Here is a 144,179-nt window from a genome sequence, read left to right as displayed (position 1 = left end):
CATAACGGTGGCTATTACTGCCTAGCTAGCATACGTTCCACGCGACATGCAGCTTGCTTACCATTGTTCACGTTTATTACAGAACGAGATAATTTGTTATTATAAATAACACACACGCACATTGTATAGCTCTTACATATTCTTAACCATAGAATGACTAATAGGTCAATTTGCTATGAGAATCTGTCCAGTGTACGTAGCTCTTTTTCTCTTTCATTTTTATAACTCAGTGGGTTTTCACGCCATGATGATTTATCCGGTCGTATGGCCCGTGGATAAAACAATTTTACTGGCAAATTACAACATATTAAAGCGAAATTGGTTGCTTAAGCTCGCAACAGCGACGATGTCGTAGCAGAGGTAATTTCACTAAATCAAGCGTTCTATGACACACAAACATGGATGAAGCACAATTGTGTCACACCGCGAATTATATATAAAAAAAAAAAAAAAAAAAAAAAGAAATATATATATAAGAAATGATATGTAAAAAACACTCTTCACTCAGTAAGAACCACCAGCAACAAGTCACACGCATCTGCTGCTTTTCTGCCTGAACTGCCACCAGTCTATGGCGTCTTTAACTATGACAATGCTGGTACGGCTGTGGTGCCGAAGTTCCGACTAAATGTCGCTCATTTATCAAGGAGTAATAAAACTGGCATTGGCGTGCAGCTGAACTTATTTCGCCTTCATTTATGTTACCTAGTTGCTGCTACAGGCACAAGGTAAAATCCAGGAACAGACGAAGCCCAGCCGCGGTGAGTACCGCAATGCGCTTGAGTAAGCTGAGTGCTGTAACTGGCTCCCGGCAGACGGCCCGTACTGTTGCACAATATCCATCCAGCAGAATGCTCGCGCTATTCCTCGTACCTGCTTATCCTCAAAATGCAATACTCACTCACATGAGACAGATGACGGCGGAAAAGAAAATGGCCAACGAGAAAAAGCCTGGTCCTAATTAGTCTGCTTGGCCATGACAGGCTGTCCCAAGACAAAATTCAATCAGCGTAACGACGATAGCGGCAGCAGTAGAAACAAGATCGGCTTAACATTACGATTGCACCATTAATGTATATTGTGCATAGTGGTAAGGGACAGTTGTGGGGGGGGGGGTGTCGGAGAACAGATCGGAAAGCATTAGAGCAATAAAACGTTGCATTCGAGCGAAGTCTCTGCTAGACATAGCTGCCTTATTCAACGCACTCTTGTTTGTCTTGCCACGTCCTCCTGCTCAATGCTTCATGCCTTTATAAAGCTACACTGCGGAGTTACAGTTCAGTGGGGCTAATACTTATGTAAATGTAGTAATACGTGAATATATACGTCTACATCTATTTTTGGTGCCATATTAAAGCAAAATAATTTAATTCTGCGTATAGGTATATAATTTGGTAGCGCGCCGTTTTCGAATTTTTTATCTTCAGTAGATAGCCTGAAAAACGCAAAAAACAAAGCTGAGAGCTCTGACCTACAACCGTATGTATATAAACAGCATAGAAACGCGCGGTCAGTTAACTATTTATTCATCCACGGATCATCCGCGGTCGCGGTCGAGGTGGCTTGTCGAATCGGCCCGCAGATCAGTCAGTGGCCAGTGATCGGGAGAACCGTTTAGCGTGGCGCTATTCTCGGCCAAGGCCGCTTCGATTACGTTGACTGAACACTTGCACCGGCACTTAGCCACCAGCTATGGTCGCCCTATGTAGCTGTGTTCTATGATTTTTTAGACCTACCGGGGCAGCCAATATTCGGGAGACAGTAGTAAACAGCCCCCAGGCTCCAGGCAGTATCCAAGCCAAAGCTCTCCCTTTCGAATAGGAAGTTTTTAGCGTCAGCTGCTGACAAAAAGGAACAGAAGAATTTTCTATGTGGCGATGGTCGTGACCCAATTTAGAAAGGGAAATGGAGCTTTTGAAGGCGGACGCGAAGTCAAGAACACCAGTCACTAATAGCTACAGACAGAAATGTCGCCTACTTGCTCTCCTCGTTGGTAGATTATCGTCGTCCACAGTGAAGAGTTTTCAGTGTCAGCGTTTTGCGACACGGCCGACGCTCTACGAGAGCGATAGTGCTTGACCAACAGTAACCGATCCCCCAACAAACACTTTTAGTAGTCGTGACGATCATACTAATGAAAATCCAAAAGCCGTCCGGTAACAATCTAATCGAGCGTGGAGCAGCTTAGGATCTTCCATTTTTAGTTCATTCTAATGTTATTTATTAGAGCTCTAGATATCTATGCCTACAACCATCGTATATTTGTACTGCCTTTAAAATACCGCTTCGTATTTTTTGCGCCTTTGCTTCGTTGGCAGTGTCTGGCTTCGTAAGTAGACAAATTGAGGTCAAAATGACACTTGAAAATTCTCGTAATTCTGATTTCACGGCAAATGTTCAACTATTTCAGCTTAAAGTTGCATAACGATGACGATAAGCGCGACTCCGGTGCCTCTCCATTGCAACCTTGTTTCAACGGCCGCCGCTTGCAGTTTTTGCGAACAAATCGTTACCATCATTCGATGGTGGAAGCATTTGTCTGGACCAATACATAGTTGTCCCTTGTGCGGTTGCTATGGAAAAGGAGTTGGAGCAGCTACTCTCGCTGTACGAATGGGCCTTTGCAGCCATATGGAGACAAGACCACTGTGGCAGGCGAAAGCCTACAATAGCAGAAAGACCTCTGTTTATGTGCAATATGTCTGCACAAAGAGAACAGTATCCAACACGCGGTAAGTCGGTCGTTCTCGAGTTAACTGTCATGGATTGTAGGCATACTGAAGAGCCGCACTGTGCAGCTTTTTATGCACTGGCTTCATACAATTCGCGGCGCAGGAGGGTGTAGATTGCTCTATCAAACCGCAGTCGAGATTTCGCTGTCGCGTCCATCAGCTTCACTTTTGCTGCGAGGTATGTCTGACTACCGTCAGTATGGCCCATTGTCGTGCTCGCTGGTGGCGGAAAAAGGCTCGAGTGGCTCTTCCGGGTCAGCTTCCGTTCTGCTTGGTATGGTTCCATTGCTCGCCTGCTTGACTACTGCTACGCCATTGCCCACAAGCATTGGCCAGCAAGGTCGATAACGGTCAAAGCAGAAACGACGAAGGCGATGGAAATAGGCACCACGAGAACGAGCCTGCGTGGCTGCCTGGCAGAGGTTCTGCTCCTCTTTAAGAGTGGTCCCCATTTCGAAGAACTTTGTCGTCCTTTTCTTGTCACCGCTGCCGTCATCTTCGCTTCGTCAGCCTTGCTTGTCTGTGCAGCCGCTGGTAACCCGTCGCATGCTGTACCATGTTCTACGTCTTGTCCCTCCATTTTTTGGTGCTGTTGCTACTATTAGCCTGACATCTCTTGTCATTCCGGTACACGCAGACCAACACGTCACCCTCGCTGACATCCTGCCGACTGCAACTATTACTGCTGCTGGTGTTGTTGCTGGAAACTCGATGTGAAATATATCTGTGCTACCGCGCCAATCCGTACGAGGATAAGAATGGGCAAACAATGGTACGAACAGAAACATTAAAAAAAGACAAACGGGGCAAAAACTAACCGATGTAAAATACGCTACGCACCCTTCATGACACGTGCTTCTATAGCACCACTTTTCACAGAAGCTAATTGCGCTTCACGCCTACGGTCGGGCGGTCAAGAACACATCAGCTCTTGGCTGCAGCCCGCGGTTGCACATTCGTTTCTGCAAGCTATCCGTAAGCAAATACTGTTGCTATTTCCCTATATGTTAACCCCAAGACTGATTGTCAGTATCATCACCAGACGCATTATGTGAAGGCCAGTCGAGCCAACTGGCACCACCCAGGGACCGTTTCTCGTTCATTACAACCCCCCGGGTGCTGATTAGCAGCGGACGATGGTACAACAATAAACAAAGTTAAAGAAAAGCAAACCCAATTGTGAATGGTATATAGAAGAAGGGGAGGTGGTAGCGAAAACGGCGACAGTTACGATGATTATGATCATGATAAATGCAGAACCATTCTTCTTATAACGGCGGCGTTGGCCAACAACAGCGACTATTATTGCGTTTCCGGGGATGTTGTGTCCTTGCTTTCCATCTTCCTATACATCTTTTCGAATGCATCTCTGTTTACAGCTCCCATCGTGGTTAACAAAGTCAGCAGCCAGAGGAACGAACACCTAACGTAAGGAAGCGGCTGAGACAACAAAAACTCTGGCCAGTAAAGCTGGCTTGCGGAGCTTCAACAGCAGCGACACTCCGTAGTAAGCGCGACTATTGAATAACCAAGTGCTTGAAGGACGCTTATTCTGTATGTATCTATGAGTGCGTTCAAGTATGGAGGCAGTAGCGCCACTGGCGTTGGAACGATACGCAGTAGTATATCAAAACGAAAAAAAGATGAAAGCTAACTGCCAAAGCATACAGCTTACTACGCTAAATTCTAATCCCATAGAAGTCATCTGTTTGATCATTTTAAGGCAGTCGCTACCGCACCGGTAGCAATAGCAACTGTCTTAGTCCTTCTTGTCTTGTCTATATCCAGCTCGCTTCCGTCCCATCGTCAACTTGGCTATCCCTCGTTCCTTGTCCCTCTTTCTATCGCCTTATCTCCCTCTAGACGGCATCCAGCTCCCATCATTCCCCGTCGCCGCTCCGCCAGCTGGGAACCGGTCCATGCCCATGCAGCTCTACTTCTTTGTCGAAGTGCTAACTGGCTAGCGGTTCAGACATAAAACAGTTGAGGCCGAACATAGCAGAGGAGCCCGACCGAACCCCTTATAAGCAATGGGCTTCACTTTACCGCGGAAGGCGCTAACTGCTTCTAGTATGGATGTAGCTACGGTTTCGGTTATCGTTTCGTTCAGCGGCACTCCTCACAAACGTTCAGTTCTTCTAGGTGAGTCGATGTACTGGTCATATTTCTTTTCGAAAAAAATCAGTTCGGAAAAGATGGCGCTGACGGCGGCATTGTATAATGAATACAATGACGGAGCCTACCATGCAGGCATGTATATGTGCAGACCGAAGCTTTAGCAGACGACGTAGTTGTAGCGAATATCAAGATGTGAGTATAAGATTGGAGAGAAATTATCCAAATAGTTCGCATCTAAATCAAACGCTAAGTAGCCTTACGGAAGCGTACTTTCAAGGGCTGTTTTAGAGTTTGAGACGCAAGCCCACTCTGACAAGTGCTTGTGAGTTAGTCCTCTGCCAGACCCTGCACCAGACAAAAAAACGAATCGTTCTAAACAGAACGGATCGAGCTCCAACAACGAAATCAATATTGATATTAGCGGCGAGTAAACCTAAATTCTACAGAGCTAAATAAATTATAATGATTTGTTGTCGAACTATACACATTGAGAGGTTACATCGATCTATAAACTATTAATATTTTTTCTCAGTTACCTCGTATATAATTCTACTTTCAACAACATCGCACGGCTCCGATTGCTCTTGCTTTGCTGAGCCTTAGATAATCTAATTCCTCCGCACCGCGTATTTATCGATAGGTTCGGCACTCTTCCACCGAGATAGAGCTATCTATCTATCCGTGAGCTCCTCCGTATCATCTTCTACCTGACCTCAAGAGCCGCCTGCTTTTGTCATCTATAACATACCGTTTGTACAAAATTGACAATTCCAGACGTGATGCGCCAGTCTGTTTCCTTTAATGTCGTCCGGCCACAACATCGGCCGACAATACAAATATCTGTGTATGCTTATTTCTATATTCTTGACCTATAGATAACGGCTATGAAACATCCCTCTGGTTAAAAAAAATGCATTCCTGCACATTCCAAACAACCTGTATAAACAAAGGAAGAGCTCTATACAACATTCAAATATCTAGTATTGTTAATAATACAACTGCTATCGAAAGCGGGATTTCACTTGGACTTTAGTAACGTTCGACTTTTTTAGGTATGTATAAAGAGCAGTTGATGTGGGCTGTCGAGCTCGTCCATATCAAAGTATCTCAGGTGTGAGTCGTGAATGCTGCCAGTCTCCTATGCCCAATGAATGAAACTTTTTATGTGACGCTTACTTGTACTACACTGGATACCTATAGTCTTTCCATTTCAACCCTGTCGGCATATATCTGCAGACGAATGCATGAAACAGCAGAAATACGTTTCTGCAGTGATCTTCTGGCAGGCTACTGAGGTATATTTATGCGTATATGATAGCGGTTTCCGTTGCACTGAAGAAAATCTTCTGGAAAACACAATTAATCACAAAGGGAAATCAGCCAGCCAATACGCGCCGCCATGTGTAATATCTGCGTATACAATATTCGTCCTTAAAATTATAAATAGGCTCAAAAACGTCCGCGATCAGGAACGTTTGTCCGGAATCAAAGTCTGTGTATCAGTTAGTGTGCTTACATTCCGCAGAAAGTAGTTCGGCTAACGGGAAATAAAACCGTTTCGTTGCTTAGTAACATGTATCTCCGGGTCGTTGCCCATACGCTTCAGCTAACCTACGCAGTATGTCATCATATCCGCATCAAATCGGATAGTACGCAAGGGATTCACTCAGACACGTATCGATCGCAAATCGATGCCCACTCTATGAGTAGGATAATCACCCCTCTTTGTCCCGACGCCCTTCTCCAAAAAACAGAGTAATCTAGAACCTGCGGTTAGGGGGTTCCGTGCTGCCTACAGCCACTATTGTGGCAGCCACCGCTGCTGCTCCTATTTAATGTGCAACGTCCAGTACCTGGCTGACTCTTGAGGGTTGCGAGAGTGATTCAGTGGAACCGCCTGCCTAAGACTAGCTGACTCGGCTGGGGTTTCTCCAGGACTATTTGTTCAGGCCAAAGGGACAAAAGTCTGTAGCAACTGATCATTATTCGCATAAGTGTGGTTATAGGTTAGCTTATCATTCCGTGGCCCAAACCTTTGATTAGCACAGATACAAACAGATCAAATATTCACACTGAACCTCGCCGTAGATTAGAGCAGGCTTTTGAAGGGAAAAAATATATTTTAGGCTCTCCCATAAATCTCCTTATAAGTGTTCTATTTATTTTGTCCGTTAAACAAAAGCATCTGACTATATAGAGCATATATAGAACATAGTTTCAAATCTCAATTCATCATTGTCGTCTTTGTCATCCTAATCAGAGGTCATTTTAGGTCCACAATGCATTATGAACCTCGACAGCACAAATATAATAGATCTCACCTCATATGGAGTAAAGGATGGTTTTGTCTAATATTGATAATCTATTGTACTCCATTTTGTGCGTTGTTATCCTAGAGGTTTTTGCAACTCCCAAAGGCGCACTTCGTTTGCAAAAGCTAAACAACAACTCTACACGGTTCCCCGGGAAGATAGAAAGGCCTAGAAAGAAAAATCTATTATTTACGCTACCCCAATTATTTAATATGTACATATAGCACGTTGGAGGACATGAATGATTTTAGAGACTTTCTTCATTCAATAGGGATAGATGCGAAAGAAGATCTCTTTTTTGCCGCTCGGTTTTATGACCTATCCATAGTTAGGGTGAACAGAGGCGTTCATTTGCCAACATAAAAGTAACTTAGAACGTTTCGTGAGAAATTGAAGGTGCATTAAAAGGAACGGTTGTTAGCAGGTTGAGCATAGATGTCTAGGCGGCGATCAGACACCAGCCTAATCGCTAAGCGACAAAATCGAACGTAGTTATTCTGCAGAGCTTCGCTCTTCACTACCTGCGCTTTCCTCAGCAAGACAAGCTCATCGAAAGCGCACTGTGTGATAGTGTAGGTTACATCCATCTGCACAGTAAAGCTTACGTATTTTCTCTAGTAATCCGATTGCTAGTTGGAGTCAACATCGCATATTATGTACCATCGCTCATCTATGAGGACGTTTCGGATATGTAGTCGTTGCTTGCCTTGCGTTCACCGTCCCGACCACAGTGCTCAGGATCCCAGAGACAGCTCTGACGCTAACGCTGATCTCGTCGCCATCCATAAGTTTATCTCTTTCTTTTGCTGGCCCTGTCGAACAACATAGATAAGTAGGTTTGCTAATACCAACTTAATTCCGGTCAGGCGCACAAGCTCGTTTTCCGCCCTAGCAATTCAGCACTACTAATCTAAGCTAGTACACGCGTTCATTCATCGGATGCGAGGTAGAGACCGGCGACATGTTCCTAACAGATAATTCCCGTCTCCGCAACTAGTTGCATAAGCGGCCCTCACAAACTGCAAGCGACCGAACCTGAGCGACCATACTGTACGTATACATACGCTTCAACGTACGGCCATATTTCTGGCGATGCTGCCAATTTTTCTGGGGCGCAAACACGTAGACACCCCGTTTCTGACTTCTTTTCCAGCACTGCATCCGCAAGCTTAAAAGTACAGACAACTTTTTCTACGTCTCCTCTTCATACAGACATGTGTACATATATATAATTACCATCACTGTTGGCATGACCCAGCCCAGTCAGTGGCAGCAGCCGCCGTCGCCGCCGCCGCAATAACGGCGCACAAAATGGGGTCGTATCGATTCGTAGTCATCTCTATTCGCTAACTTGTATAGTGCGCGCTTCTTGCCATATCGCGTCATCGTCTCTACAAAAAGTGCGAAAGGCCTGGCACATCTAACAGGAGCATAAGAAATCTTGCGGGGGGTAATCATTCGGTTTGCAAAGGAAAATGGAAGGCTGATGTTTCACCCACGCCCACCCACACATACATACTTCTCAAGTATGTGATACACGTATAAGTACATCTTGGTGCATACAGGCTCACCGTTCTTATCACTCCTGACGTCTGGTCTCGTTCCGGCTATTCAATGGCAGATGAAACATCTGCTCACAGTTCATTCACGGCAATGAGGAATTGCCGAAAGCAGCTATCGGTAAAGCGTATGAAGTAAACAAGTATTTTACCATTCTACCATTTTTTATCATTGTAGTTTGAGAAGTTGACCAACAATCAGGCTGGTGATGGACAAATCGATGAAGCCGATAGATATGCATTACATATTTTAAAGGGTCAGTGCGATGTGTTTGCACTCAATGGATATTTCGATGCACGATAGAGTTTTGAGTGACTGCCCGAGAAACTCCATATATCGATTAAACATCTTGCTCCGAGGTTTATTACGACACCTTTGAATGCAATATCACCGTCGATTATAGTAGCTTCATTAATAAACCTATGTGCATTGACGGGACGGGGAGCTAATACAGTTCCGGTCATATAATAAATAAGATAATTACATAGCTGTTCACAGATAATGAACTTCTCATATTCCTGTATGTACACCATATTGATATTTAATGATAACAGTGTATCGAAAAGTACATTGATAACGTATCCTGTACCTGCTTTGTCTGCCTACATTTATTTGTATACATATGTACAAAAGGTAGAAGAAAACATATAACGCTCCCATTACTTCTGTATGCTCACGTCTAACTATCTCGAATCGGCTGGACATTGCTAAAAGATCTAATTAAAACTTTTGCTATACCCATTTTGCACATATGGGTTCGTCTACTTCCAGGATAAGCACAGATCAAGTCGATAGTGGATAGAAGTTGGTCAATTCTCCAGCCAAAAATTTGGGAGTGACCACCAGTCAAAACATATATAAATTAGATACACAGGTACTGCCCAAGGCGTCCACGTGCGTTGCTGGTGCGCAGAGCGAACGTCCTCCATCGAGCCATGGTGCGTAATAGCTAGAGGATTGAACTAATAGTCCGACGTCGCGTTCCTTAATTTCGGTCGATTCCCTACGGAGCGGGCCGTCGGCTGGACGCGTGCCCGGTGGTATCCCCCTGACTGAGTGGAACCTTGCCGCGGGCGAGCGTTGACATATTCACACAACGGATACGACCCTCGCAGCGGGGCCCACGAGAGAGACAGTGGGCGCATAGATATGCATCTATGTATATAGCTTCCGCCGCATTTACTGATACACATTGAACGACCGAGAACGGATAAATCTGTACTTCACTCTGCAGACGAATCGGCAGGCGACGCAGTGCGGACGTATAACGGCCGTAGTGCTAGTTGGCATCGAAATTCGCGGATCTAAGAGTACGTTAAACGCTCACGTTTTTTGTCCACATGTTCTAAGACGCTCTAATATGTGTGTCGGTGACGTAAGCCGTATAGAGTAATAAGGCTGTACGTAGCAAGGTTTACTTGGTTAGTTCATTCTGTTATTGATGACCTGTTATTGAATGCGACCCAGCCATAGGTGTTTCCTTGATTTTTATGGCTTTGCACCTGAACACGAGGTATTATTAATATCGATTTATTTTCCGAAGGGTCCTGGTAAGGACGGTGGCTGATCGGTTAAAGCCCGCTTTAGCCAATTGATCGCTTCTATGTATCACCAGCAGGGCTCACACAGGAGCGCAAATGTAGGACGGCCTCATATCAATGTAACAACTGCGGGGGAAAAACAGCTGCGGTAATATAAAGCCAGGTGAATTATCGAAGCACGAGGTGAAAGAACTCGTAGAAGCTGATTTTAAATAATGAAAGCCAAGCAGTTAGCAATAGCTGTGGATGGGCAGTTCCTTGCTTCCAAAGCAGTCTTCGTGTTATTTCATTGTCTATATGTTTTTTTTTTTTTTTCGGTAAATGCCCCTACGTCTTTGTATTTGCAGCATATAACTGATTATTTATGGAAAATGCGTATCCACTAGTTGCGACATGTTGTAACGAGAAAATAGACGAAAAGCATACAAAATTAATGAGTTTGCCTTAGGTTGTGAAAGCATGTCTTCGATTCTCGAGTCTGCTACGGGTTTATGCTTACACATATATATATTAATCAGGGATAAGTAATTTAATAAACACTTGTAGAATCTGATCGAAATCGGCCACCTCAAAACAGATGGATAACTTCATTGACGTTTTCTTTCGGGAAAACGAGGCCGGGTCGAACAGTTCTGTGAAAATTTCGAACGCTTAATAATGAATCAGCGCCAAATTTAAAAATATATAAAATGAATACTACCATTCGCCTTGTGTGATAGAAACGAACGGTGAACGTACGTTGCCGTTTGAATTCGATCAAACTTTGTTTTTTTATTAACATTGTTGGGTCTCATCGAATTCTATTAACGCTAAAAGCACATCGAATAAAGAAGTGTTTCGGAAAGTATATCAATTCTGCAGCACGAAACTTTCCACTATGTTCACACGTTTTATTCGAAGAGACTCTTTTTTTTTTTCGGTATTCTGCCACCGTATTCTATCTAGCAGCAACGGAAGCAGAGGACACGGATATTGTTCAAAAAAGGCAGTCTGGGGTTTTTATTAAGCATACATCGCTTCTATTTTAATGCAGATAATGGCGAAGTTGCACCGAGCTGTACGACCAGATCGTACAGCTCTTTGTTCGGAACTTGGCACCATCATTAAATTGGCAATCTGGTGCACTTTTTCCTCTCGAATAAAAGTGCAGTAACAAAAGGAGGGCAATTTGGTACTTGCACTATAGTCGCTACCACCGACACGCGGGTGGGCCATCCTCTCAGCCTTTCCATTGTTGTGCTAACTTGCAATTGAAATGAACCTACTGCTGCATTAAGGCTAGATGTCATCACGTATCTGTATGGTATGTAAGTGCGCGACATTCCCTTAATTGGCCCTTTGTTAGCCTGTTTCGATGCACGACGTTGTGCACGTCTAACAAAGACCACGCTTAAAAGCTGATCTCTTGATCCAAACAAGTGACTAAGGTCAAAAGAAGGTCACTGCGGAAACGTCTATGCATGGATGACACAGCGTCATAAATCCTCGTGAACACCACGGGGCAATGTCGAAATGTAGGAGTCTTGAAAACTGTTCTCTCCAGTAAGACGATAATCATGAACAGTCCGCGATCCCTGGAAGTGCCCGACACCGTGTGAGCGTTTATGGCTTTGCGGAGGCCGACGGTGTTTATACCCTCGCGGAGGCCAAAAAAGGTGGCGTGGCCGCGCAAGTGAGTCAGCCAACAAGTCTTGCAGTTGTTGTGTCTAGCGACAGCGAGGGTGAAGTCTTTTGAAGCCGGTGATGCGTCGGTGAAATGAGGACCATTTATGAAATGGGATGCACAATGGAACAAACGTATCACTATTAGAGGCAAATAGCGGGCTGCTTAGCGATAGCTAGTGCACTGGGTGTCAGAACTCCGTCATGTGCTGCGTTCGTAAATGATGTTGTGAACTGCTTTTAAATTGCTCGAGTTAAGAAGATCACAGTTGTCCCATGTTAAGGGGGTCCTTCGGCATTTGTTTCAATGAGAAGTATGTTCTCAAAAAACAGTGCTTCTAGATCTATGTTTTTCAAGCTAATAATACGCCCACATATGCTACTTATTTTTATTTCTCGTCTAGTGGTGATTTCGACCAGTTTTTAATTGGTGAGAGCTGTACGAGAATTTATATTTAGCTTCAGCCTGTGAGCACCAGCCTGTTCCTAAGTCTCATTTCGTCTGGCTGAAGGGGTAGTGATATATGTAGATATTATACAGAGCGCGCGCTTTATTGCCAGAAGTTCTTTTGTCCCTTGGATTCCTACGATTTTTCCTATTAGTACTATCGACTCCGATTCCATCGCGGATGTCATTGAGAGAACGCTATTACGGCTGCCGATGGTAATCATGCTAGCGCCACAGTCAATGGTCCCAACTCTCAGCCTTACGTTCTCGGGTTTTTGTTCTCTACTCTTACTAATTATGACCGCGAATTAAGAAGACTGGGTCAGAAATGGGATAAGCTTAAGAGACGGACTTGAAAGTTAGTTGATCTTTGTGTCCCGGTGCTGCTGATGATGATGTTGTTGAGGCATTGTTTTTATTTATAAGCTTCTTGTGTCTAGCCTCGGTCGCGCTAACCCAAGCTTTTGATTTGTTTGATGCTTTTGCTAGCTAAATAAGCTACTGTTATGGTTGTGCTTGCTTGCCGTTTTCTTGGGTGCCGTGCGCATCAATGACATTGCACTCGCAATCTTCAGACGGCTGGTATTCTTGTCTATATTGCTTTTTTAAACGCTACTGCTAGTACTGCTATTCATATATTAGCTCCATCCTTTGTTATACCGATGCAGGTCGGCCCTAGCCCTCTTTGCATTCTCTTAAACGCGACCAAAGCGGTATTTGCTAATTATTTCGACATCGTCGGCCTCCTGTAGTAGGCAAATGGGCCAGGTTTACTAGAACAACGTCCGTGTTGCTGCACCTGAACCGGATTTCGGCCTTATTGTTGCTTTGACTAGCTGTTTCCTTGTCTTCACCTACGTGATAGATTTCCCTTGTTTTTATGAAGGAAAATGTTCATTCTTTCTTTACGTAGCCTCCCTTCTGCCTGAGTAACCTAACAGACACTAATGCCTTCGACGAAGACTACAACCAGCTCGTTGGCTTTCTCTCTTCGTCTAGCTTTACTGTCCGTCCCGGTGAGAACAACGAAATATTGCAACTAAAATTACATTCCTCCACGCTCATCTGCTAAACTATCCCCAACTAGCATCAAATAAGAACAATTATATTATATGTCGCATGATGCTCTATAATGACCCTTTCATGGTTAAAATAGCCTTTTAAGAAAATAATCCTCTCCATGGTTACTTACATTTGGAGCATGTGAAATTTCTATGAGTTGCATAGGGCACTGCCATGTCTAACAGTCTTTTATATCGGACGTTAGTTTAATTTTACTTTAGGAGATTAGGTAAGAGAAACTGTTTTAGCTTGTCATTGCTGCGACGTACGAGCTCCTACTTCCATAGCCCATCTGCCTTTTCTTCTAAATCTGGCGTAGAGAGTTAATTCACGGTTAATTTTTCTACAGTTAACTGAAATGTGTGAGACCCAGTCGGGCTGATTAGTTATTCATATCTGTGTGACTCAGCAAAAAAAATTGAGGAAAAAAATCAGTATTAAAATTTTCCCTACATTAAACGTTTTCAAAGGACTGTACAGTAGTATACGCGCCCGGATAGCTGTCAGCAGAAAAAAGCCCAGACGTGGTCCACGCTTGGTCCAAGCTTTTATGGCTATTTCTTGTGAGGGCTTTGATATTTTCATTTGCAGATGTCTGCTGTCTCACCGGTATCCCCGGTGACGAATCTGCTTCGTTTTTCCATTCAGCAGACGCTTTCTAGGGCTTGTTTGTCGGTCCGGCCAACATCGACCAGGCAATGCATCCGAATAGGACTATAACCGCTAATGACGCCAATATATCTGTGTGCAAGGGCACGTACGTATGTCTGATAAAGGCTGGTTATCGGTGTGTATGCGTGTCTATATGTGCTCCTCTGAGTGCTTGGCTATGTATCAGAGTCTGGCTGTTTTGTTACAGAATGAAAAGGGAACAATTGATTAAAGGGCTAGCACAGCTGCCGAATTATTGGAATAGAAACGATAAAAAGTAGCGGCTGGCCCTCGTAACGGCAGGGCTGTAATTGCTCGGAGCTGAGACGAAAAACATAATGAGAGATCGTCATAGTGGATTAGGCTTGTTAAATGTCGTTGGGACTGGTTGGACGAAAATCATTGAATCTGTTGAGGCTTTAAACCAGCGGCGTCAGCTGGCAGTCGGCTGCTTTTTTTCAGATTTGTGCTTTGATTGTTGGCATTTTCACGCCTGTGCCTCTATAAATCTCTTAATTAGCATTTGCCACCGCCGGCCTTCGTTGGAAGGTCTATTTTCGTGCTGTACACTGTAGAAATGCTCCTATTGTGGCTGAAGCTCATCCACACAGCCTATAATATTCTCTCGTAACTTTTTTGAACCTTACCGTCCGTTGTTTCCCCATAGAGTACCATTTGCGTAAGGCTATGCCAAAATGCAGTGGATGGATGAACAAGCCAGCAGCTATAGAAATATATTTCCGCTTCTAATTAGCCAGCAACAGTATCGACCCCTCGTTAGAGTCGCGGCACCTCGTGCTAAATAATCGTGATGACGCCAAACGGTAATCGCACTGTTGAAGTGTAATTTCCTGCGTATGACCATGAAACGGTGCCAGTAAAGTTCATCCGAAAATCATTACAGTGCACGATCAGACAGAACAAAGAGGCCCTGTAATCGGAAGCAGATATAGCAAATCAGGTGAAGCACCAGTAGGTGCGTGAACGTGTAAAACTTTTTTGGATGTCTGCTTGACATTTGGCATGGTTATTTTTCTAGTCTTCGAACTTGATTAATTGATGGAGTAAGAAATTAGACCCTCTTCAATAAGTAGTTGATCAGATTTGAGCGTACGCTGTACATTGCCCACCCACATGAAGACCTTTTTAGCACTGTGATATTCTTCACAAGGAAATACTACACCCGTACAATGTCTAATACCACTAATTCCGTAACATGATCGGAGAAGAACCTAGGTTGGATTTAGGTGAACCGCTTTCACAATTTAGTGAAAAGCTGCTGCATTTTTCAAATAACAAAGTTAAATGTGACGATTTCGATAAACAAGGACTTCTAATAGCAAGCCAATGAGGACCAACTGCTTCGACTTGGATCGCTCTTCCTTTAAATTTCATATTTTCGCTTGTTCGACCCAAATCACAAAGCTCAGCCACAGCCTGCAAAGTGGTGTCCGTCAGATGCAAACGCAAAACTGCTCACCAGATCGTCAAGCGGAAATTTCTCTCTCGTGGGAAGACTCGATTATTTCAGGAGTCAAAACGGCGACTTTGGTCCCTACCCCTTCTTATTATTTCACTCTGCGGCGCATTAGTCAATTTCCCTAGGTGGCTTTCCTATATATTTCCCAAAACCTTAACCATTTTCGTTTTTCCTTCGCTTTCGTATGCTCGATTCTTCTGCTTGTTCTGTAGCCGCTTTGGTCAATCTGAAGGGCTGGCGTTCGAAAGGAGGTCGCCAAAGAAGAAGTCCCAAACAGCCAACAAGCAACTTGAAAAAAGCTGCTCGATCACTCAACCGCTAAGCGGAGACTAGGTCCTGGATTAGACTTATGATCTAAAGGGAACGCGTTCCTCACGCGCGAACGGAGAATAACAAATGGCCGAACAGTGGAACCGGACAAAAGAGGAAAAGTAGGACAACGAAAAAAATTCTGAAGAAGGCCGAAGCCTTCCGAAGATCAAGTAGCAGGGACGTAGCTTTGAAGGCGATGTCGACGATGAGTAAACCAGCAACAAAGAACGAGAGAGGCCTTTTTGAGTAGTCCATGCCACTATCTGTCGTTTCCAGTTGACTTACTTTCTTACCTAGTGTCCAGCTTGGCCAACAATACTGGTATTCTTAAAACAATAGGGAGCCATTAATTTATCGTCAACAACGAGGTCGTATCGGTCTAGCCAATAATCGCCCTTCTATCACTTGCTTACTAACTGGGCCTACTCATCATAACGATCTACGCAAAAAGCTGACAAGTTGAGCTGAACTGCATGATGGATAGTGTAAATGAAATGTAAGGGGTAACTCTGTCTGAACATACTATTCGAAACTACGTATGGTATTAGACGTTCAGCTAAGGTAGTCATGCTGCTTGCATTACGTTAGCAAAAGCGACGCTATACAGCCAGCCAATCAGAAACTATGCAATATTCACAGCACTTTGCAACCACAGACGTATGACTCCCACGCTGTCATGCTCTTGGTCGGTATTTTTCTGTCCCAGTAATGGGTTTCTGTCCCAACTCTTACTATTATCACAGTAAGAAATTATATACTTGCTTTGATATTAGGAACACACTCACACATTGACCCGCTACTGGCTTGCGAAGTTCTCGTAATAGTTAATTGAATTAACTCGAGAAATCAATTGACAGGACGGGCAGAAATGATCAAATGGGTACCTTTGGCTTGTAGCGGCAATCGTTTCGCCGATCGGCCATTGCTATTTTTTTGGATATTCCATCCAATGCATCAATGAATAGGCAGCGTATTGGCGCAGTAGTAAATGCAGTCCGAACCTTTCGCATCTATTCTGCATGCTTGGAACGTGGTTATTGCAAATTAATATAGATGTCGGGGCTCACATGAGCTATGAGGTACTTGGGTCGATTTTGTTACCTGCCATATACTGGGCCTCATAACCTTGCCACTTTCTGAGATGCTATGCAGATCTATAGAAGACGAGCGTTTCCACGTGAATGTCTTCTTTGCGATACTAGGTCTTGTGTTCTTCCCGCTTATGAAATTGCAGCAGAGACACAGAGTCTTTACCAACAGTACCATCCAGTAGCTGGGTTTGTATAAAATATTTCCCTGTATTGTCTGTGCCTAACTGTAAGCAAGCAGGAAGGGCGGTAAATGTTATTCAAATTTCGCATATGTTTAAGTTCCATAAAACGTGCACATATCTGTGATACGAATGAAGTACATAGTATCAAACCTTAGTCCTTTCGTATCCTATTCCACCGAAGAAAATCGGAGTATCAAGCTTATATGTATCTCTATATATATATCTACTAGCGTATTTCAACTGTCAATCGAAGCTTGCTATAACTAGCGAATACTAGAATTCAGGCGAAAGAAATGAAAATACGTCGATAAATAGCAACAGTGGAGGTAATTCGCAGCGCTGGTGTGCGTCTGCTACCCTTTCGAGTCGTACGCCAGCGGCAGGCAGCATCAACTGCCGCCGCTGGTGGGACCTTGGGGTGAAAGAGGCCATGGGATAGCGATAATAACGTCACCTCGACCGACCATCGAGTAATTATCCTCAGGTGGAGCATTATTCGAAGCAAGGCCGATGTCGGCGACACGACCACTAGCAAACACTGGTAAGTATCGGAGTACCCGAAAAGAAGATTGATTAGATCATACCGAGTTGCTTGCGGTACGGAAACGCCAATGATTTTGTTGACATGTCAAGCAAAAAAGGTATGATTTTCATCGAAAAGTTAGAGACAGTCCATCGCCACCAAAACAGTGAAGGACATAGCAGGAACAGACATTTCAACGAAGCATCATTATATCTATAGCTCTATGGTTGCCCTTCTTGTAGTATGTTTCTGTATACGTATATCTGTCTGTATAAATCACAAATGTACAGTACGTTTCCAGCTGCAGTGTGTGTGCGGCGTCAGATGCTAACTGCACTTCTTTTCACTCTTTTCAAAGATTACGACGCAGAAATTCGAAAGATGGGATACGAATGAGCAGACTGACTTTTCCAAAATCAAACCTAGCCGAAGCTGAAATCCGTCGATCAAAAATTGACTATTAGCAGCAAGGACAATTTCATCTGGGATACACTATTGTAATTTGGCTTGTGGAATCGTACACGCTTCCGGAACGGCTTCCCAGCTCGACAATGGCTGGCCTAGCAATTGGCGCGTTCTCTCACCGCCATCGCACAGCGGCATTGGTGCCAGTTGATGTCAGAGTCCAGATGACTCCACTGCCTTTCTGGCCATGTGGAGCCGCGTGCGACTATCGTGTCCCCGCCAACTCCGTCGACTTTCTGAAAATATTTCCCCTCACAACGTGTTAGTTTTATCGTTGTGATACCGCGTTGTGATACCGGGCTCGGCGCAATAAAAACTTGTTTCCGAAGTTTAAGAAGTGAGGACGTGTTTCACCTGCCGGAATGAGCAGATCGATTGATTAATGCTGCCAGTTGAAAAGTACCGTTAACGTTCACATCAACCGACTTGCCGTATCGCCCTTTCTTTCCTAGCGATCAATACAAGCCACGGGTAGGAGAACGAACAACGTTATCGTCTAAAGAAAATGCGGGGCCGCACCCGCTCAGTTGGCTGATCCGATAGATACCAGCATCTGACAGATTCCTATTGTAACAGTTTGCTCAGTACATATTCGTGATAGCCTTGTTGTCGTTGCCCATAGGAGCTGATCAGTTAATCAGGCTACAACAGCGAGTAGCCGGTCCGTATATTATATGTAGCTATCGTGAACAGCATTTCCTTGGAGCTGCTGTCCGACCGATTCCAGCGAAACAAAAACAGTAGGAAATAATCACTCTGGTTATTGCTGGCCACGAGCGTCGACTGTAAAAACGCACTCGGTCTCGTGCTAATACAATTTTTCTCCCAGTAAATAGTGAGTAACTGCTTTGTGCTTAAATGCAGATCACGGGTCAACTAATATCATAAATTCTTCACAAAATTAGCATTAGTATTTCAAGTAGAAACGGTGAGTTTTAGCAATCTGTTACTGATACACGTAACCTCTTTGGCTTACTCCTAACCATTTGGCTCTATGTGTCTAAGTTCAGCTGAGCAAGTTATTATTATGCATTGTATACGTCTAAGCATTACTATGACATAATCATTTGGAGAAAATGGGCTTCCCATGAAGTGCATACCATTGACTCAACTTCACGTTCGCGAGAAATTCTGAATGATGCAATGTACTATATATTCGATTGAAAACAAAGCTAAAAGATTACCAATAAACAAGAAGTTATTTTCTAAGCTGCGTATTCAACTAGTTGCTTTCCATCGGAATGGTTACCCCTTGTTTATAGGGGTACGTGCTGTAATTGCGTAGGGGTAGTACAAATACTAGTCTGGATGAAGACGCTAAGCTGGAGGTCCCCCTTCAGCCACTCAAGCCCCGCGTGGGCAAGCATGAATGAAATAGCTTTCCTGTTTTCTCAGCTCCTGTGGTACGAGCGTAGGTTGGTCATTATTTATTATTATAATTATCATGACGCACTGCGTTCATTATTTACAAATACAAGCTTAAACAGACCTTGTCGTAGCTTTTTTATAAGCCGGTCGAAACGATTATGGTTTCATTTGAGCTCAAAATAAAGGACTCCGTCTTTCGCTTGCTTTAGACCAACTGATTTTCTTGCTTAATTAAATAAATATTGCAGAACAAACTGAAAAAGCTCATAGTCATAGTTAACAATGCCGATATGCTAAAAAGGCATTGTCAACTTCTATTTACAGCAGAGCTTAATTACATGTAGGTTTCTAGTTGAAAAAAATAAGCTTACAATTGGGATAAAAATCAATCCGCGAAACAAGCATCTCCGCAAAAAACTCGTCCTAATTTTTTCCTAGGCCTAGGTCTGATTTCACCTTAGCACCGTATTACAATTTTTACTAGAATCAATCCTTACTTCTTCTGTAAAGTGCTTTTTCCTCCCAGTTTAATGGCTGCTTCTAGGAAAGATGATTACCAAAATGCTGGCATATGCATACAAGTAATATTCAGTCCCATAGCTGATGAAGACCTTTAGCGGTGTTCCAACTCGTAGCTTTTCGGATAGCGGATCCCTACGTTACCATTTCTTACAATTGAACTGAAATTATTATTACTACGATTTTGTCCATGGAGTACCATCAGTTGACTGATGTGCAGGCGTTCTGCTGAAGGCGCACAAGAAAGAAAAGGAAAGTGAAGGAGTTCGCTACGCATGATGAGCAGCTGCCGTTGCTGTTAAAATGAGTGAAAAAAGACCAGCAGGCCTCAAAACGAGGAGCGACGAGGACAGGGCACGACATGCGGAAGCTACTATGGCATAGGGTTCCATGCCATCTGAAAAGCGGCCGATGATGCTACCGAGAAAAAGCCTTCGGTAGAACGAGCAGCGTTAGCAATAGTAAAATTGCGTGGCACAGTGCATGCGATCTTTGAAGATTCATTCTGTTCCTCGCGTGTCCTTTGCGGCTTGCGGCTTTGACTGCTTTTAACCGTCTTTGGTCTATGTCGGTAAATGCGTTCTTTTCTTCCTTCTTTCGCTATTCTTCGTTATGCTGCGTTTTGACCATAATTGACCTGCATGTGTGCAGTGTCCTTCCACCCATACCTACTATCTAGCTACGTAGCGTCGATTCGACGATACGTTTGAGGTCCCACGCGACGAACCCATATCTAATATCTGCTACTGTAGTTCTTGCAGTAAGGTCTTTGCTCAAATAGCCACTCCTAACCCACTTCGTTGTGTCCCTTTTCATCTTACCATTACAATGCTTCCGGTAGCTTAGTAGATATTCTAGGAGGGACGGCTTTATCGAAACGGACGTGTCTCAAACCCTCACTCATTCAACTGAGTGCCTATTCGCTTCCACTCAACGAATTTACACATTCAAGCTATAACGCTTGAGTACTCACCTAAAAATCAACAAAAAGAACAGGTTAATTTGTCTCGTTGGTTTGGTTCGTCAAGCTTTTCCCTTCCACAAGTGAATCCCCCGTCCATCAAAAGCAGCTGCAGCAGCTGGGACAATGAGGGCGGTAGAAAAAGAGTACAAACTAACTAGTGAAACAGAGAAAGCAGCTAGTGCAATAGGCGAAATAACAGATCACAATGAGAAAATAAGAAAAAAGCAGAGAATGACGGGTTATTGGCAGACAAAGCTGACCCGTGTAACGAAAACAAAAAATTCGGGGGTTACTGCCTCCACGGAAATCAGATGTGGCTCTAACAGGTAACTGGAGCGCAGTAATGGCTATGCTGTTTCTGCCACAGCAACCCATGTTTTCGCCGACTCTTTTGAGCTTCGGCACGCCCGTTTACCGAATACTGAACTGACACATTCCGCCAGCTGCAAATCGTCTTCTTCCGACAGGCTTACTGTGCCGTATCAGCCGATTGGCGCTTGCAATTTTGTATCGATTGCCGTCATTTAAGTAGCATTTAAGAATACGCAATGGTAGAAACAACCAAGTGTGTACGAAGGGTCACAGGACATAATGAAAGCCTATGTAGCACTTTCGCGTCCGGTTTGCTAAGCTGAGAAACAAATCCGGCTTTTAGATAGACAGACGCACGCAGCACAGCCTAAAAAAAAAACCTCCGATTATAAAAAGCAATGACGATGGTCATGTAGGAGAAATCGAGAAAAGTGGAGCCAAGAGGCTAAAAGTAAGCGATGGCCGACTATTGGCCTGACTTGTGCTAATGCCAGCTTGCGCAGGATGAAGTCCAGTAGCTTCGGAATTCGGTGGCATTTTAACAGTTGGGTAGGTAGTAGTATATTATATATGGCAGCAGCGGCTATAAGTTGGTCTCTGCAGTGCTGCGCTTTGCTACCATCGGGCTCCACTTTGAACATAACAGCTATAGCGGGTTCTTTCGAAGATAACACGAACACCAAAGAAAAAAATGTAGGGTGCTGCTGTGCCTGGTCAGATGACACTTTTTCTACTTACGCCATCGGCCGGCATGTAAAGCCCACCGTTATTAGAACTAGTGCTGCCAGCTTTGTGCCACTTCTGATCGTAACGACAGGCAAGGCCAAAGGTAATAATCCTAGCATGCCTTTCCTAAGCTAGAGCTATACGAGCTAATACGTAAACGCGTGCAAAAGCTAAACTCAACGAATAAAACTCCATCATTTGCTTCTGGTACCCTATAAAAGCTACCAGTGTTACAACCGTTACTACGATTATACTATTAAGTTTCTTTCTTTTTGCTACTCATTATTCCTTTGTTCAGATATCTCCTTTTCTACTTATTTGATCTAACGGACGTGTCGCATACGTCCGCAACTGTGAGACCGAGAGACAGAGAGCTCAAGGGAAGATTAAAACTAGCCTCGTTCACTGACAACTCGTTTATAACTAGTGATATCTTTTACTGTCAGTATTACTTTACTTATCTCTGATATTTGCTAGAGCCTTTGTTCATGACCTTATATAACAGGGGCTCTGGATACGTGCTATCCAACAGCTGACTCCACAATGTTTTTCGATTATACTATTCAGTAGTAGGCATTTTTTTTTTCATACATATTCCAAATGTTATATTACGCAATTTAAAAACGCGATGTCTAAAGGGACGCCAATAACTACTTGATGTTCTTTGTCCAACATGCGTACACTTCCGAATGGTATTCTCAACTAACACTGTAATTCATTCAACTGCTTTTTTAATTTGTCCTGCAATCTCCTGTCGCTACTATTTAACTCTGCTATCGTTCGATCAGAATCGTATAACCAGTTGCTGTTGGCCCTCTATGTTAATCGACTGAATAATGCCCTCCCGACACCTACTGATGCAAAACTCGGTTAGTATTCAACCTCCGGCATTGGTGGATGTTCTCAAGGGTTTCCTCAACGGCGACGACCTAGGATAAGCTCCGAAATCAAGTCTCTCAGCCTTAAAGCATCTGCCTCTTTCAATCACTTACCATCCCCAAATGTAGCCGACACACCTAAACTTAAGGATGCTCATGTTTGACCACTTAACGATCATCCAATCCCAACTTTCCGGCCTCTTGATCTTCCGCAGAAAGGTTCGCTCTGCTTTCTAATGTTTTTTGATATGCTTGCTTGAGGGCCAGCAAAATTCCCGTCCTTTCAGCGGCAAGCAGTTAGTTGGCTTTATGGTAGCCAGCATATCAGCACCAGCAGTCGTTGCGGGTGTTGACGCGCAAAACGGATGCTTTACAATAAACAATACCCTCCACCCCATCTATTATTGTACGCTCTTTTGAGAAGAAAAGTGCGTTGTTTTTCGTTGAAGCTTTCAAGGTCAAGCTCTGGGCCGGTCTACCGACTGACGCTGCAGACCGTTTTTGTGTCAAACAATAGCGAGATCCTGCAGCGACCTCCAACGATGCCTACATACGTAAACTGCAAGCGCGTCTCGCACTTCGGGTATGTTTGCTGGGGGTTCAGTAAGCCCCTGTTGCAGCAGGACAATAAGTGGTTATCTTGGCAAGCAGCACGCTACTGCTATATTGGCTATAGTTGGACCCTACCATCAGTGTATGACTACCACTTCCGTTTTGTGGAAATGGGAAACGTAAGAAGCCGAAAGTGGCCGGAGGTTTCGGCATTTGTTGGACAGTTTTGCGCACGGACATTGAACTGTGTACCGTAGGAGTCCCTTTAGTCACAGTCAAGCACATATATAAGCGCGCATAGGTTCCCCGAGTCGTCCGATGAAATATCTACCGGCGATACCGGACGCAAAGCTCGAAACATAGAGGTTCACAAAGCTACAGGCGCCACTCAGTCAACAGAAAAACAAAAAAGTAAACGGGCAGCCGGAGTCGTGTTAGACATCAGCATGAGCCCAATCTTTTTATGAATTGCCGGTGGGGCTTCGCACAATGCTTTAAAAAATATAGGCTGAGAGATGGAGGACCATCGCACCACGTTAGATATACGAAAGGCCTCGTAGATGCGAAGCCGGCTTAAAGTCATTGTTTGCCTGATACCTGTGCACAACCATACAACGACTCACAACGTAGCCAGCGTCGCATATCAGTAGAGCCGATAAAGTCGGCCTTAGCAGCGTTCCGCCAAAAGATTTAAAAAAAAAAATCGATTCTACTAATCCGGATTCTCGGAATAAACGTCAATAAGGACAAGTGCTCGCTTGGCTCGCGCTTAACGATTCTTGAAGATGGATTCATGTTGGCCTAGTAAGTAGGTAAGTAAGCAAAGAGATAGCTCCCCTATGCAAAGAAAATTTGATTTGTCGCTTGTTCTGAATTTAAGATATGGCCGGTTTTACGAGATTCGTAAAGTTTGCGCCTCGCGTTTATGCACACTGAATCTATTTACAGCTGGTGCTGAGAGAATTCTGGGCAGATTGTTATGCTGAAAATTTGGTACATTTTTCCTTACTACGAAAAAATAGAAGCGAACCGTATGCCGGAATATGGAATAAAGACATAGAAAACTGCGCATAGCTGGCCAGGAACAACCCGATTTTCTTAATTGCAAAAAATATTGCATTATTGTTTCTTTCAAGGTAAGTAATATCTCTCTTACATTTTCGATAAAGATTATGGATGTCAACTAATAATGAATTGTATTTTACTAAAAATCGATGCCAATTTTGAGCTTCAATTTATAATTACCGCCATAAGTATCACCGTAAGGGAAAAAACTAGCCCAACTATGTTGATGAGCCACGCTGGGCACTACGCAATATTGCAAACAACCTAGGTGGGCTAAATCCGCCTGTTATTTACGTTTGCCGCGAAATACATCATATTTGAGCTGGCTTGTATGTGTAAGACGCAATAGGATGTATATAATAAGTAGTTATCATAATAAAACGAATATTCATGACGCGCAGAGCTAGTCTATGTTCTATTTTCAGTTTCAAATTATCAAGTTATGCCAGCCACCTTCTCTTTCCTTCTTTTTAAGGAAAAGCCTGCGAAGCGCGAAGGAGCAACAGCTGGTCTACGGTAGAGGACTAGTGAAATATTACGTGCGTACACAAGCTATAACCTGTTTATCTTCAGAGAGCATTTCGAAGCATGGTATAATTATAAAGCGAGCACGAATACCAGTTAAAGTTATTTGCCAATCGAAATTATCACCATTGTGTATATATGTAACATTCTGGCTCCTATAAAAATATACGTTATCTAAAACTCCACCCTAATCTTACACCCCAATGGCCCAAGGGACTATGTTATCGCGAGCGGCTTTTCAGTGCCTATTATCCGTCTCGTAAACTATGTCTATTTCTGTACTGAGCTGAAAAGAAAAACGAACGCGTGAGATTTCGTTCTGTTCGTTTCCTCAATCACTCTGGTTGCTCTCTTATTTTTCATCCGGATATCTACTTGAATGTGGTTTAATTCTTAGAGAACTCACAGTAAATGTTATATGTCATATATGTGCAGGTAGTTTAAAGTTTTGTTAGAAGGTAAGTCATGGAAATCATCGTGTACTGAGATTAACTAACGTTTATGGTAACTTAACTTCAATCGGAATCTGTGAGTTTCTTTCCAAAAAATCACAGGTTATTATTTTTGATGTCTTTTCAGTTCCAGTCTCTTTGTGTCAGGATGACTTTTTGTAGCTGAGTTTTACAGCGTCAGTTTTTCTTTCACGCAGATTAGTCTAACGAATGTCCATGCAACAAACACGAATCTGTTTATTGTATTCAAGCTTCGGTAGGCACTATTTATGTCCTGCTCACGCCTCTTCGTCAACCATCTTCGATCGTTCTTCATTGCTTGGCTGCTATTCAGCTGAACGTAAATCGTCTCTTGGAACTGCTTTATTTCGGTCTGCCCCAGCTGTTACAACATCGTAGTTTTTTTCCCTAACTAATTTTTCTCAAACAGTATCGTAACGGCCGTTTGCTGATTGAGCGTTAATGTAAACAGGCACTGGCACATTTTCTTCCCACAGCTATTCTATCTGGATCCATTAATGTTTCTACCTACAATCGTAAAAGCCTTCGACATCTGAGAGCAGGCCGCTGGCAGGATGCGGTAGACTGAAAAGCCAGCTTCGTTCTGCCGGTATCTTTTCTAATAGTTTCGGGTCCCTCTCAAGAAATGCGTCGTGTCGGCACATACAAACGCACCCGTTTACATCATTTAAGGGCGCGACACGCCGTTCGCGTCAACACTGCGGCCGTCATCCGTTCGTCGCGCACTTTTCTCTCCGTCGCTGCCTGCGCTGCCAGCACAGAAACGTCTTAGAGCCTCAGATCGTTCAACAAACAATGCATTGGCCCTGAGTAGTGTTGTCGACCCCAAAGACTGAACTCCCGTTCAAGCCAGCTCTTTTGGCGCGACTCTAAAAACGCAGTCGAGCTATTCCGTTAGCTTAAGTAACGCTATCCCACCAATAGCGGCGTAATAACTGTGTATGTTTTGTTTTTTTGGTTGACTCGGGCTACAGAGATCGTGGTCTCACACGTAGAATTAAGCCATTATTTAACCCCTTTGTACGTTCACCCGATACATCTATGGCCCGTCAATATCAATTGTCAGCGAACGGCTGTTAAGTTCAATCGATCATAATAACGGTGATGATGCTGGCATAGAGTTGATGACGACTATGGCGTTATACTTTAGGGATTGACGATATCCGAGAAAGCAGTGGTCCGCGTACACTGGGCTAACAACAAAAGATAACTCGCTGTACTCTCATGCACCTTATTCCGTGGAAACATGTATGCCCTACTCGTGCACGTCTCCGTACAGCATATGTGCATTTTTCGCCTCCACAATAGCCAGCTTTCCTGTAAAACATCAGGTAGCAGAAATTAACGAATACAGTACAACAGGACATCATACGACGGGCTGTTTCTTCAAGTCTGATTCATCCATACACATTTTGCATAGATGCTATTTACCTCCGTATAAGTTTACTACAGCAAATCTCCATCCAGTCACGGCCATGGTGGCATTTTGTGCCTGGCCAGACGATTGGCCCCTACTGATTTTTTCGCAGTGCGCGTTTCGATGTCGGCTCACAAAAGCAATCGACAAACACATCGAGGCGTATATTTCAATAAGCAGCGCTATGCGCGTTACTCTGTACGATATCCGAGATATTTTGGGGCTTTGCCAGCCATCCAAACGTTAAGCATCTAAGGGTTAGGCCGACCCGCTTGCCGCTCGTTGCAGTTAGCGGCTAGCGGGCTCTATCCCAACCATTACAACTGCGGGCGCCTTCACGACGACCACAAGCTATTTTCAACAAGAGAAACAGACGGGTAGCTTCCCCCACGGAACAAGCTCGTTGGAGAAAGCGAGAGAGAGAGCGAGAGCGAAACTATCACAAATTTCAACTATATCACTAGATGGCGACTGCAGTCGCTGATTGCGCGGTGCTACTCGTTCTGAACTACGACGGTAAACTATAGGGGTTATGACATAGAGCACATGGCCTGCCACGCACATGCGTTAAACAATACGCTCATCTCTTACGTCCGCGGTTCCCTCACGTATTGAGAGCCAGCCTGGCTGTTCGTCCTAGTTACGACACGCAGATATATGCGTCTGTGTGTTCGGCAGTAGAACTCGACAAAACCCGGTTGTAGATGCTAGTACCCCTAAAAACGACTGAGATGATATATTGCAGAGACATATTCATGAGTGTTGTATTTGATACTTAGCAATAACGCTTGCATATAGAGTAGGCTCTACCACGGTTAATTAGTTGATTGTTTGCCAAATAGTCCTGCAATTATCATGAGCTATGAGAAGCATTTATGCAACAAGGCACGCAGGTACCGTGTGTCTTTCAGCATTTGTGATAAAAACATCTTGGTAAGATCTTCGCTATCGAATTATGGTGTTTTATCGGCCATTGTGAGCTGATCTCGCCTGTCTGCTATAATGCTGGTATTTAATTCACTTGGCGAGCTGCGTCGATATTATTTTATGTAGGCTGAAATAGGCCTGTGCGAAACATGCGGTACTTGTTTTTGTCACATTTAAGTCAATGCGCGTCGTGGCCTTTGTCCTGGAGGAAGGTAAGCGGACTCAATAATGACAGCCTTGAGAATTCGTGCACCTCTGAACATGTTCAGATTACAGAGTTTGAAGTTTCAGGTCTGCCTTGAATAAAAAACTATGTCAAATAGATCTGTCTCTTCTCCAAAAAGTCATTAAGCTGTTATATAATATATTGTGCGCTTCTGTGTTATAGATTCACCGTTATAATTTAGTGCAGCCGCCTCTGGTGCTCCCGCCGCTGCTACCTCACTCTCCTTGAAACCGTCTTCTTTGGTGAAATGACTAGTCGTGATGATTTTGTGGTACCACTTATCTGTGCGTTGGTTTAATCTTGGCTTCTACCAGCGCTCTACTGCAATATAAAAGGACCTGTGAATTTGTTTATTGGTAACATCCACTAGCTTTGTGGCATTAATACTTCATTCTACCTAAGGAACCTGTGCATGTTTTATTTAGGCTCACGGCACGTTTTAAGGTACTTGAAGCAAGCGGCGGTTCCTGATGCATTCATTCTTTGTATTGTAACACAGAAACACGAATCTATATGATTTATAATGCAATAGTATGGTGCAGCGCGTCGTCTTCTTACCGAACAGCCGTTACATGTACATGTTTTGTGACCTACACAGTCAATACATTCATAGATACATTTCATAATAGGCAAGACGTTTTACCTTATCTACGTCTATACGCATGCTTTGGTCCACAGAAAGTCGAATCAGCTACAAAGTACTCTAGATATAGGATGTAGGTTCTATAGTCATTAATATCGTTTATAAAGGTCGTTGTTCCGGCGAGCAAATCGTATTCTAATTAAAGCGTCGGCGTGTTAGATCGCCAATAGCAACAAACACCAGTTCTAACGCTCTTAACTGATTGACACCCGGATACTGGTCGGATATGGTTGGAAAGCGTAATTAGGTACAAAGAAATATCAACGTTTATTGCTAAGGGAAAGTTCCTGCACATGTGACCATAAATAGTACTCGCGCGATGCTGCTAGTACCGAAAGTGGGCTTGCGCGCCCACTAGGATAACAGGAAATCCCCTAACATGTTGTAAAATAAAATGGCCCCTCTGAACGGCAAGATGTTCTTTTCAATGATAAAATAAGATACGGGCAGAAAGATACTTTATTTCAGTCTGAGCGTCACAATAGTGAAATGATTTCCCGATTTAGAATTTTACTTGTCAAAGTTAACTCGTTGACCGTGGCTTCGCTTGAGCTTCTGACCTATGCAATGTTACATAACAATCGTACATGCTTATACGTACGAGGCTTCGTACGTGCGACGCATGAGCCCATTTGTCCTAATAAAATGTCAGATACATAAAAGATCGTGTTCTCAGAAGCACGAAATAAGCCATCGTATGAACCTGCAGTGTCTTCAATTACATCGCCTACAGCAGTTTTATGATGTACATTCAGATACATTGACGTGTATTATTTTTCTATATCAGACGCATATAAATACGTCTAGAGCTTATGAGAGGACAGTTAGAAATATTTCACCAATGGACATTCATGAACGTACGTAGCCAACCAATTCAGAAGTTCCCATGCAAAGTTTTTCAGCAAAGGTAAAATTTAAGCCAAGGCACTTTTTCCTTGGTTCATTTGTGTGAAAAGTCATAATTTCTTGGAAATTATATTCGAACGACAGTTCGGTGCACCTATATGTCTACACGTACCAATTCAACATAAAACATTAGCCAGGCAAGGTGAAGCACCTCCTCGTCCCAAAATCCATTAGGTGCAAGGCAGAGTGAATACATCTATCGCACCTAGTTGGAAGTCTGTCGCGTACTGCTAGACTGGTACCATGGCGTAACGTCACAGCAAACAGGGCCACTACAACGGCAGACCAATCAACTTCGCTTTTCGACTCATGATAATATCAACAAATAACTTCATGACAAAGCAAGTCATCGAACAGCCAGATAGCAGCGGGGGTCTCAGCTCCAGGAACCTCCTGTCACCTATACCATATCGTGACTTATGCGTCCCGAATGGGTAAACATTTAATACCAAAATAACTACAATATCAACTTGGTTGGATTGGCAGTTGAATACAATCTTACAGATAAATATTTGCATTGTGTCACAATTTATGTAAATCATCTAGTTTCAGCGCAAAGCATGGCTAGAGTAACCAGAGGACTGTCGCTAATCTTAATGTTGTTCTCGTTTTCCACGGCTGCTGTACGCTAACGGCTCAGACCGAAGTTACGTAGCAGTGTATGGCCAATCGGTACATAATTTTCCATCGACTGCCCCACACACAGAATACGTGCTGTCTTGGTATGAAAGGTTCCATTGGCGACACCATGAATATAAAGGGTACTATACCTTTGAGCAAGGTCGCCGCTTGACTTGTCGCCGTATACAATCCCAATCGTAGTAATTACGATAATAATGGTACATATGTAAATGGCATGATACGCGAGCGCCGTTGTTCGTTCACTGTCGCCAAGTGTTGTTGATTGCTCTATTTAGACGTGAGCTCACATTTCCCAGTACTACATATCATGCAGGAGACGGGCAGTAACGGTACAGACGATTCAGAGGCAGGCCTAAACAGGCCAAACTAAGCTTGATACAGTGCTAAATCTCACGGGCGATACATACAAGTCTATATGAGGATATTTCGTGCAGTTACCGCACGAATTCGCTCGAAGTCGTGACAAACACAGTAACCACGTAAAACCTAAGGTACCTCAGCCTGTCCATCCGACTCTGCGTCAATCATCTCGTCAGCGTAAGCAGAATCGCTCCCTCGGCTCGTCTCTTACATGCCGTAACCGGCAGCTATCGCTCTTGCCGGACCATTGGGCCTAAGTTTATATCCAGTCTGTTCTTGCTTACTACAAGCGCTGATAATACTGTCGGCGTCGTCTACCTCTCCCGTCCGTGTATCTGTCTCTCTGTCTTTTTTTCGTCCTGAAACTTGAAAATAGTTGAGTTGTTGGCATTTTTGTCGCCATCTTCCTTTTTTCTTTTCGTCTTCAATTATTACTTTCAAGACCTCGGCTCTTGTCCTAAATGCACCTACCTGGGCGAACCCTGCCCGCAATAGATGAAGCAACCATCGTGCCGACACCAGCCATTGCTGTTAGCGATGACGATAATCGTCGCCTACGAGGCCTAGTGCTGGCGTCGTTTTCGCTGTCATAGTTTCACGTGGCGACCCATAGAGATGTGGCAAAGAACGGGGAAAGAAAAACGGTTTGGTTGTGGCCGTATTGGTTGTTACATCGAGACGCACTCAACGCAGCGTAACGGCAGAGTACGGTCAGCAGTGGCTTTGTGACCGCAGCTACGGCAGCTGGTGCTGTCTGACCACGGTTCATGATAGCTAGCGGTGGCTATGTTTGCTAGGTAGAGCTAAGATGGTGTCTCACACTGTTGCTAAACATCGATCGCGATGTGGTGTACATTATTATACGCCGTCCCCTTTTTCTACATCATCGTCATCACTGTTTCTACTCTCTGTAGATCATTTGTTGTCCAGCTATCGTCGTTCTATAGTAGGTAGGCAAGACCATGCGCCTTGGTAGTGCCAAGGCTCACTCTGACGTAAGCCGGGAACAGACTTAGACAGGGCGACGATACCCGCTAATGCCAGTGAAGTAGCTTCGTCAAGAGCCAACGCGTCCACCAAGACGGGATTTAGCGACCAGTCGACTGAGATGCAAGCCACATCATTACTAGCATATGCTGCTGACAATGTAGCGTGGCAGGCGAGCGTCGTCTTTCCGGACACTTCTTCGAAATCCCACGGTCAGTAGTATGACCACTACAGCGACAACCGTCATGGACATTACAGGTATGTATGTACGATGAAGTGGTGAAAAAAAAAAACAGACGGATGAGAAAAGGCACTGCCGTACTGCCACTGCGGTCGCTTTCGCTATCTCTGACTACCTAGCAAACCAACCGGCTAATTATGCACAAAGATGAGTCTCTATGTACAACACGTCATGGTCGAATGCTAAAAACACAACCGGCACGCTCACGACGGACAGCGGATGAAAAATAATCGTAGTAATAAAATGGTGATTCTAATTTGTAATTGTCGTGATCGCGGCCGGGCCCTGGAACTAGACTGATGGAACAGATTGCTTAGGGTTGTATTTGTTTTGTTAGCAGACGAAAACGTAGGTGTCGAGTATATCTTGAGGGTACTTAGCACGATCTTTTAGACGATGACATGAATAACATCTAGGATAGCTACGCCAGGTGTAATCGTCTCCTTGTTTCGTGTAGAAAAAAACTAACGTAAAGCAAGACACTGAGCAAACAACTGAAAAGAAGCGCCAGGAACGCAGCCGCCCCATATATAAATACCATACCAATAAGTAATTAGCACTCTGGGCGTAACTATCAGCGTTTTTGAACCTTGGATGCGCTATGTAGACAAGCGTATTCACTGTACTACTGCCTTGCATCATGTAGATATATTAAAAAAAAAAATGATAGATTGAAAAATACATTTTTCATTTTCGGTTATCTAGTCATTCGCCGTCGCCCTGCATTTCATTACCAAGATCGAAACAAAGTTGAAATAACAGGGCCCCGAATTTCACAACCTACGGCGGCCTCGAGTGAACGTGTATGATGTACGAATCCTATACGGAAGTCGACGATGGCGCAAGTAAAAATAGCCTTTAGTTTAAGATGGCTTACAGTGCGAACATTGCGATTATTACATGTAACATCTGATAGGCACGCTGCTTTACTATTACCTCATTTTTTGATGCGGTTCATTATCGGGTGATGCACACGAAGTCACATTTCCCTAAGGCACCTAGTTCGCAAGGACCTAATTCAAAAGTAGTGTGAACCTTTATCGAAGTATTCCAAAACCATTCATTCCTGTTATGTCAGCGGTTAGTCCTTTGCAAAAATGCTTCTAGTTTATGCTCTTATTATTACGTTTTTCTCCCCAACCGATTCTTTCGTTTGTTTTTTTAGTTTATTACGAGCGCAAGTCGTATGTCTAAAACGTGCCAATTAAACGCTAAAAATGTAATATTACTGCATTATACAGTTGGCCTGGTGAACGCTTAATTATTCTAGACCGTTCGTTAAAGTGTGAAGCTTATTGGCAGGTAGTGACTACATAATAATTAGTCCATAGCCAGCAGTAGTCACCGTTTAACCTGTCACGGCAAAAAACCTAGCTCCGTTATCAGATCGTCGACATTCCTGCTGGCTCCAACCGGAGCTTGATCTGTTTCTGTAGCTGTGCTGCATGCTCATTAATCAGAGCTAATACTACTTTAGAAAAATTAGCGGATCACGGCTAGTGGGGTAAACTAATATTTCCCTTTGACCAAAACTTTACTCACCGTAAAGAAACCAAAATTTGATCATCACATTACGTGTTCTAGCTCGTGCAACCTAGACAGCCAGCCAAAATGAAGGTACCGTTCATCTGACTTCCGTTTGGTTGGCGTGGTCATAATAGTGGAGTCGTTCTTATCAAAAGGAATAGTCGTACGTTCGGCATTCATCAAAGCTGTGAGGTCCTGATCGATATTAGCTAGTTGACAGACTGCTTGCAGCTGTTTTTTGCTCAACCAGTCGCAATCGATCATTTTGAAACAATCTGGTAAAAGCGTCTTAGGCAAGATAAAGCGAGACAGAACTACGGTTAATAAAACGCCATCATCGCTTGAGGGTCATGAGCAATTGACCATATGCCCGAGGAGCGAACGAGCGAAAAAAACCCTACGGGGGCCAAGTACTTTTCAGGTCTAGCAGGTCCTATACAAAGCACCGTTAAAGGTTGACATTGTTTAGCAAGTACATATATTTTCCTGAGAGCGAAATAAAAAAACGCAATTTCCCTCTGATTGGTTTCTTGCTGTAAGAAGCAGACTTCTATCGATTCTTCTTCGGCGATGGTTTCACTTGCGGGATGGCTCCGTGAGTAATCTTATTTGCCTTTATCATGTCTTTGGATCACCTCATATTTACAGCCAAATGTTATACTTTTTAATTAAACTCATATTCTAATAGCTGTATCATAGAAGGCTGTAATCGCAATATATTTTGTGCTTCGTTTATATGCGGAGAGTATGTAAATAACCGAAATGCTCTGCGTGTGTCGTTCTCGAGCCTTTCGTGACAATCAATAGTGGTCACCATTATCTATTACCCCTCAAAGTAATTATCAGGTGGCAAAGAAAACTTAACTTACGTCCGTTCTTCGCTATCGATACAAAACTGTTTAACGAGAACTTGACATACCTGGCCAGCGTTATTAGGCGAAAGCACGCTGCCTACTTACATACAGGCTCGGTAGCTGCAGGACAGGGGAAAAAGTAACATGTTCCTCTGTCCAGGTTAACCCATTCAATAACGCGTGACAATACATTACAAAAGATAGCGTTAGAGAGAACTGCCAACAATAAAAGAGCTTTGCCAAAAAAAAGTTCTCTCGTCCACACGAATGGAAGTAGATTGAATGATACGTATGCGTAAAATTGAAGAGATAAGTTAATGTCAGTTCTGATTTAGCTAAACCTAAGCGTTTGATATCGTTACAGCATAGAGGACGTCTTTGAAAATATATAATATAGTTTTTACTAACTAAAGCATGCTTACGAATAGCGAAAAACCGTCTATGGTTTACCGTAGCTAATTCGTTGGCGAGATCCCACGTCTTCTTTTTGTGAGCACAGGATCGCTAATGAATTGCCGTATGTCCGTTGAGTGCGGAACTTTAGCTTTACAAACACCGATTTACGTAAGTTATGCTAGAGCCATTATAATAGCAACTATATAACTAACAGAACGTTTATCTATTTGTTAGACTTTTACAATACATTTATCTTGCCTTATACGGTAAATTCGGCTTGGGTGAGCAAATCTCCATTCTTATTATACTGCCATTAGCTCATAAAGGTATCATATACCAACAGTGCAACGTTGCTCTATATCAGATAGAACGTTTGACATGAATTACACATTGGACGTTGTCTACGACACTGAATCGTCTACTGTTACGTGCTAAACAGGACAACGGCACGTGGCAAAACGCGACTCTGATAAATTTTTACGCAAGATTTCTGATAATTCCGCAGTTTGTGAGTTTCTCTTTCATAACGTGCATTACTTTGTGTGAAAATTGTCGAGTCTCGCGTCCTGTTTAATTATTTAGTTTCTTTGCACATTGATTTGTTACCCAGGGCGCATGCTGCCGTTCAGCTTTACACAACGGGACTCAGGGGTAGCGAAACATGTAACGACTTCCCTCAATTAATTCATGTCTAAAATAGAACTACATACACACCGTCGCATAGAAAGCTGTACAACATCATTCGTATTATATTGACGTGGGAAATGTTTTAACACACGTAACAACTTAACTGATTTGAAATTTAACTTGGCGTCATTTTAAAGGAGTATTCAAAAAGAGTAACGTGACCAAGCTTGCAGGAGATCGTCCTACACGTTTCCGGCATATACTGTTGTAGTTTTGGTCTCTCTAGCGTCCTTCAGGGATTATTCAAACAAAAGGATAGGCTCCAACAAATGAATAAAACGGATCATGTTGAAATTGTCGGGATGGACCGAACTAACTGCGTGAAAACAGCAACCAACGATCCTGATTACGGGACGCTCTTCTGGGGTGTTGCTATGACCTAACAGGCCAAACTACTCTTCACGCCAACTGGTGTTTTTGAATTGCGTATCAAAAACTTACCTAAACGTATACATAAAGTTACAATTGTAGCAATAGCGGACCATTCATTGACGGGGCCCCTTAGCAGTCACATCTAGCTTTCATCTTTTTCCTGGATAAAAGTTATTTCTTTGTGCTTCGACATTACATGGCGATGCTCGTCTCGTTTACAATCAAATCAATTGCAAAAGGATCGGTTCACTTCTACTTGTTCCACCCCGGGCTGAACTAATTTCAGCCTCAGTGAACATATCCGTTGACTATGCTCGCATCTCGATAATCGCTGACGTCTGTTGAAGTCGCTGTTTTTACGTCATATGGCGTAAAGGTAGTGTCTTGACGTCGTGTCACTTCTGTCGCTGATGCTTTCTTCCATCAGCATTGCAGTCGCTATTTGTAGCTGAACTAAAGAAAATACGTGAGAGTTTCGAAACTTATCACGGCTCATGGAAAAAAAACGAACGCATAGAGAAGTCTCAACTCCTTCCTGTCTGTTTAGCAATAGACAAAGCGTCGCTGACAATAGAACCACGTTCGTTTCTTTATTTTAATACTGCCATTGCGACGTCACATACATCACCGTCCTCGGCATATTAATAGGTATCGGTGTCTGGACCTGCCACGCTGTCTTGGAGAGTGGTGGTACCATCGCCAATGGCAACAGCAACATTTGTTAATACAGGTGGACGAAACCATATCGTAAACCAAATAGCTAAATAATGGCTAAATTTGCATATGGCGACCGAAACTGAAAGAAAGCCGACTAGAGCTTCGGCAGCGACCTGCCTACCCTACTAGTTAACTCTCTTATGATGTGGCGCCAACAGCAGGTGTCGCCGCTGCTATCTCTGCTGGTCTAGCAAAAACCATATGACAAACCTAAGTTCCCAGTACACTGCAATAGGTGCGTTACAATTTCCTTTTACAGGAAGGCTTCAAGCGACGCAACCGGCGAAAAGACCCAAACGTCGTATGCGACGCGATGGGGTATCATCATTCGTGTCGCTCGAGGGCTAGTGGCCCTGTTTGTTTGACAGTATTCGCTAAGCGCGCATAATCGTCATGAGCTCCGCCTGTGTTAGGGCCAATAGAGTCCGATCGACCCTTGCGCCGTCATCGCCATTCCTATTATAGCTATTGGCTCAGCCGTCGTTCTTCGTATTTGCCGCTTAGCTAGCAGATCGTATACACACGCACACAGCAGTATACTATAATAGCAATATTAGTAGTTTAACGCAGGAGGATAGTCTATATTTGCTGCTTCTGCCAATTGAAACCGGTCACATAAAGAGATTTTAAGTGGACCTGGCAGTCACTGCCACAGCCGCTCAGGGACTGACGACAGCTTTGTATTGTGCCCGTGCTCTGCGCTACATATCTATTCCAGACTGCTGCTGATGTTGCCAGGCCAAGTAGGCTAAAAGTAACGGTCAGCGAACAGCCAGGCAAGTCTGATCAATGGTCGCAAGTAGTGCGTACTGGTCTTCGCCCCTACTAGCCGGCCGATCTTACACACACGCACACAGAAAGTGACAAGCAGTATACAATAATAGCTCGCCTACATTCATGTACCCAGGTTTGCTTGCCGCTTTAATGATTTTTTTTTATCTTGGCGCTTGTCCAGCAACATGGTCTTATTTGGTCGCATGGTCCACCCGGTCTATCTTCAAATCTTCACAGGACAAAAATTCGTTGGCAAACATAGACAGGTGGACAGAAGTTGCAATAACTTCCACAGCAACGCGAAATATAAACACTGTAAGAAGCCGTAATGATGCGATAGGAAAACCAAATGCTCCCACATCATCATGTAAAAGCTTAGATATAGCTATCTCTCGATTCCTCTATATTAACTGTTTTTGTTCACAAGCCGTTCCGTATTTTGGCGGATCTACTGAATCCACCGCTAGCATACAGCTATCCCAGTGGAAAACACCCCTGAGTACTTAGGCTTATGTTGCAATAGCAGAAACGATTAAGAAATTGCTCAAGTTTTTTTAGGGAAATGACCCACCAGACCAAAGAATACGCTAAGTTTTTCATGAATTACCAACCATCTTTGACACAAAAAATACTAAAGAACTATATCTTAATTAAACTAGGGATATCGTCTATGTATTGCAATGAAGCGTTTTTCTTCTAGCGTCTTCCTCGTGTACCCAGCCAATTACCGACTGATCTCATGCTTCATCATGTTATTAAATAGGCCGACATCAAGTTCAGCTTTTAGGCATCAAATCGCTTTCGGACCGTCATTTCATATGGCTGCCTTGTCCTCTAGCAGTAAAGTCGCCATCTGTGACCTAATCTGGGAAAAAGAATGTACGTCACCCTTTCAATGATTAAGTTTTGTGATCCCTAGCATAAATCATCTGGTCTTTTTTTAACTCCTCCAAGTACTTCTTGTCCTCTATTCGCAAAGAGTTGTAAGCTACATCCTATACCTGGGCTCTTCAGAAGCAACATGCGTACCTACCGTCCCTAAGTTGGGCCACTTATTAGTGGAACTTGTTAATTATTTCATCATAACAATTATTCTTCGTGCCGCGTGAACCGAAAAGCATGTGGACAACCTTAACACTTCCTGTCAGCGACAGAATTTAATAGGGACGCTAACTTTAAACGGCTTAAGTTCTGAACTACGTCCCACGTCCTAACAACGAAGCACTTATAGTATTTTCAAGGTAGCATTTCCAGATTACAATACCACGTACTTCGCTAGGAGGATTGCACGAATAAACTTAAGATTAAGATGAAACTAAAACTATTTATTTCTTACTAAGCCGGACAAGTAATTCTGTCGGTACGATCCAACTCTTCTCCTCAAACTTACTTTTGCTGTTATCTCTGCTTTGACGTCGCTTGTCAAATTCTACACTGAACGAAAAACGAACGTGTATATGTGTCCGTCGCTATTATAAGGGCCGGTTCCAAACATATGTTTTTCCCAATTATGTTCGAGATTTGTTTTGCACATTTAGAGACTCATTGTGTCGTTATATCGTCATTCCTAAGCGACGGCTAGTTTGCAACATCGCCAATCGTTTTAATAAACTGTACCAATAGCAGATACAATTAAATATCATCAGAGTTCTGGCGCCGTCCGCTCCTCTGCGACTAACCCACTGTCCTGGCGGCATATGTTTATAATTTTCTGATGATCTATAATAGGAAGTTGTTAATTGCAATGTCTGTAGGTACAAAATCAATAACTACCAATGACACGCTAGAAGTTTACGAAAAGTAGCCACACGTCGTCGTCATCGGCACATCGTACATGAAACAAATATAATGCTGTTAGGTATTATATCACGCTGAGCATCAATGGCGTATACTCATGAAAAAAAAAACACTACGGTTTTCAGCCACGTGACTGTTGGTACACAAAGTATGGATGAAAATGCGGGCCTATCTAGTCCGAGGAGAGTTCATCATGATTAGCTCCTGCCAGAGTGGGCATCTTTGAGCATAGCTATACATAAACGTTGTGCAACTATACCACAGCGCGCAGCAGACACAACAAGACCGATAGAAAACAAATGTTGGTAACCAAAAAAAAGAACAAAACGTCAATTAGCTGCAGCATAAAAGGTGCTAGGGGCCAACGGCCTGAGTTAACTAACGCCTCAGGTCCTTGCGAGAATTTTGTTCGAACGGCTAGAACGAGCCTGTCTCGATAACAGTGCTTGAATCTGATGGTAAGGCACCGTGATGACATTGATGTTTGCGCTGATATACGTCTGTAGAGACACATCGCGGTAGCAGCCATTACCCCACATTATACTGATATCATACAAATCAGACCGACGCACGAATTGTCTCTTTCATTTTAGAACACTGAGCGAGAAGAAGATGTGTCGATGACGCTGGGAAGACCAGCGTCATAAAGCAGTATGACAATGGCGAAGCAACGAAAAACTCGTAGACGAAACCAGTTATGGTGATTTGCTCGAGGCAGAAATACATCTGTGCCCTCGATTTCTATTAACGACTCCTGTCGCAACACTGTTATCTACGATACAACGAAGAGAAGTACGCTGCCCAATGCAAATAACAGTATCACCACTGACCACGTCCGTACGTAGCTATCGTTTCTTAAATATAGAAATAGAAAATAAAAATGGTCGTATTTAACGTAGTAGGATCACCAGTCTGAGTAGCGTTCAAACACATACACGGTGTTTCATTTTTAGCGGTAATTAACGATTAAGCCCTTGTAAATAGACGCAGTGTATTTTTTTCGCAAAAAATATTTTTCTTTCATATACCTATACAAGGTGCCGCAAGACTTGTACTACGAGCATCTGCCTAAGCCGTTAGCAACCGATTTAGAAGGTCAAAAATTCTATTTGAACTTAATCTCAAGTTAGCAAATTACCAAATAGTGCCTTATGCTGCATACGGAGTAGCATATTGTTGACAAAACAGTCTCGTGTATTTCAGAGTCAAGTATGTCGATGAACTGAGAACGAGGTTTAGGGAAAAACTTTCTCGGCACAACGCACGCGTTAGAAATTACTGACTAAATCGAAGCGATGCAAAAGCTAGCCTACATCGATTGGGTCTAAAATCTCTTGGTTTTACAAAACGCCACCATTAATTCCTATTGAGCGATCGAGACTTTATCGATACCGTAAGCTTGTTGTTAAAAATAGTGGTTGCTAGGAGCAGCGCCCACGAACGTGTACCATGTTCTTGCTGTTCCGTAAAGCAAAAACAGAAACGAATCTTTCTAATGTCATCACGAAATGCAGACCAAACATACATATATGGACCACACCTTTGATACGTATGTAAGATATCATTCTTTGAGGCAAACGTGTCGCTTTGTGCGTACGTATATTATAGTTATACAGTTGCATTTAGACATTATCAATGATTGTCAGATCTCCAACATAGACATTGGTAGAACTGCCGATGACTCCTTTCAACCCTTTTTGTCTGTATAAGATCCTTCTTCTACCCAGCAACAATTTTCGTTATTAGGTTAACCTAGGTTATACGACATAGCCGAAAGTTCCGGGAGTGAGTTCGAATTTTCGATGTTCATCCCTAAACCAGCCGTCAGGTGGTGTGTAACTAACATTTGGTGCACACGTCTGAGGTAACCCGAGGCGCAGCTGTTATACCGTGAGTTCATGGCACAATTTATAGAAAGCAAAGTCATTTGTAAAAATTCGTTCATTCCACCACATCTATATATTTTATAGCACTTGTTTTACTCTTTCTAAAATGTGTCGCCTTATGCTCATAATAGAGTTACTGAGAGTGTACTTTTAATGATAAAGATGGACCTAAATTCAGTTTTCCAGGTCCTCACCTAAAAGAAACGTCGGTCGCGTCATCGCTTTTCATCACACTAAAACCGATATTCGAAACGTATTTACTCTCATTCTGCTACTAGTCTGGAAAAACAAAGCCAACATCCCTACTTTTGTGCCCTGGCCGCTTTCGCAGCCAACGGCGTCCGTGTCCCCATCCTTGCGCGAAAGATCAGGTTTGACTAATAATTATGTCGTACCACCGGGCAATCTTCCTTTACAAAAACTGCGAAAACATGTAAATATATCGGGTAACGCCACCTCGGGGCAACAAAAAAGCTTTCAGCGTAACTAAAGGCGAAATCAACTCTTTTAGCTTATTTCTCGGCTGGTAAGTTACGACGAATTGTAACAATCATTATATGATGCCGGATAGTCTGTCGCTTTTATACGACAATGATATAACAACTATGGTTCAGTTAGAATAGCTGGTGTTTCTGCCACTTATTTCTCCCGCCGATGGCCAGCTGAAATTATTACTAATGGCGCAGCGTCATTAGGGATGCGGATCGTCTTTAAACGCTCCTAACGCTCGTGCTAGGCCGCAGCTGTCTATATCTTTCCGTCTGCATATCTATTTGTCCGTTTTATGGCAGTTGGAGGGCGTCGTAGTGTAGAGCAGTGGCACCTGTAGTCGTGACGGTTACGTGGTTAGTGGAAATGGAGACTGAGGCTGCATCGGCTGTTTGACCCAGACTATGCAGCCAGCTGCAATAGCAGCAGCAGCAGCAGTAGCCGACGGCTCCTTTTAGAGGGTTTTCAATGTCGAAACAGGCAATAGCCAAGTTAGGACAGAAAACCGAAAGATCGAAGGATCAATAGCGACAGATTCCTGCTATTTCTCAGGCTTCGGGCATGCTCCTTTTTTCGACTGAGTTTCCCATCAGCACCAGCACTGCAGCCTGTTCTTTGCTTGCTTTGCTTTCGATCACCCCCCTCCGTTGCGCATAGCCAACAAAGTAAGGGACGAAGGAACGAAGCGTCCCAACGTTGAAGGCACTGGATGAACGTCGGATGAGGTGAGGAGATTTGATCGAAGCTGAAGGAGTACCGACGACCGAACAAGGTTGAGTCGGCCGCTACCACATCCGCAACCGCTCGATGAAAGACGTGGCCTCGCTTGTATTGGATGTGCAACCGAAAGCGAGGAGTGAAGGCAGAAGCAGAGACGGCGGTAGCTGTGCTGATGGTAGTAGTCATGGCAGCGGTGGCACACCTCAACGACAACCTCGGTTGCTCTTTAGGACGAGAAAAGAGAGGCTCTTAGTTGTTGCCAATGGGGCTTTTCCAATCACCAGACTTTCTTCTTCTCGTGCTAGCTAGGCATACCGTCGCCTGGAGAGGAAATGGCTTGAGACTAGACGGCGCGCCACTGCACTGGCGGGGTGGGCGACCCCATAAATCTTACCAAAGAATCCTTCTACATGGGAGTCACTGCAGATGTCTGCTCATCACGCAAGCAAGGAACTGGCCCGACTAAGTAGCTTTCCAACAGTCGCACCAGCAATAGGAGCTAAGCTGCGGCATAGAGGAAAAAGTAAAGGAAAAGCTGGAAAAGTTCTGCCTTGATCGACTGCGGTAGAATCTGACCCGCTCCTGTTACAGGCTTCCGCGGAAAGGCGTAAAATAAAGAACTGCGTGTGTTATTCTTAGGGCATGTTCATACTTGTAGAGGCCTATGTGTCAAAGAAAAACGAAGGAAGGAGTGATACATTAAGATTAAAAGACATATAGGAGGACGCGAGGAGGGTAGATGGGGAGGAGCGTTGCTTGCGAGCTGCAAAGCATAGAAGCAGACCTAGTTATTTTGCCACCTAAGTGACTAAACAGCAAAGGAGCCACCCAGATAAGCTACAGCTGCAAGAGGTATGCCAGGTAGGTATGCATAGTCAGACAGGTGGGGCAAACCAAGTTTTGCTTGCACACTTTATCCAGTGGCGTTCAGTAGCAACGGCTGGGTTGCTAGCCGACCTGTCGTCTCACTTGCTCGGTTTTGATAATGAAGGCTTTCCACCGGAAAACTCATAACAGTTGTTTCTGCTTTTGTGGCTTGCTGTAGCTAGGCTGGGTCTGCACTCGGACTCGAACACTTTAGCTACGCTATCCGCTATAATGCCAAACGTATGCAAGTCGGCTACGTCGGAAGGAAAGAAGAGTAGTCACGTACACAAATACATCGCATTGACATCCTTAGACAGACAGTTACGGAGGAAACTGTTCGTACGTGTATCGATATGGCCGTAACGCATCCAGTAGCTGGCTAAGTAGCGAGCAGGTTAAGTGGCAGCCTTGAAGGTTGTGCTCCGAAGTTTAGAAGAAAATGGCAAAGATGAACTGGGCTGGCCCTGTCGTCGACCCTTCGGCCTCTCTCGCCAATGATTATCACATTTCTTGTTGTTGGGGTATAATTAGCAGGCAATAGCTCGCAGTGAGATTCGTATGAGTCGATTAAATGACGCAAATCTAGTGAATTTACTATAAGAAACGGATAATCCATTAAATTTTATTTATTTACCTTTTCTGGTAGTGGTCAAACGTATATTCAGATCATCAGCACAATATTCCAGTATGCAAGAAAATGTATGGAACCATTTGAAATGCTTTGCGTCATACAAATTAAGTGAGTTTCGTTGAAATCAGAAAATTAATTTAAAAGATTTACTAGATGTCAAAGTATCAGCCGGCATGACACTTGTTACAATTTGTCCCGTGTATGGAGCGGGAGCGTCGAGTTCGCGAGGAAACACGCGAAACGGTTTCAGGTTTGCTAGTCCCATATAGTCGATAGTCCCAATGCTCTTTTAAGGACGGAAGCTTTGACGCGATTTAATTGCTCGAGGTCATCCAATGTAAGATTCTCCCAAATGACGCGCATCCCATGTACTGCGATAGAAGCGGACGAATAAGCTAAGAGCGGTTACGAGAAAATAACCGCGAATTAATGGTTCACGCAGCAAACACTGCTGTTTTGCATCTTTCGGTTATGTGCAGTGAAGTTTTTGCCGCTCGCAGAGAAGAGTTACCCTAAATACGGAAACCGCTTTATATAGGCAAGAGGCAATCTAGCAAGTCACAAAATGCCAGCGGCCGTCTCCCTTTACAAGACCTCCATCTTGCTCAGGTTTGTGGTCAATGTTAAATCTGTGACTGCCGCATAGGCTAAGCTAGAGCCTGCTACATTTGGACCCTATTCGACCCGTAGATCACTAAGTCGTCTGTATGCAAGATGACTATTTTCGACTAATTTCCTCAGCCGTCTTATGTCAACAGGAAGGCGCCTGAACAAGATGGAAAATGGGGTGGGTTTAGGTTGTCTTGTTAAGTCAGGTCAATTGTCTATGTGACGGACGGGAGTTCGGTTAGTTCATCTTCGGAGGTTATTCTGTTCATCTTTAGAGGCGCAGCATAAAGATTAGGCACGTTCATGGGAAGTAACCATTTTAGCTGGCGTGAGCCTTGTTCCTAGGGGCCAATTCGACGACTACTTTGAAGTTGATGAACACCGCGTATAGTGAATTCCGCGGCATGACCGAAACCCTTTGGCGTCTTCCAACAGGATTTTGAACACCGTTTCTCTAGGACGTACTCTCCGGAAATCATGTCGCTTCGTTAATGTTGCGTATACCGTTTTAAGTAGTTGTTCGGTTAAGCTCAAAAGCAACTGGAAACAAGCGCTTTTCTTCGCTATTTCCCGGCAACATGATGACAAAGAGCATATACTTCATATCTTTAAACAAATAAAAACAATCAACCGGACAGTGGCACCTGAAAATCTCAGCGTGGACTCATGCCTATAGCATATGGGGTGTTTATTTTACGTACACGTTTATTGTCTCACGTAAAATATAAGCTTTTCGTTGCGTTTCTTTAATCATTTGACCTTAGATAATCCTGAACAACACATGTAAATTGTAAAATGCCGCATACCGTCTCATGATGGCATGTTTTAGCCGCACTATGCCATATACATTTAGCAAGTTGACCAAACAATCGACCTATTGTGCCTATGGCATCTAGACCACTACAGGTTAGGATGGTCTATAGCAAAGTTTCACATTTTCTCAACTTAAGCGAAAGACCCAAGATGTTTACCACATTACACGTTGGCCCTGAAGGGTTGTCTAGCATACGAACGTCATACCACTTTACTCTGTGTTACTAGAGAGGCTCGAGTTTACGTAACGGGGGCGGCGGCGGCGGCTAGGAATTGGCGGGGGGTAGCTCTTGGCCATTTATAAATACAACTCATTATTTTACTAGTGAAGGCTAATGCGGGAATACGCAAGGCATGTTTTGGTAAGGCAGTTATTCCTTACCTTTAGACACTGAATCTGAGTCTTTTATGCAATCACCGCAGACACTAGTCACACCGTCAGCAGTAACCGGACTAGTATGCAGAATGTTAGGGCCGGGGTCACTCCACTTAGAACTAATGTATCTGCCAAGCGCGGCATGTTCGCCCGTGCCATCATCAGCCTGTTACTCCACACTGGGACCATTATCACGGCAATTGGGCCAAAATATTTACAGGGGCCTGCGACAGCTGGATCTACATCTATAAAGTAACGTAGAACGAGTGTTTAGTAACAGCATAAAGCCACTCACAGCTACGCTCCGCTTTTTTTCCGTCGCTGTCGTACTTCTCGTTTTGTTCTGACCAGATCTGGCTGGCCTCTTTCAGTGAGTCTCTTCATTTCGCACTCGGTTCCATTGTTACTTCTATTCTCCTTTTGCGAGTAGAAGTTGGAGAAGAAGCACTGGCATCCCGTTTTGGGCGTGACAGCCCCTTGTACCAACACTTCCTGTAAGCGGTTACGTTAGGTATAGCCCAATTTCAGTCCAATCTACATTAACCTAGTGCATCAAGAAAGTTAGGTAAGGCTACCGACAAGTATAGAAAGCACTTCCTTCCTACGAACCCATCCTTCTGCTGCTACTAAAGCTGTCTACATAGTCGTCGCAAAGGTGCGGAACTATATGCCACGTTTGCAGCGCAACAGGAATATGAACGACGACATTCATTGGACATTGATTTGCCTAATAGCCTACGGGTACCTTATGGTAAAAGGCCCCGGGACACAGAGACGGTGTCATGGACTAAATAAAGTTAGAACAGGTTCCGACGGAAAGAAGAGGAGGTGATTCTAAGCCTTCAAAAGAAGAATTCTAGTGGTCATGTCGACGAAAAACGCACAGAGGACGAGAAAGAGAAAGTGCGAAAATGTAAAGATGAATACTTGTTCGATTTTTGTCGTTTGCAAATCTCTGAGATTACGACGTACGGGACAGTAGCTGAACGACAGAGCGAAACAAAGTTGTAAAGGTTTTTCGAATCGTTCCCATCCATATAAGTTTGACGCTTGAATAGAGGCGGGTCAGCTTTTGTATTAATTCCTAATTTAAGCTCCTGAACCTCAGAATATATCAACTCACGGTCAATAGTCTTGCTGAGTCAATATACAATTTAGACCCCACGTAGGTGTATATAAATCAGTCATAGCCTTTGTTATAGTATAGTCTTTGTTGTAGTTGCATGACTACCGGGAATAAAGAAACGCTAGCGACGTTCTCAACACGAACGCATTCAATATTCCATTAGACATTTGCGTTGGCGGCGGAGAACTTACACTCAACTCTATCTAGCCAATGGGGTTATCCATATAAACTAGATAGAATGGGTAGGGTAGTGGGTGGCCCTACCAGGTTGCTTACCCACGCCTATGTAGAAGGCACGCGGATGGCCATAATAGCAATGCACAAATAAATTGTCTTTAGCTAATTCTACAGCATACTTCTACTCCGTCAAAGTTTTGAGGAAAGCCGATTCTGTAGGCGCCAGCTATACCGGAAACGTGTTTTTACAAAGATGTCTGCTTCCTGCAGGGGCATACGATGTGCACAACGAGAAGAGTATGCCTAATGCACTTACTGACGCAGGGGTTCATTCCAAGGATCCAACGACAATTCTTTGATAAGTTAACGTCCAGTCTTCGGCTATATCAGGCACTTTTCGTTAGAACACAAGAAAACTCTATTTGTGCTATGCCGGAAACGTATGACCTGAAAACCTAACAAGTCGTAGATACATTGCGAAAACAAAACTGTTTGTTTTAGAGGGATTACTTAATCAATATACAGCTGATATATTTAAGCAGTTTAGACAAGGAGAGAAACAGACAAGGTTAACGGTTAAGACAGTTAAAAGCTCTATCTTTGACGTTTACTATTGCATCAAGTCAAATAACTATGAACGACTGGCCTAAAAGTTAATTACCTCGTTCAAGTTAGGGTTCTGACCAGTTCATTACAAATGCATTTGTAGAAAAGTCTGTTGTTTCGGTACATAGCAGCTGACACCGGCAGCTATGTTGTTCTGTTTCTCCATATATTTTGTTAATGTGGATGCTACAGTTGTTGATGTTGCTGGGAGACAACAAGCAGCTTTACCGACCTAGAAAACACGTCGCTGAGGCCATCGGAAGGGTACGCATGTATAGCACAGTCGTATGCTTGCAACATCAACGAAGCCGTCATCCTTTTCGTGGTTGCCATCATATGCATGCATGTATATATTTGGCAATTCAATGAATGATTTCAGTGCACGCGCACTGCAGCGCCGGATAACCCGCCCGCTTATACGACGATCATCGCCATAGCCATCCGCCATAACAAACACCACACCACCACTACGATAAACGATGTGTCGTGCCGTAATTCTACTGCAACATGCTTACAGCCGAATACCCGTCTCATGTAGGCCAAGTCCCCTCCGGCGCCATCAGTGCAGCTACCACGTCAACGATTTGATGCAAACGCACTTCAACAGCAATGGCAGCAGCAAAACATTAACTTCGCGAGTTACACAGACCCTCAAGAGCAGGTTTCTAGCGCCTGTTCACTGCGAGAACAGACCGTGAGCAAGCAAGCCTGCTAACTGATAGACGGACGAGCTAGTAGACAGCCAGACGCATACAGACTCACGACCCGAGGCGTTGAGCGAGAGGAGGCAAGTGTCAGGGCAGAGGTAGAGTTCATGGAAGCTCACGCTAAACTTAGCCTCCGTTGCCGCTTATGATTGAACGAACGTATGATGTGCGTTGCAGGTAGTCAGCTGGCTGCTTCTGCCTCAACTTCTACTTTGGTCCTAACTGTGGTTGTGTGAAGACTGGAAGTAAATGCAGACGCAGTATGCATGCCACCCTTCATGGCACAATTAGTATGCGATACCACAAGTGCGGCAGATCGATCTTACTGCTGCTATTGCTCACTGCACCTATCGCCGAAACGGGCCCAGCAACTACACATCAGATCCCATCCTATCTTGCCCTGCCTTACTCTAACCTAGCTTCCGTTTGTGGAAACCATATGTTAGAATTTCAGAGGCGAGTGGTCCACCGCAAACGACGGCGGAGTGCTATCAACGGCAACTGCTTTACGCGACGGTCTACATAGTGATCCCCAGCGTGCAAACGTGGCATCTCCGACAACATAAAATTGGTAACGCATAAAAGAAGCGGCAGTGGCGTCGGCATTTCCTGGCTCGAGACATGCTAGCATTCATTGCCGCGGAGGCCCTTCCTATCAAGCAATCTAAGCAAGTATAAACAATAAGGCGACAATGTTATTCCGGCCGATGCCAGCCACTATATGCTGTCACCGATCCGGGGGCCGTTGTATTCACACTTCATGAAGCCATACGGCCAACTGCGCGCATAGAACAACCTGCTGTTTGCAGACGCGCCTTAATACGGCAAGGAAATAAAGGCTGTTGAAATCAGAATCGTCACTGCAGCAGCCGACCGCAAAAAGTCGAGAGGGAGCGTCCATCAACTCGACAACTGGGGCTAAAAATTACAGCGATGGGCAATTTCGTCATCGTGCTGCCAAGGCCAGCCGGAAACTATACACATAGCCGTAACCGACCTGAAGATCGTTCACGTGTTTCTAATAGAATAGCCATTATACTGCGCGCTCCCGTTAGCATTCGGGACATAGCAAAGAAACAAAGTAACCAGGCTTCTATACTTATTCGGACGTCAACCCTCTGGAACTTCACACTTTTTTGCTAGTGGTAGCTTGTTGTGGGTAAATAATGATAAGACAAATTCGCTTTGTGCGATTTGTCTGAAACATCGGTTTAACTCCGGTGTTGAATGGACGCTACTGAGATTGACATATGTATTATCTATAATAAACAGCGTTTTATTAGTATCAACAACCGACAGAGTTCTCGATGGCATCGACGGAACGATATTAGTGAAGGTAGTCTCTTATCGTCTCATGGCATATCGTAATTGCTGAAAAAACATGACTCATACTTATTTTCACATCGACGATTTGCGCGAATTTGATACTATTATGTAATTATCAAAATAGCATAATGTTTGATAATGTAGCTATTTTATTCAGTCTGATAATACGGGATCTTTTTCGTTGGCAAGATTCATGTTTGAGCTAGGCTACGTGTTCCTTACTGTCCTTTTTGCAGACCGCCTCTCAAACGTATGAAGTAACGGGATTAACTGATAAGTTGTTAAACCAATACGTCTGTACCCTTTTAAGCTGTAGTCCTATACTGCGTTACTTTCAAATTTAGGGCAGATATACGGCACTTAGGATCTATTAGGATAGAGTACTGCCTACTATAGACGCGACAGACGATCACTGCCCATTTGTTTCTTTTAACGGATTGACTATTCCCTCGGAACGTGCATTTAACATATGATTAGTGCATGCTTTCATTAGCACGCAACGGCTTCGTGAACGCTTTGCAACGAAATACAGGGCAGAACGACAAGTATACCGCATCCGGCCATTACGTATGTACGGACACGGCTGCCAGCTAAAGGCATATTTCACAATACACCATAAAAAAGAACTTGATGCATCAGGTATTCCCACACGACTTAAGCGACAAGAAAGCAATCTCTAATACTTCAATTAGTTATATTCGACATTCTCGTGGGTTTATACTGTGCATGTTATTCCACTACCTATACGAGAGCGTAGTTTACTTCGTCTTGTCTGAGGTGTTTTGTCGCTCCTGCTCGCCAATATGAGCCGAGTTTTGCGCCATATATACAGCTTCAGCAAGGACGTGATGGGTCCGACATCTCCTACTAGTACAATGGAACGGAGTAGCATTGTCAATTGTAGAACACAGATGTTTTTTAGTCTGTGTTTAAATGTATGTCTGTGTGTTCCTGAAAGGGTGTATCTTCGAGAATATACGTGCATACGTCTGTGACGACGTGCTTGATTCAAATTGAATTATTAAACGATGCATCAGTTTGCGTATCTGTCGCTACCAGCAGCGTTCCAGCGTTTGTACCACCCACTTAGCCCTCGCTATTAATAGTCCCTATACACAAATACAACGTCTTGATCTTATACAAAATATGTTTGCGTTAGTAACACTTCCTGTATGTTTCAATGGTCCATACCTTCGAAGCATTGACGAAATATGACATCGAGGGTACAAGTTTCGCAGCTAAAGTTAGAGGCTAACCTACAGTTAACATAGAATACCATATGGAACCAAACTTACCGCCTTTTTAGTGTTGTCAGCTTAATATAACTAGGCTGTATCCGATCAGGACGTTTTGTCGGGTGCGGTACTGTGAAGAGGTTGTATCGAAAACTAAGCAGCGGTCAATAGAAAAAAAAGCCCAAAACGACAGACAAGCGGCGTTTTTTTTGGTCTGCGGCCCCAAATTCGACTTACAGTCTTGCTGGCTAGAGAAGGCGTTAGGGTTATTGATGGACGCCGCTGCGTGCTAGCAACACGTCACCAACATGTTGAATCTAAACACCGACACAACTAAGACTTCCGCGCAGACGGCAAACAAGCTATAGCGGCAGCCTTGCTTCAACTTTATTATGACTTCCTTCTTTTTTTTTTTTTTCGATTTTCTAGTAATAGAACAAACTGCCAGTAGCTATTGCAAACATACATTGCACCCATAAACACATATACCACGCTATGCATAAATGAAGACACACATGCACAAACGACTCGGTCAGTCAGGCTGCTTTGTGCAAGGCCACAGACAAGCTATGCCTAGGTGCAATTCCAGCTTTTCATCGTTCACTGTTAGCCAGCTGGGAAAAGCGGCTGGAGGCCCAGATAGGGAGGGGTATGGACACATCACGAGCGGAAAAAGTCTCGCGAGGTCGAGCAAAAGCCTCATAAGAGAAGCGGAAATTGCTTACGTTTCAGTTGCAGGAGACGGCGGGGCGACGAGCCGCACAGGGGTTAACACGATTAGAGTGGTATCCCGCACAGCCGACAAGGGCTCTCAAAACAGGTGCTCAGCAATGAGTTTAGGTTCTTCTTATCGTTCGCATTTTTCTCTCTTTTTCTCCCCTGCAGTTTGTTTCGATCGGCCTCCTTGGCTTAGAATGCCCCTGATACGGGCTCTTTCCCGTTGTCGATTAGATCATAGTCAGTTCCGTTTTTGTTGGGCGGCTCCGTTCTCAGTGAATGGCCAATCTTTGTTTGGTATTACCTGCTTGCCGATATTCTATGCGTTCAGTGGCATTTAGAGTGGACGCATAGGTACCTACGCTATAGACTTCGGGGCGGGGACATGTGTAGCCGACATGGGGTGTACAATAGATGTAACCGGATGAATGTCTGCGTTTTCTGAACAGACTGGATGCTGTCAGTGCTGCTTAGAAACGGAAAGATTAGAATAGGCTTGGCCTTGACCTGGGCGTTATCAACACGAGCTACAAGGTCCCAACGCATAAACTTATTTCACCTAGATATAAATTCATTCAAGGACTGCGACGTATATTTTGTGCTTCTGTGTTGATGCACTAGCGAATTAAACTTTTTTTTGCTCCGATACTTAGCTCACTTTATTATCCGCAGTCATTATTAACATTGACTAGAGCCGTACTATGTTAGAATTTTTTACAGAACATGAAATTTCTTCATTCCTTAATTCCCTGTCGTGTAATCATTTTGATACTCTCGTGAAGTCCGCGATTACTTACCTGGAAATATCGAAATGGATAATCGATTAGTAACATTATTATACCCCACACCTTTATATATTTATTTATCAATAAGCTCCACTGACTACTAAACCGCCATCGTTATTAGCTCTGATCACGCACATTAGAGTTCAGAAAACGAAAACCCCATAATATTCTGCTTGACCTCAGCGCAGACGAAACACGCATGATACTAACAACTGACTAATATTCAATAGAAATTAATACAAGTTACTTTCTGCAGTTCCAGAATGTTATCTTTGTCATGACTGACACTTTCGTTCAGGATGGTAGAACTGACAGGAGCTAATGCATTTTACGAAACTCTCCTATCAACAGTAATTCCTCGAAATTTTTTGGGCAGTTGCGAGTCCAATTTCTCGCATTTCCTCACTGATAGTTCGATGAGGTCTACGGCGATGTACAATAACGACAAATAAGATGAGCGGCACGACTCAAGCGACTCGTAGGTTTCTGTTCGTTCGTTCCGACGATAGCGAGGATCCGGATGCAGGGACAAATGTCGCTGTCGTCTTGACGACTGCGGTTCGTGTAGCCTACGGGCGTGCGGTCAGCCAAAACGAAGTCAGACAAGACGGAGAAAAACATGGAGAACACCACCACGGAAAACATTTCAAGAAAACCCTTGTATCCAGACAAGAAGCAGCGGCCGGTCCAAAGCATCTAAATTCCAAGAAAACCAGTATTGGGCTGAGACACAGCGTCGAGATGGTGTTGGCAGTTGTAATGTAGGTGGCGAAAGGCCTTGAGAAGAGTAGATACGCCTCCTCTTCCATCTGGTCCATTTTATCTCCTTGCCTCTCCCTCCCTTCCTGTTTCCTGATGTTGTATGTGGTCGCCCGCTGCATGGAAGAAGCATATGGTTTGTAGGTGGTAGCGAGATAAGTTCTGAACGACGAGACCAAGGCAGAAAACGACTATAAGAAAACGACACTAAAGAAGAGCCCCTGGCATTCCTGAAGACTAAGGGGAATAGAGGATCAACGAAGAGGCTATGGCGAGGCTGGGAAGAAGGACATGCCGCTGTAGAACATTCGAAATTACAATGAATTATATCCAGAGGCAAAGCAGTCCGATCGACTCACCCACCCACCATTGACCGTCGCCCAACAAAAGAAATCACCAACAACGAACGAGGGTTGTACAACAGCAATCGTCCATTGCTTCTCCTTTCTATTCCCCACCGTTTCTCATTCTAGATCAGTTACGTATATAGCTGTGTCCCACGAGTTATGCGGGTCTGATGGTTGTGTTGACAGCCTGATAGTGTCTGTACGTACTGTCTATCTAAATCGTCTCTACGAACTCGAAGGTGTAGCTTGCATTTCGTCGAGGAAATCTGCTCTATTTTGTACATTGTAATAGCATTTGGCAGCTGTTTCGACATCTTCCTGCTTTCGGTGCGTCGTACCCTCTACCTTTTCGCCACAACGTTGCCTGCTCGTTTCAATGTAACGTGAACAAACGAGTTAATCGATTTCCAACGTCTCCTAACGGACCAAACCACCCGTACGGCTCAGCATTTGACGCTGACATGATGCAGTCAGGCCTGTGATCAATCAGGCCGACATAAAAGTCGTTACAATTAACGTGCCTGTAGGTATTTGGTGGATAAAGTGCAAGTGTAAACATAAACAGCTGTGCCAAAGCACTACAGAATAAATTTGACGAAAACTTAACAATATTTTCTGTGTGATACAGTTTTTTGTTATTGGCACTCGCCGTTAATTGTTGTTTCATTTCATCAAATCAATACACAAACTGTAGTCAAATGTAGTGCTTAGTATGGCCAAGGTTTAGATACGCCCAAATCATTTTTTTTTTCTGTGTATCTGTGTATATATTAATACACAATTTGTAGATTAGCGTTTCTCTAATATATTAAATTATTACTCAATTATTTGAATCGTTCTTATATATTTATTTGTCTATAATATGCATCCATACAGTAAAGCTGATAGTATTGGCCAGTTTACTAAGGCTAAGGAGACAAATATAATCCATATATCTTCTGGACGCTCGAAGACTCTATATATATATTGTTATTATTTTTATATGAGACACACGAAAAGTACCGATAGTGACAACATGCGATCAGATAATAGCTAATGCCAACTTAACGGCACTCATCCAGGTCGATAGGCATTTATTTGAGACGAGCCAGATTACAGGGTACTTTGCGTATTGCAATGCCGGTCGTCCACGCTATCTCGTTACTCGACGGCGTTTGCCGGTTTGCTTATTATGCTTGTAACAATTTTTTGGCAATGATCGCCACCAAAAACATCTCCACAATATTACAGCACGCCATGGGGTCGTGCGAAGCTAAGCTATAATATTGTAATGTCCGTTGTGCGTGAAAACTATGGCGTCCTCACGGACGTCTACATATCGATGGATCAAAGTTTTAATTGCATTTTTTATGGTGACTGGCACAGGCAGAGCGTCTCTCTACTTGATGGTACTATTCTAGCATTGAGACCAGTTGAGTGACTACGCATCGCTTTGTTAACCACGATTCGTGCTAAAATATAATTCAACTGGATGGTACGGCTAACACCGTAGATTGCTCGTCTATTGCCGAATTAGATTAGGGTACGGTAGGGTAGAAAAGCTTTAAACCTTTTCTATCGGAAAAAAATATCGCCTATCTTATTTAGATGTGTAGTAGTATACACGCTGACATGTTAGGACGCCCCGCGCTCACGAAGGAATAGAACTGCCGGACGGAAATCGATGATGGTACTTAAATTACAGTGAATAAGCTCAAGCAGGCTAAGTACCGCTTCTGCTCCCATCGACACCCACTTATATCTGCGGCTAAACAGATTAGGACAACGCTTTCCAGCTGATACGTTATAACAATTGCGTCATGCCACAAACATATAGATGTTTATCAAATTTATCGAGACTGTCTCGCAATAAAGGACGCTGGCTGACCGGATGCGTTGTTCAGATTGAGCTCCCTTATATACGCGTAACCTGTAGTTGCTGGTCTGCCTTAAAGTCTGGAATGACGGCATTAACGCGATCGCACACTAAAGCGCTACTTTAAGGTAGACATTGGCTTTTTCGTGCCTTCACCTTACCTTTGCTGTATCTCTATATATATGTGTTGCCCTGAGATATAGATAAATGTACAGATAGACAGACCAATATGCAGACACGCTGGTCCCCGCTTGAATCAAAAGACGATATCCCGCAAATCTGTCTAGCATTCTGTGTGCGCCTCGTACTATAGTACGATCAGAGATGTGGAAGGAACGAATCTGCCATAGCCGCGTCTGTCGACGGCAGTGCCCAAGAACGGCATGAACACTCAGCCACGAACACAGGTGCTTAAATAAAGTATCAAACGCTACCAATAACGTAACGAACACGCTCCTGGTAGGCCAGCTTCGCCCACCCGCCACCTTAAGCTCTTAGCCTTCACCGGATGGTTCGACACTGCGCCGGAACAACACTAATGAAATAACCAGTACATTGGCAAGTATTGCAAGCTGTTTCAAATGCGGCATCTTAACGGATACAAATCGTGCGCTCGGGTCGAGGCAGCAGCAGCTATCGCATCGATCAACCCGCAGTTACGTGTGCGTTGGCTCTTATACAGACGCGTCTGCAACTGGCTACTGTAAACGCAACTGAGAAGATTTGCAGCAAGCGAGAGCTTTTAGTCGATGGCATAATAGAGGCGTAGGAGGTAAATGCTACGCGGGTTTAATGAGATGAAGATCGAAGACCAACCTAATAGCCAAGGAAGTTGAGGGAATGAGGGAGGGCGCAAACAAATGACAGAGAAGAATAAATACTGAGAAATGATAACCTGACTTATTTACCAAGCGGGTAAAGCTAAAGTCAATTTCGTGAACGCTGGGATTAGATCTTAGGATTAGAGCATCTATCGTTTGTGGAGCCTGAGAGGATGACACGCCTGCTGTATCATCGACGCTCTATAAACGTCTACAGACGATTACTGCGCCGATGGAAAGCGTCAACCACGAGTATACGCTATATGTATAAATTCGTAAGTGAACTTTTAGATGATTATTGTATAAAAATGACGAATATCTATTTCTTTCGGACTAGCCAGTGTATAGCTGTTACTCTATTTACGGGCTTTTCCCTGTTCGTATTACGGAAGTTACGGGAGTCCTGAGCTTAAGCTTGCTTAGTATAGGCCAAACAATTGCGTTCGTCATTTAATTAAAAAAAAAAAAAAAGTTAACGTTTTTATTTAAACATATAAGACACATATGCTGAATTGCAGGTCAAATACTTCCCGGGTCGGCTTATTGTTTTAGTTTTAAATCGTCTCGTACATCATCGTGCAGTTTATTTTGTCAGGTTGCTATGAACGTACATTTAATATAAAAATACATCAAAATTGTATGCAAAAGATTTTTAAATGAGACCTTTAAATGCACAAAATAAATAATTTTTATTGCACATACATATTAGCTAACTTGGAAACAATTATCGGCACGTATATAGTTTTGTGCAATTCCTTTACCAGATAGTATTGCATCCTTATTTGTTTCGACATTTGTGCCTTACGTCTTTGGCAAGCCAGTGAAGATACATTCAGCTGAATGTCAGCAGGTGCTGAAAAGGTTATGGCTTGTTCCCGCCATGCCATCCTTCCCTTTGGTCCTGCCTAGTTTTCACTGACAAGGCCATCTGGTCCATTCGTATGACAATGTGATATGTGAGATACGCTAAGAGAGCTAAGCGGAGTGCGAAACTCGAAATTTATGCCGTCATTGGCCGCAGCATACGCCGAGTAATTGGCACCGAAAACAGAACACGTCACCACAGCCAAAATGAGAGCTAACGGACGAGGTTATAATCTTGTGAATGTTAAAGCTAAAGGAATAAGGCTGAAACCGTTATTCCCTGCAGACTTCTGGCCCTTACCGCATTCCCTGCTATAGGCAGAATTCCGTGAGACTTTTCACTTTTAGGTGCTGTCTGACCTTACTCGCTTTGACCTTGCCTCTTTTGAAACTTTTGACATCTTCCTAGGCTGACTTTTCAAGCTGGCAAGATCGGCACTGCGTAAGTGTGATTGGTAGTAGAGCTGAGCTTACGGACTTTGAATTTTAATTTCCCTTTTCCAATGCTTACATTTACACATGAACGCATAGGAGTAAAGGCAGATGCAAGACCGACACATTGGATAGTTATCTTCCGTTTGTGGGATCCAGATACGTCTCTTTAGCATAAATTCATGAGCACTTCTGTTTGGGTGTTTTCACAACAAGAATGAAATATACACACGCACTGCGTTTATGCAGCCGGCACATCATGATATGTAATGTAAATTGTTGTATACTATGCTGTGTAAACGTGTGAAATAAATAACTTCCTTTATTCAAGCAGGTTGTGCAGCATATGTCGTTGGTGGACCTTGAAGCAATGACTCCAGATTTCTTTCAATCACAAGATGGCCATTCCATCCACGGCGTCGGCCATGTATGCACACGTATTGGATAGACGAAGAGAAGGAGGCGGAGGAAGAGGGGGAAGAAGGCGAACTGGATTGCTCTTAAGATGAGTGCTATCTTCACGATCTAAGATCGAAAACTCTCGAATACTTAATATTATGAAGTGACCTCCTTTTTCAATGAACGAAGTTCCATACGTACGAAAAACGTACGGAACGTGCACAAGTAGGTCACATTTATCGTTTTACCTTTCTTGGTCTCGAGCCACCAGCTGTTTGGAGATCCCATTTATTAGAATGTTTCTTTATATTATAGTTGGTGAGTTTAGAAATAGCAGAACCTTAGCATATCATCGCTAGATTTCTCATGTCGACATGATACGTGAAAAAGCTAGTTTATTGCTATAATTATTCAGAAGCCGGGTCTTCTATTACTAAGCTCCCGTCCTCTTGCGCCGATACTTTGCACTAGCTAGATAAACAAACATTTGAAATATTTCAAAATATCTAGTTACTTCCTTGATCAGCTTAATATATTAATTGCTTGGCTTCAAACTAATTCATTATTGCTTACTCGAGAAGCTGTGGCTTCTACAGTTCGACAGATGTGTATATGGAAACATGCCGGCTATGCCAGGGAGTGTATCTGAACAATGTACACTGCAACACACGAGACTGACAATACGACAAGCTGCAGATAAGCTCCATAATATTATATCGTATTGTTTGAAGGAGAATAGCACAGTGTACATATACCTCGCTAGTATGTGTCAATAGCGTTTCAGGTTTCCCATACGAATTTAGCTTAAACTGTGTGCGTAAGCAATGTACTCCAGAGGGTGCATTGTTGGCCTTGAAAGATCACTGAGACGGCTCTCGGGATAGGGTATGTGCTCGAACCCATTAACACTTCTTGGGTCTCCATTCACCTCAGGTGCCCCTCTCCGATGGCTTCATTATGACGTTGCACGTTGGTAGTAGACGCACAACGTTGTGCAAGCTTTATTCGTTGTTTCATAACAAAGTTAAAGAAAAGGTAGACAAACCTTTCCCGAATGTCGACAACGAAGAAACATTTTATAAAAACGGCATATTTTGGTATATACAACCCCATTCAAGTAGAAGACAGACCAAGCAATCTGTTCAAGTATGCCACGATCCTAGTTTGCCCCGATGAGCGTGGAACGACTAGATTCACGTGAGTACCGGTTCGCTTATCGACTTTGCTGTGTCGTTCCAAACCATTAAAAAGACAAGCACAAAGATATCTAAATGGTTTGCCGTTTGAGTTGACATGGGTACCAACGTACGGAATGGCTAAAGCTGGGTCCACCTAGACGCTTCAAACTTTTTCTTAGAGTAATGGACCACTACCGACTAAGCGCCGTTGAACATCAGCCGCTGTCTAGTCGCAGTGTAGTTTTCAAAATTGTGTAACTTCTCTGTTTTCGCCCTTAGTTTCTTTTACTTACCTTTTTTAGAATTAATCAGGCAAGAAAAGCAAGGGTTTGTGATCACTAAAAGAAAAACACCATAAACCCAGAGAATAGTTAACGGATCGTTCGTTTGAACATGGCTATAACTAACTAGAGCAATTGTTAGTACGACGGGCTTAACGTTCATAGCAATTGCCGAAACAACAATGAGTCATAATCAGCCTGAACAACCCAACATGAGGTGTTTTTTTTTTTATTTATTATTTAATTTCAGAGGCGGCATCAACAATAGCAACTCTTGAAAACATGGGCGTCATGACAAAGATGAGAGCTTTAATTACGAACGTGAATAGTTTGCCTTTACAGAACTTCTGTGCTTTTAGACGTTTAGCGGATATTCAGAAAGTACTTAGCAGTAATAACTAATAGCTGCGGTAGCTCTCTATGTAAGTGATAGGGACAACGTTAGCTGCTGTTACGTTTAGGGAAACGGCAGTTAACTTTGCTCAAATTGCCGTGAGATGGGCGGAACAGAGCGGTCTAAGAGTGGCATGACTAGATAATCTAAGCCTACGCTATGACCTATCAGTATACTGGAGCACGATTAGAGTGGCACAGCCAACATGGCAGCCTGTAGCACAAGCTGTAGCTATCGCCGACGCTGCTACTGCTACCGCCAAACCATTTCGGTTCTTCACTGGGGTATAGGTTCAGTGAAATATTTGCAGTGCGGCCACCGGTCGAGCAGCCTGCCCGTGTGGCACCCGATATCTAACGACATAAATATGATACGTTGACAAAAGCATACACACACAGACGTGACGCCTCTAGTGGCAAGTAAAGGACAAGTCTTGCCGGTACGACATATCACGTACAAGCACGCTTATCGATGCATTAAGGCCGTACGATTAAGCATGTCTGACAAATGCCTTTGGAGCCGCGGGATTATGAAATGTAAAATAATTAAGATTGTTCTTGCAGTTATTGTTGTTGTCTGAATAGACGTTGCGTCTCCAGATGACAAACTAAAAACGACTAAACATCAGACAACAGAACGATTTCGCTGTGTATGTAGACTAGATGAAAGTTTCCGTTATTGAATACGCTGTGTTTTGATGTCCTTTAACGAGTCCTTGATAGTCCTTCAATATACAGTCCTAAGAGATTCTGGGAAATATTGCCGAAGCATTTTCATACATACTCTGCTACAACAAGAAACAACTGTAGTACCGCGATGTCCGCTAAAATAGAACATATTCAATCGTGTGTTCTTTTCAAACACAAAGTACGTTCCTGTTATCTCTCATTCTCCATCCACATAGGAGCGCTCACCAATATCGAAACAAATACAGTGACAATGGTTGTAACGTGACAATAAATCAGCTTTCAGTAACATCAATATCACAAACTGGGATAACTAATGATTTCCTTAATTTTTAAGTTCCATATACCTATCTATCTATGTGTATGTGCCGTTTCTGTCGGTCATGCTAGCTTATATGTGATAGCTTCCAAAACCATTTTTTTGCTGATACCCATAATAATAATAGTAATATAAATAGCAACTGAGGTATGCAGCAAGCTGCTCCATAAGACCGATGGCTTTTTAGAAGCATTGTTCACTGCCAGACTCTAATAGTCGCATATAGAAGGATTAAGCGGGCCGTTACACTGACTCTATATCATGTGTCTGTTGGTTTGCTGTCTTCTGGCGACGGGAGGCCAGTACATCAACAAACCTCCTTTGCCCCACCGCTCCTCGTCCTATCTCCAGGTGACGCTCAAGGCTCAATACTAAAGTTCATTCGTAAAGCGTTTACTTTTGTTTATGTACCATTCTACACATGCCTGGTCCCTTCGGACCCCGTTCGGACCTTCCCTCGTTGGAACATACACAGTCGCATATTGGCAAGCGGAGATTCAAGGCGGCCGGCCAAGGCGGCCACCCCTGAATCATCGTTACCGCGTTTACCAACAACTGCTTGCAACGGATATCAGGCCGCTGCGCCACGAGTGCTGGGCCGACCTACGCCGACCTTGATCGGACGATCGGACACTGAACCTACCTAGCCACCTATCGAATTGAGGGACGACAATAAACGAGCTCGGTTAATTATCTCTAATAGCACCGAAGCATCACCGACACTCGTGAGATGGCAGCACGTAGTACTGAGGTCCAGGCAGCTGCGTGGGGGTACGCTAGGCTGTCTCTGCCTAGAGTCGGTTGTGACTGCTGTGGCGGTTGCTGTATGGCTGTAGAAGGGGTCGTTTGTGACGGGGTCGACCCATCAACCACCACTCTTTCGCTCCAGCAGGATAGAAGTCACGACTTTGGGTCAACGGGGCAATGTTCTCGGTGGTAGGTAGTAGGTGAGATTAAGGCGGCAGAATGCACGGGGCAGCTAGCGTTAAAGGCATTTCCTGCTGCACTCAAGTAACAGCAGCAAGCGGGCCACGCGGACTACTGCGCAGAAGAGATTCGGCCTCGAACGAACCGTGCTACGTTAGACCATCTATCAGCGTTGCGAATACAAACTAATGCCAGCTGGTCACCGAGGGCCACGTAAATTGTAATGCATGACTGAAATGAATATCTTCGTGGATCCAAATATGTGCGAAGGACAAAGCCTGTCTTTATAGGTTATCACCAACGCGCGTACTATATAGTAAACAGTTGCAGAACCCGCCGCATTCATCGCAAGCCGCGAGCGTTGCTTCTGTATGCCTGAGAGATTTCAGCTAGCTGCTGTATTGTTGGTAGATTTGACCTCCAACTATTCAAGTAATTCGGATTAAGATATATCCGAAGAATTAAACTGTGTTATAACAGCAAATGTATTTTCTAATAAGGCTTTTAGAAGAGTCAGACGAACATGCAGCAGAACAGGAGTTTGTCTGCCAAAACGTTCTTAACTTGCTCAGAGAGAGTCTTATAGTACTATAAGACCCGTAATCGGTATGTTACAGAACGGTTTATATATTGACGCAAAGAAGATACCATTTAGATCACGTTTTTCAATTTAATCCTTCAAATGAGGACGAGCAATAACTTGCGCTGGACCAATATGTGCTTCTTACAAATAAAACAATTGGAACTTTACATCCAATTTTATGAATATCGGCCGCGGCTAGAATAGAACTATTCGATACAAGCAGCGAATGCCTTCTATATCAGATACACCTCGTTGCAATCGTCGGTTCACGGGCCGTGATATGATAGGCTGGTATACCTCCGAGAAAGTAGGTTCCCTTCTATAAACAATTAAGTATAAGAATCGAAAAATATCTTAGTTGCTTGCCAGACAAGATGTTTCCTAGTAGCAATATTGATTGTAGATAGAACATGTGCATTACTTGCTACGGCTTTGTCAACCTTTGACGCGGCTATCATTGAATCAACTCTATGTAATTGAAACTAATTTAGTAAAAAATGCCAAGGCATTGCGGGTCTGCATAACTCTGGCTTTACCTTCAAAAGGGTTTGTACCATTTAGTTTTTCCCTTAAGCTATGGAAGGGGGTTATCGAATATAGTTATGCAATAAACACAATCGCGAAAGCCTCTGCTGTCATTGGCAGAGCTGACATCCTCTCTAGTGAGCAGAAATAGACTCTTACCAATAGGATCTCTGCCAACTGCCTACAAGTTCGCTAACATGAATAGCAAGGATTAGGATCTTAGACCCTGTCATCTGCCAGAAGCCGCACGTACCATTTGAAAGGTAGTAACAATATTTTTATCACCCCATGTTAACACCCGTATCTGTATCATTCATTTGCGTTCTGCCACTCAGAAATACGCATCTAATACATTTTTGACTGTGTCTGGTATTACGGCACTGTCGTGCGCGAATATCTATTATATATTTATTTTTTTATATAATGATATTGTTTAATAATTAATAGCAAAGTAGGTCTCGTAACGAACGGCACCACATGTCTGCACTATTCGCCCGCTTTCGCTTATGAACCTAAAGTTAATCAACGTGTCCTGGATTCAAATTGCAGTGAAAGTCCACACCTAACAACATAACCACTTCTGAATCAAGCAAACCTAAACTGAGTCAGAGCCTACATAGGCTGAAGCCGAGTTTTGAACCCAAACCCATGCTGGTTGTTCTACGCCACACCGAATCCTACTACCTTATGGCTAGTTGTTCCATCGCACTACTTTCATTACAGCCTATCAGTGAACCCGCTGCGTTGTTCGGCTTACTTCATTAGTTTTCTTACCTACTTCAGTATTTTACCTCAACAGTTCGGCTATTTAGATTTCGATGCTTTCTTTTGATCGTCCAGCCACGTTGGGTGCAATCTTCCGACACCACACGTTACCCATTTTGTGGAGGATGCCGCACGCCCTGGTGTACATTCTTCTGTGCTCTCATGCTAATTCAGCTTTATGCTGTCGTCAACTTATTGCTCTTTACGATTATTCCACTATATCAAAATAAATTCCGTTTGGATTGATGAGGTCACATATGTATACGAGGCCGCTTGACTGGATGAACGAGCAAGCAACGTGACAAGTCTTATATCTTATGGAAATTTTACTTTTTACTGCGGAAATTATCATGATCAATTTCAAGTCAAAAAAAGGGCAATGAAAAATTGCGTTGAAAACGCAATTTTTTGTTTGCAAATTCTCGGCCTTTGTTGCAGAAAGCGACAAAAAACTTTGACCTGCGTCGACACTACAGCTTTTTGTATCCTTCAGCATGACATCAGTTTTTCCTAGATAAGCCACCTTTCGTATAGTAATCTTATACTGAGGCAAATCTACGCATAAAGATCGTTAAGGCGGCTTTTAACACGTCGGCTGTTACGTACGTATATATATACGTAATCTAACCCTCTAGGATAGATCTTTAAAAAGGGGACAAGACACAATGTCAAAGCGCCAGTCACCCAAGTACTCGTCCCAGATTTTTCCAGTTTAGATTTTTAACTAAACAAGTTATAAATTAAAAATTCTCTGATCTCCTTTACGAGGATTATGTAGATATGTAGATGTAGGATATCCTTGTAAACCTGTAGTTTTTTGCTATCCAAACTATTCGATACCAACCGCCAATCGATATACCGTAATCGGCTCAGATAAATGTAGCATGATCGCAGACACATCTTTATTCACGTCATCGTACCTTGTTTCCATTTGGCACAGCGTTACGAAATGGTACAAAAATACATTCGCAACTCTAGTTAACTAAGCCTTTGGGCTTCTGTGCGTCCTGAAGTGGTCTCTCCCAGCAGTTTCTATATCATTTTCACTTGATATCGTTAGCTGGTCAAATGCTCTTGGAGCTTTTGCTTGCCAGTTGCCCACGAAGCTCATTAGCGGACTGACTTGCTGGCGAACATTCTACTTATTATTCGTTTGTCTACCGGGGCTCCCTAACGGTTCCCTCAGAAAGGCCTTAACCTGAGCAGTACCAAAACAGGTATTATGGTAGATACATTTAGAACAGTTGTGAATGGTTGTGTTGACGTGAAAATGAGTCAGCAAGTGGATAAGAACAAAGCGTTGTAAGGCGCTCGAACCGTAAGTAGCAGGGTATTAGTGTACCTAGCCTTTGCGCTACTGTTTTCCGGTGATGACCTATTCGGAACGATTAAAGAATCCGCCCGGTTTGCTGGCGCCGTCCTTGACATATCAGCTCGCCGGTATTGTATCAAGTGGTTCGAGCCTTTATGGCCCATCACGAAGTCCTGCGTGACTTTTGCCTGTTTTGCGATACAGGCTCATCTACAAACCCCTAATACATCTTTAACTTCCGTCTTCTATTAACATACACTATTGAGTGCACAACGCAATGACTTTTATCCACTTGGAGTAGTTACGGCGATAACTGCATTTGGTCCGTCCTTCATAACGTTAGCGGCGGCAAAGGCGGACAGCTTGATATTAAAACGTGCTCAGTGCGAGGTTTGAAGAAACAACAAAAGCCTGCAACGGCCTTTGTTGCATCATGAAAAAACAGAAACAAAAATGGCAATTTTGTAGTGCCGTTCAAATGGAGCAGAAGGACCGGATACAATTGACCAGACACGATTTTTGCTTAGAATTACTTATACACCCACTTACTTATCAGCTTAGCTTTTCCTATTGGGCAAACGTTAAATATCTTTAGACTGAACAACCAGTAATGTGTCTGATCTGCTAGCTTTTTTGATAGTTCTCTGGCTTCTTGTAATTCCTGTATTCTTCTTTTGTAATGTGTTAATCAGAACGCGTGTACATATATATAAATGCTAACCTTTCCGCATTATGTTTGCCTCTCACTGGCGACTGTCTCCTTGCTTAAGAGTAAAACGCACCTGTCGATGATCACATTTTGATAGGAACAGACAGTCACGCACCTGTGGTGCTATTACATCGCTGTGCTGCCACTGCAGACGACGGGCCACATACCAACGTATTTCGCGTACTTCAGCCGGAACACTTTGCCTACATTTGCGGTGCACAGCGTCGCGGCGTCAAACACTGCCGCTGACAGTTGCCAACCGTCGATACGACCGGTCATTCTACGCGGCCGACGCCGCAGGACTGCAAATGCTGCAACTATGCCAGCTCTCTTTATTTCACCCGTGCGAACTGTCTTCCAATTCGTTTTAGTGCTTCTATATAGCTGTTTTGGGCCGCCCTAAGAATAGCATCGGCCCATCGTGTCTTATGGTCGGTAGCTGATAGGATAGTCCGATCGTCAGACAGGACTCGTTATATATTTAGTTCACCGGCAATGGTTCTCCGCCATCGGCTTTCACTATTGCGGCCGTAGCCGTTAACGTTGTTGATGCACTATGTAGGTCTTGATGGCCTCCATAGGTTGAGGAAGACCAGAACAGGCCTCATCTTCGTGTCTGGAGATTACTGGTCGGTTCTGCATCGGCTTTGCTTGCTCGTTTGCGCTATGCGTACACATCTCAAGTGTTCACGCACCGCTTCATATCACCATAGCGACGCACAGGGCCAGCTCAGTCCATCTTGTCGTTGTCCGTTTGTGAGCGACTATAGCTCGGCCGACAGCTACAGCAGCTGCAACATCCGTAAGAACGTGCGTTACAGTCTGATTCACCGCCCCCATCAGATGTGTACCATCGTGTGCAAGCAACTAACTATACTTCGTAGACCTTTTATTTACCTAGTCGTCTTATTCTGCTAATCTATATCAGGCATAGAGGTATAACACTACATAGCACGTCGGATGGCTCTGCAGCTGCAATGAATCGGAAGCCCCGAGGCGCGAATATCAAATCAGCATATGGCAATGGTGTCACGGCTGCCTGGGCAATTTGCGGCTTTTCGCAACTTAAGATCAGCCTTCTCCATTGTCAAGCGATTAATCCTCGAAAAGCAGCATTTTTGAGCTGGATAGCAGCTCAGATACGTCGATGTTGTCACTTGTACATATTCGTACCCAGTGCTTACGGCTTTTTCACCACTGTTTTAGTTGTCATTTACCTAATTCAGTCGGAGCCCGCTACAACGCTGCTTATTACAAACGCTTAGTAACGTTTCCCGTCTTTGTACTAGTTACGTAATCGAAAAAAAAAAAAAAAAAAAAAAAAAAAATTACGTAACCAATGAGGAAAGTACATGTATGTACTTTGTGTGCCTGTCTGCTATCGGCCGCATTTTTGCCCCTTCGACCATGATCATGACGATGTCCTCCGTCGTTGCTACTAACAGTTATGTCGTTCGATTGCGCGAGACGCTAACTTTGATGATGAAACACTGACAGCTAGTACATTACAGTATTCCCACGCGTAATGTAAGAAAATACCGAGCATTTAATGTTCATGTTGTACAGCCTTCCTTAATGCAACATATGACAGCCTATTAATGAACCAATTTCTGTTAAATAGTGAAGAGTGACTCAATCTAGGTACTTTTCTATTCATTTTATATACAATGTGAGGTTGCTTTATGTAGATTTTGTATGACATGGCATCGACCTGATTATTACTCGCATCAAATCCTGTCTATGGCCGCTGGGTACGGAGTGTTACGATATCGCTGCGACATAGGCTTAAACGTGAATACATTCGGAAAAGATGTTGCCACTAATAGGGGCGGAACAACGACTGGCTATTCGAGTCATAGCTCTTGTCTTAACCCGGACCTGCGATCTTTAGGCACCGTTCGTGTAAATACATGTTAGTGCAGCTATTAAACTAAGCCCCGCTTTACCTTTGTGGACCTGCCATGACCTGATATTGCTAGCCTAGCTGAAAGTTATATGGATAGCATTTGCTTGGTGGTTTGCCTAATGTAAATTTTTGCGGTACTAATCTGCATTAGATGATCTATCGTTAACACACTATTTAACAATAAATCTTCGCATTAACTAAATTTGTCCAATGTCAGCTATTGTTGTTATCGTAAGTAACATTGCTCAGAATAAACGAAAATTAAAGAATATTTTATACACAGAATAGTAGCATATCAGATCTCATATACATAGATTTCAGCATAAAAAAGGCTAAAGTCTATCAAGATGGATTGTGAGCCTCATTTCGAAAACAAGTGTAATCCAATTAGTTCTAGAACAACTCTCCTCTTCTTTCGCGTCCAAAAACCTACATGGTATTGACTTGGTATTGAGCTAAAGCAGAGGTGACTTTGACGGTACGAGAAATATAGTACTTCCACCAGGAGGCAAATTCCAAACTCGACATAGGTACACCTATCGTTTAAGATTGCGGCTTCTTGCGCACGAACGCATTCGATGTAAGATGAAGCGCGTAAAAACAGATCAGACAAACAAGTGCTCTCAGGACGTCTCATGGTGGGTGTGTGCTCTGACAGGCCATAGCAAACATAAACTTCACAGGGAAGCGCCTTAGCCGCCGCCAGCCTCTACTCGATTTCATGTTGCCTCTCGATTCGTTTGTGACAGACACCAATGGGGCGGACAAGAAGCAATATAGCACGAAATGGTACAGCCGTATAAAAGGAAACCATTGTATGAGGTGCGCCCCTCACAAACTTCGCGCGAAACTGCTAGGTGGCGGGCAATACCATATGTTACAAAATAGTAAACGCCAATGCATCGTTAACGCGAGAAAATGCAAATCGTAGTAAGACGAGAACGCATTAGAAAACGATGTCCTTTAAGCTAGTGTTGCTACCATGCGACGAGCACATGCACCATTCGAATATGTAAGGCAGGACAACACAGATAGGACGAATTTTTCCTGTCCTATTACGATCCATTCTTCCGGGCGCAATCCCGAAGCAGCCGTATCTTGAGTGAGAGCCAATGCCGATGTCTGGCCGTGTTAATATTTGGACCCCGACGTTGCTGATGTGGAAAATGTTAACAACTATGATAGCAACAGCAGTATCAACACCAGCAAAAGGGACCGTGATGGCATTTAGCAGTAATGACGAGGGTGCTGGCTATAAGCCACAAAAACAACCTAGAATCTGCACCCCCAAAAAAGATGTGATAGGTTAAACAATCTGATTGTTGCCGTACGATACTTAGTTACAAATAGTCAAACCATGCTACGATAAAACGAATCGCGTGGGGGTACCATCATTAGACGACAGGATAACAGTCGTCGCTAACCACAAATACATGTTCCCAGTACGAGTTAAATACACCGAGATAGCCTTATACATGTATAATTAGAAATTCTGCGTATTCTGATTCATCGAGCTATATATATATATATATATATATCAGACAGCCTAACCTCGATAATGAGAATAACAAGATATAATACTTGTACAACTTGTTGTCTGTGGCAGCAATTTAGATTGCGAGGGGGGTGACGACGCGACGTCGGGGTTCGCTTGTTGCTGCGGTGGCAGTTAAAAGCCCGTCACTTCTGTGGAAATATTGAACTCGTTGTAGCCTCTAGAAAAATGTAGCAAAGCGATAAGAGGTGGCATGATTGGCATGGAGAGCTGAGGATGAAATGTCGCCAACTTCAATCGAGCGAACGGAGAGCAGCTCTTCACTTATGCGTTTGTAAGGTAGTCGTGATGGATAACTGACAGTCGCTGCTATTGACGTCCTGCAGTGTTACATAACATTACAGATTTACCAGGATTTTCTTGCTAATCAGGCAGACAGACAGATGGCCACGAAGAGATCTATCGACCCCTGATGATATTCACATAGATATATGTGGCTATAGGGACGATTGTCATGGTGCAGAAGTTGTTCTTGACAACGATAACGATGTTGTGCGCCATTGTTGCTTGAGGTACCAAAGGCAATTCGATGCTGACAATGTCAATCAACAGATACGAGCAGCCTCAGTACCAAATGAAGCAGAATGAAAGAAGATGCGTCGAAAAAAAGGTACGACGGTGAACTACAAGGAGCAGAAATCTTAAATCAAAACCATCCCACATTTATACATATAAATGACAGCGCGACTATATTGGAAGTTTTCGTTGTTTTATTTCTAAGAATGTGCTTAAACAAAGATAGACAATTTTTTGCTAATGTGTCGTTCCTGGCGGTCATAATTATTTAGTAAAACCATTATTTACGACGGTCATTTCCATGAACGATTCGGGATCAACGATCTAATTGTTGTTTCTTACCCAACCAGCAAATAACTTTTTAATAGTAACTATGCGTCGAGCACCACTAATAAATTTGAACTCGTTGAAGCATTATTAAACTAAGCTACATACAAAAAAATCCAACGGAATAAAACTTTGAGCTGATAGCAGGTCGAAAGTCCTAATAATTCAGGGACACAAAAACGGCTGAAAAGTTCTGTCAGACAGACTCGTAAAAAGACCAATTATTAGAGCTTATATGTATAACCCAATGCACAATTAATACTTTCTTTAATTTTTGAGCGAAAAATGTTTTAAAACCATCTTAACCAATTTCCAAGCCCTTGCGGTTTTTCTCATAGAAATCTATATTGGATTTTTTTTATAAGCTGCATGAAAACTGACTATAATGAAGACTGCCTATTTCGGGCAAAAATACCCCCCCCCCCCCCCAAAAAAAAAATCCAACGGTTGGCCAAATTCCTAAGACGACCAACTGTTTTCACTATAATAAGTTTGTTGTCTTGTTCTAACAACAACTGGCTTTCGTCCTACATCAGGGGTTGCGTATAAATACATGCCTGTTACGACAAACAGTTGAAGCGACTGTTTATTTTTTCAATTCGAACGCACCACCCTGTATGTGTATATACATACATATATATTTTTATATCTATATAACCATGAAATGACCAGTGGCGAGAAAAATCTAATCTTGTTGAAATGTACTGCGATGACAGGTAAATTTCTCTCTGGTTCATAGCTCTCGTACAACTATGAACAAGAGAGAAAAAAATTGAAAAAACAGGATATGCCCCGTATGGAACGGTCTTGTGTAGAAGAGGTATGATAGATGACAAATATTGAAGCCGGTTCGAGCTATTTCTGCAACCGGATATTACATGCAGAACACAGGAACAACAGCGAGCCCCAGCCGGTTGTCCCTCTTCACTGGCCGTTCAATTGCTTCCACGTACTAGGCAGCAATATTAGCAAAAGCAGAAGTTTGGCTCTGTGAGATCATGGCTAAACTGGTGTTAGGATAGTTGCAGTCTAATCTCATCGAGCCCAATAGGAAGAAATACTCATTACTCACGGTAGGGTCACCACAGAGCTTTGCTGGACGTATTAAAGTCACATGCGGGCCACAAAGTAATGATGGCGATGTTGCAGGGCAACCAGAGTGTGACAGAGGGAGCCGAGTCAACGAGTTGGACGGCCTTCGCCTGCATGGCCGAGAGCGATACAGTTACAAAGATGTGGCGATAGTGGAGAGTTCAGCCACTTAAGGACTTATGACTTTCCGGTTGCGGATATAGCCAGGCAGAACAACGTCAGTCGAGACGATAACCGTGATGTCGAAAACGCCGACTGCGGATGAGGCTGGCCCGAAAAGGAGGCTGTAGTCAGCTGCCGGCCGAAAACAAACGCCACGCACGAGACACACAACGCGTAGCAACCGTATGAGCACAAAGACACGCAAAAAGAGAAAGAGAAAAGCAGACAGAGGCTGGCAGAACTGCGAGAAACGAGCCCCCTGTCTGCGAGTCTCTATGCGAACTCGTACGTCGAGTTTAGACCCTCACCACCCTTCAACAGGTTGATCTCTTCTAAGCAAAACTAGTGCCTGCAGTTCTGCTGCTGCACCAGCGCTCCGTTGCTGCTTCAGTTTATATAGATTCTTTCACTCTTTCCGACTACAAATGTACCAGGACACATCATCAGGGACCGTTCAGGCAAATAGGCGCGAAAGGATTGCTCCATTTTTAAAGAGAAGACTTCTTCCTCACCTATTAACTATTTCAGTTGAAGTCAACTTCAGCAACTGAATCTCCCTAACAGAAGCAGAAGCATCATTAAAATATTATGACAAGATAGCTGCATTGAAGAACGCCAGTGGGAGATTCGCACAGAGCGTATACCCGAGCCGTGCGAACACAAATATACTAACTGTTTTCCTAATATGATTAAAAGCGACGAAGATGGCTGACTCGATCGGGACGTTAGTGAGATAGAGAAGGCCAAATGTTATAAAGGGACTCAACCATGTTGTTTCATATAGTCTATAACGACATATAATTTTTGAAATGTTATGGTAGATCACAAAGCAGTGTGCGCAATGATGTAAATGTACGCATTTATTATATTTTCGTTGTTAACGAAACGAAGCGACGACCCACTCATGTTCGTATAATGAATCAGCACTAAGACTGACGAGAACGATGCTCAATCAACCTAGATTGAAGTGTACCATTCGTGACTCACAATGTTCTATATCGATTTTCCTTCAATAAACCCTTACCTATTCATTGCCCATTTACGTTCGATTTTGAATTTTGCGAATCACTAGTCCTCTACTTCGTTGGCTGTCGTAGATGACCAACGTCGTTTTTCGCTGCGTCGACTTTGACGGGCATGCGGGCTATGCAGTGTTAGGTGCGTGAGTGGGCCTGTGAAGAAAATGATAGTCGGGCAGGATTGCCATTTCTATCGCCAGCTGAAAAGCGTTTATTCCTTTCTAGCAGCTCGGTCTTCCTTGCTTATGTTTCGGCTTAGAAGGTTGTAGGGGGCTCCGGGGAAAGGCGATTGAGCTGTAGACTTGCGCCGGCCAGCTATTCTATCCTGTGTTATTCCGTCTTTTTAAGTGCGTGGACATCGGCGGCAGCCAGAATCGACCGACTGGGTGGAAGGAATTGAGTGATTTCTGACCGGTATTGGCGGATCAAATCGGCTGCTGCTAGCGGCGAAAAAAGCAAAAGAAAAAGAGTGCTTTGTCGAGTGGTGAAGAAGGATTTGGCACCAATGATGTTGCAATTGGCAGTATTCGTAGTGATGGTAAAACACACCGCAGCGCTGACCCGATGGCTCATTGCCACCATGGAGATAGCCAGAGCAGGGTCAGGACGAATCTAGGGCAAATGGGAGACGCACACTTCGCTGTAGGCCTCTACTCCCGAAAAGAGAAACGGTGCATATGTACTATACGACGCATGTAGGCTATTGGGCGACTGTCCAAGTCTACCCCTCTGTCGTGTAAGCCAAAAAGGAAAAGCGGATCTGTGACGCTCATCTTTCCATAGAGTCGTTTCTTTTTCGCCCTGCGTCCTTACCCGCTTGCTTGTCTTACTTCGTCAACGTTTCTAAAGCAGAAAAAAGATATGCTTCCTATAGCCAAGGTTATTGTTACAGCGGTCGCTTAGACAGAAACAACAAGCCAAACCAGCGAAAATGCGGCCTGCGACATTCTGATAAGCTTAGTACGCCAGCCTTATAGTTAAGTCGCCCTCAAAGGTTCTTTTTGTCTCATTCCCTTTTGCCCAGTTTACTCCTTGTTGCCCCGCCGTTTTCGATCCGTTTCCACGTTTCTTATCTGTACTGTACCAGCGCCCCCGTCGGTCGCGCCCTCGTCGTCGTCGGTACCATCGACAATGGCAACGACAGCGGAACCTTCTCCAGCGTATCCCTTTGCTATGACAGCAAATTCTACCTGTAGCCCATTTGTCGCACGTGTGGCCTTCCATATGAACGTTCGCAGTTTACAATTTCTTAACGAAGATTCCTCCTGAAAGAGGAGAAAGTAAAAGGAAAAGAAGCCGCCCGGTATAATGTGCGGTGTGAGAAAAATCGAGTTAAAGAAAAGAGGAAAAACAGGAGGGGCAAACAGTGCGGGAAAGACGAAGGCCGTTTCTTTTTCTGTACAAATGTAGTAGTGCCATTTGAATAAGCCGCATTTGCCAACTGATGCGGTTATCTCAAGGATGGAAAGTTTGTTGGCTCGTTTCATTTGCCGGTTCGAAGTTATGGACAAAAAGCGTAGCAGGCTAAGGGACTCAGCCGGAAAAACTTGGCTGATTATGATCGCGGTGGTGTTGTTGGTTACGGTGGTAAGCGGACGACGAAGGAAGACAGGCAAAGCAAAACGAGCGCAGTGGGCGGTCGGTAGGCTGTAGATGATAGGTGCTACTTTAGGCAGTGAGGAGGAATCGTACCTTTGTATCAGCTAAAGCGGCAGTTAAAAATGTGGCACCAACAGAAACACTCGGTGCATTCTGGCAGGCAGGGACTGCGGCCGGAGTTGGCAGTGACTGTGGTACTTTCCTGTTACTCATTTCGTTTGGCCGCAATTCGTTGCCGGTCCACGGTAAAACAGCGTTGTTTAACTCGAATCTTCTGCGAAGAAAAAAAGAGGATAAACAAACCGGCTACGCATCGCGTATAACCTCTTACAATACGGCGAAGTAGCGAGGTAACCCTGCAACAACCTAACAGTCGGCATTACATTAGGCTCATTTTTCCCGGCAGCAGCTGTTGGTTGTACGGCCTGATTACTGCTAACGACTATACAAAAGCCGTGACTGATGGGAAGAGTAAAATAGAGGTTGGCGTTGTCACCACTGGGTGCAATATACATTATCGGATAAGTTTAGCATTTATATTCATTGGATGATTGCTTTTCCGTACCGTTTAAGTTCGTTGCCTTGCCTAAAGATGGGGTACTTCTGCCACGCTTTCTGGTCATACAAAATAATGTAGGACTTCAGCTGCTCGCTGCTAACGCCTGAAGCTGCTGTTTCTGCAATTCGCCATATGAATAGCAGCTATGTCTTCCCAGCAAAGATAATGAACGTTTCTAAAACAATCCCTCCTAACCGGAAGCGACATTAGACAGTGCAGTAATAATGACATGTGTGGCATTTTTCGATAAATACAGGTAGAAAAGAGGTATCTCGCTTGCTTTCTTTCATCCATTTTGGCAGTAGCATTACCTATTGATCATGCTACTTCTACTGTTGTTATCGTGTTGCTCTTGCGTCATTTTTACAGCGGAATGATTTACTCTGTTAGTAAGCACCAAGATCATACTTTACAGACGTCACTAGAGATGAAATTAAGCTGCTGCTCACTCTTATGATAATTGTTACAGACAGACCGCTACGAACAATAGACGACTAGTCATGCCATATATCATGACGACTTGGCTACCGCGCACATATCTAAGTGTATATGTTACTGACATCTAGCATGATCGCCGGCTGACAAACACAAGTAGCTGCTGTCATTAGCTGAGTGGCCTGTGACCTGCGTTCGGCCACCCGTTAAAATCATCGTCCTTAAAGGACAGGAGTGTACTACTGCACTGTGTCCCGAATGTGGCGTATTGCAAGTATGAAGCAAATAAGCGTAGCCACAAGTCAGGTAGACTGATATGTGCTCCGTTCGTTTCATACACACGTTAGCGACCACTGAAGACGATGCTGCCGACTTTCACCGTTGTGACCGATGATAAATTATCGGCATATACAATTGACAGACAACAACGACAAAAATTGCGATCAGGCTATTACGTTGCCCCACCGCTGACGTAGATTTGTTTAGAAGCAGTGTGTTTCTCCAGCAAAATGTTTTGCGAAAATTCAATTTGTGTGAGATTTGTCGTCGTCGATGTAATATTTCTTGGCTTTCTGTGAAGAACGACTTCTACTTGTTTGCAACAATCATTTTGGATTAATTCGCTCTTATTAGGCATATTTCTATGGACATTGTATACTACGTATGTGGATAATCTAGCATAAACCGTTGCAAACAGCTAAGGACAAAATAAAGGTATTGGTATATCTCATTCTATGGACAGTGATAATAATACGCTGGCAACACTGGAAGGTCTTATTAGAACAGTGTAAAACACTTATTCTCCGCAACGTTCCAAATAAGTTGGTAACTTTAATACCTTTTCGCCTCCCTTTTGTGCATGCTACCATATCCTTGGTTTTGTGCTGATTCTTTGCACGACGAAAATGTCAACAGGACAAAGGATGATATGTATTGTTCATATCGCATAGCTGGCGAAGATCCCTGCTTGTCTTTTTTGCTTTCCCTACTTCCTTGTTTCGCTATTATTCCTAGCCTTTTTTTCGTCGTTTTTTGGCCTTCTCTCGAATATTCTTTATTCCTTAAGTACTCCCACCTTCTATGTATAGAACAAAAGGAAAGGAGCACGTTGCTGTTCCCTGCTGCCGCCGTCTAATCCTGCCGCTTCTAACCTAGCTCACTCAGCCCTGCTCGGCCTGGCCGCCATATCCTAGGAATACTTTCACATCCCTGTGTGCGCCTCTCTTACGTGGCTACCGTCATCCCGAACTAGGCAAGTCGAGCCGCTGCTACTACCGCCGCACGCCTTGCGGCTACTTTAAGCCGAGTTTAAGCTTCGGGGGTCTATTAGAGTTAGTTCTTTTTCCCTCAGTTTCTTTATTAGTTTCCCGGCAGGAGCACTCACGCTAGCTGACCTCTTGTCTTCTCTAGTGTATTTTGGCTGGCGAAATGTTCTCTTACTCCTTAGCCACTTACAATCTATCACTGGGGCAGGCTATCCGGATAGGACATAGTGTTGGCTTGTTGAAACTGCCAATTGCTAAGCAGTTCACCGCCGCAGTGGAGGATTGCCGTGACTACTCCCATCCCGGAGCAGCTACAGAAAGAGAGGAAATGGGCACGAGATAGTGAGGAACGAGTACGTTGCAGAGCTTTTATTTCTCGGGATGAACGGAACAAGTAGCGAGGCGAGACAGCAACAGAGGAAACCCGAAGCAAGGTTGACAAATCGCGTGGGAATTTTGCTTTCTTCCTGCGCGTCCTGCTATTTCTACCGTGATCGCTGCTACTGTTGGAACTAACCCGCCAGCACTTGCAATAGCCGCCGTTATCACTCCATTTATAAAGTACTGCAGTTGGCTGTTGCAACCACAGCTCCTATCGCCCCGACGATCCCCATAATCAATTTGCACTACTAACACGAGCTTTAGCTAATTGTCGATTGACTTCATACCACAGGTTCTCCAAGTGCTACCCTGATTGCGCCTTAGCGCAACTACAAATCCATGACTTGTCCACGACGGAGCTACTCTTTGCGTCCTAACATGAACCTGTATATATATACAGATGTGACTGTCATGGGAAGAACCTTGTCAACAATTTAGCCTGAGTCGTTCGGTTATTTGAATTAATCACACCTACTTATTTCTTTCGGCATACGGTATGTATACGTTCATTACTATTATTATTATTATAACCATAGGAATCTTCGTAGCTTTTCTCTCCCAGGCATCACTGTGGGCCTCAAAGATATCACCATCCCATTTAAGTTAGCCGTTTGTAGATGTTTGCGAAATCGTCAACTGCCATAGCCGTCTGCTTTAAAACCTTTAGCCGCTATCCTGATTTTTCGTGTAAATATAACTCGTGTGTGACACAAACGCTTGTGTGATTGTGTACAGCGTGTGTGCGTGCATGTGCGATCATTGGAGTAAGTGGGCTACTGCAGATAAACAGGTAATTGTTTGTGTGGTCATCTGCTGCTGTAACTACGAGTAGCTCCGTTCAGTTGACGAATGCATTCTTGCGTTATCGAGACTCCGACGCAGAAGACATGCTACCGCTCCCGACAAAACTACCTGTTCCTTTTCGCGGACCATCGGCCTTCGTAACATACGACAATACGTTGCAACCGATCGCATATTACGGGGGATAAAACATGGCAAACCACAAAGGAATGTGTTAACCGCAATATTGTCTGAGAGCGAAAGAAACTCGGACGGTCGATAGTTGCAGCTTGCACGCGAGAATACACGGAGGGCAGAGAGAACACGGGCTGAAGAGCAAGGAGGAGTCAGAAAGCGCCCGAAAACGCCGAGATACGAGGCCTATAGGGGCTGAATGCCCGCCTAGCCACAACCAAAACAAGCTGTTAGGCACTACAGCCCCGCCGCTGCCATCGTCGTTACCATCACCAACCTCCTATTCGATCATTCGATATCGAAGCGCGAAAGCTGATAGCGGAACTACGAAACGGAGAAGACAAGAATGTGTTCCACTCAATGCGATGAGCGGTTTGAGGCAATCATGATTTGATATAGGGTAGAGCATTCGCTCGGTAGGGACTGCCCGCGCCCCTCTCTGTCACGAATCCACGAAAATAAATAATCGTAGTGAAACAATTCGAATAGGACTATACACAAGTTATGCTACGGAGGCAAGCAGTGCAGGCATGTGCGTACAAAGCAGTACGCGTCGAACAATTAATGGTCAACGTACCGCAATATCGTTCTGAATCGAACAAACATTTGCAGAGAAAAACACTTAATAAATAAAATTCATAGACGTTAATTCTGTTAACCCACCAAGTAGCAACGACTACTTTGAAACAGCATATCCCGAAGATATATTTTCTACTTCGAAGATACGTATGTTATGCTCGATATGTCGTCAACGTATGAAACATCGCATTAACGGATATTCAAAGGGATCTTTATGCACATTTCATATCTCCGACAGGGATGAATAAGCGCCTGAAGAATTGTCTGGCGCTAGTAGCGTCTCTGAGTTCTTGAGCAGGGCTTCCACCAACCAGTCGTTGTATTTCATTGTCAGCTCGTGTTTCCGTTGGCATCAGTAGCGGGTAATGGACGCAATTAAGACGCTCGGATGCCATATAAAAAGTGCGTGGTAGAAGCTGTTGGCTCGAAACGGGTCGTAGCATAGGAGTACGTGGTAGACACAGGTGCGGTTACCGCAGACGATAACATTTAGAAGGATCGTCTCTCAGTAGCCCTTGCTGGCTAGCTAAGATAGTGCTATGACGGGAGGAGAGAACGAGGAATGTCCGAGACATGTTTGCGTCGTACCTAGAGCCGTTCCACGATCCTATTGGCCCGTATTCCTACTAGGTGCCTTTTTCTGCGCTCTTTTTTGTGCACGTAGTTCATCAAAACTGTTTGCACGTCCAACGTTTGACCAGCGTCGAGCGCCGCCGCCATTCGAATGCTAAGGGCAGACCGCCGGTTCGGTTTCAGCCGACTGGTCGGATAGCCTTAGTAGGAAATGGCTCTTTTAAGAAAGGCCGAATGACCACCTGCGCCCTTTCACTCGTAGCTGGTAGAACCCTGAAGCGTTACCCTCACTCCAAGACCACCATCAGCTCGCACAGAATATATGCTTTTGAATCTTCAAACATACATGTACATACGTATGACTGATAGTAGCAGTAAATATATATATACAATATGTAACGAGTTATAATTTTCTAAATGTTCTTTCGTATAACTAATTAGAAGGACGATCGGATTGAGATTAATTTTACAACAAAGAAAATTTATTTTAAAACACAATTAAGCATATTAGAATGTAACAGAACTACAAAGGCGATACCGCAAGAAACTTCAGGCAAATCCATCTACGCGACTACAATTAATCGGACAAGAGGAATGTTTGAAACGGAAAGAACTTTTCGTGATGTTTATAGGTAACATTCTGGAAAACCTAGGACAGCGCTTTTATCATTTTTATAGTTATTAGTAGCAGTGGAAGTAATACGAAGAATGTAAGTGATCTCGCTTGTGGCCCTTTGCCTGTTAGTGCTACATGTCCATCTTGTACTCTAGCACTAGCTACCTATCTATCTAAAGTTTGGTGTGTTTTTCGTTTTGCCTCGCCCTTCGAGTTTTTACAAGGGGAGAACACTTTTTAATTCGCCGTAGCTAACCACGTTCCTGAGATGTGTGGGCTACTTGCGCCGCATCCTCTTTCCTTCTATTTATGTCACTCTTCGAATGGGCAATTATGACCATTCGATGTTTTATCGAAGTACATATCCGCGTTTGTGTACTTTGGAATGTGTCGTATTAAGATTATAGATCTGCGTTGGACTGCCAGGCATGGACAGGCGCAATCGGACCTTCTTCATTACCTAGGACTGTCACTGTGATGATTCCAACTATTCATCCATTTCCCACAGCCATTTTTCAACGGGCTACAGGCAAAAAAGAAAAGCCGTAAATTAACGGAGTTAAATTTTTTACTGGGCTTGATGATAGACTTTGTCCACTCTCTTAGTTATCCTACTAGGCTAATCAGACAGACAGAGAAAAAAGGCCCCTTGTCCAACCAAGAGAACGACGAAATGTCCCATTCTTTTTGTAGGTCACTTAGCCTTATGGGCTTCTTCGCCAATTCGGCTACTAGGTAACGCGGGAGTACTTTGCAACTATTCATGGTCCTTTGCGTTGGCTATTTGTGAAACTCGCATCTGACATGCTACTTATATCAACGATATAGGGTAGCATGCAAGAAAGAAAATAGGATCTAAGTCTAGTGGGGCCGACATAGTCCTTATAAACCATATCAAGATATTTGAGCGATATCTGTGTTTCTGTAACCAGAGACACCCAGGGATACTAATAACCTTTTTTTAAGCTGCTCCAAAACGCATTTTTCGTATGAGCGTAAGCATAATCGTTATGTTTTGTCAGCCACAGCTTTCTCATTTTCGTTCGCGGTACACCTTTTCACTAACTTTTCCGATACTGTGGCCATCATAAACTGATATCGTTCTCTTCCTGTCTCTAGGTCTTCAACGAAGTCTCATCTCCAACCTCATTGCTCGCTTCCCGCTTCCGCTCAAGCTTTGCAAAGTTTTTGTCATTGCTCCACTTCTATGAAAAAGCCCCGTTCAAAATAAAGGCGGGCTCAAGTCTTTACGAGCACTCATCTTGTCTGGGCCGTCCTCTTCTATGTATAACTGTTTCCTTTTCTTCAACAAAAATGAACCCTCCTTCAGACTTACGGCTTTCTTTACCGCATACATTCTTTGGCAAGCTTGTCCTTAAGGCCAAAAGCTTACGGCGCAGCCCTAATCCAAAACAGATTACCCCTGGATGTAAAGTTTATCGCTCGCCGAAACGACTGGGAAAGGAAGATGGGCCTTTGTGATCATGTTTGTCGTACGCACAGACCGCACTTATTTCTAAATAAATAGACAAAGAAACAGGAGAGGGTTCGTCCTAGACGAACGTGTTTTTTTGTTGATGACTCGGTAATTGCTGTGGAAAGCATTCTGTTCCTATTGAATTTTTTTCTCGTTAACTTTATTGCTCGTAGAAATCACGAATGTATGATTTTTCATCATACCTTATATCTTGTTACATCTTATTTCTCGTTCTTGTTCTGTTCGCACGCGTTTACTTGTCCTGTCTTCCTGGAAGCTAAAAATGACAAAAAATAATGCCGTGAAGAGGGGCCCATTTAGTACAGCTCAGACTGTCGATGCAAAAAGTCATAGACACAAAGAAGTTGCCATACGGAAAAATCTATTGTCGTTATTATAATGAAATTAAAGTCAGCACTCGACTAAAGCGGACTGCGATTGAAAAAAGGGGATTACAATGTGACTGAAGATGCAAAGGCACTAGGTGCTCTCTTAATATTCCCATATATATATGAACCAAACTGTGTCTGATTCGTTTCAAAGATCGTGATGGAAAACGTCATCAGATCACTAATGTGATGTTACCTTATTATTGCCGATAGCTTTTTATGACGACTGATTAGCGCACCACTCATATAAATACAAGGTAATGAAGCTTGCATTCCCTGATGAACTTAAATTTCTTTTGAAGAACTATGAAGTGGTTATTTATATGACAAGAGGGTGGTAAATAAGACAGAATTCAGTTTTTTCCTGGAACGGATATGGTCTACTTAGAACACTGACGTCGCAGCAACAGGTTACTTTCTTCTCTTTCAGGTGCACCAAGGAAAAAGCCAGGAGTCAACTTTCAGGAAAATCTGAATGCCGTAGTAAAGTCTTACTATTATAGAGTGTCTAGAACTCTTTCTTAGTGCGAAAGCACTGGTGAGTAATGAGGCTATGACAATGTAAATTTTCATTTACTGCGGCGCATAGATCTGCTAACTTCAGTTTAACCTTCAAGTAAAAGTGCCCACTAAACCAATGTCGCTATTTAGGAAACATGTATTTTAAGGGTTTCGACAAGTTTTAACAGCGCAATGCTTGCATATGCCTTATTTATAATAAATATCAATTTCCTACAATAATATATTTAAAAAAGAGGTCATATTGGTAGTAACTGTTTTAATTTATAATGAAGCTTTTCTCTATGATCGACTACCTATAACGAGTACGACCACGGTCATTTGACCTACAGAACAGTCTTTGGCGTGGTCGCCGAGTTCTTTGTTTCCACTTCACTTTCTAAGCATGCACGTGTATTCAAGGCTGCTAGATTCCGTGTTGAGCACTAGTTACTGATTAGGACAGCAGTCCTGTTTCCTGCCCACTACGGACCTGGGCTGCTGCTCCTAACTGCTACGTACACTCGTGTGATGAGATGTTAAAAGGCCTCGACTAATTTTTTTTTAAAAAGAGTATGTTCACTAGGAAAGCCTTACTCAGACTCTTCTAGCAGCTCTGTCCTGGCCCATCAGTCTTCCAGTTTCAACAGCGTCGTTCATTCGTATTGTGCAAAAGCAGGCACAAAGAGACATCTAAAAGGACACACAAGGGTGGACGAAGAGGAAAGAAGGACAGGTCGAAACATCTAAAGCGGATTGCGAGGTAAGGTCTTTCAAATTGCCAAAATAGGCGAAACGACACCTACAAACGTCAGAATAGCTATTCGTTGTGAACTGTATTGCACTTCTTATATCGCTTCCGGTATTCCGACAGTCATATATCGTGGTCTGTGGCATTGATCTTACTGCGACTATTAGCAACTTTCTTTAGTCGCGGAGACAAAACTCCTGCCTGGGGAAGCCAGGGCTTCACAGGCGGCACATCGCTATAGGTGAGCAAAGATACTGGCGTTCGTCGTGGGCATCGTACTGTGGAAATATTGGTATAAACAAATGAAGGTTAGGAGTTATTATGATAGGTAGTAAATTATAGATGCCGTGATTAAGCAGATTATGTATGCATTTACTACAATAAAAATAAGAATAACACAAAAAAAATATGCAGGATTTCACTGTCGCGTTCGTGATGATGAGTTCAAGCGAAAAATTTCTTGCCTCTAAATACGGACATATCTGGCATAGCACAGCCATTGTCGTTTTTATCGTACCGTTCAAATACTTCGACTGACAGATACACGATTTCTGCGAATCCTTCAATTGGACATGCAGCAAAGGACGCTCACACATGCAAAGGCTTCCAGACCAGAGATAATAACTCCCGTTACATAGTTCTTGTTGTTTGATTCTTGATGCCTCCTGACGGAATACGTTCATTCATCGAACTTTCCAAATCTTCCTTTTTTGTATGACTCCTAACCGCGACAAATTTACTCGCTAAATTGGCGCCCTTGTATTTTAAAGCCGACGAAACTGAATCTTTAGATTGGTCGATGAAGCACTCATCATAGTTCACAGTAAGCGCGTACGCACTATTGTGTCAATAAAATTTTTCTGCAAATCGCTTAAAAACGCTTCATATAATGTACTGTTCGTGAGCGACTGGGCATCGAGTAACATTATACAGGTAAAAAAAAATGAGACCTGTAAATTACACCAAACGACAGCCTCATTCTCAAACATGGGCCAGACGAGCAGGTATGAACCGATAAGAAACAGGCATTGAACTATTGATGTTATATATATGACAAAATTCGAAATAATAGCGTATTAGGTCCCTTAGTATGAAACGAAACATCATAAAATCTAGGTTTTCAAACCTTTTCCACACGTTTAGTTTGTTATTTTTAATCGAAATGTATACCATTTAATGGTAATTTACTTACCCCGCTGATGGGAATGTCTGCGGTACGAGAGTCGATAGAATCTCAAAAAACAGTTTAGACATGTTAAAATCCGAATAATTGTTCTATTGAGACGCCGTTAAGATTTTGAATCGAGTGGTAATGTGTGGAATCAATATCAATAATTCCAATTGTAACTCTTGTATTCTTTTTAACATGATTTTTGCGGGGTGTAGTTCAGCATTGAGTTGTGTGATAAAATCGATTTCCCCTGTTCAGTACCCTTGACTGCTACGAAGTTTTTTTCTTCCAGTGATCTACAATGCACTTCCGCCTTAATCGACAAACCAGGACTATAAAACCTTCGTCAATAACACCTGTATAAGATCACCAAACACCATAAACCAATGTAGCTATACATTCGCTCTAACGTGTTGTTTCGCTGGTTCTGTTGCATTCATTTACTAATATAACGATCCGCAGAAAATTAATCCTTTATCATAAATGACAATCCGGTGCAAGAATAAGTTACTTTTATAACGTAAGAGCAAAGAGAGGCAAGCGCCTCTCTGCTTTCGATTCTCGCTTAAATCACGCGATACCAATTTATCCAATTTTTTTACCCTGCTAATTTGACCGAAGTAAATAAGTAACATTTTATATACGCCAAACCTTAGTGCTAACACTCTCGCATTTTGAGACAAGTTGGCTTTCACCAGAGTCAACTCTTCGTGGGTCACCTTTGCAGGGGGGTTTTACGAGACATTTTCAAGCTCCAAATATTTTAAGCCAATGGTTTTCGGTGTTTGTAGTTCTAAAACCTCTATCGATTTCGACGTTTACATTGCGAGCTGTTTTTGCCGCTATATTCCAAAAAAGAACTCATATTCGTAAAGCACTTGAATTCTCTATGGATCACTTCAACTCGCCTACAAAAAGCCCGAGTGACAACATCTGAGTAAACGGTCCCAGATTGTAAGGAGTACAAGAATCCAAAAAAAAGGAAGTGTAACAAAGTGCCATCTATTAAGGAATATATATAAAACATGGGAATGTCTATTATGATCTCTGAAACTCTTTACCACCTCTTCTTTAATCGCCATGCTTCATCCGCGTCGTTTACTGTTAAAATTACGATCGACCGTATTCATACTGCTGCAAACCCCACTCTCAATTCGAGACTAACCGAAAAAAGGGTCAGTTAGTCGTCCGCTTTTTAGTGCTCGAATTTAGCTTTTGTTGTTCAATTTGCTTTCCAAGGTCATCAATTATTCTTGTCTCACTACGAGGCCACAGTACTGGCGAGGCCTAACGGTGCTTCGTAATTAGTTGACTAAGTGACGCGGCTGTAACCTCGTTTGCTAATCATCGATGGTGGCCCTTTTTTTGCGTTCCATCGGTTCTACGTTTTAACGCCGGGATAAGGGCAGCCAAGTGGTCAAAGGCCCTATAGTGGTGATGATGTACCACCTCCATTCACTCAAGCAAAAATTCTTTTAACCTTAATATTTTTACACATCCATTTATACTGTATATTGCTATTGTATCATATCAAACTAGACATATCAACTGGAGATAGATTTTGCCTCCCTTTGTTTTGTAAATGGCGGCCTTATATGTATGTTTAAGAGATTACACTTCTCCCAAGCAAACTCGATATCTGTAAGACCGTCTCAAGGTGGCAAGAGGTACCAGAGCAGCTACATGTAGCGGGAATGAGTTACGGGAAAATCACTGTTTTCCGACGCACGCGTAACATACATTGGAAAACTGAACATTTTGTTATAGCGGCTGTATCAAACGGATTAAATCGCGCTGACTTCGATAACGTCCATATACGTAGTGTGATTGGACGATATGGTGCTACTAGAATGAAGCCAGTTAACCCATAGAAATCTATTGCTCTGCATAATATCCAGTATAAAGAGGGACGCGTCCAAGAATCGCGCACGCAATAATCGGCTGTTGACCTCTCATTTTTGAATAGGTGGTGCAATGTTTATATGCGGAAAGAAATGGGGATTGGCTAGGAGTATACCGATCGGTAAGATGAGCGAATATGCCGGACGTATATACTTGCGGTTATTGGTTTTCACCGCTTGGCTTGATAGAACAGCAAGAAGCTACTGTCTTTATCGGGCAATCGATTCGAAATTCGGCCGGCACCGCCGCCTAGGTTCGCTAGTTTAAACTTAGTAGACAAACATTTCGTTGTTCCTTCTAAAGAAAGCAAAAATCACTCACATGGTCACCAACAAAGCTTTGATTGGTGAAAGCTGAAGAACTTCAAAAACTAAATACAGAAAGCAAGTAAGCAGGCTTTCTAGCTAGATTAGATCCTGCTTGTTAGAAGAAAAAAGGGGGCGCTCTAAAAGCTTTGGTGTTGCCCTTTCCAATATCCCATTCTTCCTGATCAACAAGGGATTCACGTCACTATAAAGGAGCAACGGCAGCATTCAAACTCCACTTCTTCAAAAGAAGGAATACAGGACGTCAATCACATCGTATCACATCCGTTTTCTCATACTGTCTTCTCCTTGTTGTTCGCCTTTTTTCTTTCTGTCTTCGCTTCTTTTATTTGGCTGCCTTTAACGACACTCCCTTTCAGGATATCATGCTTCCTGTCAACAGTAGCCTGATCACCACCATATTTGTTACGGGGCCCAACCGGCCAAGGCCCGCCGCAAGTGAGCCCACAAAACAACGCGACGGAATAAAGGAAGCAGAAGCTCTTCAGCTGAAGGCATCCCTTTGCGTCGACGATTTCTATCTTCTATGTGACCGAAAAAGGAATGACCTAGTGTTTAGTAAAAGCGAAGAGGAATGTGTTTCCCTTGATGTTATATGCCTTCTAACGCGGTTGTTACCACGTTGCCTTATACTACTTCTGAGAGTTCATATTGCCACAGCTTAGTTATATAATAGGAAGCTGTCGCTGGTGCTATTCCTTCTGCTCATCTTTTCCGGGTGTTTGACAAGGACGGAAAAGAGGGGGTGAGGGGAAGCGCAACAAAACAAGAGAAATGTCAAATATGAGGCGTACAACACAAACAAAGCTGGTGCTAAAGTTACGTACCAAGTGTTGTTCTCTATGGCGGTAAGATTGGCTCGTCTCAACAACAATGAAAGACAACAAGAGAAAACCTTTTCGCAAGGAACCACGAGGTGCTGTTCTCCTTTTTCTAATACTGGGTATATATCGAGAATTCAACATGTGCTGTATTGGAAGCACTAAACTTTCAGCAATAAATACTTGAACGTAATCGACTCGATTGATACCGATGCCATATATATATATGATCCTGACGGGCTCTGCATGCAGCTTCATCAGACTACCCCTATGTTTGAATTTCAAAATAATGACAAAACGATGTTTGAACTCATTTTACACAGCACTACGTTGTGCATCTTTGCACGCCGAATCCTATAAAACAAGCGAGGCATGATGCAATGCTCTTAAAGAGGTTAAATGTTAATTATGATATTCACTGGACTGAATAAGCTACCGTGTTTGTTATGCGATGGTTGGCCCTGCTGCAAGAATTCGCCTCGTCAAGCACCCTATACTCTGCTTGTGGCTAAAATGTTTTTAGCAGCTTTCGTTTCCTTCCTGAATATACTCCGTCCTTGTGATCTGCGTAAGTCTTCATGCAGATATATCTTTGTAAGTGAAAAAGTCGTGTCTTACTTCGAAGTACCTCTCCAGTTTATTTATCTTTTGTCGTTGGTGGCTACTAACGATAACTCCACACCCTGAATCTTTTCGATCCATTTACGACAGCGGCCTCAGGTGGTATACTGCAACGACGGTATATTGAGAACGAAGGCTTGAGCAGAAAATTCTTAATTAAACGTCAGTCACCTTACGATAGGCACCGTATTACTGCCGCACTTAATCTGCCTCTGATGCGATTCGATGTGCAAGTTTAACCTGCGAGAAATTCTTTTGGCAGCTCCTCTACCCTTTCGACTATGCTGCGGACTATGTACGATACTGCAACGGAACAAATAGGGTTTCCTGAATAAAAATCTGTCGATAGACATCTCCCTCTCAAGTTAGCTTGCCTGGCTGAACACGCAGGGGAGAAAGCCTAACGGCTATTGAATGTAAAAGAATGTTCGGAAATCATCTTTAAGAGGTTAGATCACTGCATCAATATGTCATCATGCTGGCAGAGTCAAAATAATCATTCCTTTAAATAATGCTCGTATAAAGAAAATCATAAAGAACGTAGGAATTTGATTTTCGGTGGGAGAGGTCTCCATTAGCATGTGACAATGTTAAATTTAGGAGGATAAATTGAAAATCTCTGAGCATTACGTAGTAGCTATCACCATAATCGTCGTTTTTTTTAAGCTCAATCAAATTTTTTACGGCCTTGATAGAAAGCTAGCACTATCTTTCTGAGGTGAATCAAGTGTGTATCGAATTTTTTCCTCTAAATTTTTCTCAACTGCAACTTCGTCCCTCGATTCCCGCTCCCATGAATACCACTAGCACTGCAACGTTCGGCCTCCTATTGTTATAACGAAATGAGTTGTGCATAGTGTTTGAATGGAGCGCGGGAAGTCGATCCGTTATCTCGCTGTAAGCTTTATTTCGTTTACTGGGCTCCATGGCTCTTCTTTCATTTCAGATCAATAGAATCATCATATAAATGTCGCCACTGGCATTTGATGCATATCAGAGAAATATATCAGACAAGACAGATTCCGAAGCCAGATACTAGATATGGCGAACCTCCATAAGACTGCCAACATTGAAATCGTTATCGTGACAAAAAAGTACGTTTGCATAACATAAGCACATTTTGTATGTAGGCTTAATATACCATAATGTAATCAAAGTTAGAAATGAGTCGACTTTGTGATAGCAGACGTGTGAGATTAGTCACGAGAAATATGGTATAACATCCACGGGTGAAGCAAAAGGAAGATAATCAACAATTCATACAAGCTGCTGCTGCTGCTGCTTCTTCTATCCGGGTTTACAGAAGCTTTCGGCACTCATTCAACAGACTAATTTATTTGTCTTTTCAACAAATCTTCCTGCCGCTACGTAGCAATAATTGACTTTAAACATGGAGGAATAGGACCGCACTTCGACTAAGAGTATAATGACCAGTTACCTGTGACCCAATCTCGTTGCAAACAAAGGCAAGTTATAATATAGGCAGTGCTGTCATCCTGGAATGTGAAGGCAAGTCGACGAGAGCATTAATGAGCCTATATTGAGACAAATCTTTTGGGAAAATTCATAGCAAAGGTGCTTGGCACATAATACCAGAGTACACGATCGGTGTGTCTTGATCTTTAATTAGTAGTATGTGTTTTTCCTTGCATGAATTTCCCGGCCGTGTCCAGATTGTTTGCGATATTCCCCATAAATACTGCCTTGTGCATCGAATTGCCTAGGTTAGTTTCAGCTTAACAACATGATGCCATTAAAGTAGATGAGCGAAGCACAAGGTTGCTTTCTCTTATTTCGATTGGAATCATCATCCGCATTACGTACTCAGACGAACAGCCGGTTTTACGTCTCAGAAAACTCTACCGTAGCACCCCACCCAAGTCAGTAGACGACTCATTTCAGATCAATTTCAATAACAATTTCAGTGCAGTAACATGTTCTGATGTTAGAATGAAAACAACATAGGTATCGTGCTACATAAAGTATCTTGCACCAGACTTTTGTAAGTAGAGGAAAAACAAGAGGTAGCGAATTTTTAAAAAATAGTTATATCGCTTACAATTTCTGAAAGAAGATAATCGAGTCGCTCGTTATGACATGATGCTTTTATGCAGCCCCAGTTGACGCGCGCGCTACATTCGCAAGCAGCCTTGCTGACTATTACCTCCCTGCACGTTTTGCACAGAAGCGCAGCATACGTATTGTCAAGAAGAACGAAGAAAAATATAGCTGGCCTCGTAGATCACAACTGGACGAGAGCGATATCTTCTCTTAAGTGACACATGCTTGTGTCAGGGGCTTACTGTGTAACGGTACATATAAAGAAGCAAAGATTCAACGACGACATCGTTGTCAGCACGCAATACGCAGCGTATGCGGAATGAAAGTTTGGGAATATATCAGTAAGTTCGAATGGAAGGAAAAATAGGGTCGCTGGCAGTTCCAGAAGAATCGTTAGACAACATGGACCATAGCAAAAATACACGACAGTACAATACGGATAGGGAACGTACGAGCAAGCCGCACTCTTTCGCTGTTGCTGGGTTCGCATCCTCTAAACGCGGTTCAGCGACTAGGGAAATCGTCGGCTATCCCTACCAGATGTTTTATAGGACAATTAGCGCCACTAAAGGTGCTTGTACTGATATCCCTACTTACGTAAGGCATATAGTAAAAAAAGGGGCGCAAGAACAGTGCGCGCCATGCGGATGAGGGTCTTGGGCACAAGCCGGTACAGAGAATGAGATTCTGCTCGTCATTTTTATAGAGAAAAACTCTATTAAAAGTATGAACAGTACCCACGGTATGCGTGCGCTAGTGCACAATACATTAATGAGATACGATAGGATATTATGTGAAGTTTCTGGCTTAAAAATTACTAGCCAGTTGGGGGCAGCGCTTTTTAAAAGCTTCGCTAGACTGTCATTAGCAGCAGCGACAGCAATAGATGCATAAAAAAGAAATCATTCGCAACATTGTACAATCCACCGCCATTTCACTCAATACTAAATTGTGACATTTACTGGAATGATGAAACACCTATGTATTTTCTATGCACATAATAAAATAACGCGAGTTATGTTAAAATCAAGCCCAAATTTAGAAATTCAGCATAGATACGAAGATATTTAAGATATAAATTTATATACTGTACGTATAGTTGTCAAATATGGGTATCCGAATGCAATGGAGCTTACATCCTCTCTAGGTACTCTGGCGACAGGTTTAAGCTGCAAATTCGTGTGCTTTGGGTACAATAATGGACTTCTGCGATTTAGTGCTAGTGATAAAATGAAAATTCTAATTCTAGCGAATCCTTTAGGTATATTTCTGATATAAAACTTGTATGAAGAAGTGGTGACTACAAGTGCTATATATATATATATATATATCAGGTCGCTATAGGTTGAATGTGTATGTGAGATATGTTTAACCTAAAAGTTTCGCCTTGTTATTATTTTGTCGGTTGAAAACAACACAAACAGGCAGCGAACATCTTTGCGGCTGTTTTTTATTGTACCTGAAAGACTGTTTCGTAACTTGTTAATAAAAACTGTCCATCGTTTAAATATAAAAAACATGCACATGGTTTTAGCTTTGTGCCCGTTTATCTACAGTCTAGTAATAACAGCGGCGGGAAGGCAGGCCAGGCAGAGACTATTTGCTTCGAAAAAAACTTGCCTCTATACTATTACAGACACTTATGCGTAACAAGCAAGAATAAATCTTCTTTTATTCCAACTTTTTATCGGCCTAAGACAGTACGCATCTGTGCGATCTATAGACAGCGTTCGTTCTTTTAATTCTACGTACCCTTACTACAGTTGGCAATTCTTTCTATACCATTAGAAGCTTATTCACCTTATTTTTGTCTAACCAACAAGTATAGTTTACTTACCCGAGTGTGGTCATGGTGACGATGGTGTACCAGAACGCGGCCGGAATCGAGGTGAACTCGGTCTCCTCGACGTTTTTCTCGGCGTAGAACATGACAGTGGCGAAGATGATGATGGCCATGGCCAGCGAGAACACCAGGAAGCCCAATTCGGACGCGCATGATTTGAGCGTGTAGCCCAAAATGCGCAGTCCTTGCGAGTGTCGTGAAAATTTGAAGATGCGGAAGACTCGAAATACTCGAAGCGTGACGAACGCTCCTGACACATCACCGTTGTCCTTAATGCCGAGCCCGATATAGTAGGGCATGATTGCTACGACGTCGATGACGCTCATCACTGAACGGACGAATTTGCATCGCGCCGGTGCGGCGTACAACCGTAGAAGGTATTCTGCCGTGAAAATCATCACGCACGCGGTGTCCAGACAGAAAAAGGCAACCTTGTAACTATCACCGCACGATTTCTTCTCGCCCGTCCCAGCATCAATACCACAGGGCACTGTCTCCACTACGTTAGCTCCAACTGACACGGCGATAAAGAAGCCGGTCACATAGTAGAAGACGAGAGCTGCGGTACTGGTATGCGGGTTTTCGAACGCTCTCCACATACGCTGGCGCAACGTCGAATTGGCCAGCTGAGTCTGCTCGTTGCCCTCTGATATTTTGTCGTCGAGCAGGCGTTCAGCATTCTCCCTCTTTCTGTCCCTATAATCCTCGTAGCAGCAGTCCCCGATCACGTCGGGGACTATGCCGAAGAATGCTAACTCTTCATCATACGACATTAAACATTCGTGTTTCGGGTAGTGCAGCTTGCCCGTCCGATAGTAGTTCAGGATATGCCGGAAGATATCTGGATCCCGATCGAAGAAGTACTCTTTGGTTTCCTCGTCGTAGAAAAACTCGCGCTCGTTTGAGCCGAGTAGTGTGTCGGGAAACTTTTCGACGGTGTTTCGCCACGTCTCAAAACGCCGGCCAGACACATTAATGATGAATTTTTCGTCTTCTTTTTTCCGTCGCTCCCGGGTTACTGGGGGCGCTGGTAAAGGGTTGTTGGCGATGGGTACCCAACCGATGGCCGCTGCCCGGGCGAACGGTAGCCAAGCTGCTACCGATGCCATTTTATCTAGCTGGTCCCTCGGTTTGTTGTTGTTGTAGTTAGATTTGTGCTATCAGCAACAGTAATATTAGCCTTTGTCTAGGTGTCTGTTTGTCTATCTGACCAGCAATGACGAGAACTCTAGGTTTTAATTCGTGGCTTTGTATCCTTGTCTTTTTTTCTCTCAACGTTGTTGTCGTTACTCGTGGTGATGCACGATAAATCTGCTTCTACTAGTATATTATGGTATATTGTACTGTATATATACTAATAGTTACTTGTAGTAATCGTAATCTTATTAGCAATAGTTAGAGTTGTTTTTGTTGCTTTTGTTGCTGTTGTTGTTGTTGTTGTTAGGTAGAATTAGAATAATTGCTATTATTGCTGTTTCCTTCGCTTTCACTCCTAGGTTTCTTCTTGTTCTTGGCCTTTCTCACTGACGAGGCACGAGAAATGTACTTTCGGTATATTTGCGATGTATCCGTACCCGTATATGTATAGAATTATACATTCATATGTATGTTTGTGTACAGTTCGCTGAAACCGTTACCGGATGAATATATGGGCAGCGCTGCATCTACAGAAAGTTTGTCAGTCGCCAAAAAAAGGGGTGTCAGCGTGCACAGCCTTAGCAGTCGTGACGGCGTCGAGGTAAACGTCAGCAATAGCAGTAACAGCAGGTAGTAGTTGTCCTAGCAAAACTGGGAAGGTGGGCTGATAAAGACTGGATCTGGCGGGATTGCACCGTCACAGGAAGCTTTCAAGCACTTTTTTTTTTTTTACTTTTCTCAGTGGTCCAGTTGTTCCAGTTGTTTGTTGTTGTGTGAGCTGTAACCGTCCTAGGTTGTAGACTTTTCACATCTGCTGTGTTATCGTCGTAGTACTCCTCTAATGGCCTTTACGACGCTTGTACTCTGCTTGCCGGACGGCTGTATACTGGTTTGCTAGTGACCGGCTAAGTGTGTCGCAACCCCACAGATATATCTCTATATCAGTGTTGGCAGCTGTAATAGTGTTTGGCGACTGGTAAAACTTGAGACGGCGAATGTTCAGTGAGGCTTGAATTGGATAGCTGAATCGGCACAGGGGCAGAAGGCAGCCAAGAAGTTGAACGATGGAACATTCAAGGGGTCGACGTCATCTTTTCCAAAGCTTCGTCTTCGCTTGATTGCTGATAGAAATATTGGTATGATCGCTAATAATAAGTCGCGCTGTTCAACGAATCGTTCGAGTTGTTGTAGATATCGCAGCAGAAATTGATGGCAACTGACTTGACAATGGTCACAGCAGCAGCAGCAGCAGCAGCAGCAGAAATGGACTTCGTCGGAAGTGGAACTTGAACCTCCTCTTCCGAATTGGCTCGGAGGCATGTCGCTTACTGCTGCCACACTTCGCTGGCTTCGTGCAAACCTCCGGACGGATATTCTCGTCGACGATCGAGGGGATCACATAGGATCTACGCGGGCTACCTACGCGACGACAACAACGAGTCGTGCAATACAATTATCTGACCTAGCTCTTGCTTGACGATGCCTGCCTATGATGACATGGCTGATCGATTATTGTCAATCAATCACGTATACAGACATGTCCTCTCGTTGTTATAGCTTGTTATACTAGCTGATGGTTATCGGTACGTAGTAGATGTAGTTATTTATAGGTAAAGCTACTTCGTAGCAGCACAAGCCAGACACCACTTTCACTTTCTTTCTTTCTTCTCGTTTGTATCGCCTCCAAAAGCCGCTCTCTAACAATTTGCCTATTTAAGCGCGCTGGAAATCTCTAGTTCGTTATGCTCGTTTTGGGTATAGGTTGCTTCATGCTTTTCTTTTTCAGTCTCTAGGATGGTTTAATGATTTCGTGTTATCGCATATATGTGCTTCTACGTATGTTTACTTTTTGTTAAATTTACTGTCTACAGCGAAGCAGCGTAGCTAGACTGCGCTTGGGAGGGGAACGGCATACGATAGGCTGATGATAAGAGTCCACGATGATTAGATTCGATATGGATGCGGTAATCCCCTCGATAACCTCTTTGTGACGTCTCTCCCCTCGCTGTCGTGTTACGGACCTCTCACTCGTTACCTATTTGTCCTATTTGTAGACGAATTTGTGGTCGCTTTTACTCACTCGAGATGATACATGAATGCTTGATCGGTTTGATAAAATAATAATGTTAACTGGAACCTTCGATCGGTGGCAATAGCTATGGTGTACCTTACGAGTGGCGTCAAGCAACAGTCTTGTACTTTGCAGTCCAGAGCTGACCAAGCTGATGACGGCCTGACGTTGACCTTTTGCTTAGTTAGAATTGTACCACGCTCGTTCTGCAGAGCACCATAACCGAGGTTCCTTGTCATCGAGGGGGTGTAATATTGGTAAACTGTTGACGGGCAGGGCGTAGCCTACTTTTCGACATGTAACTTTCCTAAGCTTTCCCTTTAATCCTTCCTTAGATGCACACTGATGACTGGTGTTTATCTGAGCTGGACAAAATCAGTCGATTTCTCAAGTCACTTCGGATGTCTCCACGTGTGCCTTAGACAGACACCGCCTGTTTTTCGATGTTTGTATTGCTTATCCTTTCTGTTTCACTTTATTCCTCTATTAGCAAGTGGTTTCTAAGCAGTTGGAAGTACGTAGTAGTTCCCAGTCATTACAGGTTCACATATCTACGACGCACAGTGGAAAATGTTAGCGTGACCAACGCTTGATTCTGGGATCGGGCCGGACCCCTTAGTCGATAACTGATCCAATTGATCGTCGATGCCATTGCGCACAAGTGAACCTCTGGGATGGGGACAGCAGGATTGCCTTCTTCAGCCGACTGCCTTTATTATGGATAGCTTTCTTTTCTGTAATACTAGTAACAATAGTTGAGTTTGATTGAGCAGTCACTTAATCACTAGTGAGATGGTAGACCGGAGGGTAATGAATACCGAAATGTAAAAAACGTGACCGGCACCTCTTTCGAGGTCAGTTTTTATTACGGTTGTGTTTCGGTGTCTCTGGTAGTAATAACCGTCGGGCTCGTAGTAGTGCCTGTGATAGGAGACAATTTATTTTTTGTTGCGGTTCTAAACAGCGCTCCTGATTGAATGCAGGGCCTTGTCTAAATATAATATTTGGCTTGTTCTTTAGATCGAGCACTAACTGTAATTTAATTAGACAACAGTTGTTCCTCAATAGCCACTTCAGGCAGTTATTGGAGTACTCGAAGTTGGCCTTGTGGTTGTTGCCGTTGATGGTACCGCTGAAGAACGCACAAAAAGAGACTGATATCAGTAACAAATAGACGGAATAAATTACTGGCGGTGACGTTGCTGATTCCTTAAATAATGATTTTTGTTTACCTTTTTCCACAAACTTTCACTTTTCACTTTTAGATAACAACCCTTTTTGGTTTTCCGTCAATTTGCTTCTTCGTTTTCAGTGATGACACAGGGTCCATAGTCATTACACTCGTCACATGCACACCGGTACAACACAATAAAACCGCGAACAGCACAACGACGCCGGGATAATTGCGGTACTGGGGTAAATACGGGGGATGGGTAGAGGGCAAAGGGGAAAAAGGTAATTAAGATGTATTCCACACTTAGCGAAGCCAATTTAAAGTCGTTCACAACTCGTCCACAATTAACAAAGAAACCATATTCAATCAATAGTGTTTAATCCATTTTGGGCAAAAACCGATATCGGACGTTTCGCGCATGTAAATGAACAACAATTTGCAATTCCTCCGACGCGTCTTCACTCGTAGCAAACGAATAAACAAGCCTCTGTACTGTTAGTCTCGTCTCGATTCATTCGTCTGCTTTTTGTTTTCGATTGCAGTCGATGTCGCCCCGCGGCGGCAGCTGGTGACAGTGCTCGTTGCTCGAACCGAAGCCGTGCGACAGATTTCGCGTCGTCGTCCCCCCCCCCCCCCAGATCGCCGTGGGGCATGCGACCGTCTAACGGGACGATGTCCGTGCTAAAGTACGCAATGTCATCAATCTCAAGACGGCGACAGCAGTAACACGACAGACCTTCACGTTAACTAATACATGCACGCATACGCGGTGACAATGGAAACGACTGTACAGCAAGACGAAGCTAGGACGGCAAGGATGAGCCAATATCAAACAGCATCCTAGAACCACCGACCGTCTCGTTTTCGTTGTCAGCAAAACAGACCACGACGATGCTGCTGCCGGCGACAGTGAAATAACGGCCTGCAACAAATCTACCTTTGTGCTTGGATCATTCGTTAGATTAGCGTTGGCTAGTTGACTCACTGGCCGATCCAGCAGCCAGAAGAGCTCGCTGGCCAAGCAGCCAGTAGTGATAGTTGCTCGAATCGATGTGTCGTGCCCTGCAGTAGATAGGCAACCAATGGACTGCAGATAACCAACCGGCAAAGGCGCTTTTGTTACAGTTACTTCTGTCACTGGCCTTTAGCAACCTTCTCGGCGGCCGTAGCCAAAACGTGGAGTCCAAAATACCGACCTCTAAGTAGCCCGGACTGTCGCCGCTATTCTACTCCCTACGGAAGGAGACAACAGCAACGCGTTGTCGTCCTCCGCTCGAGTTGCAGCAGCAGCAGCAGCAGCAACAACGGAACGAATTTGAATTGTGTTGTGGCCGTCTGCGCCTGTGACCGTCGCTCTGAATGTGTAAGTGTATATGGGAGAGTTGCTTAGACGAGCCGGCTCCGGTCTCCAGGAGAAGGAGTGAGTCAGCTACTGCTGCTGCAGCTACGACTGCCGCAGCTCTCCGACGGCGTACGGCTCTAGGATTCGTTCAAGCAGTCCGATGCCGGCAGCAATGTCTAACCAACTCAATGACGAGTAGGACGGAGCTATGGGGGTTACCATCTATAGCGGACTGTGTGTCTCCTGCTATTGATGCTGCTATCACCTTGTTGTTGTTGTTGTTGGGGCCAACGGCGGCGGATGCTGTTCTAGGGGGTTTGTGAGGTACCCGGCTAATGGGAGCGAGAGCTGGCTTGGGGGACTCACAATATCTTGTTACCCCACTAGGATGGCAGGGGACAACAGCAAGCGGTCGAACGGCGTGAGGCAGCTCACTTGGATCCGGTAGGTGGCAACCCCGTACGGGCGCTTTTTCGGGGGACCACGCTGTCCCACACCGCGGCCACTTCCGAAAAGATAAACCGATCTGCGACCGACGGCCCCTATTCGTACTTCAGTTGCTGGTAGTCGAATACAAAGGCCTTCACTAAACAACGCAGGCCTCTGTTAGCGTCCTGCTACGATTACGGACTTCAGTTTTCGTAGACAGACAGACGGACAGTGGTCGAGCGGCTATTACAAGCTACTAGAAGTCAACTCGGCAGATAGAACAAGAGGCTGGGCCACACGTAAAGGACCAGGTCCACGTATGCCCAACAGCTATTATTAATGTGCGATTTCGAGTGCCAGCGTACCGAAGACCAGCAGAAATTCTTAATCGTTTTTTGTTGTCACGATTCTTCGATGTCACGGCGGTTGGCAGCCTCTTTCTCTTCGTAGGCAGAACTTCGTGTTTGCCGTTCGTCCAATTGACGTTTTTTCCTTGTCTTTGCTGTGCTCTTCGTCGTAGTCATCGGCTACTATGTCAATCAGTCAGTGTGCCGGACAGCTAACTAACTGATTAATAGCGCTGGTAGTTGGGTCGATGATCTGACGCCCGATCAGTTGGTGCTTGATAATCAAATTCGCTGAAGGCACAGGCGTAAGTTTCACTGGCGACGACGCCACCGACAGCAGCTGCGACTGCTGCGATAATGCACCCCTCAGCCAACAGCAGCAGCACCACGCGCACAAAAATCGCGGTGTTTCGACAAACAGCTTTACCTTTTTACTGTGTAGCTGAAACCGCGTTTGTCTGCTGGGCTCGGCTTGTTGTCTTGCCGCGTCTATCCGTCTATTTGTCTGTATGTATATTAGTGTGTTATTGGTATTGCTGTCGTGGGTAGTGTCACTGCTATAGCAGATTAGCTCCGCCACACAACATCACACAGGTAGCCAGCAATACAGGTCGCGCACGGGCCGTTGCTTGTCAGCGGAACGGTCGCACCACAGAAATCGATGTCTTGGTCGTTGAGACACACTGAGTCTACCGGCCTAGACTGCTACAGCTATTGAGTCGTGGTAGTAGCATATACCTGTTGGTTAGTTTCTTTTGCCCTTTTCTCCGTCGCCGTCGGCGTTTCGGAGGCAAAGCAACCTCTACTGTTGTTGTTGTTATTGTCACTGCACGCTGAATGTCGAAGATCGCCGGCGCTCGATGAAATGAATTTAGGGCCGCACGAACCAGCGAGACGCACGCGCAAGTAGTTGTACAGTTTCACTCTTATGACTGCTGCTATATCGAGTTGAAGCTCTAATCAGCCTGACTAGTCTCGCTGCCTGCTTTCTAGTGGGTCGTCCACCAACTGTTGTATTGGTCGCAGCCGAAGGAAGCGACCGCCGCTACGACGGCCGTAGCGGCGTGTGAAGATCTGCGACGGCAGCGTCGCACCACCGTTACAGCAGCTTTTTTGCAACTTCGTGCTGCTACCAGGCTAATGGTGATAATGGTGCGTGGCGATGGTCGTTGCAACCGCGGCGGAGATAGACGCCGTTGTCGTCTTGTGTCTAAGCTATTCGTAGTCTCTTCGCAGTGTATGATTACCTTCCTGCATGGCCCATAGCCTAGGCGTTGCGCGCAGGACACTTTTGGTCGTCTTGCCCACTAGACGCTCACTTGCCTACCATATTTTTTTTTTTTAATACATATATGTATATATAGATATATATATGTCACACTTTCACTTCGTCAGGGTCCATTTTACACCGCATGTTAATTAGAACCATCTGTGGTTGTGATACAGTCGCTGCCATTTCTGTTGTTGTTGACGTCAAAATTTAATTTGACATCGTATTTGGAGTTGAATGCTGTCGAGGCAGTCGACGGTGCTGTCGTAGCCGAGAACTTTTCGGTTTCCTGATGCGTTTTTCACAACACGAAGCAACGAGGCTTTCCGGTTGTTTATTCCTTGTGTACACTTTTTCCTCTTACTGTCTGTAGCTTTTGTGCTTCCTTAACTTTTCCCCTTCCATATCTTCTCTTTATTGGGTGTGTGATCTTTCCGTTCTTTGCGAACTACTCTTATTCGTATTTGTTTTCAGCTCGCCTTTTGTTGGCTTCAACCTTGCACCGCGCTATTTCTCTCTGCCTTTTAATGAACTTCGAATCGTAGCGGCATATAGCAGTGGTAAGCGTCATCCATCGTTAATTCTGTTTCAACCCAAGTTTCAATATGGTGTTTGCCTATCCTACATAATGCCTATGGCATTATGTAGGATAAACATATCTCTCCTATAATAACCTAGGAATATAAAATAAACCGAACGACATCGATAGCCGGGGGATAGCGTGTCGATTTGGAGGCCTCGTAACGGTAGCAAGATGGTAATACTGTGACTGCGTTGTCGATATTTTGGCCCCTGTTTGGCCTTGTACAGCTCACGACCGCGTCCCTGTGGTCACTTGGGTGCCCGCTGCAGTTCGTGTAACTTTACGCCGTCTTGCTACTTTTACTTCAGGAGCTAATTGTGACATCTAGCGTTGACGTAACATGGCTAACTGATGGGTCCTTCGCCGTTTGACGTTTGATATACCCGATGTTGTTGTTACCGTAGTTGAAACTGCAGCTTTAGTTTTGCTTGCCCTTGCAGCTTTTGCGTCGGCGACTGCTGCTGCTTTTTTTCCTTCAGCTGCTGTTGTCCGAACGGCTGTTGCTGTGGCTCGTTACTATTCTGCTCAAAGAACAGGGGCTCAGGTTGCCCTGGCCGACTGGAACTCCACTCCGGCAGCAATACGTTATGCCCGCCGGAGAGTAGTCTGACGGGGCAAACTCGAGGGCAATGCAGCTGCCTCATTGCAGGCAGGTCCGTCCGTCGTTAAGTTATTCGGCACTGCATGCGGGCAGACGTCACAATGATGGATACTTCCAAACGGTACACATATTGGCATCATACACAGGAAAAGGGCAGGTATTCCTATAGGTGCGCTGCTAAGATCGTTGCACTATCCTGCTATCTATTAATCTTGCGGATATTTCCAAATTTCTAACTGCTGTTGCTGCCGTTGTTCGCCCTGGTTTACTGGTGTTGCAGATGTCCTGCATATATATTACCGTAATGTGTCTTGTGCCTTCGCGCTCTCTCTTCTAAATCAATATGTCGTCGTTTTCTCTTGTTTGTTTCGCCTGCGGCTGCGTTTGGCTCGTAGGTGCGTCCATAATGAAGGAGGCGCCGAAAAAATCAGCGGCAACGCACGCTAGTTCCACCGCTTATACTCTTTCCTCTGCGTTCTCGCCACCGCCTATTTGCGTTGCCGTACACGTCGCTGATTAAGTACAGGACAATGTGCTATAAACGCTTGATCGATGCGAAGCAAAAAAAACACAACAACAATAATAACAACGACAACAACAACAATAATAATGTCGACGCTGTTGCTTGTTCGTATTTGCCGTTCGTTCGCACTGCTTTCCGCTTGGTAGTAACACAGCGGCAGTTCGAGCGATAGGATCAGTTATACGCTACACTGCTGCTGGTGACTCGTGGCCATTCGTAGCAGCAGAAAGGACGACGACGCCTGTAACTGTATTTGCGTGATAATACTCTCTAGGCATCTGCACTTCTCATCTTGGTGGAGAAACAGAAGCTACTATGTACCTACTAATTAGAAGTAGACGAAGCAGTTGTTGTTGAAATTTCAGTAGCCATACCAGTAGCAGCTGTGATCGCCAACACCGGCTGAGAAATGACGAGTCGCGGACGTGTTGATTGTGGAGCACTCCAGGTTGCAGTAGTAGCCGGAGCACGAACACTTGTTGTTGTTGTTGTTGTTGTTGTTGCTGCTGCTGCTGCTGCTGCTGCTGCTGCTGTTGTTGTTGTTGTCGTTGTTGTTGTTGCTGTTGCTGTTATTGTTGTTGTTGTTGTTTTTCTTTTGTTGTTGGGGTGGCACAAACCTTAGTTGTTGTTTGGTAGGGGCAGCGATATAGCGCACAAGTATACACAGGGTTGTACAGACTTTCTGTATATGTGTTCTTCTCCGTCGCTGCTGTGCTGCCACTAACAAGAACAGCTCTTCGTCGGTGTTGTTGTTGTTACAGTAGCCGAAGAAATAGTAGAATAGTATTTGTGGTAGCGCTTGCAGTAGATGGTAATACTAGTTCTAATGTCGTTTTAGGACCCGGAGGTAGCACTCGAGCAGTTGCTGCTGTGGTTTTGGTTACAGACGGAGAACGACGGCGGCAGGCCAGCCCGCTCGCTCGAATTGAGTTTGGTGGTAGGGGCGGCAGTTGCTGGCAGCTCCGGCTGCTGCTACTGCTACCCAGTTCGCTCGAAAAGGGACCAGTCGTCTCCCGACCCTCTCACGCACCGCGCGCAGGCCCTCGAAGGAGGTTGTTCGCTGCTCGTTCAGCTGCTGCCCGCTGCTACCGCTCAGCTTGCAAACCCTGCTCCTCTTCTGCTCGCTGGTTGTTCGGCTCTGCCCAGCCCGCCACCACGACCACACGGCCTGTCTGTCTGTCCGCCTGGATGTTTGACCGTCCGTCTGCCTTTCTGCCAGTCAGTACCCACTCGGCTCGCCAGCTCTCTGCTGTCGCCGCTGCTGCTGGTGGCGAGGCACTGCTTGTAGCACAGATCTCTCGTCAGAAGCAACTGCTAGATAGACAGACACGCAAAAAGGCAGAGAGAAGCAAAGCAACGGAAGGCAACGAAAGCCGACCAGGCTACAGCATGAGGCAGAGAGCGCAGAGGAACATCGCCGCTACACACAGACGGACGGATGACCAACCGGCCGGCCGGCTTGCATGATGCACGAATTTCGCCTGACTAAGACACGACTCTCAGAGAAGGGCACATACATGTAGGTCCGCACTCACTCAGGCAGGAGTTGAACACAAGAGTATGGCAAACACACGGCCGTCAGGAAGCTCACATCGTAGACAGACACCGAGTCAGACGCTTGGATAGATCTTGCACACTCATACACCTCGTAGAGACACACAGTCAGGAGTGCGCAACAGACTCTGACCTTCTCAGACGTACCGGCACACAGCCACATTGGGAGAGAACCGGTATGAGAGCGGTTAGCAAGGGCTCTTACACCTGCATCCCGACCAGCAGACTCAAGATTATTATGGTCCGCTCTTGGCTTTGTCAGCAGCAGCAGTATGTGCACTACGGGGATGAGCTGCGTGTAATAGTCGTTGAATGCCGGCTGTCATAGATCCGGTCTGTTCGGTAGTATATAATCCGAGCAGGCGGTTCTATACGTGCCTACGACACTTTTATTTCAGGCCGCCGTTAGGCACTGAAAGCACCCTTGACAGGCAACAACAAGGCTAGTTTGCGCGCGCATGCCAATGACCCTCGCAGCCCCTCTCGACAGGACCCTTTGCAACGCTCCCTGGTGACTGGCCTGGTCAACTCCCTACAGGTGGTTGTTTGATCGCCACGGGTATTTCGGTCGCGGTAACGAAAATGGCAACGGTGATTACAGCAGTAGCACAAACGGGGCAGCTGCCTCCGGTGCGTGCTTCTTCCTGTTGCCTTGACTGCCTGCCTGCAGCACGCATCACCGATTGGTTATCTTGCTTAGTAGCGTCTTGGATTGCCTCGGCAGGTGGTGTCTACATCTGTGACAATAGCGGCCGACACAGCCAGCTACTGCTGTTTGCGAGTGCCTGTGCCCCCGACAATCGCTGGCTACGGCCGACCCAAGTCATTTGTCAGTGTAGAACGATCTATTTCTTACGCCCCATTTTTCGGCGACACTTCCCGTGCAAATGCATTCCGCTGCACGCCGTAAATACGGCTGGTCTGTCAACCCGTGGGCAAGGGCTAACTCAGTTACGACTGGTGGAACCGTCGCGGTAGGCTGTCGAAATTGACACATCATCATTTCGGATTTGCAAGCAATGGCGGTCAACACTTTGCTTTACGTTGATCATGGGCGTTACAATGCCAACGATTTTGTCAATGACATTACGAGCAATTTTAAATACAATACTGTACACGACTGCGATCAACAAAAAGGTTCACTCCGGAATTAGCCAATGCAAACAATATATCATGCTCGTCTTATAGAGCTAAACGTGTGCTAGCAAGAAATAGTACACAGGGCAATTGAAATGATTCAATTTTACTATAAGATACGCTACAATAAAGACTACAGTTTTGCATACCGCGATCACTCCAAAGGTAGATAATAGGAAAATTGATCATGGAACATTGGCTGTCACAGGATCAAAGGGAAAAACTGCGTCCGCTAGCAACCAGACGTAGCGCTCTCGAAGTCCCCATCCCTAACGTCAAATAAAGCCTTAAAAAAGTGTTTGCTCTCTCGCTGTTCTGTAAATGGCGCAAGGGTTGTTCGATCCGACGCTGCAAATTATTCACAAAAGCACTTGCATCCATTTGTCTGTAATACCAATCAACCAGAATACATTCAAATTTACTGTACATCATAGGAATAACCTGATGGTTGGAAATAGTGTATCAGTTCGTTCGAAGTATCGATCTAATGAACCATGCTTACTTAGGTTTGATGTAATGCCACTGGATGATGTGCGCCTCGCGTTCGAAGCAGACTATACCACACTTCACTATCATGCTTTTTCAAGCCATGCAGGACCCTCGATGCGCTTAGGATGTATTTAAATATCAAACACCTGTGCATAGCGTGTCTTATGTCTTGCACAGTATAAAGGGGATTTTTCCCTTTATTTGTCTTATTTTAATGATAAATTGAAACGAATGCTTTGACATAAGTCAAACGACCCTTCAATTTAATTGCAAGCAAGCAGCACACAACAACAGTTGTAAGTGACGTATGATTGTCGCTTCACAATGGCGGGATCCGCTCACCACAGACCCCACAGACTCACGCTGTTAAAATCCCTGTCGACACGAGCATCTGAACTGCTGCACATGTGCCGTTGAAAACATCTGTTGCCTTCTTACCTTATCGTTGTTCGATGACGTCACTAGCCACTAGTTGCGTCATTCGTAACAGGCGATTGCGACGTCACCGAAAAGATACACGTCACTTACATACACTCGAGGACAAAGGAGGCAGGCAAATATGCCTGATCGGACCATGCACGTCCCCTGAATCTTATACCTTTGTCTTAACGACAAAAAGAAGCAATAGCGCTTCAGCTTTCACGGTTACACACAGGAACGGGGGTCTTCAGTATATCTTCTCGGATGCTGGGTGACATAACACGTCGTAATCCTCCAGAGAATGAGCTGACAATTTTAATAAAATACAATGGATCTGCAATTATTCTGTAAAGGTAGGTTTACAATAACTATTAGCGATAGGGAGATTTTAGTACCGACTGATAAACAATTTACTATTTCAAGAACAAAAACAAGCAAAAGCTTAGCAATTGGAAAGGTTGAAACAGCAGCGGTCGTTTGAATGTACTTGATGGTATCCAACCTGGTACTAAAAAAGTAATCTCTGAGCGTATATTGTCGATATAAAAGATCTAAGTCGATAAATCTCTTACTGAAGAATCATTACTAACTTGAAAATAACTAATGTTTCAGATCATCTACGAGATGCGCCTTTCTCCATAGTAAATAAGTATAAACAGTTCTATGAGAAGCTACATTTCATTTATCAGCATCCACTCATTATGAGTTGTTGTCTGTACAGAACACCGAATTTAGAAAAGCAAAAGGAGTATTTTTGGCTATACATGTAATATTCTGTATGGGAAATATAAGGATGCTCGCAGGGATCGTTACGTGATTTTTATTTATTGCTTCCTTATCGTCCATATGTTGATGATTAACTGTTGTCCGGTTTGACGAATGTGGGCTTGTCATCGTTTCGTGTTGGCCGCAAAACGTCTCGTGCGCTTCGGTCTAGTATGTCGAATAGCAGAAAAATGAATTTTCCGAAAATGGCTTTAACGCTGCTTCAGAATTGATTATCAGCGAGTGAGAGATTGCGGAGAACAGTAACCAAAAATTGCTATTATTTTTTTAATAACGCTATATTATATCCAATAGAAGCTTTTAGACGATGAATTTTAACATTGTTTCATTCTATCCGACGGCGTCAGAATAGTGGGCTACGTTTTAAGCAATTGCATAGATGGTCTAGACCATACAGTCGTAGAGAAGGGTTTCCTAGATGATGATAGTTGGGGTAGATGGAACCTGAGCTCGAGAGGTTCACAACCTCGGTCAATATCAAAAGCTCATTACGGGTTGCCTAAGCGACAATCCTGACAGGTTCGCAATGTCGATCAGTGTCTCAAGGCATCAACAAAGAGTAGCTGCTATGCGATGGGCAAATGAACAATTGAATTGATTTACCGTTCTTGTGCTTTACTTAGTAAATACAGTATGCGCTGCCTTTAGTAGGACTCGTTCAAATTACTTCTTAGACAAGATAAAGATAGCGAAAACAGCAGAAAATGCAACATCGATGATGTATTTTATAAACTGCATATCACACAAATTATAGAGACCAATTCCACCTCCCGCAAACCTCACGTGTATTATGAGATCCGGAAATCCACAAGCAAAAAAAAAATAAACAGATACAATATAAAGATTGCTGGAGTAACATTTTGTTGATGTTGTAATAAGGCACAAAAAGGGACGGCAAAATACATGGAAAATTCATTTAAGAAAACGTAACCAAAATAAAACTTTGATTATATTTCACCAACCGATCAGGAGTTTAAATATAGCGTAGTCTTTTCAACTCTTTCCGGCTATCTTTTCTGTAGAAACAAATCGTCGGAATTACTTTTTTAGTATACTATCATAACCCTACCAGTTAGAAGGGGTAGCCAGGGCGAGTCGTGTTACATGCGTAAGTGCCATTTATAATTAATTTGGAATGTTAGTCCTCATTCATATTACTTCTAAGTACTCGGTCTATTATTAACATATAAATCAAAGTCCATATGATATTCGTCCATATGATTCGTTCTGACCAATACCATATAATAAAATGGTTTCTGAACCCTCATAGTGAATAAGAATAGAGTTACACTGCGCCAACATTACTGCATAGCCAAGATATGTGGTTTTTATGTGGTATGTGTGGAAATTTCAGAAAAAAAACAATTGCACAGAAATACAAACATAAGAATAATATAACGGGGTCAGTGGAATTAATTATCTTGTCGGCCTCTGCGTGTTCATTCTATGACACGTTACACTTCAGAAAAAACTCAGGAGCTCATTCGGTAGTTATGGGTTGATTTTGTTAAATCAACTGCACCTATCCAACCTTATTTACGCCCGGAAGAAAAAACATCTGTAGAAACAGCTTATTGTTGTGCATATAATTTTTTTGTTCCTTTACAGTCGTTTGGTCTAGTCAATTATACAAGTACGTACATTTAGCAAGTATATAGTACAAGTAGATGCTATTTCCTGAAATTGTGAGCATTGCTTCCGACTTGTCTTTTATGCGTTCACAGTAATGATGAAGACGTTAGCAAAGTGGTCGCTGGAGGGGAGAGAAGTGATGCAGCAATTTCAGAGGACGGCTTTAACCTTCATTGCAGCCTGCTCTAGGCGTTTTTGGCTGTTGTGTGTCTTTACTGAAGTTTGATGGGGCGAGGCGTAGTAAAAGCTAAGACCCAGCAGATCCGACGGCAATAAATAGACATAAATCGGGCAGGATAATAGAGAACGCCGGCGTCACCGTCAATATAGACGCCCAGAGAGCGACGCCTAGAGGCGCCAATATCAACGGCAAAGCAACAAACACAAATGGATAACGATACAGATTCCTATCGGCAACTACTACGACGACACTGACACCAACGATAGAGTCATCCATGAGAGATTTCCATCCAGACTCTCATTATGCGGCGTAGTATAACATTGCTATAGGGCTATTACAAGCAATTTACTGAGCATAGGAAGAGGACGGGTAATTGTTGGATTGAACGAGAGGTAACCAAGGCTGGTAGGCAGACGGGCAATGGCCAACGTTTATCGCCTGTTGTCCATGGAAATGGATGGCACAAGCCGAAGGAGCAGGAAAGCGAGGAGGGCATCTTTTAGACGTAACGATGATAACGACAGTGAGGTTGATGATCCCGGGGGTGACAACGAAGACGAGCTCGATAGGAGCCCATAAAACGATGATTGTCGGTCGCTGGTGCAATGCCGATACAAGACGACTGGCGTCGTAAATTGGAGTAGGATCCAGCAGGGATACAGGGAAACAATACGCAGGGACAACAGTGCAGCGACAGCGGTACTGAGTATGGTCGAAGATGTTATCAGCAATCAGTGTACCTAAAGAATGTAAGGCGTTATCGTCATACGAATATGAGGCCCTGAGTGAAATATATAAATTATATGCGTACTCGGATAAAATACTAGCCCAAAGAACTGCCGGCGACTGCGAACGATTTCGCTAATTGATCTTTTTCCAAAAAAAAAAAATAAATAAAGCCGTGCATTCATTGCCTTATAGAATGTTAAGGGATTTAAACACCTTCATTTCTACGCGAACGAAACCGCTGCGAGGTACCACTTATGTGAGTTGCACGAAGATCCCAACGTTTGTTTCTATAGGACTAGGTTAACCCAGGAGGAGGAGACCTACGAACCAAGCAAAGCACTGTACGTTTTCGCTCAGGTCGAGAGACAATTGTAACGCGGCTCTAATTTTGTAGCAGAAATAATTTTTTCAGTTTATTTTCGTTTTTACATGACTAGACCAGTGAAAATACATAACCGCCGCATATAGGAACATACAACTCCTCACGTCATTTACGGAAGAGACGCTTCATCAAGCTAAAGTAAACGTATGGTGCGGACCCTATGCAGGAAGTATGACTGGATTGAGTTGTTTTCTTTACTTGACTGTAAATGGTTCTTGACACACGAATATGCTAAAGCTGTGATCAAAACTGGTTTGAGCAATAGGTGGCTTCAACAAGACGATGTTAGCTTCCATGACGAATCTGAGGCGCTGAGGTTGATGAGGAAAAGTTACACGAACGCAATTTTTTTCTGAAAAACACGCGTAGCGTCGCGGCCCTGTTTGACGATTTAACACCATTAGATTTTTCCCGTGAATTCTCCCTATGAAAAGAAGAAGCAAATGTTATAGCACTAGGTCTTTTATAAATGTCGAAATAAGAGAGTGCACCCAACATGGAACTCTGGCAATTACGCCCAATGTATATTTAAAAGATTACTGCAGTTTTGTAATTGTTTTTAATTTATTTTTGAAATACAGAGAAATCACAAGGCAATAGCCTGAACAACATAAAGGCAACGCGTTGAAAACATAAAGGCAAACATTGCAGCCTGTAGTATTAACCTTCAGTTGCGTCTGTTAAACAAGCTGGTATCATCAATCCCTGTACAGAGGATAGGCGAGGCTGTATTATTATCACATCTCCTTAACTACTTTGTAACTCAATCGAACCGGTCTATCGATACGTTTTTACAATGTTGTCATTGCATGATTTTTACTCAGAGTTATTCTCTGCAGAGTATTTCAGGTATATATGCTGATCCCTGGTATTAGGTCGGTTTTGTGGTAATCAGCTATCTTACGCACTAATTACCTATTAGTAATTAAAGCCTAATGAGGTCAGATTAGAACTTCTTCCACAAGGAATGGCGCTTGATACTCGTTTATAAGTACAGTCGTTTCGAAACCCAGTAGTCCAGTAAAATAGAAAAACTTAATAACAATTTAAGTTTTGCGTATGATAAACGATGGTTCGAGTCGCACAGAGACAGTATTTCACGCATACAAGCGTATTCATATATCCAAACGCTTGCTTCCAGGCAGAACCGATTGCTTTAAATATATTGATTTTCGGCTTCGGCTTGGTTTACATCGCATCAGTCATATATAAATTATTACATTACACAATTTGTATGTATAAACCAAGCCATTATTATTTGATTTTTACTCATCCCGACGTTATCGCCATTCGCGCCATCAGTTACCGCCATCAGTTCCATGTGTTCGATAATCTATTGTTACAGTCTTCCCCGTTTCAGTTGTCGTTTAAGTCCGGAATGGCCAAACATTGAACAAATGCAGCTATCTATGTACTGTTCTGAGGGGCTAAAGCAAGTTGACGGCTGCGTTGTATCGCAGTTGAGTCTATGCAAGACGTTGTTTTGCAGCGCTAATTTGCAGCCACGAGAGAAAACTTGTGCAAGTGGCTTTACAGCAGACGATTTTCCGGCTCTAGGTAATCTAAGCCTCATTACTAGAACGTCGAAAACACAATAGGCTCCTACAAGGCTGTTGGATATCGGGGTTTACAGCGCGATCTAAAGAATATAGTAAGTGCTGAGCATCAAAGTTCGGCCCCCAAGAGAGGGAAACAAATCAGTAATTGCGTCCTAGCTATCTGCGTCATAGTAACACCGATTGAACAAAATGTCCTTTTTCAAGTGAACTCCATCAAAGAAAAGTTATACGGCCGTGAACACAGTGTGTAAGTATCAAGTGTTATTATAAAAAATTCGTCTCCTACACACTATGTGCGAACCAGGATGTTGCTACACGAGAGATGAATAGGACCAGTTAAACATAATCAACCAACGCGATATATCATCCACCGGTTATCTCTTCAAGCTTGTCTGTATGCAGGTTGTGAGTGTATTTCATGCTAGCTAATTTAAAATTCCGTCTACAAAGATGATGCCACCAGTTGCAAACCCTTTTCATTAACTAACTCCCTATGAGCATAAGCATTTATTGCAAAGCACATAATAAACAATTTGACACAATTACCCTCATTCGGATTTTATCTATTCACTAGAAGATACGTTAATTTTGCCTGTCGTTCGACTGCACTGACGTTTTTCCGTACCAATGTCAAGTCGCTTATATGATCAATTGCTTGTGTACTGTTCAGCGGTAACGTGTGCCACGTCTCACACAGAAAAGAACGTATGTATCATATATAATGCATTCGCTCGTCGTTGAAGGGCCCTCATACAACCAGCTGCACATCCCCGACGGTTGCAGTACAGTGTGTAAAACTTGTGTTTAAGATTACTGCCGGAGAAAGTCCGTCCCGCTCATAATAGTTCGGGCTGATATGGCAAAAGCAGGCAGAGTTTTACAGAGTGTTTCCGTGTGCTGTTTGCAATCCCGCAGTATAATAGAGACGCGGTCTAAGAACGCACCGAGTTATTAGAGCCCTCAGAAGCGGCTCTGAAAGGCAGTTACTCTGACGATCAAATTTGCATTGCACTTGAGCCATCCTGGTGCAGTTAGCTCGCCTCGCTTTATTTGTCTGCTTCGATAAACAGGTAGTGTATCATCGAGACTTCAAACGTTTTTTAACAAGTTGTTTTCACACTCTGAAGACACTAGGCGTACGCACCTAACCGTAAAAGCTTTGCTACCTCACTCAATCATACCGATGCTCGTTCAAAATGGAGCTGTCTCAGCTCGTGAATCAAATATCATATTAGAAACTGAAAAAGACGTAATTCATAAAAAAATACAGAATATATGAAGGTGATATCCAGTAGTAACCTTCATCTCATCTGTGCTTTGTATTAGATTCATACGCATGTATACATGTAGCATCGTCCAACAGTCAGATAAAACGCACGGTAAGTTATTGAAAGGCAAAGTATAAGCTTACCATTAGAAGCAAATTAATTCATAGTTAAGAGTAAAGTTAACTTACAGTTGATTCAATGTCCGTCTGAGCTACAAGCTATTGTTCTGTAAACACACGTTTTACCAAACAATACGCGCATCTGCCTTCTTTTTATGATGATACTGTCTGAAAATAAAATATCAAATCGATTACAAATAGGAAAAAAGCCTTCTTTTAGCAGAAAAAAAAGGATACCCATACTATGTTTCGTAGAAATGAATATCGAGAGACTTACGGGGGCACCCATCAAGTAAGCTGTGCCTCAACTATTACGGCTTATCAAAAGATGAAGGCCATATTAAATTAAGATTAGTCTTTAATTTCAAAATAATGTTTCAAATATTGTCTGTAGGCAGAATACCTTTTACCCTATCTAAAGCTCAGGTGGTCAATTAACTTCAAAGCTGATTTCTGCTTAGTGGTTTTACGAATCTAATCAACTCCGTGAGCTGCTTCCGAGACAGAAGTGTTATTCGAACTCTAATGTGATAACACGAAATCTTTTGTACTTAACGAATTCGGCCGCTAGATCGACTGCTTGCCCCATTCGAATACAGCAGCAGTTACCGCTCTGTAAGGCAAAAGCACACCTTGCTCTAGACCGCCTACGTACCAACACTAACTGAAGTCTGTCCTTGTTTTTTTTTATACTCATTACGCATTCTTCGGCTAACAAAAAACTAAATACGTTAGTAACGTTTGAATACTATACTGTATAGGAAAGGAACCACCGCGTAAAATGGCAAGCAGACAAGACCTAAAACATCAACGCTAAACTGATTACCTCAGCTGCCCTACTGAAAATTTCCCGCCGTTAGCTTACAAGTCGAATTTGTATACTTATGTGCTTGTCGAGTTCTTGACCTATTGATATAGGTGTATCTTTCTCATCGTCGTTAACATAATAAGGGTATCTAAACTGAGCGAACAGGCACAGCACTACAAAACGCCAGGTCAAGGTTACCCGAGAACCAAAATGGCGCTAAGAGACAAAACGACTTAACCATTCCCTGTTATTATTATCACTATTATAGCTGCAGCTGTTAGCGCCATCGAACAGTCCCTGCAGTTGAGCAATAATAGCCCGCTCTTTGTGTACCGATGCACTCACATCGTCCCACGTATCTTAGCAAATGGCACATTGAGCCTGCAGTGTCTTTACCAGTTTAAAGGGTTGCTATTTGGTAGGTAGTTTTAGTGCAGACTTTACGCATTGATTTCCGTCAACGTCCATTATTTATCCACGCTGACCGAACGCTCGGTCAGCCAACGCCCTATTCCTGCTACTGCTTATCGAATGGGACAACGTCTGTGCCTCTCGACCTTCTGGTGTGCAGATGCAATTGTTTTATTTTCCTCGCGTTTTTTGTGAATGGACTATAGACTCATATATGTATAAACGAAAATAACAGTTGGGTTATACAATTTGTCATTTGCTACACTTTGTACCTTTTTGTCATTACCATATAGTTGGTTTCGAGAGTATGTTAACAACAAAAGGATAAAAATAATGGGTCGCATACTAACAGAATCATACGCAAGGGCTCAGTGAAATCGGTTTTTACTTTGGTTAAGGAAAACATCTGGAAATTTGTCATAGCAACTTAAATGACCATGACTATATGTTATGATTATTATCATGTTGTTTTATGTACTATGTATAATTTACCTAACAACAGGCACACATAGGAAATATATTTAAATACTCTTCGAAGTAATGCTAACATTTTTTTTTATGGTATCTGATTTGGTTCGGTCGAAAGTGCGTCGTACATATTCCTGTGACTCTTCTAAATTGCAACCTGAAAAAAAGTATTTTTCTATTTGAAATCCAAAAATTAGATTTTCTCTACCGCTAGGAACTAAACGAGAACTCAGGCCAGCTATCATACTTTAGAGGGGTTCGCCATTATGACTTCTGCAAAATTGCCGAATTTTTTAAATTGAGGGGCATTTTAATAGCACCGTTGTGTCTTCTCTCACATAACTTCAAATGCGCGCCTTTAGAAATTCAATAGATAGGTAGAGAAAAATATAACACTCAGAAAAATCGCGTTCCGTCATATAATTACCACCAACTGTTTTGTAGTTTTTCCTATAAAGTGCATGTGTATCGTTTTTTCTCCCAAGCATTACGTAAAACAGAAGCGGTACCTGTTTCAGTGTTCTATTCTGGAGGTGGTATTAGAGTGTTTCTGGAATTACAAGTGCTCAGATTTAGTTATTAGGGTATCTGGCTGGCCACATACGATACGCAACAGTTAACAGCAATGCACAAGGCCGACCTACAGCCAGAGTGGTTTCTCCGGCATCGTTTGTCGCTCAAGCTATCTATATATGCATACATCCTCTAGAGAGGGTCTACCTCATTTTTATTAATTACATCTTCATCACTGACTTCCTCTTGGCGATCGGATAGTAAGACCCATCCAGACTCTATCTGGGCTCTCCGTTACGCCACATTTACAAACACTTGAGTGTGTGGGAACATTGAAATATGTTTATCAACGGGGTTAGGTATTGAAATAGGCGACACTGGTCGCCTGTTTTTCCGTATAGAACAGTCAGAATGAGTGAGTGAATTTAATTTTTCCTGATGCATTGCTTGTCAGTGTGTCAGTTACAGCAAACGACCGCGGAATAGGCACGTAAACAATGAGATTAGAAGTAATGCATAAACTTTAATCTACAAGGATAACTCACGATATACACAGTGTTGACTTGCTGCTAATTTGCTTACAAATGGTTTAATTGTTGTGACTACAATACGAACCGCAATCGAAGGTTATATATACAACTAGTATATAAAACATACATGTACCCATATATATAACTTTTTTTCTTTCGACTGCGAATTATTCACACTATCTTTTAGCCCATAGCTGTGTTGTTTAGTACATAATATAGCATTGTTATTGCTGGCCTGTCTCATTATCAATTCTGATGCGTCGATCAAGTTTCGGTTTTGTCGAATTCCCTCAGCTCTTTGCTGGTGCTAAACGTTAAACTTTCTAAGAGTTTCTCTAGCCAAGAACATATTCAGGTAGCAAAATTAAAGTGACGCGTACAACTGCCACAGTGTCTCAATATAGATGTCAACCCATATTTGGGTTTACATACTGATAATACACTATTATTTTCGTATGTAATTATCATGTACACCCTAAAGAAATTGGATAACTCTGGATCGGGCATGCTCCAGCATTATAGAATATCGGTTGTTGAGTAAGCAGAAATCCGAACAATCTTCAGTACGAAGTCGGTGGGTTCGTCTTTGTCTGATGTAATAGATAATATTAGAAAGCATGGACAACGTTTGTCGATATTTTAGACCGAATAGGAACGCTGAAATAAATTTATTTTGAAGAAGAAACTTCTTTTCTAATTTCCATCCGACGAATAAGAAGTGCTCTTCGATAATTCCGTACATTGCCAATTGGCAGACTGAAAAAGAAACGACAACAATCGCGTTATTGTTAACTACTCCTGAACCTTTTATTTCGTCCTGGCCAAAGTTGGCATGTTTCGAAATAGCGTTTCTATCCATCAAGTGCTACATTTAATTTAATTGAAGCAAAACGAATTTCGTAGTAAATTTAGAGCTTTCGATAAAGAGATGATTCGGCTTTTCAAGGTATTAATTGAGCTGTTAAATTTGCTTTAGATAGAAGAGGAAGCACGAAGGATTTTATGAAAGTGATGACTAAATGACAAGACTATGTAATATAAGATATAAGAAGGTTTCCGTATTAAGCTTTTTTATTTAGCAGAGGACTTTCAATAAAGAAAAGTTTATAAATAACATACCCTACTGTCACTAGTCAAAGTGTTATTTGATCGAAAATATTGGCTCCAGCTGAAATTCAGATTCGGTAAAGCAGTACTTTTGTAATGTTGTCTAGGAAATTTTCAATGCGATGAGTGAGAGGTTGCATTTTCAACAAAATCTACTCCACCTCTGGCTTAACCACTGAACTTGAGCTTCCCGCTCAGCATTAACATTGATTGTACATATGGAGATGACCTTACATGAAACATGTATTAATTATAATTTTTCATCTCTTTATATGTAACAGTTGGCATTGAATATACGTATGATGTTCGGAGAGGCGATAAATTTTCAGTTCATTATATATAAATATTTACATAGTCTTAGCACTTGTATGAGCGCCTATATATATTTTGCCTATTCAGTCATGCCTATATAGCCTATACGCGTTTTACTGGGAGCGCATACCAGCTGCGGGCTTAATTTATGTTCGCATAGGACCGAACCTTTTTTAAAGTTAAAATTTTTCTGTGCGCACCACCATAGCTTGAAATTGAATGTCAGCTTTCCTTTAGCATGTAAAAAAGTAATTCATTCAAATGTGAAAATGCATGTGTACTTGCTTACAATCCCCCTATGGGCTAATTCAACGCTGAACTTCCATGTGGCCATTTCGTCTAACAGCTTTTCTAACTCGATGGCTTCTAGTGCAGGATCTCGTACTCACCAGATTTATTATTTGCTTTTGTTCTAAAAATTAGACACATGTGACAGTAAGACAATAGGCTGTATAATCACTATTGGAAAGCTAATTGCTTACCCCTGTTTCGGCGGAAATGGCTGCCATAAGGAAGTTCATTGTTTCAGGTATTTAACCACGCATACGGAGAGCAAAACAATGAATTCATGTGCATTTTAAGCGTCTCGCTAGCATCAGTTCAAGCGAATAATGAACCTAAAGCAGTCTTTATAGAATTAAAGAAGTAGCACCTGCGAGTAACGGTTAAAAAGATTTAGTCGGTGATGATAGTTATTAAACGGACCATTTTCAGTAATCACAATTGGCTGAGAAAACAAAAACCAAATGAGTTGAACAACAGAGAAAAAAATGTACAGTTACAGGTTCGTTTAGGTGCTTCTATTACTCGGGCATAATGCTAAAACTGGAGTTTGTTAAAGAGGCGCATGGGGGCAGTTCAGTTGTAATGGAAGCTAAAGTGTAAGCAACGTGTGTGAATTCGGAAGTTGTTATGCCGTGTACCCTTTTTGTGTCACCAGAGAGAGGGCTCAAATGAGCAATAACTTGCAAACGAAAGGACAAGGGCTAAGTTTGACAACTGAGTGTTAGTATTCAAACCTATTTGTTCAGTTTTCTATCTGTTGCTGCGTATCTTTCCATCTTTCGCACCGACCTTGATTGCTGATTACTGGCCCTTTTCCGTCTCTTGTCATTGAACGTGTGAGCCGTCGCCTACGAGTCCAATGCCTTTAGCCGACTTCTACTAAATAAACGGTAGACGAACACTTGTGGCGACAGCCTGAATGGTCCATCGGGACTCGTATTAGAACCCGAACACTTCTCGATATTCCCCTGCCACAAAGGTCACAGGACCGCAAGAGCAAGATGATAAAAAAGAGTCGAACTACGAAACGAATCCCGAGAAGGAATTTCCTTCTAACAACGTTTCACGGCAAGACTTAAATGGTAGAATGAAAAGGCCACTGTGCCATACATATAGAATAGGTATAGCTCAGCCTTTCGGTAGAATGCGCAGCCTCCTAGGCGTAGTCTCCTTCCGGACAAAAATGTGGCGAACGCATTTTAGCCTTAACCGAGACTTGAGATGATTGCGAGAATGAACGAGAATACCTTACAGATACAATCAGATAGTACATGTACGTATATATATTATATATTTGTTCGGTGGTCTGAGTTGTTTGCGACGTTTCCGCGATATACCAAGTTTATAATGGGCTTTGATATAGAGGCAAAAAATTTACATAGCAGAGTTACTCTATTGATAATGGTCCCACTCTGTAAATTTGATGTAAACATTCCGAGATACTGATTCCTAGACATATATCGCCTCTTATTATGTCACATAATTCCTCCACGTCTAAGATGTGCTGCACTAATCAGTAAGTACATGTGCTCCAAGCGACATGTATCCAATGTTGGATCTACGTAAATGTTGCACCTATGATAATCAACGGCGTAGTTACACCCAAAATACATTCAGCACTAAACGGACGCATCTTTTAACAAGCACTGCTTCTTATTGAGACAAACATAGGCAGTGCTTTTGTGCGCCTGCGTTGAAAGTATTAAGCTTTCCATTTTTTCATCGCATGGTCGGCCATATCTACTACTTCTCGGTAGAGTGCCAAAGCTAGCAAAATAAGGTTTTTCTTGATTTTGTCAACCTTTCAATAAAATATTTTTTCTAAGAAAATGCTGGTGAGTAGAACTTTTACACAGTATGCAAATGTTTCGAGATGAATACGGCAAATACATCAGTTATTGCTATTCCAGTATTTTAAAGCACCTGATAGACGTTAAGAAAAGAATAATACACACAGCTTTTTACGTGGACATACGAACGGAAATAGTGTTAGAACAAAGGGAATTTTTTGCTATACAGAATTAGTAGAAGTAGCTTGTACCTTTGTCCCTAAAACGAGTACCAGCACGGTTTAACGCTGTACTCTTTTTATTTGAAAAATATTTGTTTCTCCATAAGAGACGCAATAAATATTTTGCAAATGATGCATTTTTATTTATTGCCTATCCTTAGTGTCTCTGTAATATAGTAAATCCCCTCTTTATGTAATTTATTAAATACATAATGCATACAAATAAAAACATACAAATAACAAAAAGTTATTACCGGTTTACACTCAGTCAAATAAGCCAGCACTCAATTTTGTTTAATAAGATGAGTTCATTAGCTAGCGTATACATTTTGTATATTTTGCATAGAACTATACATTTTGAAACCATTAAGCTAGAACCACTAAGGTTTTCTTTTTTTAAACTTTGATTGCTACAGATTATGAGGAAATCCGTATCCCATTTTCTTGCTTGTTGATATTTTGAACAGCTGTATAACTCATTCATCCAGTTGAGCCGCCGATACAGTCATCGTGTGAAGTTCGTGTGTTCTAAACAAACTGGCATGAACCTTTGTGAAAGAAGGTAAAATTCACGAACTTGGTGCACTTAGCGGATATTTGAAAGCATCGAACTTTTCATGTCGAGCTTGCCATCTTATTACAAGCTGACCCTTCGGTAGCTGACCTGGTTAAAACACTGTTGGATTCTTTTGAGTCGTCCAACCGAGATCGTTTCGAACGCCAAAGCTAGATATCAGCTAGACCAGAGGGTCGTGCCTAATTAAAGTGCACAGTCAGTAGTTTTTTTTACCTACAGAATAAACCTTTGCTATTTTATCTTAATAAATGGTTATTGGCTACAACACTATACGCAAGCGGTGCGTAATCTGATTGTGAAGTTCAACCCTCTGGAGTAAACTCGTTGCGCCAAATTTATATGAGAACATGGCACTGGACAGTGGCGCGCTATGTCGTTACTGATTTTAACTGCAAATGTTGCTCGATAACTGACTCGCAGTAGCCTCTGATTATATTGACATCGCTGCAACACAATAATTTTAATACTGAATTGTTACAACACATACGAATATCTTTTAGAAGTGAGTATCGTAAATACATTATTCAATTTTTTTCAATTGTAGCTAGTCGAAATGATGGAAAGACCTCGCGTATTGAGACCCGGCGAGAAGTTACCACCCAACTGTAGACTTCTACTCGGCGATGAGCTGGACACATTCCTAAATAAAGCAATTGCTGAGTATAAACCTTCGAAAGATATGATTCCACTGAAGTACGCCGCAATTCCTATGGGGCTCACGGCAGGAGTGTGCGCGTTCGCTGTGACTACCACATTTCGAAGATTCTTTAAACTCGGGAGCTTTGCACAGAAGACGTGTTACGCTGCTGTTATATTCCCGGCGAGCACAACAAGCGTAATAATGCATTCTAACACTACTAAGGACATCATTCATAGGGAGACGAAATGCCCCGTGTGTGTACAGACCCGTGCAATGTCATTTCAGGCATTATTCGGTGCACTCTATCCGGCCATTGTGGCGCCTATCATTTGCGCGTCGTTCTCCGTCCCTCGGGCCCTCGCGCCAAGTTTTTTGCTCAAGGAGAACGTCATCGCCATATTGAGACATATGCAGAAGAAACCTAAGGTATACATTTGGTCGATTCTAGCCAACGCTGTAGTAGGGGGTGTATGGACACATCTGGAGCAGAACGCCTCATGGAAGTTGCATGTAAAGCTTTCTGGTGAACATCCAGCGGAAAAAAAAAAAAAACAGCAAAATAGTGGAGTAATTATGTCACAAGACAACGGCACGTCATTTACTGCCTAATTATTATTATGAAAAAAAAAAGATCAATCAGTATGATGTCCAGACGCTAATCGCTGTAGAAGTGCGGCAAACATTAATAGTTAATTAGGCGGCAAGTGTTTTACAAATAGACAAAAAGGGCAATAAACGTTTTCTCGTTTCAGTTGCGTTTTCAATTAGCACTCTGATCCAATATAGCTTAAAGATTGTTCTAATAGGGCAATAAAAGAAGATGCGATGCCTTTTATTATATCATTCAAAGAATAGCGTATTTTCAAACAACAGGTGTTGCTAAAATTAAAATTCTTTTTTAAAAAGATCAATAAACAAATAAAAAGCTAATCAAAGTACAAAGCTCGTCGTAACAACACAGCCTTCAAGTTGAGAGTTTTGATTTCTATGTCTCCTATTGCTGCTAAAATCTACTTAGTCTTATGCCGTGGTTTCGTGTCAAATGAAAATAATTTTAACAGAATTAAAACACACAGCTTCCAATAAAAATTTGAATTTAGTATGAAAAGCTCAGAAAAGTTAAAATATAAGAAAAAGCAATATACCGTGCCTTATGAACTGCATACTTACTGAAAAACAAATTTAGCAATTGTTACGAATTAACTTCTAGCTCGTATGGTGAAGATGACGAAGGAGCGCGTTGTGAGGTGTACTAACCTCCGCCAGAAACTGAGCGATTCCTGATTAGACAATTTGCGATTGAGCTATGTTTCCTTTTTTGGATCATGACATATGTTTTCATTCCCTCTGTTAAAGTCTTTTGTTTTTGTCAACTAGATAGCTAAGAAAACTTGCCTCAGAACTGCTTAGCTTTATGATAGAGTAATACCTATGTGCGACTTCGGTTGTAAAATTCGAAGCACTTTTGATTAACGGTAATAGATGGGCACAAATTAATTCCGATAGAAACTACTCAGATCTAGTGATTTATGATAATTATCCATACCTATTTTCACGCATCTCCCAAACTGTTGAAAGTACGTTACTAACGAACTCTTAACGGTCGCATGTTCTAATGACGCTAGGGTTAGGTTGGGCCTCGACGCTTTGGTTAAGCCCTTCCACGCTATTCTTTTTCACCATTTTTTTTTTATCTAACAACACAAGTAATCTTTTTTTACATATGTAAACCTCTTCATTAATAGCACAACATATTATTAATTTAATCATATAGCGACACTAATGCTAATTATTAGTGAGGATTATGGAATATACGCCTGAAATGAGAAAGGTCTAAGTTGCTTGTCTATTGGATGATGCAGAGTACAATGTACAGTATTTACGTGATGCAAACGATGGCCAATTTTCTATGCTTTATTTCCCGTTTATGACATCAAATAAATTTGCTATACTGTTTACGTCAAAAATTTCTGTCGTTTTTGATTTTTCACCGATTTTTTCATCCGCATTGTATCAGCCTAAACTACGGATTTTTTTATCCCAGTGACTGACACTGTTCTCGTCAGGCTTCATTTCTATAATAATAATAATATTATTACTAATAATCAGTAATATTACTTCCTTCCTTCCACATGACAAGAATAATCGTTAGCCCGCCTCCTTTTAAACGCGTAGTATTATGTCGTGCTAGACTATCTGTAAAGTTAAGCTCATATCCGCTCTTTAGTTTCCAGCAGTACAATAGAGTTTCCACGTACGACGACCATTCCGATGGGAATTTTCTGTCCATTCTTAAGTTCCTCGGCCTCATCTGGAACAGATACAAATACAAATTAAATAAGAAGTTAAAAATTTGTTCTTTCATGAGCTTACCTCAAAATCATTAATATAGAACACACATGTTACGTCAATACAAATGGTAACAGTGATTCAACAAACGCTTCTGCATATGTTTGAAAGCAAACGACATCATATTTTTTCTTGCGTACAACGTAAGACCTCACACATATAAAACATCTGCGTTCGGCTGCCAGACTTTTACCGCTATGTTCTGTACAAGGTACACCAGTAAATACCTAAGACAGCATAGTGAAAATAGACAAAAAATAATGCACGTCCTATGCAAGCCCTCACATGTTCAACTACTACGCATCTGCACATTTTAAAAAAATTAGCAGTCAAAAAATAAGGCGGCGGTCAAAACGTTTAGGACTATGCCGTAGATTAATTTCAAAACCAACCATATAGATAATATATTGAACTTCTAAAAGGAGACAACAAGCGATGAGAAAGACATTTCAGCTACAAGCTAAACTTTCAATTAATAACTCACGGCAGCTTACCAAGGACGATGTTCATGAAAGGATCAAACCCTCGTAACACGCCGCTAACGACGCGCGACCCGTTAAGTCGAAGGGACAAAGTCTTGTCCATATACTTTTTCAGTTCGGGAGGATGCGCCTTACTCATCTCGACCGCGTATTGCCCGCACTCAATTAGGCGGGGGTCCTACTGAATCGTAGTCACTTCTATTCGCAAACAGGCAGTCGAAGGTGTAATTGTCCAACGAGAACACGGAGCAATTTGGCCGGCATCAAGTAAGTGTTTTCGCCGGTAAAGCCCTAGCAGAAGGGATGTTTGTTTACAAACATGCTGTCAACAAAATCATTACGAAATTCGCAAAAAGACCGTTCCGCCAGATAAATACGGAACAGCGAGACAAACGATTGGTGGGCCACATGAGCCGGTGAAAAAAAGAACACATTGCAAATATGACACCTTAGTATTGTAATAAATTAATAATAATAAATAAGACTTTAATAAAAGGTAATAGATGAAACACTCGTGGATAATTTAGACGAACACGTCGAGTAAAATTATTGGAAATTAATAATGAATCGTAGAGTTGTACGAAAAGTGCTGCCTTTACAAACTGACCTAAAGAAATAGACGACATGCGCATCTTCTTAGACGAAGAACTTGCATTTCTTGTTATAAACACAGATCAGGTTTTGTTAAATATGTAAGGCAGTTTTATATAGATGACTTTTTCTGAATCGAATGTTGTTAGAGAGGGCCATTTACAAACAATATTTTGGAATTTTAAGATAAAAACTTTCTATATTCATGTAAATTGTGTAGGATTTCATATTTGAATTCATATTTTTTAGAGCAACAACTTCTTGGTTCACGAATCTCTGTACATTTTAATATGTAGCACTATCAATGCTTAAACTATAAGCGGAACCTATAGAAAGAAGCAGAACCACGACGAGTATGCTATGTAATGAAGAAACCTAACATTAAGGGAGCACGTAAAAATCTATATCAGATAATGAAATCTCTAAAAGAACTATAAACTGAATGATTAGCTTTTTCCATCAGCGTCTGGAGAAGAGATAGAGAGAAGAGAGCCTCATACTAAGCTTTGAAAAATATAAATGACCTACGAAACAAATATAACTTACTAATCGTTTCCAATTTACCTCTAAAGATTGTAAATATGTATGGTATAGCAAATATGTCTCGAGACAATCTTATTTTCTCTTGTATTTTACATTGCAAATACAGTTTAGAACAAATTCTGAAAAATTTCTGTTTGAAATTCGCGGGCTAGCTTTGATGTTACTAAACATAGACAAAGACCTTTGCGCTGTATGGCCAGCCGCAGTGGTGCTCGACACCTATTGAATCTGGTAAATTTTGAATTCAGCTGATTGTGGATTATGAGAAACATATGTACTAGGCTTGTGCGTATCGTATGAATGTAAAAGCATTCTTGGTAGCAATTTTTTCTCAGTGGTGACCTACGCGTTTAAAATGTCACTTTCGTCAGGAGCTATTGTACGCCTCTATCTTAAAAACTTTCTAACATATAGTGAAGTAGAATTTAACCCCAGATCGGGCCTGAACATGATTGTGGGACCCAACGGATCAGGTAAAAGCAGCCTTGTTTGCGCAATCTGTCTCGTTCTTGCTGGAAAACCGAACGTCCTTGGAAGGTTAGCCATTTACTTGAAGGTGTGGATAGTATCCACACAGTTTAACATGCTTCTGTTATGGAAAAGAAACTCAAGGTGCAGAATGTCAATCAAGACTTAGTTTTTACAGACGCTGCGAAATCTGCTTTAATTTTTATGTTTTAATTGAATTACAAAGCAACAAATTTTCCGCCAAACCTGCAACAACTTATCATACAACATAATGCAAACTCCCAATTTTTGTTCTGGTTTAATGTATTACAAACCAAACACAATATATCCAATAATCCAACGCTACACAAATACAAATTGTATGAAGTGTATAAATCTGGGTTACATATAAAAGGTAGATTGTATTAACGAGTTCTGTGTTTATTTGTTTGCAGAGCTCCTCATCTTAAAGAATTCATCAAGTTCGGCTGTAGCCATGCAGAACTGGAAATTGAACTCTTTCAACCTCAGGCTAATAAAATAATCAGAAGGACTATTCATGACAGAGGATCGGACTGGAAAATAAATGGAATTCCTTGTTCTCAAAATGAAGTCTGCAAAGAGGTGTCAAAGATGAACATTCAGGTATGGAATGTAAAAACACGCACAGGTATTATTTCTTTTTTCGCAAATCTCATAACGATCGAAATAGCACTCTTACGTATATTGAGATTCGATTTTTTATTGGTTGAAGCCATATACAGGCTCACAGTAAGATACTTTTGACGCATACAGTTGAATAAAAAATGTTACTTTCAAGGACATATTTATTCCGTATCATTTTGTAGACTAACGTTTCTTTTTGCATCACTGCTAAGCTTGATTTAAAAACATTTTAAAATTTATCGTTTGTGAACAACTTGAATATATCTTTTTAGGTGGATAATTTATGTCAGTTTTTGCCTCAAGACAGAGTCGCTGATTTTGTGAAGATGACCCCACAAGAGCTGTTGGTTAATACCGAAAATGCCGTGGGCTCAGCAATGCTAATTGAAAACCATGAAAAGCTGAAATCTCTACAGGAAAGTCTTACCTCTCTGAAAAATAAAATCGAATCTACAAAAAACCATCGGGACAAGGAGGTCCAGCTGAATGAACATCTTGAGGCCGAGCTTAAGCAGTTTAAGGATTTTAAAGCGGTGAGTGGGCATTTAGGTGTTTCTGTCGTAACGTTGTAGCTAGGATAGCCTCTTATTTTATGGAAAGCACCGATACCAATAGTGTCTATTATGAATAATGGAAGGCATATCGTTTTGTTCTCTTTCATTAAAAGAAGCCCAGTATTAGCTGCCCATTTTTTATATCCATAAACGACAGAACGAAAATCCCGAACTGATGCGTGGCTAATTATTAATTAAAGCGTATTTGACGAATGGGCATTCTATCGTTTTAAATGGTTCTTAATGACATAAACTCAATTTAATCGCTTTTAGATTCTTCTATTCGCTTTGTTTTATTTACGAACCACTTTTTGAGTGCTCCTTCGGAACACCCGTTCCTCCCATGGATGGAAGTAGCATAACCTTTATGCGACTTCTCAAGTCAGTTATTCAATTAAGTCCGAAATAATTTCCTACACTATACAACTATAATCTATCATATTTATTTTCATCGCCATCAACACCGTAACACACTTAATAAACAAAGAAGAAATAACTCTCCTTAGAATAATGAAATCCTTCATTTCACTTATCTATGTTTATCTGATTTTGCCGTTTGTTTTTAAACCTGTATTAATCAGTATACCATAATATTTTGTTGTTATTTTGTTTTACCTGCTTGTCCTATGAATTTGAACAAACTGTAGTTAAATTCAATTGACGAACGTGCAGGCTTCTAAGGCCCCGTGTACAAGATTACATAAGATCCCGTACGGTATATTTTCAATTTTGCACAGCAAGACTGTTACTGGGAGTAAATCTAAACTCACTAGTGCTAAGCCTTACTATAAGTATAGTCCCTTTAGCGACCACTTAATTAAAATGTATTGCATATATACAGGCAAAAAAACAACTGGAGTTATACGAAGCAAAGCTAGCATGGCTTAACTACGTTGTGAAACGGGACAATTTCCTTGAGAAAAAGAAGATACTGAACCAAAAAGCTGACGTGGTAGAAAAGCAGCAGGAAGCTCACGCTCGCATCAAAGGAAAGGTCACCCGACTAGAGAACCAGATTAAAGAACTCGATCGGCAAAAAGCACAGTTGGAATTAGCTCTTCGGAGGGTGAAAGAAAAAACGGCTAAAACGCGCGAAGAGGTCCGCATTTCTTACTATAGTCTACTTTGTTATTATTAGATTTTTTTTTAATTCCTAGAGAGATTCAGAAGAAAGCAGACCCATGAAGTGCAACTTTATGCAATAGAACGGGTGCTCGTCCGATATGTATTTCGCTTATACAGTTGTTTTTCGTGATTTTTATTCCATCCCTACACTTTCCAGATGGATAAATGCACGGAGCGGATGAATGAGATACAGCACACATTCAAAGAACAACTCGACTGTGAGAAGGAACGAATTGACAAAGAGAAAGTACAACGATCAACCGTTCAAGAATTGCAGATAAAATATCATGAGGAACTGGACAAACTTCGCGAAGATCGGGTCGAGACTAAACTGCAAGAAGTCAAGCTCAGAATTAGCGGGTAAATAAAAATGTTTGTAATGATTTGATTATTCTACGAACGTAATTTTAGTTTCGGAATAATGTAAGTACCGTCTAAGTAGTTTTAGTATCTTCTAAATAATTCAAGAAAAGAATTCATTTGTCTTTCTAGTAAGCACCGTCTAAATACTCTTAGTACGTTCTAAAGCGGTTGTGAGACATTTTGGCAAGTAAAGCTTCGCTATTTTCAAGTCCATGGCACTGTTGCAGAATCAATCGCCTTTACTAAAAAGGCTAAAATGGCTGTGATAAATTTGTCAAGAATTCATAATAGACTCTAAAACCGATACATGCTCAATACCAGTGGGATAATTACATAGTGAACTCCCGTTTACACATACTCCGTTTTATTATGTCCACAGATTGAACAAGGAGTTAAATAAACTGAATGCTACAATGCAAGAAAGGCAGCAGCTGGTTCGCTCGATTGAGCAAGAAATACAGGAATACGAGGAGAGGCATCGGACTCTGGCTCTAAAAGCTGACCCCCGAATGGAGATGCTCGAAAAAATTAAACCCCAAGTATATAAAGCGTGCAGCTGGCTAGAGCAAAATAGGAATCTATTTCAAGTAATTTCCCTTGAAAAGCGCTTTTTAAATCTTTCTCGTTTTTCCAACTATGTAGTATAGCTTCTTAAAGGGATCGCCGTTCTTATTCAGTCTGTCTCATATTCAGGTGATTTTATATTCGGATTTTTAACCTGCTGATACTTAAAGGTTATTATTTTATCTTACTTTTTTTCACCAGGCTGATGAGTCATCATATTACTACCGTAGCGTATCTGATACCATTACATCCCTAATCGGTTAAGCTCAAAAACTGTGTATACTATAAAGAATTGTACTTTAATAAGTATCTCTGTTTATTTACAGGAGCATATTCACAAACCTGTAGCGGCTGAATTGACGATTTCGAACGAGCGTCAAGCCCGGTACCTCGAAGTGATCCTAGGTTCGGACAGTCTTTTCAGTTTTGTTGCCGAAAACCCCGATGATATGGAGTTATTTGTGAAAGAGGCGAGGCGCAGAAACTGGAAGATCAATATTGGTACTGCACCTAGGGGAGGACGAATGAAATTTGCAAACCCTGTACCCAAAGAGCAGATCAAGGAATTCGGTGTTGAAGGTTATGTGTCCGATCTTTGCGAGTAAGTGTCACATACACAGGCTCTCTAATGTAATTTGGCTATATATATCAGATACATTTGTATCGGGCAATTAAAAAAAAAACGAGCCTGAAAACTAGGCTGTGTTACATTCGCATCCTAGCACAAAAACAGAAGTATAATTTGACTGTTTTTGAAGGGAAAATTTGCTGGTTTGATATTGATAAAGACCTCAGCGCAATTAGGGTGAGTGTATATATGCATGAGCAAAGTGAACACTTCAAAATGATTTCATGGCGTGTTGCCGGAGCCCTAAAGCCATCATTTGATTTTAGATTATCATCGTATATAATTAGTGGGATCACCTCCTTATGTATGCAAATAATATAGCTGAATTGAATAAGTCCTTTTCCTTTGATTCAATTACAGCATCATTGGTTAGCCGACCATGTGTTCATCTGAAATTATAATATTAAGCAAACTATTTCTCATGCACAGGAATTTGATAATTTATATGATTATATATATCTCCGCTCATATTTTTTTCATAAGATTTATTTTGTGCTGGTCTTTTTTCGGTGGCAGGGCTTCCGATGCAGTATTTGCATTTTTATGCGGTCTTCATAATCTACACCGTGTTCCGTTTGGAGGCGACATCCTGGAGGATCATATCTACGGGCTTCTGAGTAAATATCAATTGAATCGTGCCATCGCAGGAAGCTCTCTGGTGAACCTCGTGAAGTCTGAGTACTCGACCGATTTAACTCGAATCTCAAAAAGTATTCCTAAAAACAAAGTTCTCATCGTGTTCTCGAATAGGTGTGTTCTGTTCAAGGGCTATAACGTTTTAAAACTGACGGCCCTTATAATGCGCAACATCGCGCATGGTGCAGTGTAGATTTTAATGTACGATGTGGTACCACGAATAGTCATTATGTTGATGCTGACCCATTGATATGCGTATCCTTCTAGTATTTGTTCCGCCATAAGTTTTGGTTATTGTGAATACCAAATTATGACATCTGTCTTTTATACATAGTTTGGTTCAAGTAATTATGCACCAATCATTTTATTTTCTGACATCGTTACGGTTTCACTTGTTAGAGAGGAACTGCAACAGGTGACTGAGCGTTTAAAACAGCTGAAACAGCACAAGGAACGATCAATTGGAGACTACAATAAGTTAAAAGAAGAAGTTGAGAATTTGAACAGAATCGCGCAGGGTGTTAAAGACGAGGAAAAAAAGTTACGTCAACGCATGGGGGCTAGCTTAAAGCTTAGAGACACGTTAAATGTAAAGAAGGCTCAACTTCAAAGACTCCAACAGGGTTAGTATGTTTTTCATAAAACAGATTGTTGGTTGGCACATATGACAGTGACAGACTCAGACATAATTCGCGCTTAAACTCAATATTAAGTTTGCAATTAAATAAAACGCCCCCGTAACTGGGAGCACCAGATATACCAAGCGTTTCGAATGTAAAATTCTTAGGTTTTTTTAGATGCTTGCAACTAGTACACATGTTGACTCCCGTAGTAATGTACTATTGATAATTCTAAACTTCGTTATCTATACGCTTGATAAGATCTTTTAAAACTGATTTTCATTCACAATGCTTTATTGTTTAGTTTTGAACGTTGGTTCCATATTGTGCTTTGGTTTATTTCTACTTTGTCGACTGAACGCCAACAACTAATAAACGGCACTTCTGGCATTTCAGAATGGTCAGTTAAATCTATAACAACAAACTGTGTTGGTGATAAATGCAATTTCGTCGTCGCATTAACCTGAGTGTGACAAGAACTTTCTTTTTTTTTTTTGTTTGTTACTTAGTTCCCGGGGATTTGGAAGCTAAAAAAAGACGAGTGGAAGCCAGTCTAAACAACGACTTGGCTTTATTTCGACGAAATACGAAGGAATTGGTAAAGGATGCGGAAGAGGCTTTTGAACAGCTGCAAAAGCTCGGGCTTGTTGTTTGCCAAATCGAGGAAACGCGACAACGAGCCGAAGTATTTAATGATGAGCTACTCTTGGTAAGCACTTTTAGAACAAAGGAAGCCCTTAGAAAATTTCAGCGCAAGTAGCAAAACACCTAACCATATTAAGGTATTTTGTTCTCTTGTAATGAGAATGCTCACAAATATTGAACTCAGATATGGAAAAACATGTTTTACCTCTATAATCATTTCATCGACAAAACCGCAGATATTAACGGATGGTTTTAAATTTTTGGTAGATTGCTTGCCAAAGACCGATGCTGAAGTTACTCCATGCAAAGCATGCGCAGCCGTGCTATTTTCTAAATCATGGATGATCGTCTAATTAATACGTCAGCGCTACTCCTTTTTACCTTAATGGGTCTCACGTACTTCTTTTATCTACAAACCTGAGCGTAACAACCAATACATGTACTCGCAGTACTCTTTTTATTTGTGAAAATGCTTCCATCTGTTTTAGGTGGAGCGAGCTCTGACAGCTGCCAAGGCCGCCTACGATCGCTTAGAAGAATCGACAAAGATTGCCAAACAGGAAGCTCTTCAAATACTAGAACAGGCTAAAAATCTAGTAAGCTTTAAGATTAAGACGAATAAGTGATTTTTCTTTAATCACACTTATTGTGTAGTATATATGCATGAACATGTTAGCCCCCTCTTTGCCCGTTGCTTTTGCTTTTTATGGCCGTCTCGTTGAATTAATGAGAATAGACTAATGTATTAGAGATATTATACCGAGTAAAAGTCGGCATTTGCAATGCTTTACAGGTTGGTTTAGATAACGTGTCTGGTCGTGCGGCCGTGCAACTTCCAGATAAAATTAGCGCACAATTTGAAGAGCTTTCAAATGAAATTCCGGAGATTGAAGGCTTTGTAGCAGAAGAAAGAGCGCGCTTATCGTTAATGATGCCCCATAATATGAACGTCGAGAAAGAGTACAACAGAAGGCAGCAGCTGATCAGTGAAGTCAACACTACACTCAATAGCCTTACAAGGTATTTTTTATATCTTACATTAATGTAAATGCAACAAGCGCTGCTGATCCTCTGTAAATAGATAAACCACAATCCTCTTAAAGCGTTAATCTATGATCTTGTCAAGAGTTAAAGATCTGACCTTTACATTCTGTAAAAAAATTTTGATTAATTATCAAAAACGCATATAAAAGTACAATACAGTTCATTCTTTGTTCTAGTAAACTGGACGAAATTAAAGTGGAAATAGCTACTAAAGATCAGGAGTGGTGTTCCGAGTTGGATGCACTTCTTGGAAAAATTAATGCAACGTTTTCGAGGTTTTTCACACTATTAGGGTGTGAAGGAAAAGTTACCCTATATGACGGTGAAGCAGTACATCAATATGACAGGTATCTGTAACAATATAATCATTATTTGGTTAGACATTGTTATATAACCATTCTCTGAAGGCGGATCTTTCAAGAAACGCTTATCCGAGAAAAAAGCTTAGTATACGATGTCCTGCAGCGTTTGCTTGCAAGCAGGAGAATTACGTTTATCTGAAACAATGTTTAAATTACAAATGCGGATCTGTCAGTATTATGCGCATCGGCAAACGACTGTTCGATAGCTCAAACCATATAATAAAAATAATAATAAAAATAACCGTTACCTTGTTCGTCGAATTCTGTCGTGCAATAACAGATACGGCATCAAGATTCTTGTGCGTTTCCGGGAGAATACCGATCTCTGTGAGCTAACACCAACTCATCAAAGTGGAGGAGAACGTTCAGTTGCTATAATTCTATATATGATGGCGCTCCAGGAACTCACCGTGGTGCCTTTCCGTGTCGTTGATGAAATCAACCAAGGTAAGAAAGCAACAAAGTCGATGCGTATAACACAGGCAAGCAACAACTTATCCTGTATTAGAGAATTTAACCTTTCTACTTATTATTATTTTAAATCTCATGAAGATTTAAAACAATAATAAGTTGACTAGTCTTCAATCTTTGTAATGATTATTGAGAATTAGTACTTCTCATTTTTTTGGTCACGTCTTATTTTTGTGCTTTTCAATACAAACAGGTATGGATAGTGTCAATGAGCGGCGTGTCTTTGAGTTTCTAGTAAAAACGGCCGAACTTAACGAAGCGCAGTACTTTCTCATCACGCCAAAGCTACTCACCGGTCTTCCCTACTCAGAAAAAATGTCTGTGCATTTTGTCTACCCCAACGTTGGATTCACACACCATCGATGGGGTCTGCAGAAGTTCATCGAGCGGCAGAAGCGACGTCGGACAAACTCAACAGCTATCCAAGAAAAAGACGACATGGAATTATAACCAAAGTGGCTTCACTAAACGTTGTGGTCAACGCTCCTGTAAATACTACTGTTGTGAATCATTTTCCTTCAATAGTGTAACTGGCGGTGAGTAAGGGGCTATACTGTAAATTAATGACAGCCTTTTTTACAACTTTTCTGTTGCGCGCGATACGGAAAACACTGTTCCTGTATAAGTAATTTACTGAGCTAGCTAATTTGATCAAAGTTATAGATTATTTTTTCATCGACAAGAGGTAGACGACGGTTAAAACCTGCAAAGATATCGCAGGAATATTTGTAATGATATCTACATATAAATATGTTTGTACCTATATCTGTCATTCAAGTAATGAATCGTGCTGCTAGTAACATGTACCCCCCCCCCCCACCATACTTTACACCGTCTGGGCTTACCGGATATTCGATTTTGCATGTCCAATTATAATTGATGGCATGTTATTACTAGGTTTTTGTTTTCAGTAAATCAGTGTTCGACATATTCATGTAAGATATAAACAGAAAGAAACATCCTGTCTTTTGTAATAAAATATGATAAAATATTTATTGTAAAGATTTACTTCATCGAAGTGTGTTATAGGTAAATATTGACGGTAAAATTGAAAGAAATATGTTGTACATTTAAAAAAAAATATTGCTAAATATGCACTACTTTCAACAATCACGTTCTGCAATTTTTGTACAATTTCTTCACTGTAGAATTTCTATAGTTTCTGGCCGAAAAACTGTCACAGGTGATGTTTGCATTTTTTTCTTGCATCTAAATTAACACTACCAAGAAAAGTCTCCAGGGACCGAAACAGATAATAGATTGCATTATAATGCAATCGTCTAGCCATATGGCGGATGCTGCATAATAATGCAATAGCCGGGCTATAATCGCATTCATTAAAATCTTTTTTCATTTTCGGCAGCTGAACATGCGGCCTGGCATTAATATGTTGGAAGGTGACGCCCCTTCTGTAGACAAGTTCTGATTGATTTGTTTTAGTTGTTGTGTTGGTATTAATTGTTTACAGAAGATGTCCGAATTAATCGTTTGCCAGTGGACAAAAACTCTTAAGGCACGATTAGGATTCTTTTTCTAATCTCATCAAACGCATAGCATAATCTTCGTTGGCTAAGTGCATGCTTTGCTACTTCTCTCTATATTTCTGTTCACGGTCTTTTTTGCAGTTTTTTTGTTTATGTGATTTATTTCTTATCACCCGTGATCAATCACTTCAGAAACAGCTCGATCGTGTTGCGTTTCTTTGAGTCTCGCAGATAGGGTAAAAATAAGTTAATCCTTTTGCGTCAATTCGTGTGGCACCCAAATGTCCGAGGTTCTTTTTGTAACCATTTTTCCCCAGATGGTGTGAAACCAGTTAGTAGAGGATATTTAGTTCCTTGGCGAGATCAATAGTTTCATCAACATTTTTCGTAATTGATCGGCCACTACGAGGAATATCCTTTACATTAAAATTACAGCGCAAAGACGATAAATCCATTTTTGGGAAATAACGCATCTTGACTATGTACGGTACAAATGTATGTCTGGGCCTGCGTAGTATATGTGCTCTTCTCGTAATAAAACAACAGTAAAAAATTTGCTCTGTGTGACGATTTATGTCATTTTCAGATTCGAATAGTAGTAGTAAAATGAACAGCAGTGCCAAATGTTAGCATTTAAACGACACTTAACGTGACCTGCCTTTCGTTAAACATGTTACTTCAAAAAACACCCTGGATGCTTTCTCGACCATTCAATAGTTTCCTATAGCCCTTACCTCAGTTCTCACGTTTGCTATCTGTACACGGCATTGCCAATACAACAAATCTCTATGTGCTCGACGAAAGCTACTGAATAGTCACACTATTGTTTGAAATACCTGTTATGCACCATTGTGTACTGGCTCACATGCCTATAAATAGCATTTTTTATGTACTAGAAATAGAATTGTTAGGTATAATATGTAAGATGAGCTGCATTTCGTTCGTCCAGAATTGTCAGCACGACTCAGCCATTTGCCAAGTTGAAATTCTAAAGTTTAGGGCTACGTTATATTTAGCGTAGAGGATCCGCTATCTGTTTGATTCATTATATATATATATACTAGATATAGGAGAAACATGCATAGTCCCGTTGCTGGCAATAAGGTGCAATACTATTTTATTACATAAGATGAGTATTTTTCGGCGTTCTTTTTCTGAAATCTGCGCAAATATGGGCATGTAACTTTCGTTTTCAAGTTACTCTTTACTACGAAGTCGAACGCTTCGCGAGCAAGCAAACCAGCTACGCCTTTGCCTCGAAATGCGTCGGGTACTTCAGTATGCTTTAGATCTAGTACGTCCTGTGAAACTTTGTCGTACTGCAGAAAAGCCCTGTCATTACCTGTAATGAAAAGTGTCCTAGGTATATACAGTGCATACGAAGACTACTCTTAATACTACATTATTACTTAATGACTGATCCAAATGCTTAATTCACAAATCGATATTATAAAGTGTTGCTTTTAGCCTCATTAACTAATTAAAACTAAATGAAAACCTACCTATTTTCACATAAAACTCTCTTTTGGATTTATCATGTGTGACCTCTAGGGCCTGCACTTGCGACGACATTGAGCGGGTTGTCACACGAGTGGAGAATAGCTTACAAATCAGTCTTGACATCACCTTTCCCTTTGCGCCTGGAACCTGAAAAATTGAATAGACCGGTCAGATAAAAAAAAGCTTTAGATTGCACTAAAACGAAGTAAGGAAACAAAACGTTCGCTTAAACATCGACTAACATACAAACAGAAGTATACTCTTACTTTTCATCAATGGGGTATCATAAATAAGCGGCGCTAATCAAAGCATGATGATAACTTTCTACCTTCGTATGTAAAAAACATCACTATCTTGTACGAAGCAAATAGGTAATGAGAATCATTACACATTTTTTATATTAAAGATAGCGAAACGTATTGCAATACAAGCACTGGTATTGAGCGGACGCAGAATCACAGAGTTATATAACGTTGAGTCTTTTCACTGGTAACACTTCTCGCAGTACTTATCGTAGCAAGAGACAATGGGTTCCACAAATGGAAGCGTTCCAACTTCGTTTCTCTGCGCATTGAATGATAATTCGAACTCTGAATATCCGTAGCAGCGTAGCTTAGTTATTTAATATATAATATATATTTATTAATATAAAAATAATAATATATAATATAAATAATATATATAAGAATAAATCGTTTAGCTTTAACTTATTAATAAGCTAAAGCTAAACGATTTCGATTAAATAGAAGTAGACGTTCTACGTGACTGGTCACAGAAACGCTAGAGCTTTACGTCCCTGCATGATATTTAGTGATACCAACCACACGATTTACTGTAGTCACTTTTTTTAAATTATTTTTTAACGCTCGCTAGTTTTGAATTTACGCCTTTCTTTACCAGTTCTGCGATATTAAGTAGCTCGCTAAAGACAGCCTATCAAGTTAGCATTTCTTATTTAACCAATCTCTACCTGCTGATCAATGAGTCTAATATGGTGCACCTGTTAGCGACCAGGCAACTGTGAATTTTTCTCGGCTATGGCGACGCAACTATTGAAGTTTCCGAGGAATGTAGGAGTCGGTACTGCTATTGAAATGGGGAGGGGGTGTCAGTTTCGTATAACACCGAGCTAGGCGAACTGGCGCATTTCGAAGATATCGCGTCACGAGCATTCTGCTTTACTCCAGCAGTGTACATAGAGACTCCCTAATAATACCAAAGCGATTCCAGCAACTTCCATCCCAGTCTTGATCCTTATACAGATCAACACTCACCGCCCGTCTCTACCATAATAAGGCTTCCTCCTGACTCTGGCAGACGCGCGAATTCGTAATGATCGATTTGAATAGCTTACGCGTACACAATTTAGCTAATCGATTGCTTCATCAATTAAAGTTACATATCTCTGCCCTTTATACATTTTACATCAAGCCAATGGATAATCTATAACAAATTTGCGTTTGGCTTCTAAATTTCTGTGGGTCGAAGTGCTTCTTTTTTCACACACCATAATCCATTTTCGGCTCGATTCAAATGCCTATCTATTTAATAAGGTTTACTTCCGCGCAATAAAAAAGAAGTGATGGAACTGGTTAACTATGACACTTTTTGTAACCAGATCGCAACCCAATCTATGGTTCAGCTGCATTTGCCGAAGAGCAAAGCTAAGCAGTAATGTCGAAGGCAATGAATAGGCATAAAACAATCTATTACCGGCGTCTGAGTATAACGGTGACGTTCGGCCACTTACTTTTATAAAGGTTCCACCTGTCTTCGTTTACTTGCAGGGTTATCCTCTTGTTGCTGTTGTCTGCTCTGATATAAACATGCATTTCCGTCTGATTCAAATGGTTTCGATTTCGTTTTTTCTTTCTCCCTATCAAACGATTATGAGCTTTTCATCAAGCCATACTCTATATGGAAGCGATTAATCCTTCCGCTATCTGCTGCTATTTCCAGATGAAGTCTGTTTATAACTATCCGTCCAAAAGTGGTTTCCTTACTACAGCAGGATGCTGTGGAGTAATTCCACGTCAATGAGCGAGCGCTGCTGTGATGGCCATGTCTGGTTCTCTCTCGACTGCCGCTGTTTACCCTAACAGCATAGGCTCAATGGGTGATTAGAGAAGATTTGTGTGTCATCTGTCGGTCTGTGTCCTATTGTCGGCTGTATGCGCCCCTTCCCCGCGTCCTCCCGAAAGGAACCAACCAAATGCACCGAGCCCAATGCTGAGTCAGTAGTAAGCAACCTAGCCGTAGTCAGTGTAGTGTCGGCTTCGTTCAGAGAGTTCGTTGTATGAATTTGCTGTTATTATAACCGCTGCTGTTGTTATTCTCTCCTCACTGCGCGTTACGTTTGTTCCGTTTGTTGTTGTCATAATTGCTCCAGCTCAAAAACAGCTTTCGGCTGCCGAAAAACAGGGAAATTCAAAACGAAAGTGAGTAGATGTTGACAGGAAGATCTCAACGAGATGCTGCTAGTAAGGCTCCCGATATTGCGGCTGCTATCAGACAAAAGGAGGCTATTTTGACGACTTTCATCTCTGGTCCCGCTACTGGCGTTGGTGTAGCTGTTTATTTATTGATAACATAGTTCAACTAAAAGCTCCTATTTCTTTACGTCTGGAACAACAAAGTCGTATTGTTCGACGCGTAAGATACTGGCCCAAGCGCATAGTGTTTGGTACTCGTACGACTACCGACCCGAACCGGTGTCAGTACATCAGTGCGCCCTCGCACAGTGCTAGTGAGAAAAAGTAAATGAATAAACAAAGTCACATTGTTTGCGTCCTTTTGGTTAACGCGGGTTATTTGAGCATCGTCCGCACATTTCGGCCTTGCGCTATAATATTATTAGTCGAAACAACAGAGATGCTGTACAGCTGTCGGCCTGCAGGTCAACTCGGTAGTGAAGTGTCTGATCGTTTTGGCAGCTAATGAGATTTTGAAAGAGGCCGTTTATCCAACAGCAGATATCCAGGAGCAGAAATCGAACACGAGGAATATTGCATTATCAAATGAAGCACCCAAAGCGACGTGCCAGATCATATACCGAGTCGGTACGCCGTCGATGCAAAAGTAAACGATTTGGTTTTTCATAGCCGTCAATGGATGCTAAGCAGGAGACACAAACAAATGTACTAGTAGAAGATGATGCTACAATTTGTTTCAACCACCATCGTTTTTCATTAGTAAGTTCCGTCCGTGTGGTGTTGCTCAATCTATTCGTGATTAATCTGTCAAGTCATGATCGGTAGGATTTTATCTTCATAGATACACAGCGACTATGTGTGGATCATGAATAGGAAATGAACATTGATGAGTACACACGCTCTCAGTAACATCTAAAGGAAGATTTAAGAAGTAAGATCCTTTTAAGTCTAAATATGCCTACATAGGCAGTAGCGCGTCTGCGTGTAAAAGATCTCACACTAAACGAGGCAATTGTCCGCGCCACTCGAACCTCAAGTCGTTTCCAAATCTTGAACACTGCGCGAAGTTGCCGTATATAGGCGTGTGAGCGCCTTTGTAGCTCACCGTAGTGTTGAAATTATCTCAATGCTTTATGAGTCACTCAAAATTGGTATGGTAAGGACATGTTCACACGCGGGCAGCAATGAAAAAGCTTCTATACTCACTTGGTCGTCGTTAGGTAAAAAAAACGAATAGGCCCTAAGCCCCAGAAGGAGTGCGTCACTATCACAGGAAACAATTGCTCGCCTAACGAGAGCCTTTAATGTGCGCAGTGGTGCGCTCGCCTGCTAGAAGGACAAATGCCTGCGCGTGTTTAATTATTTTGTAGCTAACAGAAGCTGTTCAAGGAAAATAGTGAGACGGCGAACGTTTATGAAATCACAGTTGTACTGTATCAGCTAAAAACGCACCGAACAAATTTGTGAGCCGAAAGTTCTAGCAGTACGCGTTATGACGCTGGCATTCGTTTATGCAATGACTAAACGACTAATTTTATGGCTTTATATGAGTCAAATGAAGAAGAACTAGCGATTAACTGATTTATGACTTGACAAAAATATTCCTGCTGCGTAGTTTCAATACCATCCAGTTCAAAATTGCCTGATTTATCCTCAATTGAAAATCTATAGCTGTATAAAATTTCTGAGAATAATTTGTCTGATCAACAAAGCAGTTACACAAGATATCGATTCATGTTATATTTGCTTTGTCTAATGACAGCAGAAAATAAGGCATACCGTTACATTCAAATGTTTATTTCAATGTAACGGTAGGCGTTATAAAACGTAACATGCATGGCTCAAACAGTATAAATCTTAACGAGATCCTTGGTTTTGACACTACCTTTAGACCTAGGGACAAAGGTGTATTCGTATAACCTATACAGGGCCCTATTCGGCTGCAAGAGCCAAAACGACGAAGATTCCAGCTAAAAAATAATTGGTAATGGCGATTTTCTAGATTCCTACAATGCTACAATGCCACCAAAGACAATTTCAGGTGCACTGTAAAGACCAGTTACGCTTAAAAGCAGATTCAAAAAGGTGCGCTATTAAAGTGCATATTCCTTGCCGTTAGTCTCTATATTGTATATTTTGAAAGTTTTGATTAGCTAGTTTGATGGTTCAATGACGGTATATATCACTTATATATGGACACTGTGAATGTCGTGTATCAATGTTATTCTAAGATGCGCCATTTTGATTAGCATTATTTTAAATCTATTTGACTGGCATTCTGTAGTAACAAAACCATCTATTATGCATTTCCGTCTTTATTTTATGAATTAATTTAACATTACGACATGTAGAGTCGTACAAAACTATCAAATGGTTTCTATAGCTCGCGTATATGTATCGATCCGAATGAAACGATCAGCCTTATTAATTGAAAGTGACATATTAAGTGTAACTTAAATCATTAATTGCGTATATAATGTCCATATTAAATTTATTTGTGCTCGTAGCAATCGCTTTGTGCGTTTGCCATCCATTATCCGAGTCTGGTAGTGTTTACAATTTATTTGCTTTAAGCTGACTCGTTTGAATTAGCTTTAGCATGAGATTGTGATATTCTGCGCGATTGTGAATGTATCTTAACAATACAGAACGTTTAAATTAGTCGTTGTTTATGAAGATCTTTAGAAAATAATATTATTACGGTTTTTCATTAACCGCCAGTTGACACCTATACATATTTTTGTTCTTGTTTGAGTAACGGTGGCAGCACATTACCATATGTCGCTCAAGTCTTCGAGCGTTCATTTATTAAAAATACCATAGCCAGGTACGATTAAGATTTTCAGCTCTCCGCATTTACATACATACCTACATTCATTTTTACAAAATTTGTGCATATTTGTAGGCAGGTAAGCTGGCATAGCTGAATAAAGCCAGAAAGAGTATCCATCAAAATAAGATATCTAAAAAAATCATCAGTTTGCTTTGCTCCTAGCTTAGCTCGTGAATCTATTCACAAGTTCTAAAGCTAAACGGAAAAACATATTAAGTCTAGTTGGGGCCACCCTATGCCAAAGCTTCGCGTTTGGTAAAGTCAAGTGGCACATGAGATAACAAAGATACGCATGTAGACTCTGAAAAGCGGAAATCTTTAGCATAAATATATAGGAGCAAAGCTGATAGGTTTGGTGTCTTAAGCGACATCTCCCATCAGGTAATTAATCTGGCAACATTACGTGTAATTTTAGTCCTTGTACTGAGAGAGGTATTATCCTTTAAGTGGCTGAATGATTATACTTGTCTTTAACTCTAGCTAGCTTTAAGTTAGCGCAGCTCTCTTAGTAACGCGGTTTGTGTTGACAATGTTATGCAACCCGATTAAGAAGCATACATGGGTTACTATAGGTATTGCTGTATCCGTTGCAATGAATCGTGGTCAGAGTGACCTCTTGTGGTCTGAGTGGACACTGGTGAAACCGTTTGCTTGGAAACTGCCCTCTGCTTACGCGGGGGCGCGTCATTCGGCAGCATCGAATTTGTTTGTTACAGCTGCAACTAAAAGTGGACTGTTCTACGACCGGTGGGAGCTGCTGTTGGTGTTCCCAGCCCAATGTTGCACTGATCGAAAGCTATATACCGTTACTAAGCCGAGTTCAAATGCAAAACTTAATTGCTAAATGGGGTCAATCGATAAATCTGCCATTCTGTGCCGAACGGTGCAAATTCGCTTACCGTACTTGGGTAGGTGTCGACTTGAATAACATATATCACATTGGTTTATTGGTAACCAAAAAAATAACTTTGTCTAATGGCCAACAAAAGAAGCACAGCAAAGCTTTTTCAGGTAGTTTTTGTTCAAAACGCGTAAATTACTGAACATTTTTTTACTCGCATTAACGGTCATACCTTTGGCTGAAAGTAGCCAGGGGGTAGTAGCTTCGAGATCCACTAATGAGACATGAATACTAACGCAACTTGTGTGATTAAAGAAAGTTATTCGCTATTTTCTTATTGCGGTATCTTTATTTACCAAATCGTTGTCGATACTAGAAATGCTTCATTCTCTTCTTAACTTATTAGCAAAGATAAATCTCAAGAGGTAATTACATTTTGATCTAATTATTCGGCAGCCATTTTTGTAACCATCCGACTTAGAAAACTTACGCCGCCGTAACAAACTACGTAGTGCTGTTTTTTGGATCGAGTAGAAGTAACGCTTTGATTCATTTCTTTTGGATTTTCCCAATCTACAGGTTTTATAGCGTATGTGCTAGACAAATAATTTGTTCGATCGAATAAAATCGACCAAACGACCATCCAAAAAATGCTTGAAAATTAAAGATTTCTTTGCTAGTGAAAACGCTGCGAACTGTGCACCTTGTAATTTCTGTACCTGTTCATTGTGTCTCACGCATATTTTATCGGTGTGTTTTATTTGTAAATAATTGACCTTGTTCTGCACTCGCTTTTTGTCTCATTGTTGACTTTCAGCTTCATCACCGGCTACTAACGTTTTGTAGTTCACGCCTTGCGTTCAACCGCCTTCCAGCGCCAAGATGAGCGGCGTCAATATGGCGACCTCCCCAATGGAGTCGAGCCATTCGCCGAGTGCGGACTCAGTTCAATGTGGGCCCCGATGCCGAAGGCAGCAGCGTCTCAATGCTTTTGATGAGATTAACGAACGTCAAGTTGACGACGTGTGCTTGACTTCTTTCTACAGGCCACATACAATTTCTTTACTTGTAGGGTTCATTGTTTTTTTAATCTATTTCGCCTTCACTCGAGATGACCACCGACTTGAAGACAACATCAAGGATGGGCTGTTTTGCGTATTGTTCTTTTTCATGATAATTTCTGTGCTAGCGTTTCCAAATGGCCCGTTTACTCGACCCCACCCTGCCCTGTGGCGCATGGTATTTGGAATGTCTGTTTTATATCTAATGTTTCTAATAATTGCGCTTTTTCAAAGCTTCGAGACACTGCGGGAGATACAGTACTCGTTCTATCCGGAGCTACGTGATTTTCACATTGACTCGGAGAAAGAGTACGGTGTCGACTGTTGGAATATTACTTGGGAAAAAATCTGGTCACACTGTGACGTGTTTGCAGTTGGCCACTTCGTCGGTTGGACCATGAAAGCCGTCCTGATTAGGCATTATGGCATCTGCTGGACAATTTCAGTTACGTGGGAAATCACCGAGATGGCATTTGCTCATCTTTTGCCGAATTTTGTCGAATGCTGGTGGGATGCATTTATTCTCGATGTGCTTATTTGCAACGGGCTTGGCATCTGGTTTGGTATGCAGATCTGCCGTTTTCTCGAGATGCGCACTTACAAATGGGAGTGTATCAAGGATATTGACTCAATTTCGGGTAAGTTACGTCGGGCCGTACTTCAATTCACGCCCCAGTCAATGACCAAAGTTAGCTGGCTGGATCCTGCATCAGGCTACGTAAGGATACTGGCTGTTACTGAACTAGTCATCTTTTGGCAGATCACTGAACTAAACACGTTTTTCTTGAAGCACATTTTTGAGGTGCCACCAGACCACCCGTTGTCGCTGATCAGACTTGCGCTGGTTTCAATCATTGTGGCGCCAGCAGTTCGCCAATTCTACAGTTATGTGACAAATACCAGAGTAAAGCGTGTCGGCACCCAGTGCTGGGTGTTCGGAGCGATCATGATGACAGAGGCCCTCGTCTGCATCAAGTTCGGTTTACAGCTTTTTAAGTTAACGCAAGTTCGAAATATTATCATCTGGTTGATAATCCAATTTGGCCTATCTTGCGTCTGTGTTTATATGTGTGTCTGGTGGCAGACTAGATGTCAGAAGATGCAATTACTCCGAAGAGCGAACGAACGTCAGCCAGGCAACGACGGCGATAGGTCGGAACAGATGGACCTTCTGACCGTCAGCGATGACGAGGAAAGTAGGAAGAACGTGTAACGCGGTCTGAGCAAGCTTCGTGCTTTATATAGACAGGACGGAAAGTAACTAACAAAATACGAATAAAAGATTACGTAAACTGCTTATATCAATTACGCGGGTGACGAAAGCAGCTCAACTTTACATCAAAAATAGGAGTCCGTGCACTTTCAGTGAAGTTGCGATGGTGCCTTCACCGTGGAAGATACCTTCAAGGACTCACCGGCGTAACCATATGCATCTTCACATCACAGGACATTTTGACAGGTGAAATGTTGAATGTAACAGCAACATCATTAATGACGTCAGCTCTGCACCAATGTATGAAAATATTATGTGACGATATGAAGGGATATCATCGATATGACAAAAGACATTTAACGATTTCACCGGGGAGCAATCGTACGGGACTGCCGTACTAAGCACTTTTAAATCTTAGTTACGAAAAATATATGTTTGCTTTTAAAAGGCAAGTTTGTGAGGGGTACTGTAATAAAAGCGTAAAGCATTTCCTGGCTTACGCTGCCTCATGACGCGATGCAACTAGATACGGTGAAACATTAACTGGTACGTATAGTCTACGAACAATTGTATAGTATTATGGTCTGTGCATGTATTCTGAGAGCGATATCGTATTGATATTATAGGAGAGCATTGACCTTAATCTTGTGAATGGTGGCTCTGCAATAATGAATACGAAAGATAAGGTGGATTGAGGCTCAATACAAGAGTGCCAACTTTGCGGCCAGCATAAGGTCACTAAATCCAGTAATCTAATATTAAAAAAAAAATATAAACCCACTCAATACAAGTACGACTATATTTGGGTGATATCAACGGAAAAGCTAAGTCGTTTAGCCATAGAAACATGGCCATAATGTTGCCGAGATATCAAGGCTCACTACGCGGCAGAGCACAACTAGATATAAGATTAGTGGTAACGTATCAGCTTATATTCATATACACGCATAACGCTAAGGTAATAAGGTAAGGTAGAAATAGCGCTTCGGATGAGTTCTAAATAGTTGTAGTAGTATATTGTATAGACATGTATAAAAAAGACCCTCGGTTTACACTTGACCTGATCTAGCTTAGTAGGAAGTCCATACTTTAATAGCAAACGAAGAAATAGGTTTATGAATGAGAATGAAGAACAATAACAGCGAATGTACCATAAAATTTATTATGTGATACTGCGTTGTCCGCCGAGGAAACACAGAACAAACCCTTAAATTTACGCAGAAATCGGATATAACATTTACATGTATCCTTCGATGCATACTTGGTATGAAGTCACTATTGTACTATAACAAGTATACTGTACGTGAACTAACTGATTGGGAAGTATAGGACCATTAATAGAATGAACGGAGCAAAGACAAGAAATCATCATTTATTAGCTAAATACAATTGCAACAGGTGTTATATTAGTATAAAGTGTAATGTATGGATGCGCTGATTCAGGTACATGTTCGCTTGCGTACGTTATGCGCCATTAATGCGCATGGCCTATATGTCGCCTTAAAGCCAAAGACTTTGTTTTATTGAAGAAACTATAAAACAAGGATTTATGTAGTGTTGTTCTAGAAATACATAAATTATTAATAGTAATACTACTAATAGTCGACATAAACAAAGATCGATTAGAACACAATTAGAATTGCACATGTTCGAATTAGCCTCGGAGAAGCCGATCGAGGGACTGAACTACTACGGCTACTAAACATTTTTCCGACTTTAGATAAATGCAACAAAATGTTTGAACTAAAAGAATGGTTGATAAGGTCTGTGGGTATACTGATCACTTCTGCTAATGCAGTTAGACCTAAATCGGCCCACTGAATACCAGCTGAAGTACCATGAAGTACTTGAAAACAGTAAGTTCCCTATGGAACCACTAGTACTTCTATAAATTATATAGGTTCACTCACAGTGTGTAATCGACTTACGCTCGATGATGTTTATGGTCGTTGAAATTGTGTTCGCTATGTAAGAACCATTGATTATTATTGTTTTCGAAGTGAAAGCGAAACAATGGCTTTAATTCAAGAGATGTGTGATAAACTTATAGCATCTCTGTTATAAAACTATGTCACACCAGATGGTAGGAGAGGAGAAATAAAAGAACTTAAATCGTGACCGTTTTACGAATGTAATAAGCGGACAAGTAATAAATTAGGGGGCCTGGTCCCGACAGTTAATCTACCACAGTGATGGTAAGACGTCGAAGACGCCTTTCGTTGTCGTCACGTGACGGAATATTTTCGAGGAAGTATACGTCCCTTGATTCATATCCACCCTTGGGACCGTGTCAACTGGGTACAAAGATATTTCCCATGTACATATATATATATATATATATATATATATATATATATATATATATATAACATGACTTGCAACCTTTTTTGTATTGTAATGAATGAAAACTCTGAATTTCAATATGAGCAGTACATAGAATGCAGAAAGGAACAAGAAGTGGAATATAGGGCCGTCCTGATGACGTTTCATCATAGTTTTGCGTAATCGAAGAGTTATGTGCGAGTATTCTGACTGAATAGGTTTGGGCGGCGACAGTGGTTCTTATTGGGCTCTTCATGATGTCGCCATTGCTGAGTGGGGGCATAATGCCATTTGTGTCTTCGTTTCTGGGAAACAGTGTTAAATGAAAAACCCCAATTGTCTATATAAAACTATAGGTGCATTATATAT

General features: G+C 42.4%; 5 protein-coding genes and 3 long non-coding RNA genes across 19 annotated transcripts; 4 read left to right on the top strand and 4 right to left on the bottom strand.

Moving 5' to 3' along the window:
- Positions 1-50,599: 50,599 nt before the first annotated feature.
- On the bottom strand, positions 50,600-91,751 carry Shal (Potassium voltage-gated channel protein Shal). Of its 2 annotated transcripts, none has more exons than XM_022852061.2 (2): positions 90,634-91,751; positions 50,600-52,076 (listed from the first exon to the last, which is right to left on the bottom strand). In XM_022852061.2, the coding sequence occupies exons 1-2, from the start codon at positions 91,746-91,748 to the stop codon at positions 52,073-52,075; spliced, it is 1,119 nt and encodes a 372-aa protein (XP_022707796.1). In that variant the 5' UTR covers positions 91,749-91,751; the 3' UTR covers positions 50,600-52,072. The 2 variants fall into 2 exon arrangements, with proteins under 2 accessions (XP_022707796.1, XP_086829004.1); XM_086972878.1 differs by lacking the exon at positions 50,600-52,076 and adding an exon at positions 85,416-87,038.
- Positions 74,432-89,826, top strand: LOC111271332 (uncharacterized). 3 transcript variants are annotated; one of them, XR_002686807.2, is made up of 4 exons: positions 74,432-75,104; positions 81,076-81,183; positions 81,716-81,906; positions 88,850-89,826. It is a non-coding gene; the product is annotated as an uncharacterized LOC111271332 (long non-coding RNA). The 3 variants fall into 3 exon arrangements; XR_015315292.1 differs by lacking the exon at positions 88,850-89,826 and adding an exon at positions 85,653-85,742; XR_015315291.1 differs by lacking the exon at positions 88,850-89,826 and adding an exon at positions 83,358-85,270.
- Positions 91,752-101,562: 9,811 nt separating the features above from the next.
- On the top strand, positions 101,563-105,463 carry LOC111271331 (uncharacterized). The gene is made up of 3 exons (XR_002686804.2): positions 101,563-101,635; positions 103,314-104,069; positions 104,329-105,463. It is a non-coding gene; the product is annotated as an uncharacterized LOC111271331 (long non-coding RNA).
- Positions 105,464-107,425: 1,962 nt separating this feature from the next.
- Positions 107,426-111,233, bottom strand: LOC147752004 (uncharacterized). The gene is made up of 3 exons (XR_015315290.1): positions 111,199-111,233; positions 110,442-110,540; positions 107,426-107,850 (listed from the first exon to the last, which is right to left on the bottom strand). It is a non-coding gene; the product is annotated as an uncharacterized LOC147752004 (long non-coding RNA).
- Positions 111,234-119,912: 8,679 nt separating this feature from the next.
- On the bottom strand, positions 119,913-121,175 carry SNRPG (small nuclear ribonucleoprotein G). The gene is made up of 2 exons (XM_022852071.2): positions 120,878-121,175; positions 119,913-120,345 (listed from the first exon to the last, which is right to left on the bottom strand). The coding sequence occupies exons 1-2, from the start codon at positions 121,002-121,004 to the stop codon at positions 120,245-120,247; spliced, it is 228 nt and encodes a 75-aa protein (XP_022707806.1). The 5' UTR covers positions 121,005-121,175; the 3' UTR covers positions 119,913-120,244.
- Positions 121,176-122,183: 1,008 nt separating this feature from the next.
- Positions 122,184-131,132, top strand: SMC5 (structural maintenance of chromosomes 5). 4 transcript variants are annotated; one of them, XM_022852063.2, is made up of 15 exons: positions 122,184-122,536; positions 122,902-123,091; positions 123,385-123,645; positions 124,508-124,765; positions 124,949-125,151; positions 125,534-125,693; positions 126,045-126,319; positions 126,863-127,096; positions 127,382-127,605; positions 128,112-128,311; positions 128,736-128,843; positions 129,041-129,267; positions 129,468-129,638; positions 129,934-130,100; positions 130,318-131,132. In XM_022852063.2, exons 1-15 carry the CDS (start codon positions 122,355-122,357, stop codon positions 130,572-130,574), a joined length of 3,117 nt encoding a protein of 1,038 aa, XP_022707798.1. In that variant the 5' UTR covers positions 122,184-122,354; the 3' UTR covers positions 130,575-131,132. The 4 variants fall into 4 exon arrangements, with proteins under 4 accessions (XP_022707798.1, XP_022707797.1, XP_086828998.1 ...); XM_022852062.2 differs by having other exon boundaries at positions 125,534-125,741; XM_086972872.1 differs by having other exon boundaries at positions 122,190-122,230; positions 125,534-125,741.
- LOC147752003 (protein NATD1) lies at positions 131,089-136,944 on the bottom strand. 4 transcript variants are annotated; one of them, XM_086972875.1, is made up of 3 exons: positions 136,747-136,944; positions 133,111-133,255; positions 131,089-132,950 (listed from the first exon to the last, which is right to left on the bottom strand). In XM_086972875.1, exons 2-3 carry the CDS (start codon positions 133,229-133,231, stop codon positions 132,721-132,723), a joined length of 351 nt encoding a protein of 116 aa, XP_086829001.1. In that variant the 5' UTR covers positions 133,232-133,255; positions 136,747-136,944; the 3' UTR covers positions 131,089-132,720. The 4 variants fall into 4 exon arrangements, with proteins under 4 accessions (XP_086829001.1, XP_086829000.1, XP_086829002.1 ...); XM_086972874.1 differs by lacking the exon at positions 136,747-136,944 and adding an exon at positions 134,859-135,002; XM_086972876.1 differs by lacking the exon at positions 136,747-136,944 and adding an exon at positions 134,822-134,879.
- LOC111271334 (phosphatidylserine synthase) lies at positions 135,183-143,696 on the top strand. Of its 3 annotated transcripts, none has more exons than XM_022852066.2 (2): positions 135,183-135,341; positions 140,032-143,696. In XM_022852066.2, the coding sequence occupies exon 2, from the start codon at positions 140,097-140,099 to the stop codon at positions 141,486-141,488; it is 1,392 nt and encodes a 463-aa protein (XP_022707801.1). In that variant the 5' UTR covers positions 135,183-135,341; positions 140,032-140,096; the 3' UTR covers positions 141,489-143,696. The 3 variants fall into 3 exon arrangements, with proteins under 3 accessions (XP_022707801.1, XP_022707800.1, XP_022707799.1); XM_022852065.2 differs by having other exon boundaries at positions 135,183-135,546; XM_022852064.2 differs by having other exon boundaries at positions 135,183-136,299.
- Positions 143,697-144,179: the final 483 nt, after the last annotated feature.

Source organism: Varroa jacobsoni, unplaced genomic scaffold (genome assembly GCF_002532875.2).
Source record: "Varroa jacobsoni isolate VJ856 unplaced genomic scaffold, vjacob_1.0 contig00544, whole genome shotgun sequence".
In the NCBI taxonomy this organism is placed as follows: domain Eukaryota; kingdom Metazoa; phylum Arthropoda; class Arachnida; order Mesostigmata; family Varroidae; genus Varroa; species Varroa jacobsoni.
The sequence above is the reverse complement of the archived record's forward strand: the minus strand, read 5'-3'. Positions and strand labels throughout refer to the sequence as shown.

Excerpts from the sequence above, each read along its gene's own strand:
- Shal (XM_086972878.1), bottom strand. The coding sequence starts at position 91,748 with ATGGCATCGGTAGCAGCTTGGCTACCGTTCGCCCGGGCAGCGGCCATC. Across the intron at positions 87,039-90,633 it reads GTCACCATGACCACACTCGG|TATCGTACATAGTCCGCAGC; the intron begins GTAAGTAAACTA and ends GTTCCGTTGCAG.
- SNRPG (XM_022852071.2), bottom strand. The coding sequence starts at position 121,004 with ATGAGTAAGGCGCATCCTCCCGAACTGAAAAAGTATATGGACAAGACT. Across the intron at positions 120,346-120,877 it reads TTTCATGAACATCGTCCTTG|ATGAGGCCGAGGAACTTAAG; the intron begins GTAAGCTGCCGT and ends TATCTGTTCCAG.
- SMC5 (XM_022852062.2), top strand. The coding sequence starts at position 122,355 with ATGTCACTTTCGTCAGGAGCTATTGTACGCCTCTATCTTAAAAACTTT. Across the intron at positions 123,092-123,384 it reads TGTCAAAGATGAACATTCAG|GTGGATAATTTATGTCAGTT; the intron begins GTATGGAATGTA and ends ATATCTTTTTAG. Across the intron at positions 127,097-127,381 it reads CTCATCGTGTTCTCGAATAG|AGAGGAACTGCAACAGGTGA; the intron begins GTGTGTTCTGTT and ends TTCACTTGTTAG.
- LOC147752003 (XM_086972875.1), bottom strand. The coding sequence starts at position 133,231 with ATGTCAAGACTGATTTGTAAGCTATTCTCCACTCGTGTGACAACCCGC. Across the intron at positions 132,951-133,110 it reads AGAGTTTTATGTGAAAATAG|GTAATGACAGGGCTTTTCTG; the intron begins GTAGGTTTTCAT and ends TTTTCATTACAG.
- LOC111271334 (XM_022852066.2), top strand. The coding sequence starts at position 140,097 with ATGAGCGGCGTCAATATGGCGACCTCCCCAATGGAGTCGAGCCATTCG.